This window comes from Gastrolobium bilobum, unplaced genomic scaffold (assembly GCF_033153095.1).
Source record: "Gastrolobium bilobum isolate Gb01-03AN ecotype WA unplaced genomic scaffold, APGP_CSIRO_Gbil_v1 utg2535, whole genome shotgun sequence".
NCBI classification, from domain to species: Eukaryota; Viridiplantae; Streptophyta; class Magnoliopsida; order Fabales; family Fabaceae; genus Gastrolobium; species Gastrolobium bilobum.
Genome location: NW_026897536.1, coordinates 129 through 143,818, shown reverse-complemented (window position 1 = coordinate 143,818; position 143,690 = coordinate 129). Strand labels below are relative to the sequence as shown.

The following is a 143,690-nucleotide window of genomic DNA, read 5'->3' as shown; positions in this document are numbered from 1 at the left end:
TCGAATTAAGTAATTTTTTTTTATTCCACATAATTTTTTGAGATCTACGCAATGATGTCTCATTTGAATATGAACGATGTTATTTAAGTTGAAGTTTCGTCTCCCATAAATATAATTTCAATTTTACACAATGGTACCATGATTATAAGGATCTTTACTAGGAATGTTTCTAATCATGAAATTGGTTTTCTCTTTATTAATTCGGGTTTAAACGTTCTTATGTTATCGTTATTGTAAATTCGAACTTTTTTGTGAGAGACAAAATATGTCAAATGAGGTGTCATTGCATAGATCTCAAAAAGTTGTGTAGAATCAATTTTTTTTTACCTAATTTGAAAACTCGAGTCAAAAACTATGGACTTCCAATGTTTTACAGTAAAACTGTTGATTTTTTATGCCACGTGTCAGCATCTGGTGAGTCACGCCCCTTGTGGGGAATGTCTCTCTCATCAAACATGCCTCATGTGGGGAGTGTCTTTTTCCAACCGATCACGTGCTCTGTGGGGCGTGTTCGAGTGCTATAGATTTGTATTTACATTTAAAATGACTATGTTTTCATAAATATTTATTAAAAAAGCAATATTTAAATTTCTTTGCCATTATTTTTTCATCGCTACTTTTGGTTTTCCTATAGAGTCGCTTTATTTGTTATGACTCCTAAGAAAATCTTTATTTCATGACATCCTTTAACAATGAATTTAATAAATGTAGTAACTAAATTTTTACTTTAATTAAAATTTTGTTTATATTTTCACTTGTATATTTGTGTACATATATTATTTTATTAAAAAATTAAATTATAAGAATTTATAATTTGTATAGAATATTTAAAGAAAGTGTTAAATATTTATTTGTTAAAATAATTTTTAATATATTGAATATGATAAGAAATAAAATTTTAAGAAATTATAATTTTGGATAACCACAAGCCGGCTCTAGCCCATAGGACTTTTGGCCCGTGGATGCCTTTATTATTGAGGGCTATTTGGCCGTGAGTGTTTTTTTACCCTAACCCACACGAATTAAGGCCTAATGGATCAGCTGACCCATTTTGACAGCTCTATATTAAATGATCCCATAAATCTCTATTATTGTTGAGATTGTGATATAATAATATGAAGAGAAACAAATAAAATAGATATAAAAAAATTAATATAATATCCTATCTTGTTATTATTTTTTCCTATGTTGGTATGTATTTCTTTTGATCAAATAAATTGTTTCTTCGGTCATGGCTTTAATACTATCTACAAGATAACCTCAATAGTATCCACGTACTACCAGAAAATTAGTATTTTCCACAAGAGGCAATCTCCAAATCATGTTGGGCTAGCTCTTCAATTTTTTTATTTACTTTTTTTGCATTTACAAGAACTTGAACTCAAAATCTTGTTTAAACCGAATCAAATATGTATCACTTGAACCAACTCTTACCTTATTTTGGTATTCTATTATGACTATCCTCAATAACATATTCCTTTTCACAATCAAAACAACTTTGGTATTGCCCGATGTCATGTATGACTCATCTTAACAATTTTAATATTATTAATAAAATTTATTTTCTACTTCCGATGGTACATGACTAATCCTTGTTTGGAGCAACAAGAGTATTCTAGTATTATCTTTAGAAGACATTGTTGTATAAATGAGTTATGAATAAGAAGTTTGAAGAGTCACGTCTTTTTATTTTTGAACCGCCATATCTTTTCATTTACGAACAGTCGTGCCTCTTTGTTTGTCAACAATCGTGCCTCTTCATTTTTGAACAGTTGCGTCTCTTCGATTCTGAAAAGTCGTGCCTCTTCTCCTGTAATTGTTCATCTCTTATGTATACTAGTGGTCAATGAATTCCAAGACCTCAGTTTTCCTGATTCCTTACCAAAGCTCTATCAAGACTAATCCTCACATGTTGCCTTTGTCTGCAATTGATCAATGTTCGTTGTGTCCGCCGGTGTTGTTTCTTCTGATTACGCCACCGTTGTAACAAAGATAACTCATTCTATCCTGTGAGACATTTGTCCACAAATCTTAGGCACCGCTGAGGAGGCAAAATTTCCTTAAGGACACAATATACAATACTATGCTCGGGTTTAATTTTATGCAATTTTTATACTTGCATATTGCATTCTGATTTTATGTGATTGCATGCAATTTTGTGATTTTTGATATATTCATAACTAATAACACATATTTTGCCCTACCACCAATAATAATCTTAAGACAATATTTCTTTCTTTATGGTGCCCAAGATTCATGGACAAATGTCTCACATGATAGAGCAAATTATCTCTATTCTTATGGCAGCACTTCGACATTGAATAGTCTCATCGAACTTAACCTATGTTTGACCAACCACACAAGAGTAATGGAATCAGTGGCGGAGCCAGGATTCTTTATTAGCGGGGGCAAAAAAATTGGAGGAAGAGGATCTTTCTGAAAAAATTTCTAGTAAAACTAACATGAGGCAGCAACTGTTCGTAGTTTGAGTTCACCTATAAAGGTGAAATGTTTCAATAACAAATAATAATTGTTCATCCATAACTTCACCCGAACAATAAAACAAACTTTTTTTTTGTGCTTTAAACACGTAATGGTTTGCTTCTTCTTTTTCAGCTTCTCCTGGAAAAATCATATGTTAAAAAAATTTTCTTCAAAATTTTGGAGGGGGGCAGAGGGGGGGCGGCTGCCACTGTAGCCTTCCCTTGCTCCGCCCCTGAATGGAATACAAATGCGAATGAAATGGGAAAAATCTTTGTTAAATTTCTGATTCTCTATTTATTTATAAAAAACATAAGATCATGATTCAAAAGGAACTTATTCAATGACGAAACAATACATCGATTCGACACGAAATGACACATCCGTTCGACGATGAAAAGACACACCTTTTCTATATCAAACTTGTTATTCATATACATAATTAATTAAAAAATATTCCAACATACATTACGAAAACTAAAGCTTATTTCCTACTCAAGTTATCTTTTATTATTTATTTAAACTCTCTCTTCAAATTTTATGTTAAAAAAGAATACATTTCAATTCTTAGAGTCTCCTCCCTTCTTTTTTCTAGTAACAATTTTTTCTTTAACTTAAAGATTAATATTTTAATATCTTTGCTGGTTCAAAAAATTTATATTATTATTTAATGACAGATTATCACATTATTCAATATATTTGATATTTAATGTGGTTAAAAATATAATCAAATTTATTAATGTTAAAACAATATTAAACGACAACGTAAAATAATTAAAAATTAATTATATAATTTCCATCTAAAGTCTCCTCCTCTAGTCATCTCAATCAATGACTTTGACCAAGGCCAGCTATTGACTTGCACCGTTTATCTCACGACATGAAACGATTTTGTTACTATTATTTTTTTAAATGGTCTTCATTTATTAGGGTTTGGAGGTTAGGAAGTTCATTAAATAACCTCACATGGTTTTCATCACCATGAAAAGAACAAAAAAAAAAGGAGTTACGGTAATGGATTGTGGAGCGTGAAGTTCAAACTTCAAAGGAGCGTGGCACCGAGTGCAGTGTATACAAACATAAACGTAAAACCCCCCTAATTTTGAATCATCATGCTTCCTTTAACTCCAACTCCACTCGTAATACCTTACACACTTTGCCTCCATCACACATTCACACTTCTTCGTAATTCGTTAACCTCACCAACTTCATTGCGCGTGTGCGTGTCTGAGATCAACCCGTAGGGAAATATTCTAGAAGCTTCTCAAATCGAAGTTCGTTTATTCTTTTTCCTTCCTTCCTTTCTTCATTCTCATTCATTCACCATCTTTCTCAATCTTCATTTTCACGTTCTTCGAATTAAGTGGGGGTGATGGCTGATGAAAAGAAAGAGACGAGTACCACTGATGAAAAGAACGGAAAGAAGAAGCGCAAGGGGATTATTTCGCGAATTTGGAACGTGATTTTTAGGTCTGGTGGAGATGATTTTGAGAAGAGACTGCAATGTATTTCTAAAGAAGAAGCTTCAGTTACGAGTAGAATGAGCAAGAGATCGTGGTTCTGGAGGCGAACTTCTCGGCACCTTATTATATTTTCTGTTATATTTGAAGTGCGTTTACTAAATTCTTCGCAGAAAATCTTTGATATTATCTTGCTCTGAGTTTTTTTTTTTTTATTTCTTTTTGTTATTTAAACGGAAAAATAAAAGGATTTTGTTTAAAATGGTTTCAATTTTCAGGTTATTGCTGTAGGTTATGCTATTATGACAACAAGATCAATGGATATGAATTGGAAAATGAGGGCAATTCGAGTTTTGCCTATGTTTCTTCTCCCTGCCTTTTCATCTGCTGCATATTCGACATTTTTCAGCTTCACAAGGATGTGTAAGTGTCAAATAAAATAGTTTATAATTAACATCTTTCTGATGCTAGTTTAGTTTACTTTACTTTTCTGCCAATAATTTCAAGCCAACTTCTTTTACTGAGGAAATGCCTTCAATAACTTGTTAGTGCTAGTGGAAAAGTCTATATTGTAGTACTCTGATGGATGATTGCTTTGTATGAAATAATTTCTCCTTGCATCAATTGGATAGTCCTGGTGTAGTCATGCAGAAAATGCTGATAAAAATGCTTGATCTTAATGTGTCTTTGCATTCATTAGAAAAGTTCCTAGAGTTGATGTAATCTTGTAATAATACCTCAAATGAAACTTCTGTGTAGAGAAAAATGTGCTTGAAGGATAAACATTTAATTAAAGAAATTTGGTACTATCAGTCATAAGTTATAAAAGCTGTGATTCTCAACTCTACCCTGATGATTGTAACATCTGATTCCAATTTAATTGTGCTGTTTTTGGACTAGAAGCTTGTTTTAGAGTTTGATATGCCAAGTGCAAATAATATTAGTTGAATTTTAAATATAAAAGTGTGATCTTATAGGTGATCGCAGGGACCAGAAAATTCTTGATAGTCTTAGAGCTGAAAGGAAGGCAAAAATTGATGAGCTCAAAGAGAAGACAAATTATTACATTACTCAACAACTCATTCAGGTGATTGTCTGAAGCAAGGCTTTCAATATAACCTTTGTTCCTTGTCTTTTAGAACGTACAAAATATTAGGGTTAGGGGTTGTATTGATCTATTCTTGTTCCTTAATATCTTGTTGTTTGATAATTGCTAGGTTTTCCAATATCTTTTGCCCGGTTGTATTAAGCTTCTTGTTTTATTGTCTATTATTTTTTCTGTGTTGACTAAATCATAGTGCTTGTTTATTATCTTACTAGCAGTAGTTGTTTGACTCAGAAATTTTTTTGAAGTTATTTTGGAGGTGAAATTTTATCTTGATAGATCTAAATCTAATGTTGAAAAACAAAATAATTGATACATTTTTGTAACAGAAAGACGACTGAGCAAAAGAAGGGAAAAATTACATATTAAACATTAACTTTGCCCCCCTAAATATTTTTATTCAAGCTCTGTCACTGGATGTGAGCATGTCCGTTATGTTAATTGTTAATGTTAAGAACTTTTGCATTAAGGGGGAAAAGTAATGAAATCACATATGATCAGTTCTACCACTTAAATCCTAGGGGTGGATTTGGGTTGTTTTTGTTTTGATTTTCAGATGATATGTTTTTACTAATAATTACAAAAAATGCCATTGTGTTTTCCAATTTTCAAGAATTTGTTTAAGGAAAATCATTTACATTCCAAATTCTTGAAAACATAAAACAAAGGGAAAACAAGGTGGCAATTTTGTAATTATTTGTGAAAACATATCAATTGAAAATGGGGAAAAAAAAAAAAAACCAAACACACCCCTTGTTTCCTTATTTCAATATGAGCTGAGTATAGTCCTATGCTTTTAAGTGCATTATTTGAAGGCAAGTTATAATGGTATTTATTTGCAACTGCTTCAATATTTTTGTGTATCATACTTAGCTTGTGATCTACACAGAGATATGACACAGACCCAGCGGCTAAGGCTGCTGCTGCAACTGTTTTGGCATCCAAGTTGGGTGCAGATTCGGGTCTAAAAGTGTATGTGGGAGATGAATCTATAAATGGTGCTGCAACAGGGAAGACCAATGAAGTTGAAGTTGTGCAGTCTGGTGGACTTCGCAATCGCAAACAAGTGTACTCTAGAGCCACTTGTCTAGGGACAACTACCCAAAAATGTTCTGATCAGCAATTTGTTGGTTCTGGGGGAATTGATCAATCTCAGACTTCTGAGCATAATCAGCTTCTAGTTGTTGAACATCACCAACCTCAAAGTTCAACAACGCATGATGGAGGATGGATTGCTCGAATTGCAGCATTGCTTGTGGGTGAGGATCCAACGCAATCTTATGCTCTCATTTGCGGTAACTGCCATATGCATAATGGTAAGTGGACTGGCTATGATGCTCTAGGCTTTTATTCTCTTGTATAGGCGAGAGGACTTAACTATTCATGTAATTGCATGGTCAAGATTTGCTCCTCTTATGCACTTGTGTGACAAAATCATTTCTGCAACTGTTTTATTATGTACAGCAACGACAGGTGTATGGTTATGATTCCCCACATTTAATGCTTTCATTTTTTGTATGGTTATGATTTCCCGCATTTAATGCTTTTACATATATATATATATATATGTATGTATATATATACATATGATAAGTATTTGATTGCTGCACGTACAGCACCTGCAGAAATATAAATATATATATATATATATATATATATATATATATATATATATATATATATATGGATAAATATTTTCACAGCCACTTTAGAAAATGTTATCTATAGCTACCCAAAAATTACGTCGTTTTCGTTTTGATTAATGAAGAGTGTTTATGTAATTTAAGGTGAATTAATAAAGGGTGTTTCTGTAATTTTGTTTATTTTTTATCATATGCATTTTACTGAAACACCCTTCATTAATTCACCTAAAATTACAGAAACACCCTTCATTAATCAAAACGACGTAGTTTTTGGGTAGCTGTAGATACCCAAGAACTCGTCGTTTTGATTAATGAAGGGTATGAGCAGTGGCAGGAAAAGTGTGTTTTTATGTGCTTATTTCTCTTCAGGTCTTGCTCGGAAGGAGGATTTCCCATTTATCACTTATTACTGCCCGCATTGTCACGCCCTGAACAAACCAAAGCAATTGGATGAGCGTATATCTGATTTTGATTCCCCAAATATGGGGTCCCCAAAAACAGATGATGGTGAAGCAGTTAAAAATGCTAGTGCTTCCGCAGCTGACAGCATAATCAAAAGCAATAATCCCGTAAACGCTAGCCCTGAGATTGAGGAAGTATGTGAAGGGGCTAGTTTAGGGGAAGAAAGCTAGTTAAAAGGCTGCCTCATTTTGGGATGGGCTGTTGGAGTAACAATGTCTTCCCCTTGCCTTAGGACATGGACCAACTTTAAGGAGAGCGAGCAACTTTGCAATTGGTTTCCTTGGTTCACTTTGTAACAGGAAGTGTGTTGATATAATGATTTGAAATTTCTTGTGATTTATAAAATATAATACATAGATTACATGTCTTGCTTGTGAGTTGCGGCAATTTTGGATTTTTCTTTTCTTTGGTAAAATACACAACTATATATTTTTTAAAAGGATTAATATTTTTTCATATATATATATATATATATTTATTTATTTATCGGAGGGATCCATTTAAGGTGTGAGACTTAACATTCTTAGGCTTGAATGAATTTTTAATAATATTCTTATGCATGAAAGGAATTTTTTTTTATATATTTATATATGTACCACACTCCCTCACACAATAATTTGAACTTGAAGTCTGGACAATGTACCAGACTAATTCACAAGATTGGAGACGATAATGATTAAACCATATACCAAATTATAGACTATTTAATTATAAAGGCCTGATCATGTTAAAATAGTATGATAAGATACAAACTAAAAACCAGTAAATCTACTTAAAAAAACAGTAATCCTCATGTTTCAAATTTAAATTAAATAAGAAAATAAATATTGAAAAATAAAAAGAATAGGAAAATAATTAATAAGATATTTCATTTGATGTTTTTAAATTATTCTAAAATATTATCAAGATCTGTCTTATGATCAGATGTTTTTTGTATATTATAAAACCATTGTTAGAAACTTGACTTTAGTTGGTGAAATTGCATTTTATTTTAGAAGTTTGAAATTATGCGCAGCACTAAGATATAGGTAGGTCATTGATTACAGTAATGACGGAGCTAGAATTTGTGGCGAGGAAGTTAAATGATATGTATTTTAAAATTTATAATTAAATAAAAATACTGACCAATCTTATTTATTACATATTAATATTTTTATTTAGATAAACATTAAATATATATATACGATTAACAAAAAAAATAAAACAAATTTTATCATCCAATTTTAAGATTCTAATTTTATTCTTTTTATCTTATTTATTTATTATATAATAATATTTAAATAGTAATCAAATCTATTTGAGAGTGAAACTTATTTCTTCTGTTCAAGCTAGTTTTGTGCCAGAGAGACATATTCATGATAACAATATTATTGCTCAAGAACTAATTCATAGTATGCACCGTATGAAGAGCAAAAAGGCTTATATGTCTCTGAAGATAGATCTTGAGAAAGCTTATGAGAGGCTGAACTGGAATTTTCTCCAAAGGATCCTTGAAGAAGTGCATATTCCTCCTACTTTGAAGAATATTATTATGTCATCGGTCAAATCTCCTTCTATTAATATTCTTTGGAATGGTGGGTTGACTAAAGAATTCCAGCCATCAAGGGGTATTCGTCAAGGGGATCCAATTTCTCCGTATTTATTTGTATTAGGTATGGAAAAATTGTCTCATATTATTGACACTGCTGTCAATGGTCATCTCTGGCATCCAATTAGAGGTGGTAAAGGTGGTCCATTAATTTACCACCTCATATTTGCAGATGATTTAATGTTGTTTACTGAAGCTAGTGAGGAGCAAATTAATATTATGATGAAGTGCCTTAATCTGTTTGAGGATGTATCAGGTCAAAAGATTAGTTGCACGAAAAGTACTATTTACTTCTCAAAAAATACAGATGAAGATCTTGCAGCTCGGATTGCTAGAATTAGTGGATTCAAAAGGGTTAAGAATGTTGGTAGATATCTGGGGGCCAAGATGTGTCATGGCTACAGTCACCAAGCAGCATTATGAAGATATCATTGATAAAGTCCGGCAGAAAATGTCCGGTTGGCAAGCTAAATGCCTGTCACAGGCTGGGAGAATTACTCTCACTCAATCAGTGTTGTCCACCATTCCATCTTTCCATATGCAGTATACCAAACTGCCCATTGGAGGTGTGTAATGAGCTTGAAAAGCTTCAAAGACAGTTTATTTCGGGTGCTATCGAGAATACTAGACATATGCATCTTGTCAATTGGGAATCTATTACAAAGCCTAAGATTTATGGAGGCCTCGGCTTAAAGAAGTTGTCTGTTTTCAATGCTGCTTTCTTAGCTAAATTAGCTTGGAACATTTTTTCCAATCCGCAAGCTCTTTGGGTGAGATTTCTGTTGTCTAAATATGCTTCTAATCATTCTGGTTTGTATAGTTTTTCCTTCAGGAGTGGAGATTCAATTATGTGGAAAAATATTTGTTTGGCTTGGAGGAAGATGGATTATCACTCTGTTTGGGAGTTAGCAGATGGAAAAAGTGTTAGGTTTTGGCAAGATAAATGGGTTCCTAGTTTGGGAAGACTCATGGACAAGACTGCTAACCCAGTTCCTTGGGAAGAAGTCTCAATGAAGGCTGCAGATTATGTTACTGAGGCTGGTGACTGGGATTTGGATCGACTTTCACTCTGGTTGACTAATGAAGATATCCAAGTTATCATGAGCATTCTTACTCCTCACCCGCAGGATGGAAGTGACCTTTTCAAATGGAATCTGCCTGGTCAAGACGGAATCTCGGTCAAAGGTATTTATAATTGTTTATCTGATTTTGACTCTCATGAGAGTAATTCATCTATCCTTTGGAAAATCTTATGGGGTTGGAAAGGATCGTTTAGAATTCAACTGTTAATGTGGAAGTTTGCGCATAAAAGATTACTAACAATGAAAAGGCTTGCTGCTATGAATATGGGTAATCCTTTGTGTGTGCTGTGTAAGAAAGAGGAAGAGAATCTGTTACATGTGTTTAGAGATTGTGGTAGTATTTGGCAGAGATTACAGGCTAGCAAATTTTGTCCCTCTTTCTATTCTCTGTCAGAGGATGATTGGTTATTAGCTAATCTTCAAGTCAAGAGTGTGGATGGAAGGGGTGTACCTTGGAATATCTTGTTTGCTGTCACTCTTTGGCTTTCGTGGAAATGGCGAAATGATTTAATGCATAACAATATAAGCCCTTATCATGCTTATGACTATAATCTGATTTTACGGCAATCCAATGATATTTGGGAGGCTTCTGCAAAGATTAATTAGGGGGTTACTGCTACGGCTTCAAAGGAAATCTTGGTTCCTTGGAAATTTCCGGATGAAGGTTGGGTTAAAGTGAATACTGACGGTGCAGCCAAAGGTAATCCAGGTTTGGCTGCTTGTGGAGGTGTGCTTAGAGATTGTGCAGGAAATTGGCTCAACGGTTTCTGCTATAGAGTTGGTCATTGCAATGCCATAGTAGCAGAGTTATGGGGTATTTTGAAGGGCATTCAGATGGCTTGAGAAGGTGGTTGGAGAAAAGTTATTATTGAAAGTGACTCTAACATAGCTGTCATGTGGCTCAACTCAAGGGGTGGGCCAGCTTGTGAGTCTCATCTTGTTGCTCGCATACATGCATGATGGATAAAACTGGACTGTTAAGGTCCAACACTCATATAGAGAAGGAAATTGTTGCGCAGATTGGTTGTCAAATCTTCCTTTGGTTGATCCGGATCGAGCTGATTTTTGTTATTTTGGGGCCCCTCCCCCGGGTATTAGTCTATTGTATTTAGCTGATTTAAGTGATTTAAGTAGAACTCGTTGTATTTCTTCCTTTTAACATGTGGTGGGGTTTTAATCCCATCCAGTATACCAAAAAAAAAAAAATTTATTTAATTTTAAAATCCTAATTTAATTATTCTTAACTAATTTATTTAATATTTAATATTTAAATACACATAAAATATATTTGAGATTGACTAACAAATAAAACTAACTTTATTATATTTATAGACAAGTAATGATTTTCTCTCCAACTAACAATTAATGTAGCAATTTCAAAATAAAATCTGTCATATGAGATTTTTTTCTATAAATTATTGGAAATTATTAAACTCTATTTAAGGTTTTATAACTAATTTAGATTGGATACTGATTTTATATCCAACAACTATTGTTGGTGTATTTAATTAAAGGGGAAAAAAAGTTAAGAATGACTATTAAAAAAATATAAAAACAACTTTATAATTATTATTTTTGGGAAATACTACTCTCATTTTACATGAGATAATTATCTCATTTTGTCTCACTTCGAAAATCGCACCCATTCTTTTTTCTTTTTGTTTTTTAATGGTGGATCCCACTTCAATTCTCTCTATAACATGAGAGAAGTACTCTCATATAACATGAGAGTAATATTCCCCATACTTTATATTTTATATTAAAGTTATCATTTTAAATAATTGTTTCAAGCAAATTGTTGTTGATCCATTGACCATTTGAATATCTGCCCATTAATTGATTATATAAATTTGTATAAATTCCAATGAAATAAATCTATACAAGATTCAGTTACCATTAAAAAAGAAGAAGAATATTTTAGGTAAAAAAAATTTAATGGCACTGTACACGTTGTATTCATGGATATGCTTTGTTCACCTGACAATACCAGTGGTTAAATGGTATAAAAGAAGGTGAAGAGGTGTTACTGTTTTTCAAATAAAAGATCTCAACTCTCAAAACCACACCGTACACCACCTTTGTTATTTGTTATTGTTATTATTGTTATTGTTGTTTGTTGTTGATGTTGCTGTGACTCAAACTTGACCCATTCATTCAATTCAACCCTCACAAACCAAGCAAAAGCAATTGTCCCTTTCTCTCTCTCTTTTTCACTCTCTTTCCCTGCAAGCTGCAACCCTCTTTCTCTTTCTCTTCTCCCTTCGTACAAAGGTAATAAAAATTCACAGTAACAGTTCTCATTAATTTTGGGTGAAAGTTTGGAAATAAAAAAAATTATATATAAATTCTATTATTTATTTTTTCCTTTTGTTTTCTTCATTTCCCAATTCGAGAGTGATTTTTGATCTTGCAGTTGAAATCAGCTTATTTTTTCTCCTATCTGGTAACATCACAACAACTATTTCTCTACCTTAATATCATCGTTTTGGGATCATATTTTTTTTAATTGATTAATATTGTTGACAGTAATTTTTTTTTTTTTTTTTTTTTGGAATCGCATTTTCCTGTTTCTCTTTGGTTTTGTTTGGTGTTTTACCTGGTATAAAATTTCTAGGGTTCTTTCCAACTCAGGCTTCAATTTTTTTGTGATTTTTCGTGAATTTTGATTTGTGTTTGTTCTGAGGTGCAATGGATAGTGACTACGAATAAGTGAACTTGTGGTAATGTGTTTGCGTAGACAGGAACATAGCCACCGCTTTCTGTAAAATTTTCTGAAGTTTATTTGTTTTTAAATGATATTTATTATGAAATTATGTAACAAAATTTAATTTTGTTAAATTCATTTTCCATGATCATTATCTTGTGCTGTTGTTTTGTATTTTTGATTTGCATTGCTAGCATAATAAGTGGTGTTGGATCGACAGTTTTATATAGTAGGGCTTCACACATTAAATGAAACCAATATAACTTCCTGTTGGTATAGTTCATTTTTGCTATAATAAAATTTCAAAAATGGGTGTGAAAATGCTGTATGGATTCATTTCATTTTTTTTTTTTACCTCAAGGAAGTTAGTTTATTGTGGTTTTCTCAGGGTTAGGATTTTTATTCTACAATGAGTAGACCAACAACTCGAAGTAAAAATAAAAGGCAGAGACAGGGGGATGATGATGCCTGCACTTCTGAAATATGGAGGTACTAATAACTGATGTTATTTTTCTTTTTTAGCTTATGAAATGAAATTATAACTTATTGGTCCTCCCATCACACATTTATTGTTTTATTGTCCTCCTTGTGTAGGAAAATTCACAAAACAGGTGCAGTAACTGAAAATGATATGAACCAACTGTATATGATTTGGAAACCGGTCTGTTCAGGCTGTCGTGTTAATAATAAAGACAACCCGAATTGCTTCTGTGCATTGGTTCCACCACCAAATGGAACCCGGAAGTCTGGCTTATGGCAGAAGATGTCCGATTTTGTTGAAAGTTTTGGCCCTGACCCGACTCAGGATCTTCGTGCTTCTGCTAATTCACCTGCAGGTTTGACAAATCTTGGTGCAACATGCTATGCCAACAGTATACTCCAGTGCTTGTACATGAATAAATCTTTCCGAGAAGGCATATTTTCTGTAGAACCAGATGTTTTACAACAGCAACCGGTGTTAGATCAACTGGTTCGGCTTTTTCTACAGTTGCATTTTAGTAAAATGGCTTTCATAGATTCTTCTCCATTTGTAAAAACACTGGAGTTAGACAACGGAGTTCAGCAGGATAGCCATGAGTTCCTGACATTGCTTCTGTCATTGCTTGAACGTTGCTTGAGCCATTCCAAAATTGCCAAGGCAAGAACAATAGTTCAAGATCTTTTCCGAGGAAGTGTGTCTCATGTGACAACGTAAGAATTGTTGGTTATGAGATACTTATTGACTAATATAGAATCACTTTTTCTTAATTTTATTATAGTACAATTCTTCAATCTTTTTTGTGCGGATGGGGCTGTGAAATATTTTAGATTTGTCTAATATGTTAGAATTTTCCCTTTTATTTTTGATCCTTCCCGTGCCCCCTCCCACACTCCAAGAAAAAAGCCCAAATAACAATACTTGTGAGTGATGTAGATGTTGCTAACATGTAACACCTTAGATAATGCAATTGTTTGTTGGGTGCTTTTGAATCTTCCCACAAAATGCGTATTCAAGTTTGTTTTCTCTGAAAAAATGTTTTCATATTACCAAATAATGCTTTTGATTATCTTTTTGTGCTAAATTGTCTGTTAAGTTCGTCTTTGAGTGATGTTTGGTATTGATAATTGTAAAGAACCAATTCAACCAAAAAGCTTAAGCTGTTGGGTGAGGCTACATTAATGGTTTTATATATCTCAACACGCCCCCTCACACGAGAGCCCACTGGGCTTGAAGGGTGGACAATGCACAGGCCCACCTACCTGTGCGAACAAAGAAATTCCACTTGAAAGAAAGTGGGGGGCGGCGAGGATCGAACCCGGGACACGAGGCTCTGATACCATGTAAAGAACCAATTCAACCCAAAAGCTTAACGTAAAAACAGACATCTCATTGAAACTACCCTTCTTTTTCATATGCAGGTTCCCCTTCACTTCTGGGCAGATGCTGTACTTATCTCTTGTTTTCTCATCAATCGCATGCCCTCATCTGTGCTCAACAATGACATTCCTCATAACCTATTGCTTCCAGATGTTCCTCTTTATCCTCTAACTCCACATGTCTTTGGTTGTACTTGTTTTGTTCATGATCTCACTCCTGGTAAGGATAAGTTAACATCCAAAGCCTTTCAGTGTATCTTTCTTGGTTATTCTCGTCTTCAAAAGGGTTATCGTTGTTATTCTTCCGATCTTAAGCGTTACTTAGTTTCCGTTGATGTCACTTTTCTTGATCAACAACCCTTTAATTCTATCCCATCTCAGTTGTCACAGGTTGATCATGTTCTTCCTGTCCCTTTTCTTGACTTGTCTTTGCCAGCTGCAGGTGCTTCTGTTCCAGATGAGCAACCTATTGCTTCTATACCTGAGGACCGTCCACTTCTCACCCATCAGCGTCGCAAAACTGTGCCTCCTGTCGACTCGACTCTTGCTGACTCATCGCCCACTGCTGTTGCTTCTTCCCCTCCGAATCCTTCACCAGAGACTCTTCCCATTGCTCAAAGAAAAGGTACACGTACTACTCGTAACCCTTATCCTCTTTATACTTTTTTGAGCTATGACCGTCTTTCTTCACCTCATTTCACCTTTGTTTCTAGTCTTTCTTCTATTTCTATTCCTAAGACCACAGGTGAAGCACTTTCCCATCCAGGGTGGCGCCAAGCGATGCTTGATGAGATGACTGCACTTCATTCCAATGGCACTTGGGACCTTGTTTCTGCTCCTCCAGAGAAGTCTACAGTTGGTTGTCGCTGGGTGTTTACTGTGAAAGTTGGACCTGATGGCCATGTTGATCGACTCAAGGCCCGCCTAGTTGCAAAGGGTTTTACTCAAATATTCGGCCTTGATTATAGCGATACATTCTCTCCGGTCGCTAAGATGGCGTCAGTTCGCCTATTTCTTGCTCTTGCTGCTATTCGTCACTGGCCACTCCTTCAACTTGACATCAAAAATGCCTTTCTTCATGGTGATTTACAAGAAGTTTATATGGAGCAACCACCGGGTTTTGTTGCTCAGGGGGAGTCTGGGAAGGTGTGTCGTCTTCGCAAATCCTTATATGGTCTCAAGCAGTCTCCTCGGGCATGGTTCAGTGGCTTCAGTTCTGCTGTTCAGGAGTTTGGCTTAATTCGCAGTAAAGTTGTCCACTCGAGCTAGCTTTTGGGGTGGTGTATCCTAAGGTTCTTTACAATAATATATATAATGGTATTGGTTGTTCGGAATCATTTTCTCATTATTGGTCAAAAGCTAAGAAGCATGGGCACTGATATGGACAAAGGACATGACACTGACACAGACATGGTGACACAACAAAATTTGATTGTTCTCGTCTATTTTGTAGTATCCCGTTATGTTGTTTATAACATGAAGTGTCCGACATGTTTCCAGCACAGCCCTTTGAAGTGTTTATGCTTCATAGTTCAGAAGTGACTCTGGTATTTTATGTTCAAATTGTCTCAAATAAATTTCTTATATCTTCTACTTTCATGTTAGATATATGTGTGAACAGTAGTAGCTGTGTTTATGACTATTACACATTTCTTAATTTTATCACTTTATTATGCAGGTGTATGCAATGTGGAAGAGACTCTGAAGCTTCTTCGAAAATGGAAGACTTCTATGAGTTAGAGTTGAATGTGAAGGGATTGAAAAGTTTAGATGAGAGCCTAGATGATTACCTTACTATAGAAGAGCTTCATGGAGACAATCAATATTTTTGTGAGTCGTGTAAAACAAGAGTTGATGCTACTCGCAGCATCAAGCTATGTACATTACCAGATGTACTTAATTTTCAACTGAAACGTTATGTCTTCCTTCCAAAGGTATTGTGAATATGTTGAGTTATTGTTATTATTATTAGTGAGCATTATACAACTAAATGCCATGTCATTTTCCATTGTTCACTTCTTTTTTGTTTGATCGTAGTTTTTTTTTTTTTGGGGGGGTGGGTGTTATAAGAGAGGAATAAGTATTATTGTATTAGGCTAAGAATGATAGGGAACTCACCGGAAGAATAATTATCCTATATAGAATTAGAAAACTTAAATGGAAAATTATCTATCTCGTTAAGTATCTACTGGAGTGTGCTCTGAAAGTCCTTGTAATGGAAGATCATTGAGGAACCTTTTGATGACTTTATCTTGCACAGTTATGAATACAAATTCTGGCCTTACAAAAGTAGAATTCCTCTTTGCTCATGTGCACCAGTGTCCTGAGTGTCATTCTATCAAAATACGTTTCCTGTCCATGCCAAAGCCTTAAATCAAATAAAAAAATCCCTACAGTGTGTGATCACCATTTAAACTAACATCTTGGTGTAAATGCTTTTACAGAAAGAGCAATGCAAGAACCTTGATCTGTTTTTCACACATGGGAATATGCGAGCTTTGATTTCTTCTTCTTGTTTCTGATTCTGCTTTATGTACTTCTTTCTTTTAGGAGAATATTTTGTCTTCTTTAATAAAGTTTCAACTTTTGTAAAAGGATAATAAGAAAGAACTTTGAATGATTAAAAAGAATAGATGCTTGATTTACTTTGCAAACCTGTATGGTGCCTCATAATAAGGTTAATGGCATATTATTGCTGATTTCTTGGACAAATTTTGAAATTCTTTCTTGGGGTAATGATCATGCAAGAGTAGTTTTCTGAAGTGAAAAACTATGTTAATAGTTATATGCTTTTTCTTTCTTTGAGTGGTCTTCATGTAAGTAAGAGTGGTTTTGTATACCTGTTTTTTTTGTAATTTTTTGTCTCCTGCTTTGGAGTAAATTTTGATTTTCTGTATCACTAAATTGTTTTCTGATAAATGTTTTCCTTTATTCTTCTTTTTCCTCTGACAGACAACAACAAAGAAGAAAATTACTTCTGCATTTTCATTTCCAGCTGAACTTGATATGCGCCATAGATTGTCTGAGCGATCTCAGTTTGGATTGATATATGACTTGTCAGCTGTACTGATTCACAAGGGAATGGCTGTTAATAGTGGTCATTACATTGCTCACATCAAAGACGAAAACACTGGGCAGTGGTGGGAATTTGATGACGAGCATGTTACTAATTTGGGTCGTCATCCATTTGGTGAAGGAGCCTCATGTCCTACTTCTAAATCTGTTAAGACTGATGTAGCTCATTCTAATTGCTCTGAGGCAAGGACAGCTGTCAGCAATGGAAATGGTTTAGAAGCCTCTCATTCACAATATTCGCCTGTGGAGACATTTTCATCTAGTGATGCGTACATGTTGATGTATCATCTTAAGCGTACCAAAAATGTTGGTGAAAAAGGGGGCATGGTTTGTGGTGCTAATCATAAAGAAAGAGAGGGTGATGCAGTTACTGCACAAGACGATGCTTGTATCCCTTCTCATCTTTGTGAAGAGATTCAAAATTTCAATGCCTCATACCTTGATACTTGTAAGCAGTACAATCATAAGAAAGAGTTAGAATTGAGTCGTATCAATGAGAGGAGACAAGAAGTTCGATCTGTTCTAGCTGAAGCTCCTGTCCAACCATTGGAGCAACAATTTTTTTGGATTTATAGTGACTGGCTTCGTCAGTGGGCTGACAACATTATTCCAAGGTTAGGGCATACTTTTTATGGTATTCTTGGCCATGAACACTTAATGGTTTTTTTTATTTTATTAGTGTCAGGCCAAATTCTTTCCTTTGAGCGTTCCTTTCCTTCTGTCAGTTATTAGAGTAGGGTTATTTCACTTAATTTATAGGGTACTTATTTTTTGATGTTAATGCAGTTCTGTTGACAACACATCTATCCAATGTTCACATGGGAAAGTCCCAGTGTTAAAGGTTACCTCAATGAAGCGATTGTCTTCTAAAGCATGGGATAAGTTATTGTCTAAGGTAGCTGTATTTTCATTAGTTGTTATATGTTTGATACATGCTTCATCTTTTTCTTTGTCATTGATTTTGGAGCTCCTTTCTTAAATCAATATGACAAAGGCTGATTGGGATTATTTATGAAGGATAATGTGGCTTGGGAATATTTTAAATTGGAAATGATATTCATGTTTTGTTCCATTTTACATATTGTGATGGATAATACTGGTAGTAGAGATGAAAAGAAAATTTATGCAGAGCATCAGCAGAGAAAATCTAGTGTCCTATAGTTGGGTTACTGAAGAATTTATAGTAGTGGGCTGTTTATGTCATGAAGCACCAAGCTTACCTTATTTCTTGTTGGTGATGTAAGCAAGGAAACTGTTGACATACATGGGTCTGAAGGAGGAGAAACATTTTGACAAATGAAAGTCTTTGTGAAGTAGGTCATTTATTGTGTTTGTTGATGCGAGAAGGAGAATGCAGGGCACTTGTCTGAATGAATTACATTGTACATAAAAATAACAGGAAGTTTAAGCTTATATTGAGAGATTTGGAAGCTGTTGATTTAGTTATGGTTTATTCATATATATCTCCTCCTATTTTGCCGTTGTTGCTGATATTATGTTCATAATGTGTTTCCTTTATTGGCTTGTAAAATTCAGTATGGTGGGGGGCCAACACTTTCTCATGAGGACTGCTGTTGGGATTGTCTGATTGATGAGGCTCAGAATGTGGTGTCAGCTGACACCTATCGGGATCGAAGAGAATCATTTAAGCAACTTGCACGAGATATTCTTGATGGAAAATGTGAAGATGGAAAGTACTATGTGTCTAGACCATGGTATGATTGCAAATCTTTCTCCTTCCATTTATGCTCCTAAAAATGGGATAAGGGGTGATGTGGATAAGTTTTCTATTTTTTGTCTTGTCATGGAAATAGACAAATAGTAATGTTTTGAGTTTGACTGGCCCAGTCAGAGAAATCTATCACCTGCTCTGATCAATTTTAATTTCTTTAAGCTGTTTGGATAGTTCAAAGTAATGATACCAAAGCCTGTTATGCTGATAAGTTTACTTTTGTAGGTTGCAGCAATGGTGGAGAAGAAAAGTCGCTGATGCTCCATCTGAAGCTGATGGTGGACCAACAGCAGCCATTAGTTGTCCACACCAGCAACTTATGCCTGAGCTAGCTGCTGGTGCTAAGCGGGTGCCTGTTCCGGAGGGTTTCTGGCTCTTTTTATATGACGATGCCATTTCTGTAAAACCTGATGATCTTCTAGGTTGCCCTACTTTTCCTTTAGACTCCAGAGAGTGTTCCCAGTGCAGTAATGAACTATCTGATGTGGCTTGCTTGGAGGACTCTTTGAGGTTATTTCTTTTGTATATGTATTGCTAATAATATAGATCTGATATAGACAAATTTTAAAGTGAATTCTATTTTTATGCTTCAGATTAGTAAAACAAAGGCAGCGCCAGAATCATGAGAAACTATTTGTCGGTAAAAGTTTGCCGCTTTCTCTACATTGCAAGTATTTCTTAGTTCCTTCATCGTGGATTTCAAAATGGAGAAATTACATTAATATAGCTGTCAAGAATTCAGATAAACCTGAAACTTTAGATGGGATAATTGATTCACTGGTGTGTGAAAAGGTACTTTGTTACTTCACTTGCTTATTTGTCATGTTTTGCATCGTCTTCAGTGGTATAATTGTGGTTTGATTTTGTCTTAATTTAGTATGCTGCATTTGGTTAAATTTGAGTTATATTTTCAGATATGCAGTTATTATAAGATGATTTACATTGAAAAATTATTCTATGCAATATGTGTTAGGGACTTTAGTCGGAGATTCTAACACTTCAATTGATGCTGTGATTGAGTCTTCACATATATGACATCTTTATTCTGTCAAATTTAATCCATTGCAATTCCGTGATGAATTTTGTTCCTTTTCTCTTTGTCTTCAGCACTCACAACTCATTCAAAGGCCTCCTGAACTGGTTTTTAGACGCGGTGCTATAATCCCAAGAGAGTCTTCTGTAAGTACATACATGCATGCAATGTTATGTCATTATCTCATTTACAGAAAATAGGTTGACTAATTTTAGTATGTTTTGAATCCTTGTTTTTAAAATCACAAAAATAAATAGTAAGTTCCCAATATCAAGTTGCTCTTTCTCTGTTTCAAGAGTAAGTTCCCTCCATTTTCGAGAATTTTTGGAAATAAATAGTTAAGTTCCCTCCATTTTTGCATATCAATGTGACTTTGTGCTTTTCTGTCTTCTTGTTTCTCAGTCTTACTTCTGTCCACTTTGTGGATTCTAGGCAGGTGGCTTAACCTTCATATCTGAGAATGATTGGAAATACTTCTGTGAAGATTGGGGTGGTATTGAGACCAAAGGAATATCTGCTAGAATTGAGAATATTAATGATTCAGAGAATGTTGTGACTGGAACCTGTGAAGAAAGGCCGGTAATATGTGAGGATCAGTTGGACACTTGGGATAAAGGGAATGATGAATTCGGGAATGGACACATTGTGATCAAGACTTGTCCTGAGGTATTCCAAAACTCTGCTGCATTCTGTTGGATTTGCTATTTCAGGACCCGACCCTGCTTTTGTTGCACATCGGTTTTTTGTTAAGTCTTTCAGAATTATATACATACATATATTACTCAAATAAGCCATTATGGTTTTTTTTTTCTGTTAATTTATATGAAACTAAATGTTCATGCTCACGTTTTTCTGTTGTACTCAAATGGTCATGTCCGTGAGTTTTCTTTTATTCCTGTTACCTCTCTTCGACAAATTCATAGTACTATTTACCTTTGTCTGAAAAAAACTTCGGTGTTTTAGTGCGTGTTTCTGAATGAAAGCAATCATGTCTCCAAAAAGCTGCTTCAGTGCATGTAACTTGACTGGAAAAAAATTTGTACTTGAGTTGGTAATTTGATTGGTCTGTATGTGTTTTATTCAGGTGAATCTATATAGTTATTCACTCCCATATTTTCTCCCACATAAATTCTGTAACAACTTTTGTAGTCAAATTTTTATGTTATTTATTTATTTATTCTAAATCTGATATTCTTGTACCAAATTTACCAGAATATTTTCTTTCTCCTTATTGGATAATACATAATAGATTTAATTTTCATTAGAACTATAATTTACCCCCTCTCAATATGCAGGTTTGTGAAAGCTGCATAGGAGAAAGGGAAAGCTGTGAGTTAATGCAGAAACTTAACTATTGCAATGAGGAAATATGTGTAATTCTTGTCCGCGGAAAGGAGGTCCCTAGATCAATCTTGGAGGCATCAAAGGGCTTTGTTGAAATGGATCGGCGGGTTTCCAAGCGCTCCCGGAAGACTAAAAACGGGAGTTCAATTAGTCTAAAAGTTTCTGCTTCAACATCAATTTACCAGCTGAAAATGATGATATGGGAATCGCTTGGGGTAAGCCAAGTTTGTGCGGTATGCATATCATTAAGTTTGAATGTTGGCTATCTAAGCTCATGTTGTTACATAGCTAGGACTTTATAGGATATTTTTACTTTTTATAAAAACCATTATTCGGCCCTTAGTTGCTTAATCTTTAAGGCTCTTAAACATTGTACTGAAGAACTGTGTCATATAATCTAATTTTCCGTAAAGAGTAGTGTCAAAGTTTCAGCCGTGGAAGCTGAAACTCCAGTATTTGGATTAAGGTCTCTGGACTTGCTGTGAAAGCATTTCATATCAAGGTGAACCAAAACTGACTTAGATTGACTCGCGTGAAGGATATGTGTGGTTTATCTAAAAAAACTGAGATGGATTAGACATAAATTAGGAAATGACAGCTTGCTAAACTGAGAATAGAGAGTGGGAATGGGATGGAAGAAATATGATTTTCCCTTTTCTTACTTTGTAAAGGGTGGAAAATTACTTTGAACTCACTTTCATGCTTACATGAAAGGCCAAAGTTTGTGGTTATAATTTAGTTGTACTCTACTTTCAACTATCCCCCTGCTTTGTTGCATCAAGATAGTGCGAGGTGAAATTCTTTCTAAATTTTTTGCTTTCCTATATAAGTAGGCTTGACATGAAATAGGTGAATATTTTGGTTGACATGCGAGAGAAGATATTAATAGGTCACACAAATGAAATGACATTTATGGAGGTGGTTGGGTAACTTGTGTTCACTTTTCTCAAAAGATTGGTCAGTTACGAAGGCCGTATCAATCTATATATTGCTTTTTTCTTATCTTTCCCTCCCTTTTTTGTGGATTAGTTTGTATATTGCTGCAATCAATTCAATGCTTCATAATGTCTAATTTTTATTTCCCCCACATCTGGTAATTGTCCTCATAGGTTGTCAAGGAAAACCAGATACTACAAAAAGGTGATAGAACAATTGATATTGATGACGAATGTGCTACTCTTGTGGATGTAAACATATTTGCTGGAGATCAGATTATAGTGAGGGACTCTGAGATCCATGAAAATCGAGATATTGCTGGTAAGCTATTAGATGATGGTACTTGACTATCTTTTTCCTTATATATACAGAAATGGTCATATTCATATTTTACAGATGAGCTTTGTGAGGAGAAAATGGATGCACAGCATACCGAGGAAGGGTTTCGTGGAACACTTCTGACATCAAATGTTTCATCTCAGGTTGTTTAGGAAGAGCACTTTCGGTGGTGTCATCTTTTGTAACTTTTATTAATGTATATATATCTAAATTCCAAAGAAAAAATCATTTATATATATCTAAATTAGTTTGGTACAATTTTCAACCATGTAAATCCGTGTGTCCTATGCCAAGATAATGGCAAATTTTGGAATGTATTTTTGTTTTTTTGGGTTTTGGTTTATATATATACCAAAGTGATTTATAGTAGTGAAAATCAAATTTAAGCATTACAAGCAAAGTGTATCAATCTTACAGTTCAGTCAATCTCTATTGGCATGTTTTTCCTTATTAGTTACTTGAAGCGGAGCACACATTTGATTGCGCTAGTTAATTGCTCTTTCAAAAATTAAATAAGGTAGTTATTTTGAATAGAAAAAAGATTTTCTATTCACACATTCCCTTTTCTCTCTCGAAGGTTTGATAAATCATAAACCTTGTTGAGGATTTAGAAGAATAGTAGGAGAAAATACATGTAAAATACGAAAGCTGTGAAAATTATAATTAAATTGGTATTCAATAAGAAAATCAAAATCAAGTTTATAAAATGTGTAAATATATTGAGAGACTTTATCATAACATTTTGGAAGATAAAATGATAACGCTTTTTTTCTTAACACACACCAATTTGATGTTAAAAATAAATAAATAAAAATTACAACACCGACATTTAATTATTTTAATTGAATCACGTTAAGGAGGATGAGAGGCGGCTATACATCTTGATTTTTATTTTAATAAACAACAAACTAACGTAGTTAATTATATATACATTTTCACTTCTAACTCAAACCTTTGTGTAAATACAATTATTCATTGTTGTATTGTCATATCATTTGATAATTTTGATATCTTATATAATTATTAATATAGTCAAATTCAGTAAACGAGATACTAACACAATATTATATAATACTAACATTTATTTTACAATAACCATGAATCAAAATTAAACTCTAATAAAAATATCCAATAAAGAGCTAAAGCGTGCGTTTGACCCTTAAATATCCAATATCCAATAACCATGAATCATATATATGTGCCCTTGCATATCATTATATAACTATTTGTATATATCCGGTTTTGACCCTCTTATCATACAAAATTCTTTACTCTGCCTCTTATTATAAACTTAAATAGCACCTGACTGATGATTAAGAATGTGTATTCTTTTCCTTAATTCTTCGAGTTAAAACGTGCGGAATAATCATCTTATTCATTGTTTTAGCACAAAAGTAGCAATAAGAAATAAACGGTAGGCTAGTCCCTAAAAATAAAACAGAAGAATTATCAAGTAAAATAATAAAATACTTAAGTAGGAATTTTGATTCTTTTATCATAATGTCTTCTTTGTTTTTTCGGGAAAGGAAAAGGTAGCCTTCAAAACAACTGAAAGAAAATTTAATTCATTTTATCTCCAGAATACATTACAATGTCCCTTTTGTTTTTATCTCTTGCAGAGGGAAATATTCAATTGTGTTCACAAATCAAACAAAAAAGTATATAAATATAAAACAAAATTTCTAAATCCAGCGTTTATGATTTCGAGAGTTGGGTGCACCTCCGAACCATCGATCCCAACCAGCATCGACCGAACCTTTGGTCCTGCAAACATGTTACATGTCATCAATTTATATCCTTTCTTTTTCTATTTGGTCAAGAATAATATATACTTTCTTTATAGTATTAAAAAACACACACAAATTAACACAACATTAGATCATTAAATATAAAAGTCATGGCATCAAGATGATATCTTACAACGGAAGAAGTGGATCAGGAATGGATTCAACGCTTGAAATGACACTGCAAGAGCACAATGAATGGAAAATCAATTTAGATGATTAAAACTAATGAACATAAACACTATTGTTAATGAACAAAATAAAATAAAATGTAATTGTCTTATTTTGCTTTGCTTACTCCTTGCAAACAGTGGAGGATTCACCTATTGTTTCAAGTTGTGTTAATTCTTCCTGCACCATCACAGATTCATAATCAAATTCTTCTTCTATTTACACATATGATTCAAATTAAACAAAATAAAATCGATCACCTAATTGATACAAAATGAGAGAAATGATATAAAGGGTAACAAAAGCCAAAAGGGTTGACCTGCATAATAGTGATTTCGTTATTGAGGTGAGTTATGGCAGCTTGCAACCTATGCTTCCCAAAGAAAGCAGGGAAAGACCCAGTTGCAACTTGATTCAGGGAATGATGACCCTTTTCTCTCCCTTCTGTGTAATCCTCTGATACTCTTCCATTTTCTGCTGATGGTTGCTGCCCCTCCATGGCCACCCCACCACTTTGTTACAAAGAAAGCTAAGTCTATTATCAAACTCACAAACCAAACCCCATATTGCAATTGGAAGGAAGGAAGAAAAAGTGTTGAGGTCAAAAAAGGAGGGAGGAACATGACTTAAAGAGAGGGAGAGGACCAAAGGGATTAATTAAATAACCAAATGATACGAACAAGTGGAGGGTTGGGGGGGTTTGATTATGGATTATCTCTGAGAATTAGTGTACACTAATTTATTGCAGAAAAAGGTCATGTTGTTAATTAAATTGTTAATATTATACGGAGAAGATTATATTTATTATTATTTTAGTTTTTTTATTAGCTGGTTGGTTATTACTGGGTCAATTTAAAATTAATGATATTTGATTTTTTTTTTTTTAATTTCAAATTAATTCAACAATAATCAATCAGGTAGTAAATATAGTAAGACTAAAATGATAATAAATATAATCGTCTCTATATTATATTGGTGGGTAAAAAAAGAAAAAAAAAGAATGCAAACAGAATTATTTTCATCAATTACAACCACGTAATAGTTGATATAATAACAAATTTTTTTTTTTTTAAAGTATAACATTTTAGACGTACTTAAAGTTAAAATGAAGTAGCTGCCTAAATTGTGAGATTTGGACAGCAGTGCTGGCAACAGCTAGCCATAAGGACATGGCATGTGAAAACCCGATAAGAAGAAAACGTGACACGACTGGATTTTAAAAGGGTGGCTCCTTTTCTCTCTCTCTCTCTCTGTCTCTCTCCCTTCATTTAAATTCTTCAGCTTCCAATTGCAGACTTTACTAGACTTTAAATAGTTGTTCTATATTGGGTTGACAATACAATAAAACCTAGTAAGAAATGCTACATACGCAACATAACATGACTCAAATGTGAGCTTTAGCTTTTTTCACGTCACACTACTACTTACTTAACATACCATTTTATTCAGAACAATTTCAAGAATTAATTATTAAAGGACCAACATTGCATAAGATATTTCAATTAAGAAAATAGTTGAAAAAATAAATGTATTATACATATTTCGAAGTTGGACTCAATGTTCTCTCATATCGTAATTTCATAAAAAAAATTAGTGTCAAATTTGTTAAGAGAAAGGAAAAATGATTTTTTAATATATATAATTATTAAATCCTTTCAAGCCTTGTTGTTTAATAAACTATATAGCCATCCGTGTTTAAAAAAAAAAAAAAAAAATTCCCCTTTATTGAAATGAATATGCTTAAACTTCCTTCGCATCTTTCTATTTTAACTTGGACATATCTCTTAGGATTGAAGGGCCTAAGCTGAAGAGAAGGGCTAGAGCCCCTTCGTGGGCCAAGGATTATATTGTGTAGTTAGCCCAACAAGATAGTCGGGGGTGTTACAATTGCAGACAGAGAATATGGAAATATGAATTATCATTTGAGTAAGAATGAATCAAGTGTATTTTAAGTTACACTGTTCACACATATATATAGTGTGAACTTAACAGTAATGCTGAGCAACAGAAAACGACTAACTAACTTCCTAACTAAACTAACTAACCGATACTTAACACCCCCTCAAGTTGGGAGGTAAATGTCATGAAGTTCCAACTTGGACAACAAAGCATGGAATGAAGCTGGATGAAAAGCTTTTGTGAAAGTATCCGCGAGTTGCTGCTTGGTTGAAATTGGAAGTAAATGAATCAAACCTTGGACAATTTTTCTCACAGGTGAGATGACAGTCAAGCTCTATATGCTTGCTTCTTTCATGAAATGTGGGATTGTGAGCCAAATGTATGGTTGCTTGATTGTCACATTATATTTTGGTTGGACCATTAACGGCAACACATAGGTCATGAAGAAGATATGTAAGCCATTGTACTTCACAGGTCAAAGTTGCTAATGCTCGATACTCTGCCTATGTTGATGAGCGACTGATTGTGGTTTGTTTCTTAGATTTCCAAGAAATCAACGATGATCCAAGGAACACACAAAAGCCTGTAGTGGAACGACGAGTATCTGGGCATGTGGCCCAATCAGCATCCGTGAATCCTGTGAGGGCAAGTGAGTTCTGAGAAGGAAAGAAGAGCCCTTTTCTTGGAGATCCCTTGAGGTATCTCAACACTCGAAGAGCAGCATTAAAATGAAACTTCATAGGCTGCGCTATAAACTGGCTCAGTTGTTGTACAACAAAAGAAATATCAGGTCTGATGTTTGTTAGATACAAGAGACGTCCAACAAGGCGACGATAGGCTGCAGCATCATGGCAAGGCTCTCCTTGGTTTTGAGATAAACGAAGTGTGGCTTCCATTGGGGTAGAAACAGGTTTTGCTCCAATCACACCACTATCAGTCAACAATTCAAGTGTATATTTTCTCTTATTTAAGATTATGCCTCGTTGAGAACGAGCAATCTCAAATCCTAAGAAGAAATGAAAAGGACCTAAGTCCTTGATCTTGAAAAGCTTATCAAGATGTTGTTTGACAGGTTGTATCTCGATCATGTTGTTACTAGCTAGGACCATGTCATCAACATACACCAGAAGTGCAGTGAAAGAATCATGAGTAGCTTTGGTGAATAGAGAATGGTCTGCATTTGATTGAGTGTATCCAAGAGAAATGAGTTCTGTGGTCAGTCTCATGTTCCATTCTCTACTCGCTTGCTTAAGTCCATAGAGGGACTTTTGAAGCTTGCAAACTTGCTGGGGATTTGGTGCAGAAACTCCTTCAGGTACAGACATGTAAACATCTTCAGTAAGATTGCCATGAAGAAAGGCAATATTGATGTCAAGTTGCTCCAAAAACCAAATTTAAGATGTTGCAATAGCTAGAAGAAGCCCAATGGTGGTGAGTTTGGCAACTGGTGAGAAGGTTTCAAAATAATCTACTCCCTCCAATTGATTATAGCCTTTTGCCACAAGTCTTGCTTTGTAGCGAGAAATTGTCCCATTTGAATTGTGTTTTATTTTGTACACCTATTTTGAACCAATTGGTTTCTTACCTTTGGGTAGATACGCAAAAATCCATGTATTGTTACTGTTGAGAGCATTGATTTCTTCCCTCATAGCAGCAACCCATTCAATGGATTGAGCTGCCTGTTTATATGTATGTGGCTCAATTGAAGAGCTGATATTATTATAGAATGTGGAATATGCAACAGAAACACGATTGTAGGACATAACAAAGGAGATAGGATAGAGACAAGTACCAGAATTTTGATGAGGTGAAGTAGCATGACATCCAGTGATTAAGTTGCAATGGTAGTCCTGAAGGTGTTTAGGTTGAACTTTTACACGAGTAGATCTCCTTGGAAGAGGAGGAATTGATGTATTGTCCAAGGATACATGAGTGTCAGAATCCAAAGAAGTTGATATATAGGAGTTGTCTGAAACAAGATTTTCTGAAACTGGAATCTAATGCTCAACATTAGTGACATCTTTAGGAACAGATTGGTCAGGTTCAATATGCCCTTGTCATGGAGGCATATCATACAATGTAGAAGAATCAACAGTGAGAGGCCAAGGGAAGTCTTGCTTGGATTGTTTGACTCTTGCTATTTTCTAAGGTTCTTTCTAATGGCGGATCAGAGCCCTGACAATCAAGAATCAGTAGCAGATCAGAATTTGAACTTAAGCACAGCCTCAAGAAATGCATCAAACGTTTTTTATGCTTCAAATACAGGTAGTCCTTATTTTTTACATCCTCATGATAATCCTTCTCTTGTATTAGTCTTAACACTCATGAATGGTAAGAACTACCATGGTTGGGCTAGAGCCATGAAAATGGCCTTAATTTCGAAGAACAAGCTATTGTCAACTCTTCACAAGCTATTGCCAAGGAAAGTTAGTTAGTTGTGTCGTTTTCTGTTGGATCTGGTACCTATATTGCTCCGTTCACAAAGAAAAGCTTGTTCTTCTTATCAACCGAGGATTCATACAGTCACTTCGCTGATCTGATTTTTATATATTAAAAATATATAAATATATATGCTATGTGAAAATTTTTAAAAAATCTAAAAAATCAAATCATCAATCATCAAAGATTAAAAATATACTTAACATAATTCAACAAATTACATCTACAAGTCAATATTATACAAGCCAATCAAGTATCAAAATATCAAAGTATATAACATATATTCTAATGAAGTTAATACAACGTTATATTATCAAACTCAGGTCATACTTGTCAATTTCTCAATTCACTATTGTTGCGAAACAATTTAAAAGTCTTAGTTTGCATTATTTTTTATCTGATATATTCTTGATATGAGAGTAAATACATCAGGGTCAGACACTGGCGGACCCAGCCATGGGCAAATGTCCGCAAGTGCCCACATAAAATTTTGGATTTTAGCTTCTTTTTTTGTGCTTTGTAGGTCTTTATTTGTCTCTTGATTCAATATTTATATTAGGAGTAAATATCTTTTTAAGTTTCTAATAAAAAACATGATCTTCACTTTAGTCCCTTATCACAAATTAGTCTCGAGGTCCCTAAGAAATTCGAAGTGGATCAATTTAGTTAAAATTGTGGTTCTTCACAAATTCAAAAAAGACCTACATTAGTCCCTCAAAAAGACTAAAATGAGTCCACTTTAAATTTCATAAGTACCAGGTAACTACTTTTTTTTATAATAGACTAAAGTGGGTACCGAATTTTTTGTTAGGGACCAAAAATGATATTTATTCTTATATTAGTTAGCAACGTAGCAACGTACAAAGATGATTAAAATAACGTAGCAACGCAAATTGATTAGAGAGAAAACTTATTCTTCCTCTCCTACCATGTACCCATTCTCACGCTCTCTTCATCCTTTGTTTCCTTTCTAGACGAGACCTTCACTGTGATTTTGCTTGCCTTCTGTACAAGTAGTGTTGACTTTTTTATTCACCACTATAAAATAGCATGATGATGTATGGATGTACTGGAGTATATTCACATATTTGTTTTGGAGGATTGGTAAGATTTAAGAGAAAAAAATGATTGGTCAAACTATTGCCTGCAGCTTGTTATGGAAGCAACTAGATTATGAGCGGGTTTAAGCGTTAATTTAAACTTTTTACAAAAAAAAATTCGGGGGCGCTGCCCCTGAACCCCCGCCACTAAATGTGCGGACATAAACAAATTTTCCTGGATCCGCCACTGGGGTCAGATAAAGAATAATACAATAATATTAGACATGTTCAAAGCAGAGAAACCAACAAAAAGAGAGAGTGAATTAGTGAAAAAAAGAACCACCGCAAGGGAGGAGAGTCGGCGATGCGACAAAGAGGGAAGATCGAATAGGCATAGCCATGGAGGAGAGGAAAGGAGGAGAAATCACCACGGTGGGAGCATATCTTTAGTGCTACTGGAGTATGTATTCATTTACTAAAAATAAAAAAAGGTAATGGTTTAGGGGAAAATAACCATACAAGGAAGGATAAAATGGTAAGAAAAATATATTATTTTTTCCAAATTGAGTAAATGATGCATTGAGTCTTCAATACTCCCATAGTACCGAAGATATTTCCCCTCGGTGGAGTGGAGGAGAGGAGGAGAAACTAATGAGGTGAATGAGATTTAAGTTAGCAGCAATTTTTTATATATATAAAATAACGTTTCTTGTGAATTAAAAAAAAATGTAGTGACCCTTTCTGACTCGGAGGTCACTGACCCAGTTTGGTTTCGGAGGGCAGAGAGAGTCAACGTGCATGCAGAGACTTTAATTGTTGACTCTAACTCTTAGAAAGAGGGGATCAAGGTTGACTTACCGGACAGGATTTTAAAACACTAATAAATCCATTATATTTATTATATATTTTTCAATAAATTAAATTTAATCGATTCCGACTAAATGAATAATTGGTGGGAGTTTGATATGATTGGCCAAACTTGAAAGAATTTATTTTCTTTGTTTGATATTATATTAATAAAAAATAAAAATACAGGTAAATAAACGTTAAATATAAATATATATTGCAATTATTCTAAAACACTATCTGTCTGTTACCGCGCCGAGTTTAGGTCTGGAATGGAGGAACATACACTAAACATATGAAGGTTAGGTTTGTAGCCGTTTGGTTCTTTCTGATAGTTTAGGACCAGAAGCATAAATCACGATAATGGCAATGATGTCCAAGATATCATCACTATTATTATCAGCATCGCCCAAACCTAAACTCATTTACCACAATTATTTTTCAAGTAGCAGCAGCAGCGTTGCCACCACTATCAGAAAACAGAAGAAGGTGAAAGCAGCAGCGTTGGCGAAGGAGAAGAGAAGGACCCGTTCCGACAAACAATTCGACAAGGACTCTATAATCGAGCGTTGCTACGGTGAAGATGGAGGAGAAACCTTCTCTCATACTCATACTCATACTCATACTCATATTCATATCCCTGTGATGCTTGCCGAAGTGTTGGACGTGTTCTCCAACTCCTCCTTAACCTCCTTCGTCGATTGCACCCTTGGTGCCGCCGGCCACTCCTCCGCCGTTAGTATCACTCTATCTATCTATCTATCTATCTATTATCAATCCATGCCTTTAATTTCTGCATTTTTTATTTTATTTTTTTTAATTTTTAAAAGTTATTGAATGAAATGAAAATAATAATAGGTGATTAGGTGTCATCCGGAGTTGAAGTATTTTGTTGGGATGGATGTTGATCCTGTGGCACATGAAATGGCTAAAGCTCGATTAAGTGGTTTCTCCTCTGGTGTTAAAGTGTTTACTGTGTTAAGGAATTTTAGACACATAAAGTCTGTACTTAGAGAAACTGGTGAGGAATACTTGGCTCCTGCTGCTGTTGATGCCATCTTAATGGACTTGGGAATGTCCTCCATGCAGGTTCATTTCATTTCTCAACTTTGTATTAACTTAACTTCCTTTTTTGTCCTCCATGTCATGGTTTTAAATTGCTATTCGGCTCTCAATCTCTCAAACCACAATATTGTGTTGTGGCCTCAATTTAAAGAATTTGACTACTTTAAAGTAAGGATTGCACTTTAGAGGGAAAAATGTGGAGTCATAAGGTTTCTCAACAGCTGAGATTGTGATAAAATACATGGATATGTATAACAAACAATAGTCAAACCAGGATGGTATCTATATCTAATCATATGGCACTAAAATTTGTCGTTGAGTATTTTGAATCTTTTAAAAGTCTTGATAAAAGAATTTTTTTTTTTTTTTTTTTTTTTTTATATTTTTGTTTTAGGTGGACGATCCTCAGAGAGGATTCAGTGTGCTTGGTGATGGACCCCTGGATATGCGTATGGATCCTCAGGTATATATGTATAGTTTCAGGCACTTTGGAGTTCTATTCAAAATTTTATGCTATTTTGAGAAAGAATAGATCGATGGTTGTAAATTGTTTTTAGTAGATTACATGCAATGTTTGTTGCTGACCCAATTGCAGGAGTGAAAACTGAAAAGTGCCGGGGATGGCATCAGATAAAAGTTGTTGCTTTTCTTTTTAGTCTCCTTGCTTAAATGAGATGGTTCAACCCAAGACAAACGTTGCTATTTCTAAAATACCTTTTGTAGATATATGGCCTGACTTATGAATCTATCTAAGCCATGCTGGAAATTTCTTTGATGGCTTTCTTCAAACCTTTCTTGTGAATGAAATGTTCCTATTTCCTTTTTCACCCCTACTAGAATGCTTTTTGAGTTTTTGGTTATTCAGGGAAACAAATTTCTTGTGGAATGATATTCTGTTGCCTGCTTGATACAGATTAATACATAATTTTTCTTTCCTATTGAACTGATGGACAGGCCTATGACAGGCAAGTCTTAAAGCAGAAGACATATTAAATACTTGGCCAGATTCTGAATTGGGCCGTATCCTAAGGGAGTATGGGGAAGAAAGTAATTGGCGTACACTGCAAAAGAAAATTGCCCAAGCCCGATTAAACGGTGGATTGCATTCCACTGGTGACTTGCTAGACCTTATTCGGCGTGTGACTCCTGCAATGAAAGGTAGGCCCTTGTCCAGTTCTGTTTCTGTTTGACTATAAGTATAATTTCTCATGCATGTCATTCATTCGTTGATTATTACATATGTTGTCTTTTCTTTACGTACTGTAACCTCTCATTTTCTTTCTCTCCAATGCCATTCCTGATCAGTCAATCTACAAAGTTTTTCATGAAAAAGGTGTGAACTAAATTTTAATTACATTGTAACAGGTGGAAGGCAAGGTTGGATAAAGACAGCAACCAGGGTGTTTCAAGCTCTGAGAATTGCTGTTAATGATGAACTGAAGACTCTTGAGGATTCCCTCTATTCTTGTTTTGATTGCCTTGCACCTGGGGGTAGGCTTGCTGTCATATCTTTTCACAGTCTTGAGGACAGAATTGTGAAGCAGACATTTCTTGATATAATTAAAGGGAGCAAAGATACGGGAGAAGAGGAGAGTTGCATTGGTGATTTGAGGAAAACGAGTGATGAAATTAAAGAAAAAGAAGCATGGATAAGACACGTTATACATGGATCAAATGGAACAATTCTCACAAAAAGACCAATCACGCCATCAGGAGAAGAAGAGAAATTGAACCGCCGAAGTAGAAGTGCAAAGCTCAGGGTTATTCAGAAGCTTTGAAGATAAAACATAAAAAATTGTTGTTTGGAGTAGAGCCCTTAGAAATCCTTGTATTCAAAAACTTGTCTGTACCTATTGCTGTCCTACAAATTCATCTTTAGAAAATATGTAATGCTCTATTCACAACTTTTCATTAAATGAAAAAGGTTGAATGCATTACTTTTTAAATTAAATAAATTACTTATTTTTAACTTTAGATTTATAGCAAATTATTGTCTTAAGATTTTAATTTTAGTGGTTCATCTACTTAAATTTTGAACATTTAGTAATATATATAAATATCTTTTAAAATTTTAATTATTACTATAGCACTAGTGTCATACGAGTTTACTTAAATGCTCTGAAGTGCTTGGTTGGAGAGAGAGAAAAAGAAGAGGAACATGTGTTGTTTTGGGGTTTACTATTATAAAGAGTTGAGGAATAGTTAAAGGGTATCTATTTTCTCCCATAAGAAAAATTTTCTGTAGGAGTTGATTTTTTAACAAATTCTTTCCTCTATTTCGGATGTTAAATATTTCTCAGAACATGAAGTGTGAATCAAACCCATGTTTGAATTGAAATTGAGATACTGATGCAAGTTCTTTCCTTCTGAATCAGGTAGATTCATATCTGAACGAGGGAAAAATTCATCTATATATGGATGAATTCATATTTAATTTATATTGATGCTTTATTACACTACCTTTTTTGCGTAGACCTTTACATATTTGTATTTTATATCATTGATATATTTCTCTTTCTTTCACCTCATCACCTTATTTATCTATATATTTTTATTGCTTTATGACTAGTAAGATTTTAAAATTATTCTTCTTTCTTCACCATGTCAACTGACAATGTTTGAAGAGAGAGAAAAACAAAACAGCTTTATTAGTATAACAAAGTCTTATTAGTCAGACTTTGTTAAAAATCGATTGATGGAGAAAAATTTTCTTATATGAAAGGAGAAATACATTTTGCCCTAATTAAAAGCTTTAAGTAGTGATTTGCTAAAATTAAAGCTTTAGCGGTAAATTTTTTTTTTTGGTACATAGCTTAAGCGGTAATTTATCTATGGTAATCATCCTCTCTTGTTACGCAAAATGAGTAACTTTGATAAATAAATAAAGAAAGAAAAGAAGGTACCCTATATTATGTTAAAAGTGGTTAATTATTTATGGGAGAATTATTTTTAATTTAAAAAGATATAACTTTGTGTCATTTTATTATATAATTGATATTTTTTATATTTTTTTTCTTTATAAAATTAAGAATAGAAAGAAAATGGAGAAGAGAGAATAGTAAAAATAACTAATTATGCACCAAAATAACATTATTTTATCTAAAATGGCACAAAAGTATATCCATCAAAATATCAAACATTTTTCCATTATTTTATTATTTTATGGAAAAAAATATGTGTCATTTTAAAAAATATAAAATTGTGTCATTTTAAAAAAGAGAAAGAAATAGATAAAGGAGGAGAAAGAATTGACAAAAAAAAGGTATGAGTCCCACCTTTTTGTGAGAATGAAATAATATAAGTTATGTCATTTCAAAGGATAAATATTTTTTCCATATTTTATATCAATTTTGTAAGATTAAATTTATATTTCCTACATGCAAATAAGAACACAATGGTTTCGGTTAGAGAGTTGCGAGTGGCAGTGACCTTTCCAAATTGATGAGAGAGAGAGAGATTAGATAAAACTCATCTGTGACTGTAATCTAATTGTTCCTTTTTCAACTACCAAACAAACAGAGATTAATGGGTGATTATGCTATGCTAACCCACACTTTCTTTTCCCTTTGAAGATTAATTTCCTATTCTGAGTTTTCTTTCGATTAATTGGTAGTGCTTTCGTTTTGCAGCAAAAACAATCGTGTTGAGTAACAAATGGTACGGACAGGGACAACACTGGCTCACACATTCATCCTCCACCACGCAGAATTTCATCCACCGGTGAGTTTATTTATTAGAACGGTTGTTTTAGTATTACTTGTGTTGTAGTAGTAACTAGCAACTGTTAATGCTTATGGATATATTAATCTGCATGATTTGCTTGTAGCACCTTTGTTTGTTTTTTTTTTTTTTTATCAAAGATGTTAGTTCAGCTTTTATTTTATTTTTTTTGTCCGTTTTTTCTGTTGAATTGTATGGCTCAAATCTTGTGAATTTGTGATCTTTGCTGAGAATTGTTACTTTAGGTCTTAAACTTGAATTTTTAGGAAGAAAGTCGACATCGTGGTGAATTCCTCGGATTCAAATGCAAAGAGAGCAAATTTATTTGCTGCAAAAAAGGAGAGAGTTAAGCTGCCAAAATATGATGATGATGATGATGATCTTGGAGGAAAGAAATATCACATCAGTGAATTTCTGAGTCACCCAAGTGGAATTGCAGCTGTGTTGAACACGAGCGCCTTGCAGTCATTTCAATCTCTTGATGCTAACACATACAGGTCTGCCACTGCCACCTCTTTTATTCTTTCTTGGTGGCTTGATGATAATGCAAAAGTTACGGTGCATAGCTAATTCATTTGCTATATTTGGCACTGGCAATACAGATGAACTTAACAGGCCTTGTGTTGAACTTTGCTCAAAAGGAAACTACCCAAAATTATTAGATTTTTGATAATTTCAAAGCATTTCTTGTTTGTGAAGAACATTCGTAGATAAGCAACTGATTTTCATGACTCCCTAAGAAAGTGGAGCTGTATCTTTAATTTTAGGTGCTCATACTGACATACTCTGAAAATGAAATAGTTCAGCTAATAAACTCAGTTGCACTTGCACCATATTGAATATAGGTTGAATGTACTAATCCTTATATTTGAAATGCAGTGACATCATATAAACAATGTTCTAGCACTCTTGGTTTTTAGAAAACAAGTACTTCCTTTGTCTGAATGCTTTCACTAACTTAGCAAATTTCTTATTGCACTTGTGATGTGGCAGAATCTGAATCTGAATTCATATAATTATTTCTTGTATGTGTAGGTGTGCTCTGCCTAAACTTCGATTTTTGAACTTTGAAGCTGCTCCGTTGCTGGATCTGCGAGTTACCTCAACAAATGAAGATTGCTTGGTTGAGATGATTTCTTGTAAGGTGTGCCCCCTCCAACTCAAAAATAATAAAACAAAATGTCTGGTATATTATCAAACGGCTCTAATTTAGTACTCACATGAGCCATAAGATGTAAGTGGAATCAATGACTAATGATGAATGTAAGACTTGTTAGACTTACACGGGAATCAATGTAAGTGGTTCTTACTTCTTAGACTTAACTAAATTTAGTGTATGAAGTCAATATTTTAATTAAGTGCAATTCAACAATTGGATTGCTTGAAATAATTTATTTTAAGGAGTTAACAGATAGCCATAGTGAAATTATGTAAAATTTTACACTGGGGTCAACAGATCTGTATGATAGAGGCAGTGAATGCTTGCATATACGAGTAAAGTTACTTAATTTTTAAGTCTTCATGCACTTTTCAAGAAATTTTAGTTAATAATATGCCTAAAGTATGCATATTAATTAATGCCCTAAGATTAAACATAAGATAAACCTTAGTTTGATTGGACATGCATTTTTTCAACATTCCTTTAGTCACTCATCCCATTTCATTTTTATTCGCAGTTTGAGGGTTCAGAAATTGTGGAACAGCAAAACAACCACTTTTCAGGTAATTACGGGTGTACTGTGTGCATAGTGTAGGATCACATTCATACCTTGTTTATAGGATATAAATTTTTCACTTTCTTAAATTGAATTATAAAAATGTATATTTATCATGAGCCTCCTTGTACAAGAAAACTGATCTGTCTTCTCTAAAAGAGAACAGTGTTTAATTCAGCCTATGGGAAGGATTTGGAAAAAAGATGCTACTCCTTATAGCATAGGCCCCCCATACCATCTTCTGGAATACCCCCCTCCACTGAAAATAATGGAAAGAACTTAATTTCAGATAAGGTGTAAAGAGAGAAAATTGTGAAAACATGATTGGGTTTTATGCAGTTGGACCAGATGCAAAACTATTTAGTAGGCCTCTTAATGAAAAGAACATTTGACTTTTATTCTCAATAATTGACTGATGGTTAAGGAGGCTTTAAAATGGATTTTATATAGATATCAGAAGAAATTTATTCAAGAACCCTTGATATTGTGTTCTTTCTATTAGCTAATCTTTAAACACAGTTTTCTGCTGAATTCAAGTTTATCTACATGTTTCATGTGACTTTTTTGGTGCTCTTTCATTGGTTTTTTAGAACTTTGCCACAGTAATGTTTATTAATTATTGCTATGGATTTGCAGCATTCATGGTAAATCACATGACATGGGGTGGTGCTGATGCTGAATCATTTTTAGAAGCTGATGTAAAGTTGAATCTCACACTTGAGGTTGGTCTTGTCCTCATAATGTATATAAATATTGCATATACTGTTATATTCATTCTTTTTTCTCTTTCTTGGGGGTAAAGAGTGGTAATCCTGTATGTTATGATGATTGAATTTGTATTCAAGGACCATGAACTGCCTTACTTGGATACCACCCTTATGTAAATTATTTAGTAGCCTCATGGGAAAGAAAGCCTGGGGATTCAGTTGTTTTTTACTATTATGAAGGTTCAGTTTCCAGTTTGTTTCTTTTCTAAGAAACTTATAAGTTGGCCTATTCCTCCGTAATCCTTACCAATTCAAGTTCTGTTGCTGCATATACATACGCCACAAGGTCAACATTTTTGAACGAAAATTATTACTATATTAACTGTAGTATTTCAGTGAGATATTACTGATTTTTGCATTTGCCTCACATCTTTAAAAAAAAAGATCTCTGTTTTGCAGATCTACACAAGCCCATTTACCATGATGCCTATTTCAGCTGTTGAGCGTCCTGGAAATTTGTGAGTTATCTAGTAAATAATCTTAATTTTATCCTTTTAGGTTGCGTACTCCACTTTTCACATGGTCAATTTCTCTAATGATATATTGTGACATAAAGTATTGCATGTTCTATTTAAAATTACTAACTATTGCTGACTATGTTATGTCTAATTGCTTTTAATATAGTCCTTCAAGTAAGGTCTTTTGTCCTTCATGGGCAAGTCGAAGATATATTACAATCACTGGGAGATAAAGAGAATGCCAGGAGTCAGGACAATAATATTACAGTTGACTATCGAGTTATTTATTATGGACTAAATTTAGGGAAAAGTCTTCCACCATTATTTTTCTCTGATTGATGGCTTAGCTTCTACTTCTTACTTTTTTCCACACAGTCTGCATGAAATCAAAGAAGTTTATTATCAACTAAACCTTTCTCCTAAATATTGCCCTTTCAGATCAGTTAAGTTGAATAAGCTTCCTAATTCAATGTTGACATTGCCAATTACAACATCAGATGCTGTATTATTAAATGTTGAGAAGGAATTCCTAGTGATTCTACAGGGTGTGCACAAAAGTTCTATTTTGTTATGGGTGATGTTCTGACATAAATGATAAATAAGAACGGAAAGTTTATGCAAGTTGATTGGAGTCATATTCAGCAATTAACTTATAGTAACTATGTGGTGTGCCCTCTAGGTTACAAACTTGTAGCCTTTTAGGAGAAACTTTATATAAATTGGATAGTGAATGGGAAATTACGGGTTGAGGTTTAGAAGACAAAAGAACTCCAAAATCTCTAGGGAGTAGGTGATATTTTCTTCCTTTCTACACTATGTGGCTGTGGGATATATTTTATATATGTAGCCTTTTGTGAGTTAAATCATATTGTTTCTTTCGGAGGGTTAATTTGTCAGATATGCAAAGTAACAAGACAACTCTGCGACGGTAATTTTTTCTTTTCTTCTTTCTTGTTTGTTGTTTCCTTGTGCTCAGATTATGTCTTTCTTGCAACTAACTTAATGTAAAGCGTATGAACAGAATGAGAATTTTTGCCAGCTTTTCATTGCTTCACTTTTCTACTCTTGGTGTGTATGATTCTACGAGAGTTTCAACATGCAACTTATTTATTCAGAAACTATAATATAGAAGTGTGGCTATGTACAGAATGATGCAAGCTTTGGTAGACAAGCTCGTGCCACTGCTACTTCAGCAGATGCTACAAGATTATGATGACTGGGTTCAAAAGCAACTGGACTCCCTAAATCAGGAATTCTAGTTACAGAAAATTACAAATTTTTTGGGTAGAGACAACAGAGAGGGAGGTAGAACTTTGATGTTTAGATGAAAAGAGGGAGAGGTGTATAAAAATGAATAGTGAGAATTGGATTTCTACGAGGTCTATGTTAAAAACTCTGTCCATGTGAGATTCCTCGTAATATTATTCTTATAAGTCATAGATTTAGTAAGGTGATATTATATCATTGAATTTTTTGGAGAGATATATATCATTGATTTTATATGAAGTTGAGAAGAAATACTATTATGATAATTTGTCTGTTAAAAATTTAGGGCTTATAAATCTCGTAAGAGATACGCTTGAAGAAAGAAATATTTATTATTATATAACGTGGCATTGTTTTCTAATTATATCATTAAATTACTACCTTAATAATTATTAATATAACAGGAAAAGGAAAAACGTCGTGACAAAATATAATTTTTAATTTCATTTATATATCCTAATTTTTTTTAGATGAACTTAAAGATGTACATTAGATATAGAGAAAAATTATGGGCATCTTTGAAGTCAGTTTTCAAAAATAATATTTTTATTTTCAGAATAAAAAAAATTCGTTTAATAAAACCTGTTTTGTAAAAAATAATAATTAATTAGAACTATGTTTTTTTTTTTTAAATCAAATTTAGATAACATATCTGGATTATTTTTATTTCCTGTTTTAATTTTTAACTTTTAAAACAAAAAAATATAAAAAATAACTGTTTATATAATTATTCTACAAAATAATTTAAAAAAAAAATCACAATTAGGCAGACCCTATGTTTCTCAATTTTGTTTTACTCCATGAGCAAGAGTTGTGCTTATATCTTGAGGAGCTTAGAGCTTGAAAACCCAATTAAGTCCTCTCCTAAATCAGCTATCCTAAGGTGGTGTTCAACGGAAAACAATTGGTTAGGCGTGTACCTGAACGTGCGCGAAAAAATTCCCTTATGCTAGATTTTTTACATCAATTTTTTTTTGAAGTTTCAATGGAGGAAGCGATTGTTACTAATAATAAGACTCTCTCAATGGCAAGAAAGAGTACCAAGAGAACAAAGAGTGGGGAGGAAATCCCTATGGAGATACGGATGCGGGAAGCAGTTAAGGAATACCAAGCTGGATCTTCGGTGAATTCTAAACAAAGATCCTTTGCTGAAGTTACGGGAGAGGAGAACGGGGTAGCAGGATACATTCCCCTGGTTAGCTGAGGAAGAAGCTCCAGATCTAGAACCTCTGGACCCAAGCTTGGGTGAGATAACAGAATGGGGCTTTCAAACGATAATTAAGGAGGATGGTTTAGTTGAAATAAGGAGTAATAGTGAAGCCAGAGCAAGGATGCATCAACGATGGAAGAATGCACTAATTGTAAAACTTATGGGCAAGAAGATCGGGGTGGGGTTCATTAAGAAAAAACTTGAGCTTCTTTGGGCTAAGGCTGGAAGCATTACGATGGCAGATCTTGGGAACGAATTCTTCTCAGTGAGGTTTAATAGCGTAGAAGACCTCAATCTAGCCAACACGGGTGGACCTTGGGTCATTCTAGGTCACTACCTTACTACTAGGAAATGAGAACCATGCTTTGATCCTGACAAAGCTAATATCCACAAAGTTGCAGCCTGGGTCCGTCTACCAGGTATTCCTCAAGAGCATTGTGAGTTTCCTTTCCTCAACCATCTGGAAACTGTGATTGGGAAAGTGCTCAAAGTAGATAGAACCACTTCTACAGGAGACAGAGCTCGTTTTGCTAGAGTGTTTATAGAGATTGACCTCTCTAAGCCACTGAGAGGTGAATATATTCTTGATGGGTGTAGGAAGAGAGTTGAATATGAAGGCCTTTTCTTGATTTGCCTCAAATGTGGAAGGTATGGGCACAACTCGAATTCATGTCCAAATTTTGTCAAACCTGCTTCCTCGACTAAACTTGAGAAGGCTCTTGAACAACCAGTGGAAAATCCTTGTCCACAAGGTGTAGGCCCTTGGATGGTGGTCCAACGCAGGAAGAAAGTCCAGCAAAACATCCAGAGAAAAGATTCTCATAACAGCAGGAATTTTGGAGAAGATATCTCCAATAAGAAAAACATGATGGGTCAAAGGAAATCTCTAGAAGTTATCCCTGAAAAGCTTCCTGAATCTGTCATTTCTATGACTAAGGTGAATAAGGAGAATGAAGCTTTGAAGAATAAAAATCAGTCCCTTGTCTTGGGGATGAAGTTCACTACAGTAGCTTCCAATCATGCCAGGAAACAAGCCTCTTATGCCAGTAACCAAAAAACCATCTTCTAAGAATCCAAATGCTAAAGGCAAGGGAGTTGTCCATCTTACTCCCTCTAACATTGCCTCAGGCAGTAGCTCAAATTTGTAGAAGGCCAATCTGAGCTCTCCCCAGCTTCCTACTGAGCAGCAGAAAGGAAAGCTATGGGGTGACTTGATTATGGTTGTAGAAAATTCCACGAAAGAGGGTAGTTCTGATCAACTCAGTAAGAATATTTCTACTGATAATTTGGTCTATGATGTTATTGCGGTAGCACCTGACCCACCTGATCAAGACATGAGAGAGGAGCCAAAGATGGGAGAAGTCCAATCAGGTATGTAAGTTGAATTATCTTTGTGTAATTCAATGAACAACTCTATGAATGTTGAGTGTGGATTAGTATGTGGTAAAGATAATTCTGAAATAATGGAACCATTTGTTGAACATCAAGATTTAAGTAGCAAGAACTTTGCAATCTTACAAACAACCCAGACATCCTTATGAATATCCTTACTTGGAACTGTAGAGGTGTTGCAAAAAAGCAATTTAAGAGTACCTTTAACATATTTCGTAGAAAGCATAATGTTGGAGTGGCTGCTATTTTAGAACCTAGAGTAAGTGGAAATAAAGCTACTAGTATAATTCGTAGCTTGGGTTTTTCTAATCATATAATTGTTGATGCTCATGGCTTTGCTGGTGGCATTTGGGTAGTTTGGAATAACAAAGAAGTAAAGATTTCTCTTCTTGTTAAACATGACCAGTTTACTCATTGTTGGGTTGAATTTCCTGAAATGAAGGGGTTTTTTGGGACAGCTGTGTATGCTAATCCTCAGGAAGATAAACATCAAGTACTTTGGGAAGAGTTAAAGCATATTGGCAGAAATATGAATGATCCTTGTTTGTTATATGGGGACTTCAATGAAATAGCTCTGGCTTCAGAGAAAAGAGGAGGAGGGCCTCTGGATGTGAATAGGTGCAATCGGTTTGCCAATGTCCTAAATGTTTGTGGGGTGATAGATTTGGGGGGAGGAGGTAGCAGATTCACTTGGAAAGGTCCAAAATTCCTTCACTTAGATAGGTTGTACAAAAGACTGGACATAGAAGTTGTTAATGATGACTGGAGAGATACTTTTGAGGAAGCTGATGTATTAGTCCTTCCTAGACTGTTCTCTGATCATTGTCTAATTCTGATTAGAATGGTTAAATAAGATACTTGTTGGAGGGAGAGGCCATTTAGATTCTTGGCTACTTGGCAGAATGATGCCAGATTTCACTCATTCCTTAAAGCAAGTTGGAATCCATCTGCTGGTTTGTTGGATAGTTTAAATTCTCTTGTTCCTCTGTTAAAGGATTGGAATAAGAATATATTTGGGTTTACTCATCATAGAAAAAATAGTTATAGCTCGAATGGAGGGTATACAAAGGCAGCTAAGTTTTAGAAATAGCTACCAACTTGAAAATTAGAAGCTAAACTGAGGAAAGAGCTCTCTGATATCCTTGATCAAGAGGAGCAAATCTGGTACAAAAGTCTAGGGGTGATTGGATAAGAGATGGTGACAGAAATACTAGTTTTTATCACACTAGTACTGTAATCAGTAGAAAAAGAAATAAAATCATAAAGCTCCAGGATGATAATGGTCATTGGGTAACTGGAGAGGAGGAGCTAATTGCTCTAGCAAGGGGATTCTTCCAAAATATGTTTAAGGAAAGTACTGAAGACTCAATTTGGTTGCATACCAATAATTCTTGGCCTGCTATTAGGGAGGACCAAATTGGTAATTTGTCTTTGGATATTTCTCCTGAGGAAGTGAACAGGGCTTTTTTCCAAATGCCTTTGTTGAGATCCCCTGGAGCATATGGATTTCCAGCCTTGTTTTATCAAAGAAATTGGGAGATTCTCAAGACTCAAATCTACAGCAGTTTTATCTAGAACATCCAAATCAGATAGGTGAGTTAAACCATACTCTTATTGTTCTAGTTCCCAAAGTTGAAAGACCTTGTTTGATGAAGCAATTCAAGCCAATAGCCCTTTGTAATTCTGTTTACAAGGGGCTTAGCAAAATTCTTGCTAACAAAATTAAACCTCTTCTTGAAGAGCTTGTTTCTCCAAATCAGGTCAGTTTTGTGCCTAAGAGACATATTCAGGACAATATCATAATTGTTCAAAGAACTCATCCATTCTATTTGAAACGTTTACACATATTCAGGTCAATTTTATATTGATTATACACATATATTTGAAACGTTTACGTTAAATATATTTTTATATAAATACTTGTACGGGTTTGTTTCTCTTTTTGTATAATTTTTTAAGTTAAATTTTTAATTTATTTTCTTTTAAAGTATAAATAAGTCATTGTTATTTTTTTGCAGTTGAATTTAAATTTTCAATTATTTGTTATCAACTCTGCATATATTTTTACATTTAATCTATAATTTTAAATTATATTTAAATTAATTATATTTTTTTCCTAATGTAGAAACATTAAATGCTGAACTCTTTTCCTACCCATCAAATTCAAAATTCAAATTTAAATAGTTTGAATTTTAAATACTAAATATTTTTCCACTTAATAGACATACTAATAAACAGTTAAACACTATTAATAGGTTTAACAATTCTTCAAGTAGAAAGTAGTGAGAAACATTAAAATAGTCTGTAAAATATTTATTGGCTAAAATATTTTTACGATGCAAGAGTTGGATTTTCATTGAATAATTATTCATTTTTAAAGTGACTAAATTTTTATAATTAATTTTTTACAGAATGATAGATGTCATTTTTTATTCAAATAAATTTTTTGAAATTTTTTGTATTGTTTTTTGGTATCCAATTATTTTATATTAAATATAGATATATTTTGAAAAACTAATTTTTATCTTTTAATTTATAATTTTTATATTGGTTATACATATATATTTAAAACGGTTATGTTAAAAAAATACTTGTACGAATTTTTTTTCTTTTTGTATTATTTTTTTAAGTTAAAATTTTAATTTATTTATTTTAAAGTATAAATAAGTCATTATTTTTTTCAGTTAAATTTCAAATTTAAATTATTTTTTATTAACTCTACATATTTTTTATCATTTTAAATATTTTTTAATTTAATCTATAATTTTATACTATATTAAAATCTATTATATACAAAATTAAATTTTTAGTGATTAAAAATAGTGATTAAATTTTTATAATTTGTTTTTTATAGAATGATAGATGTTATTTTTTATTTAAATTAAAATTTTAAATTCTTTGTATTTTTTTGTATTAATTATACGTATTTTTTATCTTTTATTTTATAATTTTTATATTGGGTATACATATATGTTTAAAATGTTCATGTTAAAAAAACTTAATAAAAAATACTTGTACGAATTTTTGTAAGGAGCATCAATGATTTCGTGATATGGACTGGAATAATTTATTAAGGATAACATCTGATATGCGCTTAGCATATAAGGAAATCTGAGCCAAAAAAGAGAAAGAATGTTGATGAAATCTTGAGAAAAAGAGCAAGAATCACTGTTAATTTGTCAAAATCTTAATCAAGGATTGAATACTGATTTTATGCTAATTTTGTAGGAAAAAGCAAACAAACGGGGCAATTTTGGAAAAGGAAAAGATTTAAAAATAAAGTGTGGATATTCAGCAATTAGATCTCTTTCCAAATTAGAGATAAGATTACAAAGAGATGCGAAAAAGATATGATCAAGATCGCGACAGATTCCATAAAGATTTGATGAAGATTTATTCAGAAAAGATATGGAATTAAAGCGGAAACAAATCTAGATGATTTATGAGAAGATTGAATCAAGATACAATAAAGATTTGAAATTCTAATTTATCAATCAAATCTCCAAGATTTTTACATGAAAAAGGAAACAAAGTTTAAATCAAATACAAATCTTGGATGGACTCCAAGGAAGATTAGATGATGGGCCCAATTCCCGTGGCTATAAATAAGGAGCTTGGGAGCACAACCAAGTAACCAATTAACAACTCGGAGCAAGCAGAGGGTGACTGAAGATCAAGATTTCTTCTCCATTCTTTCCAGTAATTATAGTTTTTATGCTTTCTTTTGAATATTTGTTTATGTCAGATATGACTATGTCTGGCTAAGTTCTTTTATTGTAGTTAGGGTCACAAACCCTATGTGAACCCTTGTTATGACGGATTGATTTAAATTATTTTACTCGTTTATATAAATTTCTTTATCTTACCTTGTTCGTATTTGATATTTTCTTTATTAAACCTGATCAATTTGATAGTTGAAAATAGTTTGAGGGTTAGAACCTTAAATAGGGATATTGGGGTTTCTGATCTTGAAATGAGATAAGATAACTATTGGTATGCATACTAGGGATAGATGTATATTTAATTGCAGATGTTGGAATTATTGTGTTCATTGCTTAATTCTCATGAGGGGTTACTAAGGGATTAGGATTCTAAGTGAGGTTAAAGGGTTAAGTTACCAAGGGATTGGGATTTAATTATTAATATATTGAGATCATAATTATCTGAGAAATTATATAAATAAGTATTTTGTATCAATCCAAAGTAATAAGTGGGGATCATAGGGAGAGTGTTCCCTAACTGCAATTCTTTCTCATATTTTCAAAACCAACTCCATTATTATTCTTCTTTTCATTCTTGAAAATACAAAAACTCAAAAATAAGTCTTTACTTTTATGGTTACTAAGATTCAATTTAATTTTCCCAACAAGAGATCAAGTTTTTCAACTTAAAGTGACTGATTATTTTAGTACTTGGTTTTCAATCCCTGAGGAGACGATCTTTCTTACTACTTTACTACTTATGCGAAACGGTATACTTGCCGGATAGCATCAACATCTATCTACTTTTGCCTATAAGAATAATGATGCCACGTATGTCTAATATTTTTCTAGTGAATAATGCAATTGAGCTTACCAAATTGGATGGTCAATGGTTATTGAATATATAGTCATTCATACTTACAGTCATTGTTGTAAAAAACTAGTGTAAAAACGTAAAAATTTACGTTTTTACGTTTTTACTATAGTGGTGAATGTTAAAACGTAAGTAAAAATTGTCATTGGTAAAAACTGGTAAAAACGTCGTGTAAAAACGATAAAAACTTACGTTTTTACCGTTTTGACCGTTTTTACTTAAAACAGTTATTTTTAAAAAAAAAAAAGATTTACAAAATAAGAAATTAAAAAAACTCAATTTTCGTTTTCCCTAAATCATATGCACAATATCTTGATATCTTTTTGTTTGAATATATGTCTTTTATAATTATGTCTTATAATGCTGCAATTCTATTATAATCGATTTGTATTTTTGGATCATTGTGTGCACTGAAAGAAGTGAAATTATATCTTGATGAGTGTTGATCCAAAATCTACAGAGTGTATGAAGCAGTTAGAGCAGATTGGTTATCCATTATTTGTTACTTGTTAGTTATCAGTGTTTATAATTTTGATACTTGGTTATCGAAAAAAAGTTTCCTTTTTAGATAGATAAGTGGCTCAATACACATGTTCATTATGTGATAATTTTTTTACATGCATATATATATATAATTTTGTATCTTGACCTTAAGTAGTAGAAAGTAAAAACTTTACGTTTCGTGTCGTTTCTACGTTTTACTTTTCTACCACCCCTTTCCGTTTTCACGTAGAAACTCGAGTTTGACAACATTGCTTACAGTGATTAAATTTCTTAATTTGGTTTTTTCAGAATGATAGATGTCTTTTTTTTAATTTAAAATTTAAAATAACTATTAATTTTATATATTTTTAAAAAAATTATTTTTTTCTTTTTTCTTTTTGAATTTTATATTTTTTATATTGGTTATTACATTTTCATCTTGTAGAATAACAACTTGAGAAGATGATAAAGAGAAACACATTAGAGAATAAAATAAATATGTGCACAAAAGCTAATTACCAAATAAAAAGATCGAGTAACACATACTCTATTTATACACAAAATAATTTCATTTTTTAGTAATTAAGCCCAATAATAGGTTAACAATTACCCATGAAATTTTTTCTTTTTGGTATACTAATAAATATCATTAATAGACTTAACCAATTTCAATACATCGAGAAGTGGTAGAATTAAAAATATGAATTAAAATTTCGAATTTAGAAACTTATTAAATAGAAAACTTTTTAAAGTGATTTCATTGTTATTATAATTTTTCATGAATGTAGTGAAATTAATAGACTCAACACTTTTGAACACACAAAACATCCAATATCCATCTATGTACCAAAAAATAAAAAACCACCTGATATCCATCTAAGAGAGTCCTTCAATAAAGCATCTTGCAAAATAATATGAAGAAGTCAAAAATGCATTCTGATCCCACAATAAATGCAGTTAAATGAACATTTCATTAGAATTTTCAGCACCATTCGACCAAACAAATTACCACCTAAAAAAATCATTAAAAAAATACCAAATAATTTTTCAGAAGAGTATATGCAACTGATCAAGACAACTATAAACAAATTGTTGCTTATTTCTTTTCCTCACTATCAGAATCAGATTCCTCCTCCGAATCATGACGTTTGCTCATCTTTGTATGCTGCTTCCCTTCTCGAGTCTTATGCTTGGAGAAGCCTTCGTGATGATCAGAATCATCATCCGAGCCATGCCTCTTACGAGCCTTTTTTTTTTTTTATTACTTTTCCTTGCAACATTGTTTTCATCAGAATCAGAAGAATCAGTATCATCACTTTCCTCTACCCTGCCTTTCTTGTGGTGCTTGGATGTCTTCGGCTTCTTTTCAGCCTTGACCTTCCTCTTAGCATCACTATCAGAATCAGATTCATCACTACTGTTCGTATTCTCTGTAGGGTGCTTCCTTCTACCTCCCTTCTCATCATCCATATTGCTGTCTGAATCAAATGAATCATTCTCATGCTTTCTTTTACGAGTTTCACCTTTCTTGTGGTGCCTTGTATCTTCTTTAAGGCCCTTCTTCTTAGCATTTTCATCTTTTTGAACTTCACCCATTCGTTTCTTCCTACTGAAATCTCTGTCCAAAAAGGCATGTTCACTTTTCAAATTATGTTTCCCCTCCGCATTAGAACCACTTTTTCCATCATTCCCTGGCCCATCATCGTTTCCTTAAGTATTCATTTCGTTGACTTCAGAAGAAACTATGCCGAGAGCAGCTTTCAATGTTACTGGACCAAGTTGACATTCTCGGACATGTTGCGACCTTTGGCTATGATCTTTTGGTCGACCTTTTATTTGATTTGAGACTTCATGGCGCAATTGGAGCTCGAAAGTCGGGGCTTGGCCTCATCACTTCATCCTGACCTTTTGTATCACGCTTGCTGTGACGGTTACGACGATCCACATGTTCTGTGCTCATTGGCGGTTCGTGCATCGTGCAGGGTGTGCCATCTTGTCTTTGTGCATGTTATGATGGGATGCATTTAATGTGCATAGTGAAGTGTCCTTATTGCCCCTTGTTGGTCAACCGTTTTGAGGCTCTTTGTCTTCGCGCCCAAGAGTTTTGGGTTTCCTATAAATTCCTCATTTCGGCTTGTTTATGACCTTTTTACTGTGTGTGGCGTTTATTCAGAGCTCTTCTCTCTGTATTGAGCTTCTACCCTGCACCTCTCTTGTCAAGCTTTTTTTGGTTTTTCTGCTTTCCTTCTGGCCAGGTATCTTCCTACTTTTGTTTATTTTCTCCATTTACTTCATCATCTCAAGTATTTGCTTGGTGCATGTTTTACCGTTTGTTGGCCACATAATCTTTAAGACTCTTGGGCACAGGGTTTCGCTTCGTACTAGACTTGCATTTGTCGAGGCATTTTGTTCTTGGGGGTCCTCTGTAGCTTGTTTGAGGGTTTCTTATGGGTGCCCCTGGTTCTTCTTCCGGTCCAGTTTCTGGCCGAGGTGATGAAGTGAGTGAGGAGATAGTAAGGCAATTGCCTATGTCAGTCCAATACTGGCTCTTTAATAAAGAATACACTGAGGAGGAGAAGCTTCAACTGCTTCTCCGTGGTCATAAGGGAGGTCATCGGAGATCTCGCCCAGGCCGCTGCAGGAGAGGGAGAGGTCGGAGGGGAGGAGTCCGTCAGGGTCAGCTCAATTTTAGCCCAGTCAACCCTTCTTTAGCGAATCCTTCAGCTCATGGGTCGAGTTTTTTTCCCGACCCTATCCCTCTGTCTTATATCTTACCTTCCTCCCAGGTAACTCCTGGTCTAAGGTCCGTGCTTGACTGGATTCGTCTTCTGGGTTTGAGCGATAGCTCTTCTAATTTTTCTTCGTCTGAGCTAGGTTTTCCTGAATCGGTCACCTTTGGCCCGGATGATACTGCTTCAAGTTGGGTACCGCTCGTTGACCTTGTCTGCAGTTCGGATAGCTCCCTTCCTCTTTCTTGGAGTCTGTCGTCGTTACCCTCCGACTCTGGGAGTCCGAGGTCAAATTTAATTGAGATGTGTACTGACCTTGTCCTTCATATTCCAGGGCTGAAATTATGGACGGGTCCGATACTCAAAATTGGGTTCTTCTTGAAGTCTTACAACTGCGGTCCACCATGTCTCCTGCCGACATAGCCCAGCTTCCAGTTGGGAATCCCAACGGGGTTGATCTTGTTCCCCCAGGCGATTTCCCAGTATGTTCAGGTCCCATACTGGATGAGCCTCATTTCTTCTATTTTTATCGAGACCTCATAACGAAGCTAGGAATTCGGTTTCCTTTTACCGAGTTCCAACTGGCTGTGATCCGACCCTACGGTGTAGCAATACGGTCTATCATGGACCTAACAGTTTCCATCTGTTTTTCCTTTCTAGCAGCAATTTGGTGGGTCTGTGTATCCGAAAACCTGAAAGAAAACCCAAAAGAATTATCAATAATGATAGCTAGGATCAACTTCAAACACACCATTCACAAAAAAGAGATTTATAAGTCTCTCCATTACCACACAGACGAAAGAAAATTAAAATTATCCTGAATCTGCATCTAATTGCATATCCACCTATAAATTAAAACAACTTTACATCCAACATGCAACCCTTTTATTTTATCTACACAGTGCCATCCAATAATTCGTTCATATCATCAATAAACCACACACAAAACAATATTATGCTAACAAACAATTCACAAAGAGCAGAGGCAATTCAATTCAACTCAACGAACAGAAGAAAGGGCATATCAATCAGACATTAACCAAAATAATTATAGAAAACAATTACTTCTTCTCTGAAGCGGATCCATCAGTTTCCTCAGCAGCCTCCAAGTTATTCCGAGACTCCTCGAGTTTCTGGGCGATCTCAGAGTCGGTGTAACCCTGATCAATAAGCTTGTCTTCTAGGATAACGAGCTTGAGCTAAATCTGACGCTTACGGTCATGATCCAAGATCTCTTTGTCTGGCTTCCTGGTAACACCTGCGGTGCCCTGATCTCCCTCAAAACCTTTCGTGTTCTCAGAAACCTTCGAACTCTTTGGCTTCACAAAGAACTTGTTGCTTTGAGTGTACCCATTGGTACCAGACCCTCTTGGGGTTTGTAACCCTATTCCGTTGTACATGTCAGTCACTCCTACTCAATCACTCACTGCAATTCAAATCACTGCAATTCAAATCGGAAACAAATAATAACAATAGAGAGCGGTTATATTATATTTATAACCAAATAGTTTATAAACTCTTGCAATTATATTTTACAGGGTGTATTAAATTAGGATTTAAAAAAAAAATTGAGATAAAAATCCTACAGATTTTAAAAGATATTTTAAAATTGGAGAGATTTTATAGATTTTTTTAAAAGACTTTTTCTACCATCAAATTTCATTGGATTGAATTTTAAAGGATTTTAATAGAATTCATAAGATTTAAAAGGACAATATGAATTTATAAGATTTTAAAAAACTATATGAATTTTTAACAAATATTCAAAATTACAAGAGTCAATAAAAACAAATAACAAAGAAATGCAATGATATTAATAAAAAAAAGTAAACTTAACAACGGGTTGAAAATTATCTCAAAAATTACTAATATAATCTAATATAATTTTCTCATTGAGTTTGAGTTTGATTTGCGAAAATAATAACCATTGATTGACGAAAATCAACGGTTAAGATATGGTTGTAAACAAAAATAGGTTGTAAGTAGGGGTGTTAACGAACCGAACCGAACCAAGCTTTGGTCTTAAAAGGTTAAGTCTGTGCTTAAATGTGTCAGCTGATCAAGCATGTTACCTGTTACGAATATAATTTCAGCCTGTGGCTTGTATTATTTACAAAAAATAAATGTCTGATTTAGCCTGTTTAAGAAAAATAAGACAACAAAAATTTATCCAAACAAAATATACAATCAACAGCACTAGTAGTTTCATAAATATTCATAAATTTACTATATATCCAAACAGCATAATATAAAATAAAATCATTCAAAAAGTATGTTTAATTAATAAAATGGGATGAAATAGATTGATGAGAGAGAGAGAGAGAAAGCTATCACAAGTAGTATAAAAAATATAAAATAAAAATAAAAATTAATATATTAGGTCAGCCTGAGAGGCTCTAAGGCCGAGCTTTTGAATTGAAGCCTGTGTGTGGCCTTTTATTAAACGAGCTTTTATATAGGTCCAAACCTTGTTCCAACAATCAATTTTAGACATGTAAGCTCAGGCCTTCACGAGCCGAGCCAAAGACCCCTGGCTCGTTTAGCACCCCTAGTTGTAAGTATAATATTCTCCATAAAAAAATAACAAAGAAATGCAATGAAATTAATAAAAAAAGTAAAACCTAATATAATTTTCTCAATCATTAAAACATAATATAATTTTTAACAAACATTCAAAATTACTAAACAACAGTTTTTCACATATCTAATGGGTTGAAAATTATCTTCTACATTTGGTATCAAAGTTATGCATATATGATTATAAGACTCAATTTTTTTAATTATAAAAACAATTCTAAATTTGTATATAGAACCTAAAGTTCATGATAAAATTTCGTTTGTAATTTTTTGCAATTGATCTTGAAAACCTTGAGGTTTTTATTTTACGTGATGAGAGTTTTCTAACCATATATCATATGCATATTTTCATTAAGAAAGTTTTGAATCTGAAATTTTAGGTTTAATTACATGAAAGTTTAAAAAAAGTCTCAAATTTTTTTCAATCGATACATTGAAACCTTAAATTGCTTTGGGACTTTTGAGAAACAAGTTTTTAGTTATCTATTAACACAAAAATTATTTGAAATAGTTTTCTATAGTGAAGGAATTTCGTTAGTGAAGGAATTTCGTTCATAAATGTATTGTTACGAAATATAGGGTTCATATTATGAAAGTTTCATTCTTTTTTTAAATTGATATCGTTTCATTTATGTAAAACGAAAATTGGTATGAGGGTTTTAGTTCCCTTGTTATTTTTTCACTGTTATATTTTAATACAAAAATCACACTTTTTATGCCAAGAAAAATCGCGACCCATAGCTTGAAAAAACACTTTTTAAACTTTCAAAATTTCTAAAAAATGGCTCAAAAATATGTTATTTTTGAGATAGATTATATTGAAATCTCGTTTGTTGTTTCTGGGTTGTTTTGTGATGAAAATGCCACAAAAATATGCTTTTTATTAGTTTTGATGAAGCTCTCATGGCGGAACCCAATTTCGAACAGTCAACCTGCCAAAGGAAGAAGAAAATATTGCAATAGAAGAATTTCAAAAAATCCTAGGGGTTAGGATGAGATTATGAGAGAGGCATCCTATTTATATTTTTCACTAAAAAGTCTCACGAAATCCACACCAATGGAAATCCATTAAAATCGTCAGATTTTTGAATACCACGAGATTGTGATTTCATTGTTTAAAATCCTGATTGAATACCAACGGATTCTAAAATAATCCTTTAAAGTCCTAATCGAATACCACGTGACTTTTTTTCAATCCATTAAAATCCTTATCAAATACCAACGAAATTTTTTGTTCAAAAACAATCCATTAAAATCCTTTAAAATCTCAATTCAATACACTTCTTTAATCGCTGATTTTCGTCAATCAACTATTGTCATTTATTGTGAATTAATAATAAATTAATAAATTTGATTTACGAAAATCTTAACCATTGATTGACGAAAATCAACGATTAAGATATGAATGTAAAAAGTTGTAAACGAAAATAAATTATAAATATAACCTTCCCCGATCTCCCATGACAATAAAGAACAAAACATTATAAACCCTAATTTCGACGGCGATTTACGGATCTCAAAATTATCATAGAAAAGAAGATAAATACATCTGATACACTTTAACAAAAATTTAGACCCAAAGTTGTTATTTATTGTTCTTTATTGATGATATATCATTGATTTTGTTGGAGATATATATCATTGATTTTATATGAAGTTGAGGACAAATACTATTATGATAATTGTTTGTTAAAATTTAGGGCTTATAAATCTCGTAAGAGATACGCTTGAAGAAAGAAATATATTTTTTTGGTAATCGAAGAAAGAAATATTTATTATTATATAACGTGGCATTGTTTTCTAATTATATCATTAAATTACTACCTTAATAATTTATTTATTTTTGGCATCACTCACTACCTCACTACCTTAATAACTATTAATGAAAAAAATATTTGTTCTTTTGAATGACACAACTTATATTATTTCACTCTCACAAAGAGGTGAGACTCACACTTTTATTTTTTTTATTCATTCTCTCTCCTCTTTTATCTATCTTTTTCTCTCACTTAAAATGACATAACTTTATATCGTTTAAAATGACACATTTTTTTCATTATTAATATAACAGAAAAAGGAAAAACATCGTGACAAAATATAATTTTTAATTTCATTTATATATCCTAATTTTATTTTATATGAACTTAAAGATGTACATTAGATAGAGAAGAAATATGGGCTAATTTGAAATCAGTTTTCAAAAATAACTTTTTTATTTTCAGAATAAAAATACAAAAATTCATTTAATAAGATCTGTTTTGTTAAAAATAAAATAAAATTTAACTGTAATTATTTTTTTTAAATCAAATTTAAAGAACATATCTGAATTATTTTTATTTTCTGTTTTGATTTTTAATTTTTAAAATAAAAAAGCATAAAAAATAATTAAATACAAAATAATCCTACAAAACAATTTAAAAAAAAAAAAAAAAAAAAACAAGAACACAATTAGACAGGCCCTCTGTTTTTCAATTTTGTTTTACTCCATGAGCAAGAGTCGTGCTTATTATACCTTGAGGAGCCCTCTCTTAAATCAGCTGTCCTAAACGGAATAGAAACAAGTGGTGCATTGACATGTTCAAATTTGTTGTTCAAATTACTGTAACCCTATTACGGTGGCCAGCTTGACGACTTTGCCTCATGCTGCAAACGAAAATCATTGTCTTTCATGAAAATAGCAGTTTCAGTTTTTCACTCTTGCAAACAAACAACATCTGCAATAGACTTGAATAATTTTTTTAAAAAAGAAAAAAAGAAAAATTACCGGTCAGAATTCAGAACTTGAAATCTAAGCAAACATGAAAAAATAAATCTCACCCACCCACAAATTACATGCTTTAAAAAGCAGAAGCATAAGACAACTGACACACATCTACGCTCAAAGATTAAAGTAGTAAATAAGTATTCTCGGTGCCTGGACCCAGTTCATGTGTCACTTTCATGCCTCTCACTCACTCAGTACGAGATCCATAGTATTTGGTTCTCTTGGAGTAATCCCCATGGCTATCCCTCTCATAACCTTTGTTTCCCCGCTCTTCATCCTCCCTTCTGTGCTTTCTTTCTCCATGACCATCATCATCCCTTCTTTGCTGCTTCCTTTCTCCATGACAATCATCATCCCGCTTTCTTTCTGCTCGACCATCCTTGTCCCTTGAGTGCTTCCCTTCTCTACGATTATCCTCATCATTTAAGTTTTTTCTCTCTCCACGGCCATCCTCATCCCTTAAGCGCTTTCTTTCTCCATGATCATCCTCATCCCTTGAGGACTTTCTTCCTGTATGATCATCATCATCCTTTCTGAACTTTCTTCCAGCATGATCATCCTCCTCCCTTCTGAACTTTCTTTCTCTACTATCATCCTCATCCCTTAAGTGCTTTCTTCTGGTACGATAATCTTCATCCCTCCCACGCTTTCTCTCTCCACGGCCATCCTCATCCCTCCTTTGCTTTCCTTCCCTAAAATCACCATCATCATCCCTTAAATGCTTTCTTTCTACATGATCATCCTTGTCCCTTAAGTCATTTCTTTCTGTACGATCATCTTCATCCCTTCTACGCTCTCTTCCTCCTTGGTCATCTTCACCCCTTCTACGCTCTCTTCCTCCTTGGTCATCTTTATCCCTTCTACTCTTGTGCTCCCTATGATCATCATCATTTCTTCTGTGCCTTCTTGCTTCATGATCCTCACCATACCTATCAATTTGCCCAACAAAATGTGATTCATTATCATGCCCTCCAAGCCTAGCTGATTTAGAATAACCATCTCTTTCTCGATCATCATTTTGGTACATTCTAGATTTTGATTCAGACTCAGTTTTACCAAACTTTTTGTCATCCCCATCATGCTTAGCCAATGTGAGAAGCTCCCTATCTCCATCTCCATCAATCTTCCTGTTACCCTGTGTCATTTCTTGACTTCTACTTTTTGATCCCTCTGTAAAATCTCTCCCATATGATTTCCTTAGAGAATTCAATCCATCAACATTAGCAATATTTTTCCCTTTTTCCGCACCATTACCCCTGGAATCATATCTGAATTTATTTTCTTCCATGTCATATCCTTTACTACTTTGTCCACCTCTGTCATTTACTTCCTCCCTAGGTCCACCTTTCTTTAATACAGCAGACCCACTTTTTCTTGTTTTTTCATATCTTCTATCACTATAATTGCTTTCTGAATCACTGTCATTGCTACTCTCTTCAGATGAAGAGTATGACCCCCTTGTAACATATCTGTCTTGTCCCAAAGCACGTCTAGCACTGTCTCTATCAGAGTCCTTGTCCTTAGAACTATGCCTCCTCGTCTTCTGATTCTCGAGTCTACCATATTTCTTTTCCTCACTATCAGAATCAGATTCCTCCTCCGAATCATGATGTTTGCTCATCTTTGTATGCTGCTTCCCTTCTCGAGTCTTATGCTTGGAGAAGCCTTCATGATGATCAGAATCATCATCCGAGCCATGCCTCTTATGAGCCTTTTTTGATTTTTTATTACTTTTCCTTGCAACATTGCTTTCATCAGAATCAGAAGAATCAGTATCATCACTTTCCTCTACCCTGCCTTTCTTGTGGTGCTTGGATGTCTTTGGCTTCTTTTCAGCCTTGACCTTCCTCTTAGCATCACTATCAGAATCAGATTCATCACTACTGTTCGTATTCTCTGTAGTGTGCTTCCTTCTACCTCCCTTCTCATCATCCATATTGCTATCTGAATCAAATGAATCATCCTCATGCTTTCTCTTACGAGTTTCACCTTTCTTGTGGTGCCTTGTATCTTTAAGGCCCTTCTTCTTAGCATTTTCATCTTTTTGATCTTCAACCATTTGTTTCTTCCTACTGAAATCTCTGTCCAAAAAGGCATGTTCACTTTTCAAATTATGTTTCCCCTCCGCATTAGAACCATTTTTTCCATCATTCCCTGGCCCATCATCGTTTCCTTCAGTATTCATTTCGTTGACTTCAGAAGAAACTATGCCGAGAGCAGCTTTCAATGTTTCCATCTGCTTTTCCTTTCTAGCAGCAATTTGGTGGGTCTGAGTATCCGAAAACCTGAAAAAAAAACCCCAAAAGAATTATCGATAATGATAGCTAGGATCAACTTCAAACACACCATTCACAAAAACGAGATGTACGAGTCTCTCCATTACCACACAGACGAAAGACAACTAAAATTAACCTGAATCTGCATCTAATTGCATATCCACCTATAAATTAAAACAGCTTTACATCCAACATGCAACCCTTTTATTTTATCTACACAGTGCCATCCAATAATTCGTTCATATCATCAATAAACCACACACAAAACAATATTATGCTAACAAACAATTCACAAAGAGCAGAGGCAATTCAATTCAACAAACAGAAGAAAGAGCATATCAATCAGACATTAACCAAAATAATTATACAAAACAATTACTTGTTCTCTGAAGCGGATCCATCAGTTTCCTCAGCAGCCTCCAAGTTATTCCGAGCCTCCTCGAGTTTCTGGGCGATCTCAGAGTCGGTGTAACCCTGATCAATAAGCTTGTCTTCTAGGATAACGAGCTTGAGCTGAATCTGACGCTTACGGTCATGATCCAAGATCTCTTTGTTTGGCTTCCTGGTAACACCTGCGGTGCCCTGATCTCCCTCAAAACCTTTCGTGTTCTCAGAAACCTTCGAACTCTTTGGCTTCACAAAGAACTTGTTGCTTTGAATGTACCCATTGGTACCAGACCCTCTTGGGGTTTGTAACCCTATTCCGTTGTACATATCGGTCACTCCTACTCAATCACTCACTGCAATTCAAATCGGAAACAATAAAGAACAAAACATTATAAACCCTAATTTCAACGGCGATTTACGGAAATTATCATAGAAAAGAGAATAAATACGTCTGATGCACTTAAAGAAAAATTAAGACCCAAAGTTGTTCTTTATTGTAAGGAGACTGACAAAAATTGAAAGATCAAAGTTCATAACGAAGAAAGAGAAACCCTAGAGGATGTTAGTACCTGGAGCAGCTATTCCGGATTAGACGAATCGAAAAGAATGGAGAAAAGCATTCTGAATTTTTGATATTTTAAGATGAAATGATGGTAATGAGACCAATAAAAATGGGCCCATTCATTAGGGAAGAGTTTTCTCTACCTTTGTCATTGGGCCGGCTGCAACAAGTTGAGCCTTTTACCTAAACAATATTAATTTTGTTATAGTTTATATACACAGCTAAATTAATATTTTTTTTAAAGTAACTATATTTTAATCCTTGATACTAATATTTTTTATTTATTCATATAAATAATTAGAGGAGAGACAAGTGTAGTCAGACCATGCCACCACCTTTTATTCCAGAAGATGGTCAAGCGTGACAATTTTTAACACTATATAATATACTGATAAAATTCAAATATGACAGATTTTCATATTTGTGTTTCAATATACCAATTCAACTTGATTGTTTAAATTAAACAGTTATATAATTTACACATTTACCTCAAATTCTCCTAATCTCTTTTGGGATAAACAACACCAATTTCCTTTAATCCCTCACTTTATAAACCGGAACCCTAGCTATGTTTCATCTCACCACCATGGCCAAGAAGCGAAAGCTTTTGATCCTCTAACGCAAAGCACACCATGCTGGTTGGGCGTTTGGCAGAGGAGAAATATTTTTTTATCCGGGAATTTTGATTTTCAGAAATATGATGGAAACATTCAATTTACGATAATATCCGAAAATTAAAAATTGAGAAAAATTCAGTTTCTCGAAAATCCTAAAAAAGACCTTGTACCATAAAACCAATGGTTTTATAAAAGTTATGTTGTATGAAAAATGAGTTTGTAATATTATAGAAATTCGTTTTTCGTGCCTTAATTTTTTTTTAATTCAAAAGATGAGGGCCCCAAAAAATGATGTTTATGTAGGAAACTTTTATTTTTTCCTGTCGCAGGATCAATGCAAAGCCCTAAAACCAAAAGGTTGTGGAAGTGGACCAACATCCCAACCCTAGAAGAAGACCATGCCCCATTATCGAAAGAACAACTGCAAGATGAAAATGTACACGTGGGAAGAATAAGAATAAGAACAAGAACAAAAATAAAGCTATATTGTGTTTGGTTTATGGTTACACACTCAATGTTAAGGCCTGTTAGGTGTGACATATAAGGCATGATAGTATAAGCTTATACTATACGTTATGACATTTTCAGTTGTTTGGTGTGACCATTGTATAGTATAAACTTATACAGCATAATCCCTTAATACATCAAAACGATGTATAACTTAATCCGACCTAAGGGTGAGGAATAAGACCTGATAAGAAATTGATGTATTAACATTGTTGACCAATGTAATTTTCAAAAATTAATATATTATTTTAATATTAATCTATTAAAATAAAAATTAATTTTTTAATAAATTAATTTTTAAAATATTGAATATTTTTATTTTTATAAAATTTAATTTATATTTTGAACACACTGATCGATAAATTTTTATAAAAATTAATATCATATGACATTTTTTGAAGAATTATATAAATTCTTTATTAAAAGATATTTTTATTAAAAATATATTTTTATCATATATAGTATTATACAGTGCATTACCAAATACTAGATATTATCGTATACAATATATTATTTTATACAATACCGTGCCAAACGCTGGATAGTATTAAGATTCAATCAGGTCTTATACTATCAGGCCTTATCTTATACTATGCACCAAACATGCCCTTAGGTTTCTTTCTTTGTTCATGTCCACGTATTTGATTAAAGAAGGTGATATTTGAAATGCTTGGATTTTTGTATGCAATATAGGATTTTGTATTTGATGGATGAGATTTGAGAGAAGATTGTGGGGGACAATAACATTAAATGCATCCGGGGAAAATTAGGGACATTAACCGTACTGCTGCGTTTTTTCAAAAAAATTTACTTTAATATCACGAGCTGACATTTTTTGTCAAAGTGTCACGACTCCAAACTCACTACAATTTCCAGCGGGTTGGTTTGCCACGTGGCACATTTCTTGAGAAGTTCAAACTCGCTTCCACCTGTGGCTATTATGGTGGACAAACAGTCAGTCTCTTTTCTACAAAGGCGTGACTTTTAACATATAGACATAAACTCATTGTTAGTGGTAGCGAGTACAGTCTAACATGTCAGAGAGTTTATGTCTAACCTTCCATGTGTAAGAAACTTACTAGTAGTCCCAGCGACTTCAGTGCTATATAATCCCCCACCTCAATTTCCCATTTCATATTTCCTTACGATTAGAATATATAATTCCTCTCATTTCTACCGATCAAAATATCCACATGTGTTTGTGTTTATGTTTGTGTTTGGCAATGTTACTTTTTCCTCCTTTTTTATTTTAATTTTTACAAAATGAGTGACAACAAGAATTCAATAATTGCCATTGTGTACTACAATGGGAAGAAATATTTTGGTCTCAATGGTCAGGTTTTTTAAAGAGATACGAAAATGTTCCGCATGAGCCCTAGTGTAGTATAATGATTTGAAGAAGACAATATACAAGAAGTTGAGATTACAAAGGGGTCTCAATTGACTGCTAGTTGTGCCTCGAGTAAAGAGAATTGGGTTCCTGTGGAGATTTTTGAGAATGAAGATGTCACATTAGTAGTATATGCATTTCAAAATGAGCGAGACTCTGTATTTATTGAACTGTATGCGAAAGTAGACTTCAGTGGACAATCTAGTAGTCAGCATTCACTCCCTTCAATTCACTCTATCGATATTAATAGGGACCCACATTTTCATCCTGAAGATAGGTATGTGATTTCCCCACCACCCCCAGCATGTGCAAAATCAAGGTGCGCAAATCATGTTGTCTGGCCTAGCCAGAGACAACTTCACATCTATGGGCAAACCCAACAGATGGTGTACATCCTTTGGAGTGATCGTAACCTCACCCATCGACATGTGAAAGGTTTGTGTCTCAAGGTGCCAACTCTCCACAAGCGCAGAAACAAGCTCATGGTCCATCTGAAACAATAAAGTGGGTAATGTTAACAAATAATTACAATTAAACCCTATAATCCTAAATAAACAATATTTGTACAGTAATCTTGTGGTTGTGTAGCTGCACAGCGTGATAGGAATCAACCTGCCTCAAATAAGGATGGATTTGCTCAGGTATGTTGATATGATCGTGCGTGGCTGTGTGCCTGACATTAATCAGGCGATCATCCGCGCCATTCTACACACATGTATATACGTGTTTCTCCTGTAATGTCAGGAGAGAGCGATCAATGTGACCTGGGGTAATTACACAACGCATAGACCTTGGGGAGTCAGGAGGTGAGGAGTCATTATCCTCACGGCACGGTGAATTGGTAAGGGAATCCATGAATCTATTTAAAATAATAATAAATTATTATTTTCAAATAATAATAACAAATTATATTAATAATTCTATTTATAAATATTAAATTAAATAAAAAATTAATGTCAACTGTCCTAGAGTTTAATCCCTACACTAGCATATATAAAAAGGCATATATTCTAGGGTTTCAAATTCCAAAATAAATAATATTAAAATATAATATATATCACAAAAGTCATTAAATTATATTAATAATAAATTTATTATCTTTTTTAATACAAAATTTGTATATTAACTATCCTAGAGTTTAATCCTTATACTAATTCATATAAAAAAATATCACAATTTTACAATATAATTTATTAAACAAAAATAAATAAATTATTTTAATAATGTTATTTTTAATTATTATTTTAAATACAAATTGGGACAACATCCTATTTGACCCTAGCCCATATGGGTTAGGGCCAAAAAGCCCACAGGATTAAATGAATCTCAATAATTAAGGCTCGCATGGGGAAAAAGCCCGCCAGCGGGCCAACCAAAATTATAATTTCATAATTTTTTTATCATATTCAATACATTAAAAAATATTTTAACAAATAAATTTTTAACACTTTCTTAACATATTTTATACAAATTATAAATTTTTTTTAATAAAATAAAATTTGTACATAAATATACAAGTGAAAATGTAAATAAAAGTTTAATATAAGTGAAAATTTAGTTACTACTTTTACTAAATTCATTATTAAACGATGTCATCAAATAAAAATTTTCTCACAAAGAGTCATAACAGAATACAACAATTATAGTGGAAAAAAAAGTAATGACGAAAAAATTATCTTAATAATAGTATTGAGTGATTGCTCTTAGTATGTCATATATTTGAAAGTAAAATCATTGATTTTCTTAAACTATTACCGTTACAAAAAAAATTAGTTATTATTATCCAATAAATTACCAAAGTGCATTTTATATAATATGTTTCAATATAAATTTGGATGTATAACATGCTTAGATGCAAATAGAAAAATTTATTTTTATTGATGCGCAGATGAAAATATCTGTTAAAACATATTAGTACTGAAAAATTTATTTTTATTGTAAAATATTATGGATGAATTTTCACATAGTTCGTAACATGTGACTCTTTGTTTTTTCATGACCTTTGTTATATTCTATAATCATCACATTAATGGTGTATTGAATTGTAGAATACATTCAAAGAAGATATTGTAAAATATTATGGATGACCTTTCACATGAATTATGGATAGTCTTTGACATAGATTATGGATGACCTTTCACATGGATTATGGATGACCTTTCACATGGATTATGAATGACTTTTCACATGGATTATGGATTAGAGGTGTTGATCAATCGATCCAAACCGATTCAAATCGCGGTGACCGAATCGAAAAACCAATAAGTGAATAAATCGAAAATCGAAAAATCGAAAACCGAAAAAAAAATGGTAAATTTTAATTGGATTGGATCGGTTTTCGGATTGATTAATGAAAACTGATCCACTGCAAACCAATCCAATATATTAATTCCTCTCTACCTACTTGGTCCTTTCCCCAATCATAACCCAAAAAATTTTAAACCCAAGATCCATTAACCTATCAACTAAATCCAAAAAAAAACTTAGTTACATCTCATCTACAAAATTTCATCTGTGTAGAGCTTTATATCTCATTTCCCAAAAAAAATACTATATTAACATTTACTGATGCTTTTGTATTTAAAAAAAAATAAGTTTATAAAGTTAATATGTACAAAAGATGTTATTTGCACAATAATCGTGAAATAAATTTTAAGATTTTCAAAAAACTGAAAATCGATCCAATCCAAACCGAAAAAAATTGGATTGGATCGGATCGGATTTGAAAAAAAATTCAAACCGAATGGATGATTACATGATCAAACCAAAGGGATTAGATCAGATGATTTTTGCTTCCAAAATCGATCCAATCCAGACCGCGAATACCCCTATTATGGATGACCTTTCACATTAATTATGGATAACCTTTCACATTGTTCATAATGTATGACTCTTTGTTTTTTCATGACTTCCATGTTTATACAATGCATCTAAGATATGTCCTTATATAGGCTCTTTGCTCATACTTATTCTTATTTTATTCTCTCTTTTTTTTATTTTTTTCTACACTTTATTTTCCTTTCTTTCATATTTCACTTTCTCTTATATTCTCCATCAAATTCACACAATTTTTTTTACCTATATTTATATATTTAAATTTATATAATTTTTAATTTTTTAAATAATGAAAATTTTGATGAAAGAAAAAGTTTGGCCCACGGGCCAGCCAGCAAAATTATAGGGCTTTGAAGATTAGGGCTAAAAAGGGCCCTACCACAAAAAGCCCTAATGGGTTAGGGCCAAATATAATATTTTACGGGTTGACTCACAGACTTTAACCTATTTTGACACCCCGCAGACTACGAAATATTTCAATTTTCAAGTAATTGCCACTCTAAGGCCCCACCCAGTATGAACGTTCGTCAGAGTTGTGAATTAGAGATAGAGAAGGAGATGTAACACACCACTCATACCAAACCTGTTCCAGATTTCACGAAGAAATCAATACTATGAAATGGAAAAATAGATGCAAAGGGAAAAAATGAAATGTAGCAAATGAAACAGTACCAACCTTTTTAGAATCGTGTCAGCGCCAGAAATAAAGTATAAAAATAAAGTATCAGGGGAGAATCAGGACACATAAATCGGTGTCCTCACCTACAGAATAAACCAAACAAGATGTAGGTTTGAAAATCCATGTTGAGTCCACTTTAATTTATGATCGTATGTTGCAAGACAGGGTAGACATTTAAGAATTAAATAAGGGAAAAGTTATATTTATAAACTTTTTATTTGTAAACTCTTACAAACTATACTATGTACTCCCGGAAATATACTAGATTACATTATATATTTTCAGGAATACAATGTAATTTGCAAAAATTTATAAACGGATCATTTTTTATTAAATAAATACTCCTTCAATCTAATTGAACACACAAAACATGTAACATACATTTAGGAGAGTCCTTTAATAAATCATCTTATAAAAAGACATATATGCATTTTGATCCCACAATAAATGAAGCCGAAAGAACATTTCATTCGAAGATTTGGTAATAAATTACCACCTCAATTTTATTTTATTTTAAAAAAACCATCCATATTCATAAAACTGATACTGACAATCAAACGGTTATAATTTATTATAAATTAATAATTAATTAATAAGTATGACCCAATAAATTACAACTATTAGATTGATAAAAATTAAAATAAATTACAACCATTATATTGACAAAAATTAATGATTAAAATTTAATAGTAAGAGATAATGAAAAAAAAAGATAATAACTATAATTTTCTCATTCATAAAAATACTAAATAATTATTTGGAAGAGAAATGTAACTGAGCAAGGCAAGAGCCGATGTTATTAGTCAAACCGTCAAACGACAACCAGAATTAGAAACCACTTATTTAGAGAGAGAGAAAAAATATGCATTCGTGACATGCAATAGGCAATTAGGCATCATTGGCTTGTATAATTGATTAAAAAAAAAAGTTAATAGTTACCGAATCCGCATCAAATTTCTGTGTTATTTTCATTTTTTCAAATATTATTTCAATTTGGCAAAAGGAATAATATTTGTCATTTTAAAGTATCTAAATGTTTGTAAAAGTCTGGAAAACTGAGCTTAGATATGTTTGGTAGCTAAAAATTGAAAATTATTTCAAATATATTTTTTTCTTGGATTTCATTCTGCAATGTAAATCACATATACCAGCTCAACAATACCACATATTTATTGGCATTTTTGGTTTCCAGAGGAAGAGATCATGAGACCTCAACCTCAGCCTTCAACCATCTTTCTGATTGAAGCACCTGTAGTAACAACAATAAAAAAAATGAAAAATGAATGAGTTGAATTGACCTATAAATCACGCAATCGGAGAAGAAAAAAAATCAGAAATAGCTCAACGATATTGATTGGGTGGTGATGTGGCGGCCGAGAAAAGGGTGGCAACGGAGGCGAGAAAAAAGAAACAGAGCTCTGAACCCAATCGTTTATCATTTGAATGTGGCTCAAAAAGTTGTAAAAAAAAATGAAACTGGGGTTGTTTTTTTTAAAATAATCCTGTATTTCTATTAATATTTCACAATCAACCAATTACAAACTTAATAAACTTAATTAAATAATTCCGGAAAAATTAGGGTCTATCAAACAGCTTTTGAGTAACATTTCAGGAAAATAAATTACCCACTACATTTCGGTAATAATTATTTTTCGGATAAAAAAAAATTCTCTTATACCAAACGCCTCTTACTTTCTTTCTCTTCCTAATTTTCTAAAGAAGAATAATATAAAAAAATTAAACATGCATCAAAATATAATAATTTGATTTAAAATCATAGAAACTTAACTACATTTTTATCTTACATGAATTGACAAGGCAACGTCATAATGATGTCATCAGATATATTATTAGTTTACAAGGACAGTCCCAACTTGAATGCCTCAATATACAGATGTAGATTATGTTTCATTCTTGAATTTCACACTTTATCGTATGCTTCATTATTGAATTTCACACTTTATCCTCTAATTAAGCTTTCTAAATTCTCTCTAAGCAGTGTTTTAAAACCTGGCTTGGACCGGCCGGGTCGACCCAGGACTTGGTGACCTAGTGGATTCCCCGATCCGAGCGGGTAGTTAGACCAGTTATGCAGTCAGCCCGGATTAGACTTGTTGACCCGGCCGAAACTCGGTGACCCGGTGACCCGGTTGACTCGGGTTAAATCGGTTTTTCCTTTCCTTTTTTTTTTTTGGTAATTTTTTTTTTTGTTGATAAGAACTCTTGAATTAAATCATATTCATATTTTTTGATGAATATGATTAAAAGTAAGGTGAAAATAATAAGGTATTTTAGATTAGTGTAGTTCGTTTATGTAATTTAGTTGCATCTTTTAATGATCTCATGAAGTTAAATGGTGATAAACACTGATGGTCTCATGATCTCATGTCAACGGTCTAGAGCTAGAAGCTTAGAAGTATATAATATTTGCTATCATTGAAAACCAATTTATTATTTGAAGCTCGTAGATAGTTTTCTTATGTGAATTTTTATTAATATAAGTAATATTTTTATATTTTTAACATGTAAACAGTAAAACCGGTTGAACCCGGTTGAACCAGTGACCTAGTACCTCGATCAGTTCGATAACCGGTCCGAGTTTTAAAACACTGCTTTTAAGTTTAATATAATAGGTATGTGACTGCACTACAGTTATTTAATGAGACTTTTTTGGTGAAGTAATAAGTCAGTTATTGGTAGCATAATGGAGCACTTATTGGTAATATAATGAGTCATTTAGTTAGAGTTTATTTGGGTGTAATGTGTCTCTTAATTTTCTTTGTTTCTGTTTTAATTTTTGGCTTATAATAAGAAATAGTGTGTTCTTTTATATTTTTTGCATCTTAACATTTAGGATTGTTAAAATTTTAATTTTTGTTTCTGTTTTGTATAGGGTATTATTTTAGAATCCTAGAAAAGTAGGATTGGAAAAATCAATTTCTCACGTTTGATATAAATAAAAGATAAAATTTTGCTGGGAAATTTTATTCTCATGATTTTGCTTTTAGAAGAAGGTTATAGTTACAACTTTTTTTTTTACAACCTTTTACAACTATATCCTAACACCGTTGATTTTTGTCAATCAATGGTTATTATTTACTGTGAATTAATAATTTATTAATGAGTTTAATTTGCGAAAATCATAACCGTTGATTGGCGAAAATCAACGATGTTAAAATATGATTTACAAAAAAAAAAAAATGATCGTAAGAGATTGTAAAAAAAAAATTATAAATATAACTTATTTCTTACTTTTAACTATAAATTGCCATTGCAAAATACCATCAAACCCATAAAATTTCTTTTCCCAAAGAGGTGGGAAACCTATCACTCGGTTTTCAGACCAAAATACCCTCACTCAATTCAATTCTATTTCCTAGTTCTTTTTTCTTATTCTTTTTCCATGAATATTTTGCTGATTAGAGCTTCAAAAAAGTAGAAGGCAATTCTCTGAGTAGTGCTTGCTTGTTGGGTTGGAGCATGTCGTTCATACCTGCAACATCACCCTACCCATGAAGAAAATCCTCGTCCTTGAGAATTGTGCGCAACTGCTGATTTGGAGGGTGTAGATTGAGTATTGTGGGTCGTTGGATGTAGCGGAGGAAACACACCTTGTGATGAATGAATGGAGTGGATTTTGCTCGATGGGCCAATCAGCTTATGAGACTCAGTTTCCTATCTATGACTAGAGGTGACAAAGTGGGCGGCCCGGACTTTGTCACCCCGCTCCGCTCCGCCCCACCCCGCCATCAACCCGTAAAAAAATGAGTCAGCTCGTCCAGCCCCGCTTTTGAAAGTGGGCTGAAAAACTCAGCCCGTCCCGCCCCGTTTGGTGGGTTGGGCGGGTTGACCCGTCAGCCCGAGCCAATTTTATACTGACTCGTCTCGGCCCGCCTATGCCCGTCATCAACCCGCCAAAAAATGAGCCCGCCCGCCCCGCTCCGCTTTTGAGATGAGTTGAAAAACTCAGCCCGCCCAGCCCTGTTTGACGGGTTGGGTCGCCGAGCCGAGCCCGTTTTGCCGGCTCTACGTGTGATCGTCAAATTTTACTGAAGAAACACAAAAGGGGATTAACAGTGAAACAACAACACTTCAAAATTTTTGATGTGTAGTGTTCGATATTCATCGATATTTTGATCCTTTGCGACATTTCAATACTTATGGCAAAGACTAAAAAAGATTCAAAGGTTACGTTGCGTTACATTTTGAGTTTCAACTATTAGATTCGTTGCATTACGATTACTATTTTATTGAGTTTAATATAAACATTTGAGATATCTTATGTTTCTTTGCAAAATTAATAGATATTATAAGTTTAACTTTATTTTTTTGTTAAATTATTGAATGTTAAATATAATATACACTATATAAATTAAAAATATTATCTAATATCAAAATGTATTCTAACATGTCAAAATTTAATATATTTTTTAAAATTAATGTATCGTGTCTGTCGCATATTCCATTGTCAATGTCACTGCAATATAAATTGGGAGTGCCAAAAAGAAAGAAACTGACCAATCAATGCTTGTGGCACGGATTAAGACTTTTTAATCATTCCTGACTCAAAGAAGATACCCCAAGGTTGTGTAGTTGTTGTAGAACCCTTTCTTGAGGGCTCAGAGAACGGGATTAAAAATTTGCTTAGGTTGGTCTGATATTTGTATACCCACTCGTCTGCCCCGACGTGAATGGTTGTGTAAAGTTTTTTTTATTGAGTTGGAAGTTGGCTTCTTATTACAGGGAATATGATCTTGGTGAAAGCAGAGGGTGAAAGCAGAGCTGAGAATACAGTTGTAAAATCACCATACATCAATGTTTTATTGTCAATCAAATATAGCATAGAAAAATAATTCAATATTTTCAGAATTTTTTTGATTTATCAAATAATTTTTTTGATAACATTCACAGTAAAACAATTTCCTACCATATTCCCAAAATCAAGATTCTCGTGTAAAAAAATTTCTCCTCCAATAAACTCCTCCTTGTAACTTGTTTAAGCACCCTTTATGTAGGCAAAATTTCATCTAATGTGAAAGCTAATAGCTAACGCATGTGAAAAATAAGTAACCTGTCATGTTTGGAAAATAATGCCCACCATGTGAAAACTAAGTCAAAAACTTCAACAATGGGTAATCCATAAACATAATTTTTTTTTCTTTTTTATGATATTTATTATTTTGAATTTATATTTATTATTAAAAGTTAAATTGAATTTGTAAAGAACCACTTCAACCCAAAATCTTAGGGCCTGTTTGGAGCACCTGATAAAGAAGATAGGATAGGATAACTTATCATATCCTATTTTTATCTTTGGTTTGGTGGGTCAATAGGATATGATTAGCTTATCCTATTGTCTCACTTTATCCTATCCAATGCATGATTTCTTATCCTATGGGGGGAGCTGGATTAGGATTCAATATGATAAAATACTAATATTGGATATCCAATACATCCTCACGCTACCCAATATATCCCCACACTACCCAATATATTTGTATTTATTGCGTTAAATTTTGTTTTTTCTTTCTCATTTCTCCTTCTACATAATTTATCATTTTGCTAATCAGATGCTCATCAAACACAGGACATGATATAGGCTTATCAGCCTCATATCATATCCTACCCTTATCAGCCTCATATCATATCCTTATTCTATCATGTCCACCAAACGAGCCTTTAAGGTGTTGGGTGAGGACATTTTTAATGATATATGTTATTTTCTAACACACCCCCTCACGCAAGAGAGCTTTGGGCTAGAAGCGTGAATATTGCACTGGCCCAATTTTTTTTGGTTTACATTTATGTTTTTTTTATTTTAATTCCACTTTAAATTAAGGGCGGTGAAGATCGAACTTGTGACCTTGTAGTCACTCAAGCTCTGATACCATGTAAAGAACCAATTCAACCCAAAAGCTTAAGCTGATGGCTGAGGCTACATTAATGATTTTATATAATTTATATAAAAGTATATAATAAATATAATAATATGCCCATTAGAATGGACAAACCAATTTATGTTTATATAAATTTGGTTAACTTTTAACTATAAAATACAAATTCAAAACTATAAAGATTATATTAGGGAGAACATTCGTGTTTATGGATTAAATTTATAATAATTAATGATTTATAAATATCCTTAAAATTTAAGTTTATAATATGGTGAACTTTGATTATTTTGTTTCAACTTGCATTTATTATATTTTAAGTAGTTTGAATTTATATTTGATATATCTTTACAAAATTAAATTTATATATTTTAAAATAAAAAATGTTTATCATTTAAAATGACACAACTTTGTGTATTTTATGAAACGACCGTGTTATGATATGTATTTGGTGGTTTTTTTATGATCTCTCACCTCCACAAAATTAGGAGGAGAGACAAAGAGAGAATATCATAAAGGAGACATAAGGTAAAAAACTATCAAATCACAGTCGTTTCACAAAAAATAATATAAAGTTGTATTCTTTAAAATGATAAATATTTTTTTATTTTAAAACAAATAAGTTAAATGATAAAAAAATTATTTTAGAAATATTCATATTTTAAAATAATTTTATTAAAATTTTAATTTCGATATATTATAATTGTCAAAATAGAATAACAATTCAAATTATTGCATGAAACTTTCTTACAAGGGAAAAATGCGTGTCATTTTAAAGGATGTAAAGTTGTGTCATTTTAAAAAAGATAAAGAGATAGATAAAGGAGGAGAGAGTTGACAAAAAAAGTAAAAGTGTGAGTTCCACTTCTTTATGAAAGTGAAATGATATAAGTTGTGTCATTTAAAAGGATAAACACTTTTTCCTTCTTACAATTACAATTTTTTTATTTCTTAGACTGAAAAACTGTAAATGTGCCTTGGCTGCACTAGGACCTTTTTCTTTTATGGGATTTCATTATTATTTAATGGTTTTATATACGTTGTATCCCTGATTAAGGGTCGTGATATATATGAACCAAGTTTATTCATTTATTTTGACAAAAGTAGTGTGGAAATAAATAAGAAAATTCAATGATAGAATACATAGCATCCCCTCACACAAGGCTAAAAATAAAGTTCCACCAAAAGGAGTAAACCACATCAACATTGCATCCCCTAATCCAAGAGCATCACAGAGACCATAAGGCAATAGCTATTGTAACATAGCACCAAAGTAGAGCCTATAATCCATTCTGTCCCGTAAAAGTTGCACTCACCTTACCTTGCTATTAGATCAATTCAAAATGTTTTCAAAACTGAGATACTATTCTTCTATACCTAAGAAATACAGTATGCCAGAATTTTTATACCTTCAATATGTAACCTCGTAGACAGCTTTTGAACCAAAAGTGTCTACAGTTTGCATAATTCTCATGTCCAGAAATTTTCCAATTTCCTTTCGTCTAGTCAATAAACTGAAAAAGCCATAAAACAAAAGTACTTTCACCTAAAAATTTGTTGTCTAATACCCAGCGACGGAATAAAGATTTAATTTTCGTCAGGGCCAAAAAATTTGAAGTATCAAATTATTAAAATATTTTCGTTATTACATAAATCTATTAGAAAAAAAATTACTTAAATTTTTTAAAGTAATAGGAATGATGTTATTTTAATAAATAATAAATATTTATTTAAAATTTAAAATATAATATAAAATTAAATTAGTAAAGAAATTGCAAATTAAATGTATACATATATGAAATTTTCATGTGATTTTTATGAACATTTTTGTGTGATCTTTATGAACATTATTTCATGTGATGTTAATGAAAATTTATTTCATGTGATCTTTGTGAATAATTTTTTTTATCTTTTATATTTTAATTTGGTCTGGGCCAATAAATTTTAGTTTGCAACTTAGTAGGCCTTACAGGTCATATTAAGTTGGCCCATTTACACAGACTTAGGCTATCAAAGCCAAAATCTGGCCTAATTTGGCCTATTTATACCCCTAGTAGTGACCTGTGAAGAACATCAATGTAGTGGGACAACAAACTTCACAATTAAAAAGAAACATGGAGCTCCCAAGGGTTTGCTTGAGTCAGGGATTCAAACCCTGCCTCAAACAAATTCTTGGAAAATCTTTGGGGGCCAGAGGACGTATCTCTCTCCTCGAATGTGGAATTAGTCTCATCCTTCCTCCACTGGCAAAGCTTAATGCACCCGCTATTCCAATGAGGGGGTAGCTTTCGGGACCGTACTCCGAGGACAAGGTGATCGGAGGAGGTTGAATGTGGATACCTCCAGGTTATACCAAAAAAAAGAAACATGGAACAATCAGCGAGAAATGTCTAAAATCATTTAAATAACATTTAATCCACATAAATCATTTAATCAGTGTTTAGATATTTTAAAAATACAAAAAAATAAAGAAATTATTAATGAATATGTACAAGAAATTGTCATACTGCATATATATACATATATCTTCATTGATTTTTTTCTTTAACAGTTTTTACTGATTAATAGCCAAAATTCACATTCTTGTTGTGAAATCAAATACAAATAACACCAAGAAACAATTCAATTTCATTACAAATAGCAACTGTAACTCTACATTAAAATAATTTAAAAAAATATAAACATAAAATAGCACTCCATTTTTCAAAAGAAATAAAATCAATAAATGCAACCACAAAAAAAAAGTTGTAACTAAAAAAAGGGGGGGGAATGAATTTCACTCATGTTATAAACATCCAATAAACAATTATGGTCAGCAAAGACAACAAATTTCTCTTTTACAAAGTTCAAAATTGTAAATCAATTTTTCCTTCTAGTGGAACAAACAATATACTTACCAATGCATATTTCAAGAACATGTATCTATAAAATCTTGAGAAAGGAACAAAACATAGTACCTTGTCGCAGAATAACTAGGTTTCGGGTGGTGAGTGCGAATAAGAAAAAAAGGTTGGAAAAAGATGAAAGAAGAAGAAGAAGAAATTTAGAAGAAAATAATCTGTTATATGGTCATATACGCAAAGCAACTCCAAATCTTCGTCTGTTACCATTGTTACAATTTTAGCTAGGGCCCAATTATAATTACTTATATAATTATATATGATAAATAAAATTTGTTGAAATGTAGCTGAGGCCCAGTGGCTACACTACTGCTAATACCAGTCCCTGCATTCCCAACATATTTTTCCCATGTCATTTCGATGCAAAATTTGAACATCGCTCAAGCATAACATTGTTCAGATTGCTGATAATAGGCCTAAGCTAAAGAGAATGGTTGAGGCTCCTTCGTGGGCCAAAGATTACATTAGTGAGGCATAGTGGGTCCAATTACATAGAGGGACTAATGTAAGGGTGTCCAGGTGTTAGTTGGTTAGATGAGGTGGGTAGTGTGTTGTTAGTCATGGGAGGTTGCAGAGTGCAGATGTAATAAAAGTACCCTTTGGACATTCAGTGGGGATTATTGAAAAATATACATTTGGTTCTTCAGTTTTTCTTGTTCTTTCCTCTTCTGTTAATTGAGATACCATTTAAGGGTCCGCGTCCCTTAACATTGGTGCTTTCAACTCTTTTGAGCTCCTCAAGGGATTTATAATGCGTGTTCAAGATTTAGCTGAAGAATTTGGATCTTTTCAGCTTCGTATCGAGCGAAATTTTGAGGATCTGCAAGCTAGGGTGGAACAACGGTTCAATGATCACCAGAACCAATTTGTTAGCATCAACGTGCAGCTTCAGCAAATTCATGCAGCGATGATTGGTGCCGAGGCTCATCATGGTGAAAATGTTCAATCAAGAGGAGCACATTCATCATCTTCCACGGATTCTGGTGGAGCGCATTAACTACGAATGGATCCTAATGATCCTACATCGTTGCTGAAGTCTATTCGTATGGAGCTTCCTATTTTTAATGGAGCGGATCCAAATGGCTGGATCTTTCGTATGGAGTTGTATTTTGGCTTACATCAAGTACTGGAAACCATTAAGGTTCGTTTAGCTGGGATGAAAATGGAGGGATTAGCGGGGCCATGGTTCCAGTGGTTGTTCAATGGAGGTTCTATTCAATCTAGGGAGGATCTAAAACTTGCGGTTCGTCATAGATTTGGGGGTACTGCAATCAGGATCTGCGTGGGGTCCTTTCGAAGTTAACACAAGATGGGACATTAAGTGAATACATCAGGAACTTTGAGGCTTTGATTAATCAAGTCACTGAGTTCTCTGATGAAGTGTCAATGTGTTTCTTCGTATCTGGTTTGTTGCCTGAATTACGAAGAGCTATTCAACTTTACTCTCCAACATCGCTCCATCAAGCAATGCAACTGGCGATTACTTATGGTGCACATTTTATGGAACTGCGCTCTTCATTTTCATCTCCAGGTATCAAGAAGGATTTTGTTAAGAATACCTATAATGTGGAGCAACCAAATCTCATTGCTACTATTCTGCCAAACCAGAAACCTGTGGTTCCTACTCTACCTTCATCTGTTCCTTTTAAAAAATTGTCTCATGAAGAATTACAAAAGAAAAGAGACTTGGGGATTTGTTACAGTTGCGATGAAAAGTGGACCTCCCGTCATCGGTGTAAGGGCAAGCTTTTTTTGATGTTAGGGGATTCAGAGGATTTAGCAAGTGATGCAGAAGAACAAATTGTTTGGCAACCTGAACCTACTCAAGAGGAGTCTCATGAAGTTGTGTTGCATCTGCTAGCAGGGGAACAAAATCCCAGGGCACTTCAGTTTCGTGTGGAGTTCAAAGGAAGGTTAGTTTCTGTTCTTGTGGATTGTAGTAGTTCTCATTGCTTTATCCAAAAGAGATTAGTAGAGGCTGGTGGGTTATCAATTGTAAAAGTTCCACGAATGCGTGTTTTTTTGGAAAATGGAGAATTCCTAATCTGTGAAAGAAAATGTTTGGGGTTCCATTAAACATTCAAGGGTACACTTTTACTGTGGATTTGTGGGTGATAGAATTAGCCAATTTGGGAGTCATTTTGGGAATTTCATGGTTAAGTGCACTTGGAAGAGTTATCCATGATTATGCTGAGATATCTATGAAGTTCATGTCCAAGGATGGGAGGGTGATTTTACATGGAGAAATTTCTGGCTAGACCAGAAAAATAGTTGATCCGAAATGTTTTCATTTGGAAGGGGAGTGTGTATCTGACATATTACCTGAATTATTGGAATTGAAATCCAAAATCCCTGCTGCAATATGAGATATCTTGGTGCAATTTTAATCTGTTTTCCAGTTGCCACAAGGGTTGCCACCACCTAGAGGTTGTGATCATGCTATCCATTTGGTAGAGGGGGCTAAGCCTGTTAATGTGAGGCCATATAGATATACACACCACCAGAAGGGGAAGATAGAGAAACAGGTTTCAGAATTATTGGCTTTGGGTTTTATCAAGGAGAGTAGGAGCCCATTCTCTTCACCAGTCTTGCTTGTAAAAAAGCAAGATAATTCTTGGCGAATGTGTATTGATTACCGGGCTTTGAACATCATCACAATCAAAGATCGTTTTCCAATTCCCACAATAGATGAACTTCTCGATGAACTCAAGGGAGCTAAGGTCTTTTCCAAGTTAGATTTGCAGAGTGGTTACCATCAAATCCTCTTGGTGCCTGAAAAAACATCAAAAACTGCTTTTAGGACTCATGAAGGGCATTATGAGTTTTTAGTGATGTCATTTGGCTTAACCATTGCTCCCTCAACCTTTCAAGCAGCCATGAACCACATGTTTCGGCCTTACCTTCGAAGATTCATTATAGTATTCTTTGATGATATCCTAATTTACAGTGGATCTATCAAGGAGCACTATAAGCATCTCACAGTTACTTTGAGCTATTTGCAAGAGAATCAGTTCATGGTTAAGCTCAGTAAATGTGGTTTTGCATTGGCTGGAATCGATTACCTTGGTCACTTGGTATCAGGGGTTGGAGTAAAGGCTGACCCTAAGAAGATTTTTGTAATGATACAGTGGCCACAACCGAAAAATGTGAAGCAATTAAGAGGTTTTACTAGTCTCAAAGGGTACTATAGACGGTTTATCAGGAATTATGCTGCAATTGCCTCACCTTTGACTGATATGTTGAAATCTGAATCCTTCCATTCAAGTGGAGAGGCTAAGAAATCGTTTGAGGATTTAAAGGAAATAATGTCTAGGACACTAGTGATGATTTTACCTGACTTCACCAAGCCCTTTATAGTGGAAACAAATGCCTTATCTTTAGGCATAAGGGATGTCCTTCAACAACAAAATCGTCTCATTGCTTTCTTTAGCAAAAAGCTTGGTCCAAGAAAGCATGTGGCCTCTACTTATGTCAAAGAATTGTATGCAGTGACAGAAGCCGTAAAGAAATGGCATCACTACTTGTTGGGGTCCAAATTTTTTATACCCACTGATCACAGAAGCTCCTCAACCAAACGATTCAGATGGTTGAGCAAAAATAAATATGCTTGTAAATTTATGGGGTTTGATTTCACCATTGAATACAAACCTGATTCAGCTAACATTGTTGCAGATTCTTTATCAAGGTGTATGGAGGATGAGCAGACAGGTATGTCCTTATTCCTGGTGTCAGAGGCAACCTTTCAAATGGTTGAGCAGATCACAATAGAGAACGTTTTTTTATCCTAAATTGGTTAGTATACGGTTGAAGTTACAAAGGAAGGAATTGGGGAACACTGATATAACCGAACGAGATGTAATCTTTTATCATAAGGATCGTTTCCTGTTAGGTTCCAGTTCTGATTTGAGAAAATTGTATTAAAAGAGGCACACTCCACGCCCATGGGAGGGCATGCAAGCATTACTCATACTCTCCTTAGGCTCAAAACTTCATTTTATTGGGGGGAGGGGGTATGAGGAAAGATGTCACAGATTTTGTCAAGAGGTGCTCTATTTGCCAATTAATTAAAAAAGTTACTTCACCACCAATGGGTTTACTTCAACCGATGCAGAAAGAGTCTTTGAGGATTTAAGTATGGAATTCATTACTGGATTACCAAATTCTAAGGGATTTAATGTCATCTTGGTATTGGTCGATCATTTGACAAAATTTGCACACTTTGGTGCTCTAGCTCATCCATATACTGTTGAGAAAGTGGCTTCTTTATTTTTTGAAATGGTGGTGGAATTACATGGGTTAGAATAATTGTTTTGGATCGTGATGCAATTTTTGTGAGTAAATTTTGGTCACAGTTCTTCAAATGCAGTGGCACAACCTTAAGGACAAGCACAGCTTACCATCCTCAATCGGATGGGCAAACTGAGGTCACCAATCGATATTTGGAACAATATATTAGAGCATTCTATCACGATGAAAATCACAGGTGAGCTGGGTATTTGGGATGGGCTTAGTACCATTATAACACTGCAACTCACTCATCTATTGGGATTACACCATTTCAAGAACTCTATGCCAAGATACCATCTATGATTCCTCCATATCCCAGAGGCTCAGTTTGCGTTGAAGCTGTGGATACTTCATACTACCTTGATCCACCGTGATGAGTTGTTGAGGCGTGAAGACACATTTGCAAAGTGCATAAAACAGAATGAAGGCACAAGCTGATAAGCATAGGAGGGATGCTTCTTTTACTGTTGGTGATTTGGTTTTAGTAAAATTACAGCCATTTAGACAAATCACATTGTCGAATCGCAGAAATCAGAAGCTGGCCAAGAGGTATTTTGGTCCTTTTCCAGTGGTGAGAGTATTAAGTCCTATAGCTTACTAGATTGGGTTGCCGGAAGGTTGTCAGATCTATTCATCTTTCCATATTTCTGTGCTTAAACCATATAGGGGAGATGGATCTACTGTAGCTTTGCCTTTACCAGACAACAATAGTGAAAATTGTCCAATTCAGCGTCCTTTGGCTGCCTTAATGTGTTGGGTTCTTCAGGATGCTTAGGGAAGACGTACTTAATGGTTGATCTAGTGGTCCAACTCTCTTCCAGAAGATGCAACTTGGGAGAATGAGGATGATCTCACTGTGCATTATCCAATTTTTTCATTGCCCAGATCAAACCTTGAGGACAAGGTTTCTGTTGTAGCAGGGGCGAATGTTAAGATTACTGATAACAGGCCCAAGCTAAAGAGAATGGTTGGGGGCCCTTCGTGGGCCAAAGATTACATTAGTGAGGCATAGTGGGTCCAATTACATAGAGGGACTGATGTAAGGGTGTCCAGGTGTTAGTTGGTTAAATGAGGTGGGTAGTGTGTTGTTAGTCATGGGAGGTTCCTGAGTATAGATGTAACAAAAGTACCCTTTGGACACTCGGTGGGGATTATTGAAAAATATACATTTGGTTCTTCAGTTTTTCTTGTTCTTTCCTCTGTTTTCATTGTTCTGTTAATTGAGATACCAATTAAGGGTTTGTGTTCCTTAACAAACATATATACAAAAAAGGCTGTAATTCTATGTTTGCTTTTATGGGTTCGGAAGGAAATATATCGACATATCCAATCTACAAGCTAATCCAAGTGGAGCATTACATGAAGCTTGATCTATCCAGTACAATATGGATTGGCCAATATGGACTGGGCTAGACCACACACAGTTGATGATCGAAGACTTAGGGTTGGATGGTGTGCTTCGTAGGTTGATGTTGTCTGCTATGTAGTTAATGGATGTTGAGCTTTCTTGGCGTAATGGATCTGATTGGGGGGGAAGGGGATACCTGCAATGATACTCTGATGCTCAAGTTAGTATCAATGTTAGGCTAATGTTATAATATTATTGGAATGAGATGATCATACCTGGGTGTGTACCCTTGGTTTATATAGAAAATCTTATGCCGGCTTTGGTAGACGGTGTGCCTTCTGATTGGTTGTTTATGGGCTGCAGACTTATCTGTCTCAGCTGATGTCTTTCTGGCTATACATCTATATATTGAACTGCCTTCTTAGAGTGGTGGCAAGCTGGAGCTGTCTTTCGTGTATTGGCTTATAGCGCAGTGGATCTTAGTTTGTTATAGGATCCTTCCTTGGCTTTTAAGTCATATAAGACGGTTAGGCACAATGAGGCCATTGCGCCTTTGGGTCCTTTGCGCGATGGTGACATTGCACATTTCATGGGTCCTGTATATACTTGGGTCTATTATAGGCTTTAACCTTTTTGTGGACTTATTGTAGTTTATCTAGATCAAAGCTAATCCAAATCACCCTTACAAAATAAAACAAAAATAAATTAACATGAAATACTCTCGTACTCCAAGCCTCCAACACACACCAAAGATAGGTAAAATGATAAGGGACGAAACAAGCAAATTTTTAATTGAAAATTTCCAAATTCATAATAAAAAATTGTAAAAGAAAAGCTAATCATAAGAATAATAGGCAACTCGATCATACCCACTATATTATTTTTCCCAATTAAGAAAATGCATTGAAATGGAAACTGTATAAGCTTCCAGTTTCTTCTAAGAATGAAGGTCACTTGCCCAAGCTGAAAGCTGTTGCTGCTTTAATCTTCTTCTGGTTTCATATTTGTCAAACCTACTTACCTACCACAATTGCTTCCATTCATTTCTTTTCGCTCTGCTGTTATTTTCTATGTCACAGTTGTTTTGTTTGCAATTTAGATTTTGATTGGGGTAACATGCATGGAGTTTTGTTCTGGATGCTACTTACTAAGGCCCACCAGATGGGCCCAATCGTTTAAAGCCCACATGTAGAATCTTCTAGAGGGCACCCATGGTAAGCCATAAAGGTTCACCACTGGGACATTTCTCATCCCTGCACTGCTGTCCCTGTACACTGACAGTGGGCAGCTTGATGAGACAGCTCATGGGCTGACCAGCTCAAGCCCCCATGAAGAGAGAACTCTCCTCTCTAAATACCCCTCTCACACATGGAGAGGGGAGCTTCTGCTTCCCCACTTTCATATGCTGTCACTCTGCCTCTATGCAGAGCCCTCACACACACTCCCCCTTGAGCACATACATGGGAAGCTTCACTAGTGGCTTGGTCTCTACCAAGGCCACTGTGGACACCCCCTATATTAAGATACTTCACCCTCCATGGAACACATCTTATGTACGCTATGAGTAGAACCACTATTAAAAATCTTAAATTCTAAATGTTGGGATTAGTTGCAAGGAAGTTTGTGTAATTGCGTTGCACTTAGTAGTAATTAAGTCTACCGTGTTAGCCTGAAAAAAAGAAAAAGAAAATAGCCTATCAATAAAACAATGGGCACCCCTATTGAACTAACGCAAATTCAAACACTTAAAGCCGAAGGCAGTCGTTAAGGATTACTCATCAAATTCTTACAAACTTTTAATTATTCCTTGACAAGTACTTTTAGGACACCCATTAGTGAGACCCATTTATTTATGACTTTCATGTCTTGAGATTACTTGGGCTCGAATCTTGCATAAGCGCCTTGGAGAATAATTTAAAGTTGACTAAACGATAGACTTCCTCTAAAAAAAATTGGATCTGGATCTTCTAATGTGAAAAATCACATGACCATGTCATGTGAGAAATCATAACCATACAAAGGTAGATCAATGGTAATAAAGGAGGAGAGAGAAAATATATTAAAATATATAGTCACAAAATCATAACCGTTGATTTACTTTTGTATGGTTGTGATCTTCTCACATGACCATGTCAATTTTTTTTTTCACATTAGAGGATCTATTTCCAAAAAAATTTGAAGATAAATAAATAAAGGGTTTATTGTCTCTCATATAGTAGAAAATTATTTTTTCTTCTACACATATAAAAATATGTATGACCCATTTTTTTTCTCTTTCTTCTATTCACAGTCCCACATACTTTTATGTGTGTATAGAAAATAATTTTATCTCTTACAACATGAGAAACATCAAACCCATAAATAAAACTCCTACGTTATATCAATGGTTAAAGGATTAAACTCCTCTAAAAAAAGAATTTACTATTTTTTTTATCACATATAAGATTTTTTTATGAAAATTGAATTATATTGAAAAAGTCATGTCTGAAACAGATAAGTGTATAAAATAATTTTTCTCTCTGGTTATTTTTTTATTCCATTCACGAGAGTTTATATAAAAGTTAAAAATAATAATCATCCACTATAACAATAACTAAAGAGACTGAAAATAAATCAAAATACCTTCTCATTGGTAAACAAGGGGAGGAGATGTTTGAGGGCTACTGATACGACTCATGAGAGATTTCAACAGATTAATAATAATAGAGAGTGAATAGAAAAGATAAACAGTGAGGGAACTGAGATCCCTTAACATATAAGATTGAAGACTCCCTCCAAGTGTACAAAGTGGTATAGACTAGAGTTTTGAGATATCACCATACTAACTTCAGCCTAACTAAGGGTGTAAAGGGAGGAGGTGTCTGAGGGCTACTGCTACGGCTTATGAGAAATTTCAATAGAGTAATAAAAATAGAGAGTGAATATAAAAGATAAGCAGTGAGGGAGCTAAGATCACTTAATATAGAAGGTTTAAGACTTCTTCCAACTATACAAAGTGTGATGTCATAACCGTTTCCAACCTTGTAAGCTCCACTAAGTGTGAAACTGCATAACCCATGATATGTAAAGAGTCATGCCTTCGTAGAAAATATGAGGGAAGACATATACAAAGGAGTCATGTGCTCCTTGTGCCAAGTGATGGTGGTCCAATCAGACAGCTATTGTCAGGCAGGTCATCCGGCGGACTAAAACAAAACTAAACACAAAAGAATCTCACCAAAATTTCCAACAAATTTGCACTTATATTGGATGAGTAATTAGCGGCCAGATAAATCTTCTCAAGCATCTTTTTTGTACAACATGATTTCCTAAAATGAATTGATGATATTAAGAGGACCACTACGATATTAATTCCGAAAATCAATTTTCAATCCGTACTTAGTTTTTGAAATATCATTTGCGTTCCACTAAAGCCGAATCTTCCACCGAAATGCTTTTCCACCAAGACTTAGTTTGTTTAATGTGTGGTTTTTCTCCTTTTCTTTGAAAATATAAACTTTCTTTAAAAAATATGCTCCAAACATTTCTGCCGAGGTTTAATCGATTAATTAAAAATTTTAATCGATTAAATATTTCGAAGTTTAATCAATTACGAGGGATATTTAATTGATTAAACCTTGGGTCAACAATTTTTACGTGTTTTGATCATTTAACCGATTAAATATTGCAGTTAATCAATTAAAGATGAGTAGATTGGTGGATAGTTTTAAGTAAGGGATAAAATAATTATTAATTAATTAATAACGAAAGGATAAAAAAAAAACCCTTTTTATGGCTCGTGCACATTGGATACTACATGGCATATACCTATATGGTAGAAACTTGGTTATGAATATACCTCTACTTTCTTTTTTCCCCAACATAAGCTCCCGGCTTCCTTTCTCAGACCTACGTGTCCCTTGGAGCTCACACTAAAATATCACCAACTAATATAGGAGTAAATATCACTCACCAAATACTCTTTACAGAGAAAATGTCAGCGCAAAATTTTAACACTACTATTATCATCTTACAATGTTTAATTATAGCATTTAACAAGTTTGATTATGATTATTACAAAAGAGACATGATTGGATAATGACAAAATCTTTTCCATACCGTGAATCCAAGAGCAAGCTCAAATCTCTCAGTTTACAAGAAATTTGTATGTTCATTGGATGAATGACAACCATATAGAGAATAATCTCAAACATCTTAATGATCAGCATGATTTTCTAAAATGAATTAAGAGAACCACTGAGATATGAGTTCTAAAAATCAGTTTGTTCGTCAGCTGTGAGGACAATACAACAGTTTTTGAAATATATCATTTGCTTTCCACTAAAGCTCCATCCAGTATGAGCGACCATTACTGTTGTAAATTGGAGATAAAGAAGGAGATGTAACACACCACTCATACCAAACCTGTTTCAGATTCCATGAAGAAATAAAAATAAAAAATATGAAATAGAAAAATAGAGGCAACATGAAATGCAGAAATGATACAGAACCAACCTTTGCAGGATCACGACAGCGCCAGAAATGTACTTCCAGGGTAGAACCACGAGCCACACAAATAGGAATCCTTAATGGAAAAAACATTGCAAACCTGCAGAAAAGACCAAACAAAATGTAGGGTTGAAAACCGAGTTCAATTCCCTTTCATCTATGATTTCTTACTAAACTAAACCTTTACAGTTCCAAAAGAAGGGCCAAAAAGATCTCATATTTGCAGTGTTTTCCTTTCGAAAAGAAATTTTTTGACAGTGGGAAAGTAAAAGAGAACAAAACATTGGATTAGGCAACTGCGTAAGTCGTAATACAGGGTGGACATGTAAAAATAAAATAAAAATTATCCCACAAATCTTATTGAACACACAAAACATCTAATATCCATCTGTGTACCAAAAAAAGAAAAAACCACCTAATGCCCATCTAGGAGAGTACTCTAATAAAGCATCTTGCAAAATAATATGAAGAAGTCAAAAATGCATTCTCATCTCACAATAAATGCAGTTAAATGAACTTTTCATTAGAAGTTTCGGCACCATTTGACCAAACAAATTACCACCTAAAAAAATCTTAAAAAAATACCAAATAATTATTCATAAGAGGATATGCAACTGATCAAGACAAGAATAAACATTAACAGTCCATGCGTTAAACAACTAATAGGAACCACATATGTAGAGATATATTTAATGGTCACATAGTACCATGCAATGTTGGGAGGATAGTGGATAAAACAGTTAAATAATAGTTACCAAATCCACATCAAAATTCTTTGTTCTTTTCATTTTTCAAAATATTATTTTCCAATAGCCAACTATAACAAAGGGAAATAGTTGTCTTATATCACATAAAATAATTGTCTTATGTTGCACACTCATAGAATCTTGTGCTCATATTTCTTTCCTTTTTTTAATTTTTTAAAAATTTTAGGCTCGACAACTTTGTTTCACTCACATAAGATACCTATCTTATGTGACATAAGATTAATAACTCCCATAAACAAATTGTCGCTTATCTTGCACAAATTGACAAAGGACAACATCATAATGATGGCATCAAATAATTTTACAAGGACATTCCCAACTAGAATGCCTCAATATCTCTAATGTTCTAAATGCTTCATTCTTTAACTTCTCACTTTATTCTTTGAATTGAAATTCAGATATTAAATATAAACATATTGGCAACAATCTGAATACACTTTGCCTCCATTTGTAATTGAATTTGATTCACATTATTCCTGTAACTGTTTAAAATAGTAATGGTATTATATCTGAATCAGAGGGAGTAGTAATTTTCCGTCCAAGGAATGTCTGTCAAATGCCTCTATCAAATTCAACTAAATTATCTTTTACTGAAATGTAATTAAGAATCAAAACTTTCCAAGGACAACACAATTGCAAGTTTGAGACCACCCAGCTCTCTTCCCAAGTTTGTGGTATGTGCTCCTTTCATTCTGAGACTGTCAGCCATCTATGTTCACATGTCAAGCTATGTATGTTTGCGGTGCAAACCTTTTAGTACTTCTGCAGGGGAGCAAAGGCCAGGCCTCTTTGGCAACATGCAATGTATGTTGTGATTTGATGAGTATAGTGTCACAGGAATGAGTGAACATTTTCAAGATAAATTTATCCTTCACCACTTTTATGGGAGAAAAGTGATGCACCCGAACTGACTGACTTGGATTGGGCTTTTCCATAATTTATTTCATAGTTTAGGGATTTTAATTAAGGGAAAGGATATTGTAACAACTAAGTTATGTTATTACCATGTTACTACCAATCAATCTCACCATTAGATTGATTATGTTGATTCAACGATTATATTTATTTTCACCTTTGTATGGTTATGATTTCTCATATTTAAACATTAAATATGAGAAATCATAACCATACAAAGGTGAAAATAAATATAAAGTATTAAATTTGGGAAATCATGACCATACAAAGATGGAAATAAATATAACGGTTGGATCAACATAATCGATCTAACGGTGAGATTGATTGGTAGTAACATAACTTGGTTGTTACAATATCCTTCCCTTTTAATTAATTGCAAGTTATTTCCTTTTTTGTTATTTTAAGATTATGTTTGAGTGTGCGTTGATTGTGCGTTATTTCCTTTTATTGCGCATGATTCCTTTTTGATTCCGTTTTATTTTATTTTGCTTTGCCTATTTAAGGCTAGGAGAACCTTATTGTTATTTGCTTGTTTTTTTCAAAAAAGAGAAATAGTATTTTTCTCGCAATCCTTATGATAGGACCCCACTAATGGTTTATCCTAAGAATTATTTAGGAAGGATGACTCAGCTAATAAAGGGAATATTCTAGAGGTGAGGTTGTTGGAACTTGGAAGGCTCCAATTCTATTAGAAAGGATGAGGTGGCAAGGAGAAAGGGTGAGGTGGTTAAAAGGCAGTAGTGAAGTGAGGAGAGGCATCTTTTGAGCATTTGGAACCTTGGGCACCTTAGGGTGATTTGGGAGAGACTAGGGGCTCTAGAATTCCTCTAGAATTATCCTTTACTGTTATTTTCTTTTCTGTAGTGCATTTTCAGTTCATTGTAATTTTCTCCTTTTTTTGTAATTGTCTTTGTTTCCGGATTGTACTTATCTCTTGATGAATATACGAAAATATGATTATTCAGACCAAAGTCATTGTTCTTTGTATTATTTCTATATTTGAGTAGAAGGTCCTTATCAATTGGTATCATCCGGAAGCTTTATGAACCATGGCCACGTTTGGAAGAAAATTACAAAGAAGCAAAGTTCCAAAGTTCTATGGAGACAGACAAGATGATAAAGCTTGGGGATGGCTGATCTATTTGCAACAATTTTTCCAGATAGAAAGAATCAATGAACATGATAAGTTGAAGGAAGCTGTGAGAGGGCTGATCTATTCAGCTGGTATCAAGGTTGGAGATGGTTCAATCTTAATGCAAGTTGGAGGGACTTTGAGAAGGCATTAATAGAGAACTATTTACCCAAAATCTTTTTGGTAGATGATGCAAAATTTTAGCCTCAAGAACAGCAACAAAAATCTGTGTGGGAGGAGGCGGAGATCATGGAAGGGGTAGAAGAAGAGAATAGAGTTGGCTTGGTGACAAAAGTAATGGAAGATCTGAAGGCTGATGCCATTAAAAAAGAAGAGGATGAGGATGATAAGGGATTTATTAAAGATAAAATAGACAAAGACGTTGAGCATAAGGAGAACCGAGGACTTTTAAACGAGAACGAGAAGGAACTTCAGAAAAAGACGAATGATTGGAGATTTTTCAAAGTAGAAACAGAGCATTCGGAGTTGAAAACAAAATTGCAAAGTAACTCTGAGTTAGAGAAATGGGATATCATGAAAAGGAGAAAGGAAACTCTAAAGGAAGAGGTCAAGGGAGGAGTACACATGATTGGAGATTTTTCAAAATTACTACAGATGACAGAGAAGTTTGACGTAAACAAGATGGAAGCCAACAGTGATGGTGACAGTATGTGGCAATCTTTCCCCGCATCTTGCAATCGAGGAGTAGAAGAAAAGAACGCAAGAAGAAGAGCTTGAAATGGCCACAAACTACTGGAATTCAAGGAGACTGGTTGAGCCTCCACCACTAGGAACGCTGAACTTGGATGCTTGGACAGTAATTGGTGAGACCCCTATGATTGAGACGCAGGCAGAAAGGGTTGTGGGCTTGTGGCAGCATGGTAAGGAAAACAGAGCATAAGGGCTTTTTGATTTAATGAAGGTAGGGAAACTCGATTATGTAATGGAGGCTTGTAATGAAATATTGAATGGGTATTGTCATATTTTTAGGTCTGCACTAAATCATGATTGTCCATGTATTCGTGCTACACTATTGCTTAAGAGAAAATGCATACATGATGCTTGTATGGTTTTAAGTGACTGTTGTGCAGCTGGGAAAATTGATAATACTTCCTATAAATCATTTTATTATATGTCAGAAGCATTGGCACAGTTGTGTAAACATGAAGAAACTTTGGATTTTGATGTTGCTTCCATCTTGTTAGCCCCATCCAAACCTGAAGTTGCAGACAAAGTGGAGAATGTGTTGAAGGATTTTGCCTCTGTTGAAGCTGAGAAAAATTGTAAGACCTATGCTAAGGCAACAAGGTTTGACAAGCACGATGGAAGAAGTTGTTATTCTTTTGATATATGTTGGCTCTTACAATTCAAACAATGGGATCCCGGTGGAAGGCTCTTGAGGGCTAAACCTCACCTTGAGGGCAAGGTGAGTGTTTAGGGGGGGTCTACTGATAGGAGTAGGACCCCACTAATGGTTTATCCTAAGACTTGCTACAGGGAATTATTTAGGAAGGATGACTTAGCTAATAAAGAGAATATTCTAGAGATGAGGTTGTTGGAAGGCTCCAATTCTATTAGAAGGGATGAGGTGGCAAGGAGAGAGGGTGAGGTAGTTAAAAGGCAATAGTGAAGTGAGGAGAGGCATCTTATGGGCATTTGGAACTTTGGGCACCTTAGGGTGATTTGGGAGAGACTAGGGGCTCTAGAATTCCTCTAGAATTATCCTTTACTGTTATTTTATTTTCTGTTAGTGCATTTCCAGTTCATTGTAATTTTCTCCTTTCTTTGTAATTGTCTTGTTTCCGGATTGTACTTATCTCTTGATGAATATACGAAAATCTGATTATTCAGACCAAAGTCATTGTTCTTTGTGTAATTTCTATATTTGAGTAGAAGGTCCTTATCACCTTATTTTCAGTCTTTCTTTCTGTTTAGTCAATAGGTTATTGCTTTGGCATTAAAAAGTCTCCTTAGCTTATTTTTGGTGCTCTACTAGTGGCTATTTTAGTTTAGAAGGGGCTTTTTGGTGGATATAAGCACAGATTGACAAGCTTTGCTTACTTGATGTGTTTTATCCTCTTATTTATTTATTTATTTTGTATGTTGCGGTTTCTTTTAGGAGAATATCTTATCCTCTCATCAAGTACTTACTTGTTTGCTGCTCTAATAAAATTTCATAACCCAAAAGAATAAACTAAAAATGGAGGGGACAAAAAGTCAATACCAAGTAAACACATTTGGTGTCGCTGTTGAAGGTTCAATTCCAAGATGCACATCCTTGTAAAGAGTTGCATTAAAGTATCCAGCAAATCCTATAATCAAAGTGTACAAAAGGTCAGTATCAAAATAATAAACATGGCTAAGGGATAAGAGAGCTGGAGAAAACTAGTAAATTGTACAGATGATTTCCACTACACAACATAGAGAAGCTATGTAACACCAACATCCTAAAAACACATTATAAGGCTGCCCCATGACCCTAATACAGCAGATTATATTTATTCAATGATCTGGCTTATTTCTTTCCCCCTCCCTCTCATTACAAATCATCCAAACAAGGGTTTAGACACTTTTCACTTCCTTCCCATCACTTCCCCTCCTTATCACCATCTAAACAAAGCATTTCTTTTAAAGCTTATGATGGCATTATGTACGAACCAGATAAAGTAACTTTTGCCCCAAATTATAAAGGTAACAGGAAAATGCCAACCATTTCTAAGGCCTCCTGAGGTTTAAACCATGCACAACCATGTGGGTAGCTTAATTGTTCACTGAGAAAACTGACATGCCTTCTTTAATTTACTTAAGACATAACAGACAGGCACTCACTAATAGATGTGCACACAAAATTACTAAAATTGGAGTTTAAAAATTGCAAGATTTTCAGAGTAAAATCTGTAGAAAATTAGAATTCAAACATGTTTCCGTTTTTATTTCCTATTAATTAGGATTGATTATGATTGATTAGGATTGATTATGATTGATTAGGATTAATTGTGATTAGGATTGTGATAGGATTGATTAGTCATCGCTTAGTCATTCTTAGCGATTCTTTCTTGTATAAATACTCACTCATGTAATTTATTCAATATCAATATACAAAAACTTCTTTTCAATATGGTATCAGAGCGGGTTCGTTCCTACCCTAATTCAAATCTGAAATAACCATCCAAACACTTCCATCACCGTCAAACACCTCCTAAACACCGCCTTGAATCTGTCCAACACAGAAACCTAGTTTACTGACCTCCGATCAAAAAAGTGAGGTGACCATTCGACTCAGAAGGATCCGACGAGTCGACCGCCGCTGGACCCATCGCCGTCAGCCGCTGCACGCGCCACCACGCGCCGCCTTCCAGACGTTTTTTTTCCGTCGCGACTTGCACAGACCTTCTCGCCGGCTTCTCCCCTTCCTGTTGCAGAGGTCAGATCAAAAGTTTACAAAACTTGATTTTTCATCAACGGTCAACCCTTCTCTTTTTATTCATGGCTTCCTCAAAACACTCTTTTTATTACCACGAGCAACCTCCTAAGGCCACTAGTCATGTGGTCCAGCAAGGTACAACTTTCCATGTTGATAGTCAAAATCATTGGATCCTTGATTCTGGAGCCTCTGATCATATGACAGGTAATCTTGGCTTGTTTTGTTCATACACTCCATATTCTGAACCTTCTCGGGTCAAGATCGCCGATGGCAGTTTTTCCCAGATTGCGGGACACGGAACCATTAAACTTTCTGAGCTGATTACTTTGACATCAGTTCTTTATGTTCCTTCTCTGACTTGTAATCTCATTTCCATTAGCAAGCTCACCTCTGAGTTGCATTGCTTTGCTAAATTCTTTCCACATGGTTGTGTTTTTCAGGAACAGGACTCGGAGAGGATGATTGGCAGTGCTAGAGAGGATGGTGGACTTTACTACTTTGAGGAGGATGTGACTCATGAAGCTGTTTTCGTAGAAAAAAACTCTATGTTTCCTTTTGATTCATGTAATGATGTTATGCTGTGGCATCGTAGGCTAGGCCATCCAAATTTTATTTATCTTCAGAAGTTGTTGCCAAACTTATTTATTAATAAAAGTCCAAGTTTGTTTTCTTGTGATATTTGTCAACTTGCCAAGCATACTCGTGCTCATTATCCTTCTAAAGTTCACCATGACTCTTCCCCATTTTCCTTAATTCATAGCGACATATGGGGTCCAGCCCGTGTTAAAAATATTTCAGGTACTCGATGGTTCATTACCTTCATTGATGACCATTCTCGAGTTTGTTGGGTGTATCTTCTAAAGGATAAGTCCGATGCTGCATCCGTGTTTAAAAAATTTCATGCCATGGTTCAAACCCAATTCCAAGTTGCTATACAAATTCTTCGTACAGATAATGGCAAAGAGTATTTTAACTCTATTCTTGGAGAATATCTTTCCCAACATGGCATCCTTCACCAAAGCTCGTGTCCTGACACACCCCAACAAAACGGAGTTGCGGAAAGAAAAAACCGACATCTCCTTGAAGTTGCTCGGGCTCTTATGTTTACCACGAGTGTTCCTAAATATCTTTGGGGAGAGGCAGTTCTCACTGCCTTGTATCTGATAAATCGAATGCCATCTCGCATTCTGAAATTTCAGTCTCCTCTTTCTAGTCTTGTTCGTATCTTCCCTTCCTTCCGAGGTGTCTCCTCTTACCTCTCAAGTTATTTGGTTGTGTTGTATTTGTCCATATTCCCTCCCATCAACGGTCTAAGCTTGATCCTAAGTCTCTCCAGTGTGTCTTTATTGGTTATTCTCCTACTCAACGTGGCTATAAGTGTTATTCACCCTCTCTTCGTAAGGTCTTTGTCTCTATGGATGTCACTTTTTCTGAGAATGACCCTTTCTTCCCCTCGACTTCTCTTCAGGGGGAGTCTATAGGAGTAGATGAAGATCAGTCATGGGAACCTATTAATGCCACAGTATTACCTCTACTTTTGGAAACAGGGGGAGCTACAGAATCCTCACCATCAGGAGCCTCCTCAAAATGGGGACAAGTTTATAGCAGGCGAAAGCCTCCTCAAAGTGTGAATAACCCAGAGCCTCTACACTGCCAGGATTCTGAACCATGTTCTAGTTCCAGCACCCCAATACTTGAGTGTCATGGTGAAAATGATCTACACTTGCCCATTGCTCTCAGAAAAGGTACTCGATCTTGTACTACTCATCCTATTTCTAATCATATTTCATATGGAAAGTTGTCCCCAGGGTTTCGTGCTTTCAATACTATGTTGGATAGTACAAAGATACCGAGAAATATACATGAGGCTCTCAATGATAAAAAATGGAGGGATGCTGTCTTTGAAGAAATGAATGCTTTAGAAAGAAATGGAACTTGGGAGATAGTGACCCTACCCAAAGGAAAAAAGGCAGTAGGATGCAAATGGGTGTTTACAATAAAATTCAATGCAGATAATAGCATCAACAGATACAAGGCAAGATTGGTTGCAAAGGGTTTCACTCAGACTCATGGGATAGATTATCATGAGACTTTTGCTCCGGTTGCTAAAGTCAATACCATCCGAGTTCTCTTATCTCTTGCTGCCAATCTAGATTGGCCTCTGCAACAGTTAGATGTGAAGAATGCATTCCTAAATGGTGACTTACATGAAGAAGTCTATATGGATCCTCCACCTGGTTTTGAAAAGGGAAATGGATCAGTGTGTAAACTAAAAAAGTCTCTATATGGATTGAAACAGTCTCCCAGAGAATGGTTCGACAAATTCACACAAGCAGTCAAAAGAAGAGGCTTCATTCAAGCACAGACTGATCATACTCTCTTCCACAAACACTCTAAGGATGGTAAAATTGCTATTCTTATTGTATATGTAGATGATATAATTCTTACAGGTGATGATATTGAGGAACTGAACACCTTGAAGAAATTTCTAGCAGCTCAATTTGAACTCAAAGACCTTGGCACTCTCAAATATTTCCTTGGTATGGAAGTTGCTAGGAGCAAAACAGGCATCACTCTAACACAAAAGAAATATGTTCTAGATCTTTTGTTGGAAACAAGAATGTTAGGGTGTAAACCTGCTGAGACACCTGTGGAACCTAATACCAAGTTAGGTATTGAAGATGGGAATGAGGTGGATAAAGAACAATATCAGCGATTGGTTGGTAAACTAATCTACTTATCTCATACGCGTCCTGACATTGCCTTTGCGGTGAGTATGATTAGTCAATTCATGCACTCACCTAAGGAGAAGCATCTTAGTGCAGTCTATAGGGTGCTTAGATACCTCAAGAATACTCCAGGAAGAGGATTATTCTTTAAAAAGGGGTATAAAAGGACAATTGAAATCTACACTGATGCAGATTGGGCAGGCTCATCAGTAGACAGAAGATCTACCTCAGGCTATTGCACCTATGTGTGGGGAAATCTTGTTACTTGGAGAAGCAAAAAGCAAACAGTGGTTGCAAGAAGTAGTGCTGAAGCAGAATTTCGAGCTTTAGCTCATGGAGTTTGTGAAGGAATCTGGTTGAGAAGACTTCTTCAAGAGTTGAAGATTTCATATTCCCTACCAATAAAACTATATTGTGACAACAAGGCAGCTGTTAGCATTGCTCAAAATCCTGTGCATCATGATCGAACAAAGCACGTGGAAGTTGATCGTCACTTCATCAAAGAAAAATTAGATGATGGAAGTGTGCATTTGATATATGTTCCAACCAAAGAGCAAACGGCAGATGTCCTTACCAAGGGCCTACACCGTCCAGCATTCGAAGACTTGATTGGCAAGTTGGGAATGATCAATATTTACCTCCCAACTTGAGGGGGAGTGTAGAAAATTAGAATTCAAACATGTTTCCGTTTTTATTTCCTATTAATTAGGATTGATTATGATTGATTAGGATTAATTGTGATTGATTAGAATTGATTGTGATTAGGATTGTGATAGGATTGATTAGTCATCGCTTAGTCATTCTTAGCGATTCTTTCTTGTATAAATACTCACTCATGTAATTTATTCAATATCAATATACAAAAACTTCTTTTCAATAAAATCAAATATTTTATGGATAAATCACTTTCATGAAGACCATGCAAGCGTAGAAAGACCATGCATACCATGTACCATAGCGGACTCAGGTATCATAAAATGCAACTTCTTATGGCGGTAGTTGTTTTCTTTCTTAGGATGTGTGAAGGTAAAAACCTAAACAAGTCAAATCAAAACGAAACAAAATCAGCAGAAGCCACTTAATCTCAACTTTCTGAGGCAGAAAAATGAATTCTCAAAATTTTTTTATCATTGAAACAAAATTATTAAGTGATGCATGAAGCTCAAACATCATAAAGATTGGAGCAGTAGATAGGTTGAAGGAAAATCAAGATAAGTAAACTGAATGAGAAGCTACTAACGGGTTGAGATGGTGCAAGCCGAGCTACATTGTGTATTTTCACAACATAAGCAGTTTCAAAGCGTAAAATATCTTTATCTTCCTTAATCTGAAATATTGCCTCAAGCAATTAAATGAAGTACAAAATTTATATAGGTTAATTTGATAGGGGAATACAAGAGATATACATTCTTATATAAATTGGAAGCTGTCACTGGTTGGAGGAAACTTGTATACCTGAAAGTGGTAATAAACACTAATACAAATATACAATAACTAAACCAAAAAACAAGACATCAAAAGTTAATATATATAAATTCATTAACCATTATTGTTAGGCTGTTTGATCACCAATAATAAATTGATCGACTTCTAGTGAGTCACATGACACTCAATTTTGGCAACAAACAAAAGTGAAACTACATGGAAGCCGTATATCCAAAGTTAATGAAGGCAACATTTGCTGCCGATTTCTAAACTTCAAAAAATAATGTCAGTGCAGTCTTGTACAACAAAGCCCAAGATACTGTCTTCAATATTATTTAAAATGGTTCATCCAGTACCCTTTTTCTCAGCAAGATAAAGTAATTATAATGGAGTGAAAGAAATATTTGTGTACATTAAAAAAACACTAATCAAACCCTTTTACGAAGATAAAGTAATAACAGATGGAGTGAAAGAAATCTACATACGAAGACGGTATGGAAATTCCATCTTCCTTTAGAAACCTCTGAATTCCATCAAGGCATTCAGGAGACAGCTCATTGTCACCAAAAGAACCAAGCAAATCACTAACCTAAATTCAAGACAACTGCAATCAGACACTACAGTATAAATAATAAAAGTTAAGCAAGTGACTATGTATGATAGTACAAATATACCAATATGTCAGCAAGTAGAGGGGGAATCAACTGTTGTAAGTCATTTCTGACTATCGTAACAATATTCTTGTAGTCGTCTGATGCCACTAATTTCTGTTCCAACAAATAAAATGTTGTGCCTATGATTATTCAAAAGATTCCCTTGTTCCAAAAACTACAGGTAATAATGTCATAAACAAACTTTTCTAGAACAATGGGAACTGGGGGAGTAAAGCAAATCAACTTATATATGCACTGAAATAGCATTAAAGACATGAGCGGGTGTTAGAGTATAGGTTCACCGACTGTGTTAGTTTAGTATTTCCATATGCTTGTATTCTGTTAATCTTCGGTCATATTGTTACCTTACTGTTAGTTCGCTGTCAAAGACAGGTCAGACTCTACTTAGTCAGATTAGGAGTGGAACCTACCATGTTAAAAGTTCACATGACTCTACTTAATCAGCTCAGGCTCTCTCATGTGAAATATTTATGTCTATCTCTCTCTGAGATTAAATAAGTGGGGTCTAATTAAAATTTATTGAGAGAGATAGACAAAATTTTCACATGACCAAATTATGTAAAATTTTAAAATGAGAGGATACATTCTCATTCGCACTAGTTAGTTAACAAGAAATTATTCCATCTCCCATGATATAAGCTAGCTATGTACAATATTTCAGCAATCAAATCAGAATCAGATTTTTCAGTGCAACAGTTTCTTCTCTCTCTGTTTTCTTTCACTTTCTTGCACTTCTCTCGTTATTTATTAGAGGGCCTTAAAAAATGCAAGAACATGAAAAGAAAATAACTTGAACCCCCCACTCTCAAGAACAACAGCTAAGAAAATTGTAAGAGAAGTTCCAACAGTGTGCTCATAAAATTATGGACAGTCAATAACAACAATGTTGGAAAGCAATCGGTAATTATGAGATACACAACGTCTCATAATTATATAGATTGTTGTCAACTATCCCTTTTAGTTTCTATTACTCATTTAGTGGGATTTCCGGGACAATTCTAGGGATCGTCCAGTATTTTTTTTTCCTTTTTTAGCATTCTGTTTGGTTATATATTGTACATTGGATGCCGGGATAAAACTAAGAAATAGAATTATATTCTCATACTCTAACTATATGGTATCAAGAGCTGGTTCTCCTTTTTAGAAGAAAACTCGGTACCACTTCATGGCTGATGCATCCACCACACTAGAAAACCCCAAACAACCTATCACTCAGACCCGAAGAGCCACTCACCCAGAATCCATACTCAAACTCACCTTCCATGGCTCCATCTCTTCAAACAATTGACCCGAACCCTTCCATCCAAATCACCTAACACAAATTAAATGGGTAATATGTTTCTGCGCCACCACCCAACTATCCATCCTACAACAATTAGGATGCTAACCTCTATTGATAGATCCCAAATAGACCGAACCTATCTATTCTACAAGATTGGTCGTGAAATTTGGATAACTGTTCAAGCGATGAATTTTATATGGAGCAACCTCCCAAATTTGTTACATAGTCAGTTGGCATTTTTGTCGTCTTCACAAATCCTTGTATGGTCTTAAGCAATCTTCTCGAGCTTGGTCTGGTCATTTTAGCACAGTTGTTTAACAATTTGATATGATAAGTGAAGATGACCACTCTATTTTTATTGTCATTCATCTCAAGTAAAAATTTATTTGATTGTATATGTTATTGACATTGCTATCACTGGCAATTATCACCATGGCATCATTCAAATGAAACAATATCTTGGTCATCATTTTCACACCAAAGATCTTAGCAAACTTTGATATTTCTTGGTAAGAAAAGGTATAGTAATTTCATAAAGGAAATATGCTATGGGCATCTTTGAGGAAACAACTATGTTGAATGCTTAGACAATTGACACTCCTATGGTCCAAATATCAAGTTTCTACCAAATTAGGGGAAGTGATTCTTAAATCAAGAGAAATACAAGCGATTAGTTGGGAAATTGAATTACTTTACAGTCACTCATCTAGACATCTCATTTGTATTCAGTGTGGTAAGTCAATTCTTAAATTCTCCTTGTGCATGACATTAGGATGTAGTATTTCGTATCCTCAAATTTATTAAAGTAGCTCCAAGAAAAGTCTTTTTATTAAGATACAGGTCATGCTCGGGTTGTTGAATACTCAGATGTTGGTTTGGAAGGTTGACCTAATCAAAAGATATGCCCTCTACATATTGTGTATTTGGGGACAATGTGATTTCTCAAAAAAGTAAGAAACAAAATGTGATGGCAAGAACAAATGCTAAAGCAAAATATTGGGCCATGGCACACAGCCACTTGCTAACTCATTTGGATCAAACAATTAAAAGAACTCAAAATTTGGAAAAGTTGTGCAACCAATGCTCTTTGTGATAATCAAGGTGCACTACAGATTGCCTTTAACCTAATATTTCATGAGAGGACCAAGCACATTGTAATAGATTGTAATTTCATTAGAGAGAAGATCTTATCAAGAGATACATTCACTCACTAGTCACTTCATCAATGAAAATTATCATTTAAATGTCTTCACTAAGTGTTTCAGGAGTCATCAGATAGGTTATATATGTAATAATAAGCTTGGTGCATATAACCTACATGCTTCACCTTAAGGGAGAGTGTTGGAAATATGTAAAATTGTGTTCAAACAGTGCAAGCCAACAATGTAATACTTTGTTTCAGTAATGTAAAGTACAATGTAACATCAACATCAATGACACCTTTAACCTAAACTAGTTGGGATCAGTGGGCGATGAGTCCAAATGAAAAGAAAGAAAAGATTGAAAGAAAAGAAAGGAGGAAAATAAATACATAAATAAATAAGAATATAATTAAAATAAATAAAAATTAAAAAGATATATACAAAAAAGAATAAAAATAAAGTGAAAACAAAGATAGAAGGTAAATAAAAGGGAAAAATAAAATAAAGAGGAAAATAATTAAACAAATAAATAAAGAAAAGAAGGAAAATATTGGGAAAAGGAGTAAATAGGGACCGTTTGGAACATAAGAAGAAAAACTGGTCTACCCCTCCATAGTACTAATAGCTTTCCTCCAATCCGTCCAAAGACCCACCATCCTATAATCTAATTCCCACTCAAGTCTTGTTTTACTGATTCCCCCAATGAATGAATGAATGAATGAATTTTTATTTGTTTTAAATGGTTATAAACAAGACCCACCACCCTATAGTTTCAGCCGATCTCTTTCTCTCTTTGTGCACCTCTTGGTAACAAATTTTTATTTTCGCGGGAGCATCTATGCGCATTATAGGAAGGTAAAGGGAGCATCTAGGTTTATTGAACCTTTTTTGTTATACAATCACCACTCCGTAATGTAACAAAACACTTTTTAAAAAGATTTTGTCATTTAAAAAGATTTTGTTCTGCAGTGCCTTTTGAAGCTCCTCCTTGATAATATTGTGTTGTTCTATTGATAAGCTGCAATACCAATGTTTGTTTTTCCCTCACTAATTTCAATTCTTCCTCAGCATTTCTGAGAAACTGGTCCATTTCTTTTACAAAAGATCCTTCTCCACCATTTCCACACCGCGAAACAAGCTCTTGAATTTCACCTAGCCGGGTTAAGAGGACTGAGATAGAACCAACTAAACTGTTATAATCTATATGTGCTGCTTTCTTAACATTGGAGAACTCAGAACTGATCCCTCCAACAAGGGGTAATCCTAGAGTTGTATATTCCCTTTCTCTTAGTTCATTTGAGGTGGCACTGTTCTCATGGTTTCCACTGCTGTTGCTGCTTCTGCTGCTACTACGGCTCAGGCTGCTATTGCGGTTAAGAACAACACATTTTCCTTCAGAGCGGACTACTTCTTCAACCACAAAGTGAAGTAAAGTTGTTTTTCCATTGGTGCTCTTCACATCAGACAGCTTCCTTAGAGAAGCCAAGTTGAAAGCTTGAGCATTACCTCTAGTAGTTCCTGCATTCATTCGATTTCCTGCCTTAAGCACTGCTTCAAGAAGCTTCACAAAGAGTCCCTGGCTTTTAAGCTCCTTACACCCCAGTTCAAGGGTCTGCAGAGATTCCTTGATTTCTAGAATCTCGGAGTCATAGTTAAACCTGAATAGCATGGCATTTAAGCGCTTAAAGGCTAAAGGAACAGCTTTGAGGATGTGATATAAGAAAGATTCAGCTGCAGCAACGCTTGCCGGGTTTCCTTTGTATTCAAGGATAAGAGATTGCTCTTCTTCTGTTGGTGAAACTCTAGATAGCTTCTCAAGGGTATCTGCATTGAGGCCTTTACCATCAATGAGTGCATCAAGAATTTCACCTTGTGAGACTGCAAGAGATTTCAAAACTATAGAAATGTTCTGTGATTTTCTAGGGTCAAGAAGGAAACTTTTTGTTGATGGAGCTGAGGCATCGCAGCTTGGACTTGTTGATTGACTCTTTCCTTTGGGGGATCTTCGGTTGGTCGCGACAGAGCCGAAGAGAGCTTCCATAAGATTATAGGATGGTGGGTCTTCGGACAGTAAAACAAGACCCCCATTTTCTAATAAACATGGGGGAAAAATTTATTCATTCATTCATTGGGAGAATGGTTATAAACAAGACCCACCATCCTATAGTTTCAGCCGATCTCTTTCTCTCTTTGTGTGCACCTCTTGGTAACAAATTTTTATTTTCGCTGGAGCATCTATGCGCATTATAGGAAGGTAAAGGGAGCATCTAGGTTTATTGAACTTTTTTTGTTATACAATCACCACTCCGTAATGTAACAAAACACATAGAATTCATTCAATCTCCTCCTCTCCATTCAACAATGGACAATCCTATCACAAAACACTTCCACCGTAAATGTTAAAAATGATCAAACTCTAAAAAGAATTTGAACTTTCTTTTGGACTTAAGCTTCTAGAATAATAACTCATAACAATAATGCCCGACTTGCAAGCATGCAATATAAATACAGACGCATATATGCTAATAAAAACAAGTATTAAAACAAAATAGAAATGCATCACAAAGAATTTGTGGCACTAGCACACATTCAAGCAATTAAAATATGTTCAGCTAGAACTAATGCTGAAGAAATAATATCGTATAGAAGTTGGCAGCTACAAGTTACTTCAACTTTAAACAAATTGAATATTAAGCCAAGTCTTTCTAAAATAAAAATAAAAAGAAATTGAATTCAGCTACTTTCTGTAATATGCAATAGATTCATTATACTGGTATATAAATTCAGGAATCACCGTAAACATAATATGTAAGAACAAGATCTACAACTAACTTCAAGTGCAACCATTGCATGTGGATTCTTTTCCATGGCATAAACTTTTAGCACTCGCCCAGTTTCTTTAGCTGCCTGCATATCAAGATCATAAAGTCACTCCAAAGAATAGGATATTACCCAAATCCACATTTGCCACATTCCGGTACAAGATAACACCTGTACTGATGCCTTCACAAGAGCCCCACGCCCTGCACCAACTACCACCAATACCTAGCCACGGGAACAACAAAGTAACCTCTAGGTATGCAACACAGAAACAAGAGTGGTGCATGTTTATCATGTGCTTTTAGAAAAAGAAAAAAGAAAAAAATGAGATGCGTGAAGCACAAAAAAAAGAAACAAATCTTACCGTGACAGTCTCTAATGCCTTTTCATCAGGAACCCTGTCCAGCAAGGCTTGACAAATTGCTCTTTTGTACTAGTATAAAGAAAGCTACTGATTAGATTATAAGCTTAGACAGAAGAAACCTAAGCCATGTTTATTAAGCACACAAAAAAAGTCAAGTTATGCAGAACTGCTATATTTACTAGACTTCAATGTTAATTAAGAACTCCAAGCAGTTCAATTGATCAACAAAAGGTCTCCCCCAGTTGACCTATGTAGTATTCACATAAATCAGCTGAGTCTGACATGGATGTGGCACGTAATAGATTTGGGAGGGTTATTACAGCTTCCAATTACCAATGCTGAGTCAGCAGCAGTTAATTAGAAGGAAATCAGATGGTCAGAGTCACACCTACGGGACTGGTTACTGTTGCAATCCCTAGTTTTCAGCATCTAGAATGTTTTATTTTTCCTCCTTAATCTTAGGAGTTTGTTTCGTTATTTGTTATTTAAATTCCTAGGATTAGTTTGTTTCTGATATTTTTCCTGTTTAGTTAAAATAGGATTCAGTTTTCTAGTTTTATCTCTTTCCCTGATTATAGGGATTTGTTGCACTGGAATATTTCTGGTGTCTATTTATTGTACGTTTTTTTTTTCTTTTAGTTTTTAATGGAAAAACTGGTTCCATCATTCAAACTTTCTATATGGTATCAGAGCTTGATTTTTAAGGGACTGATCCACCCATGGCTACCAATGTGCCACTCTTTGGCACCATGAGAGCCTACCAAACTACTTCTTCCAATACCACCGGTACAAATACCACTCCAACAACAACCCCACTCAATGTTTCAGCATCAAACCAAACCAACAACAACTCAGCAGCTGTCATTACCAACGATAGTCCAGCATTAGTCATCACTGGTCATCGATTCAATGGAGACAATTATTTGTTGTGGTCACGCAGCGTTCGTATGTTCATTGGAGGCCGTGGCAAGGGAGATCATCTCACCGGTACGGGTGATGCTGCTCCTCTGGAAACCAGTCATCCACAATACAAGAAGTGGTCCATTGAAAATAACCTTGTGATGTCTTGGTTGCTGAATTCCATGGTGCCTGAAATAGCTGAAACATACATGTTGTGCTCCACAGCCAAGGAAATTTGGGATGGCGTGAAGGAAGCCTTCTCTAAGGAAGATAACACAGCTGCCTTGTTTCACATCAAGGGGATTCTTCGTGATCTCAAACAGGAGGACAAGGATGTCACCAGCTATTATAATTCACTCCTAAAATTCTGGCAACAATTGGATCTTTATGATCAACATGAATGGACTACTCCAGCCGATACTCTTCAGTATAAGAAAATTGTTGAACAAGACCGCACCTACAACCTTCTTTTGGGACTCAATCCAATCTATGATGGAGCTCGCAGCCGCATCATGGCCACTCGCCCTCTGCCATCCTTGCGAGAAGTTTTTTCTGAATTAAAGTGGGAAGAAAGCCGCAAAGTTTTGACCAATAGCATCCCAAAAGTTGATGCACCTTTGGAAGCAGCAGCCTTTGTCTCTAGACCCAACAATGCAGACTCCAGACCTAGGCGAAATGGTAAGCTCTGGTGTGACCATTGCAACAGAACTGGGCATATTCGGGATACATGCTGGAAAATCCATGGCAAGCCAGCTGATTGGAAGCCAAGACAAAACAGAGACTTTAATCATGTTGCTGCAGTTGTAGAAGATGTTCCGCAAGCAAAATCCGAAGGCCATACATTTACAAGGGAACAAGTGATAGCCATACAACGCATGCTGCAAGATTGCAATAAGGACAAATCTAATCCCTCATCTGATAGTCATCAATCAGGTACATTCCATACAGCTCTCCAATCCGATCTTGATAAATGTGATTCCTGGATGGTAGATTCTGGGGCTACAGATCATATGACTGGTAATTCCTCTCTTCTTTCTGAATACTTTCCCATTTTCGAGGCAAAATCAGTAAAAACAGCAAATGGAGGCTTAGCCAAGGTTCACGGAATTGGTGTTGTTCACCTATCGTCAACCATATCTTTAACTGGAGTTCTCTACGTTCCATCTCTTACCTGCAATTTAATTTCTATTACCAAATTGACCAAGGATTTAAAGTGCACAGTCAAATTTACCCACGTTGATTGTATTTTTCAGGATTTGGCATCGGGGAGGACGATTGGCAGTGCTAGGGTCTCTAATGGTTTATATCAACTTTACATAGCCGCGGTTATGAAGACTCAAGACAGCACATTTGCAGCAACTAGCAATTTGAATAAGGCTCTTTTATGGCATTTTAGATTAGGGCATCCAAACTTTCAATATATGAAAAAGATGTACCCTTCTTTATTTAATGAGAATTCGAATTTTCCTTCATGTGATATATGTCAACTTGCAAAACAAACTCGGTCTCATTATCCCTTACAAATGCATGTTCCTTCTAAACCATTTGCCATTATCCACAGTGATGTGTGGGGACCTGCAACTGTTAAAAGCCTTACGGGTGCTCGTTGGTTTGTCACATTTATTGATGATCATACTCGAATGACATGGGTGTACCTATTAGCCAATAAATCTGAAGTCACATCCACCTTTAAAGTCTTTCACAAAATGATCCTTGCCCAATTTCAAACCCAAATCCTTACCCTTAGATCTGACAATGCACGTGATTATTTTAACTTGGACCTTTCAGCTTACCTAAAAGACCATGGCATCATCCACCAGAGCTCTTGTGTCAATACCCCACAACAAAACGGTGTATCTGAGAGAAAAAATCGCCATTTACTTGAAGTTGCTCGTAGCCTACTCTTTGCCTCAAATACATCCAAAAATTATTGGGGGGAAGCTATTCTTACAGCCACTTACCTTATCAACCGCATGCCATCTCGGGTATTACACTTCTCCTCACCTTACCAAACACTCCTCACTGCATTCCCTTCATTGACCTTAACCCCAAATCTCCCACTAAAAATTTTTGGTTGCACCGTGTTCATTCATAACTCTCAAGGTGGTAAATTGGATCCTCGGGCTCTTAAGGGCATCTTTCTTGGCTATTCCCCTACTCAGAAGGGGTATAAATGCTTCAGTCCAGCCACACATCGATTCTACATTACTAAAGATGTCACCTTTTTTGAACATCAGCCTTATTTTTCCCAAACCGCCATTCAGGGGGAGATCCCTAATTCCAAGGAATGGTTGTTTGTGACTAATACTCCAGAAAACTCTGCTTCAACAGCCCCTACACCGGTCTTAGGTGAATCTCAGGAAAATGACACTTCATCTAATGGCTTATCCTCTTCCGGCCCGCTCCAGAAACCGCCTGAACAGCAGCCCCTGCAAGTCTACACGCGACGGCCCAAATACAGAACAGCTTCTGAGATGCTTGAACATGTTGACAAACAGATTACCTTGGCTCCTGGTCCAACTGAAGAAACCATTAGTCCTGCACTTGACCAAACTGAATCCTTGCTGCCAAGTTCTGATGATGCTCTGCACATGCCAATTGCACTTCGTAAGGGGGTAAGGACATGTACAAGTCATTCCATCTGTAATTTTATATCCTATGCTAATCTTTCCTCCAGGATGCAGCATCTAGTCAAGAACATTGACAAGGAAACCATTCCTACATCCTACTTTGAGGCATCTAAGACTACTGATAGTGTTCTGCTATCCAGGATGAATTGCATGCACTCAAAAAAAATGGCACTTGGGAGATAGTTACCTTACCACAAGGAAAATCAGTGGTTGGCTGTAAGTGGATTTTTACCATCAAATATAATGAAGATGGGAGTATTAATCGCCATAAAGCAAGACTTGTGGCCAAAGGATTCACTCAGACACAGGGCATTGATTACCAGGAAACCTTTGCTCCAGTAGCAAAATTTAATTCAATTAAAATTCTTTTGTCCATTGCTGCTTGCCTAGATTGGCCCCTTTGGCAAATGGATGTGAAGAATGCATTCTTAAATGGTGACTTAGAAGAAGAGGTTTACATGGAAATTCCCCAAGGAGTGGAAGATGGTCAAGGATCTCGAAAGGTATGTAGATTATTAAAATCCCTTTATGGTTTGAAGCAATCTCCAAGGGCTTGGTTTGATAAGTTTACTGCAGTTGTCAAAAATCAAGGGTACTCCCAATGTCAAACTGATCATACTATGTTTGTTAAAACTGCACCTCATCAGAAAATTACAATATTAATTGTCTATGTTGATGATATTGTGATTACTGGTAATTGGGAGGATGAGATAAAGCAATTAAAGGAGACGTTAGCTCACAAATTTGAGGTCAAGGACCTTGGAAAATTACGATATTTTCTTGGAATGGAAGTGGCAAGAACTAAGGAAGGAATTTCAGTTTCTCAAAGAAAATATACTCTTGATCTGCTGAATGAAACAGGGATGTTGGGATGTAAACCTTCTGATACACCAATGGAGGCGAACTACAAGATAGGACTCAAACAAGAATGTGCTTCGGTAGACACTGAGAGATATCAAAGACTAGTTGGAAAACTCATTTATTTAGCCCACACTAGGCCTGATATTAGTTTCCCTGTGAGTGTGGTCAGTCAATTTATGAACAGCCCAAATGAAGAGCACTTGGAAGCCGTCTACAGAATCCTACGATACTTAAAGATGACTCCTGGTAAAGGATTGTTCTTCAAGAAAAATTCCAGCCGTGATATTGTGATTTACACGGATGCTGATTGGGCAGGATCCATTATCGATCGAAGATCAACCACAGGCTATTGCTCATATGTGTGGGGAAATTTGGTCACTTGGAGGAGTAAAAAACAGTCTGTGGTAGCCAGAAGCAGTGCTGAAGCCGAATACAGGGCATTGTCCTTAAGCACTTGTGAGGGAATGTGGATTTTAAGAGTCCTAAAGGAGCTACACCTCGAATACAAGGATCCTATGAAGATTTTCTGTGATAACATGGCCACCATTGGAATTGTCAATAATCCAATCCATCATGACCGTACCAAGCATGTTGAACTTGATAGAAATTTCATCAAGGAAAAAATTGATGCAAATATTATTGATCTAAGTCACATTTCCACAGGGTCCCAGATTGCTGATATCTTAACCAAGTCTTTATCAAGAATTAAATTTGAAGGACTAATTTCCAAGCTGGGAATGCTGGACATCTACCACCCAGCTTGAGGGGGAGTGTTGCAATCCCTAGTTTTCAGCATCTAGAATGTTTTATTTTTCCTCCTTAATCTTAGGAGTTTGTTTCGTTATTTGTTATTTAAATTCCTAGGATTAGTTTGTTTCTGATATTTTTCCTGTTTAGTTAAAATAGGATTCAGTTTTCTAGTTTTATCTCTTTCCCTGATTATAGGGATTTGTTGCACTGGAATATTTCTGGTGTCTATTTATTGTACGTTTTTTTTTTCTTTTAGTTTTTAATGGAAAAACTGGTTCCATCATTCATACTTTCTATAGTTACTAATAGCAGGGGAAATCATTTGGAAGGATCTTGGAAAGTTGAGACTCTTAGGGTTTGTTTGGGAGTTAGTTTTAAGAGGGAAAAGAAAGGAAGGATTTTATTAATCTCTTCCCTTGTTTGTGAGTTTAAAAAAGTGAGGGTAAGAATTTGGGGATTTTCACAAAATCTTCCAAAACCCTTCTTGTTCTTAAAATTAAAGTTTCCTTAATTTGGGGGGGTTTTAACTCCCAAACAAGAAAATGAAATATCTTTGTTTCCCTTCACTTCCTTCCCCTTCCTGTCCTTTGAATTTCTTTCCTTCTCTTTCCCTCCAAACTCTCAAACGAAGTCTTAGGCTCTTGGGAGAGAACTAGAACCTCTCAATTTGTTCTGGATGTCAGTCACTTTTTTTTTTTTTTTTTTTTCAATTCCTAATTTTGTAGCATTTGTTTGTTCCGTAATTTTCCTTCCCAGTTCTTGTAATTTCCTTGAACACAACGGTGTACTACCCATATGATTAATACAAGTTTCCTTTCCAAATTTTCCTTTTTACTCCGAGTCTATGACAGTTTCATTAATCAGATTTAGCGTGCAAGCCATGGAAGACATAAGGGCAAAGATGGACGATTATAAATCAATGTATACGTGAAATTGAGAATGCCTCACACATATTACCATACCGCTTTGTGTTTCGCTTTGTCTTTCTCAAAATTCTGATACGTCAGAGCCTCTCTATTATTCTTAATAGGCTGCAGAAGAATAGTAAAATTTCAAATAATTAATCTAAAATATGCGTAGGACATGCGTCAACATAGTGCAATAAAATAAAAATAAAAATACATACCAGTTTGGTGTACGTTAAAATTATTACCTTTGCTTGCATCAGTATCCAAAATAAGTTTTTTCTTGTACATTAAAACAGCCGCAATAATATCATTCTAACGTTAAACAAAAAAATAAATATATACATTCTTATTCTTATGTATAAAAACATAAGACAATAAAATCTTAGGATTAGCTTCCCCAATTTATTTAAAAACTGAAAATAACATAACAAGCAAATCTGAGAAGCTAATCCCTGAACAGGCTTGTTTCCTAAAACATTCCTGGTGTAGTTCTATCCTGTTTCCCCCTAGATTTAAGGGATTTATTTGTTACAGGATTAAGGAGATTCAGTGGCAGACCTGTTGCCATGCTTATTTTACAACAAATTCAAGCAATTTCATCGATTATGAATATGATGGAAACTCAGATTTTTCCTCTCTTAAAATCTACAAAAACTAAGTACAGCTGGTCGGACAAAGAATACTTACTTGTAAGGGTGGTCGTAAAACATCCCTGGAACCAAACTGGCATAAAACACAGAAAGCGTCAAGATGAAGATAACAGTAGATAATGCCATGGCTTTCTATTTGACACATGGAAAGATAGATACCTCGAGACGTTCTTGCTCAGAGAGAAAATGCAATCCTCGGTATAGGTGACTAACATAGTCCAGATAAGGCCGTAAAGAATGTCTTTGAGAATCTTAAGTGCAAAAAAACACATTAAGAACAGAAGATTCCTAACCAAGGAACAAGGGCAACAATGTAGAACATACAAGCAGGCACATGGGCACACCCACAAATGGTGCTTGTGAACTACTTATATGCCAAACAAAAGCGGGAAGAACTAGGAAAGGGAAATGCTAATTGTCATGAAAAGAGTTCACGAAATTAACAATGAATTCAAATATTTTGGGACAAATATTTAGGTAAATCTTTCACACATATTTTTCGTAATTGTCTTTCGTGTATTATTACTACTTAAAGAATTATCTGAATTTACAAGAAAAATCAATAAAACACGAATAGGAATGTACCTGCAGCAGAACGAGTATCATAAGGATCTTCTTCAATTGCTTGGGTATGAATTTTCTTTTCAGATATAATGATCTAGAAACAAGTTTCAGAAAACTCAGTACCTTTAGAAGGTAAAAAACCTGGTTTAGTCTAAATTTCATTCCTCATGATCCGGTAATTTTTGCACCGAGGCTGTATCCCATGAAGTCTCGCAAGCTTTAAGGAAAATGTAGTGAGGAACAAGTTTTGTTGGATGTAATTTTTTTTTTTTTTCTGTGAGAATAACATTACTATAAATAATTCATGGCTCACCTTATTTCGTCATCCAAATCTTAATATTAACTCAATATTTACAAGGTCACAAGATTCAAAGAATTAGGATGTTTACCTGACAAGAATGGTCAAGGAAATGAGTAATTAACCTCTGATGACGCTCTGGGAGGTACTTATTATCACGATCATTAGTCAAAAAGGACTAGCAAAGTTTCAAACAAAACCATTATGACTTAGACGAGGATCAGCAGCACCATACTTGCTATTTAAATCATTATATTGAAAAGAAGTTTTTGTATATTGATATTGAATAAATTACATGAGTGAGTATTTATACAAGAAAGAATCGCTAAGAATGACTAAGCGATGACTAATCAATCCTATCACAATCCTAATCACAATCAATTCTAATCAATCACAATTAATCCTAATCAATCATAATCAATCCTAATCAATCATAATCAATCCTAATTAATAGGAAATAAAAACGGAAACATGTTTGAATTCTAATTTTCTACACTCCCCCTCAAGTTGGGAGGTAAATATTGATCATTCCCAACTTGCCAATCAAGTCTTCGAATGCTGGACGGTGTAAGCCCTTGGTAAGGACATCTGCCGTTTGCTCTTTGGTTGGAACATATATCAAATGCACACTTCCATCATCTAATTTTTCTTTGATGAAGTGACGATCAACTTCCACGTGCTTTGTTCGATCATGATGCACAGGATTTTGAGCAATGCTAACAGCTGCCTTGTTGTCACAATATAGTTTTATTGGTAGGGAATATGAAATCTTCAACTCTTGAAGAAGTCTTCTCAACCAGATTCCTTCACAAACTCCATGAGCTAAAGCTCGAAATTCTGCTTCAGCACTACTTCTTGCAACCACTGTTTGCTTTTTGCTTCTCCAAGTAACAAGATTTCCCCACACATAGGTGCAATAGCCTGAGGTAGATCTTCTGTCTACTGATGAGCCTGCCCAATCTGCATCAGTGTAGATTTCAATTGTCCTTTTATACCCCTTTTTAAAGAATAATCCTCTTCCTGGAGTATTCTTGAGGTATCTAAGCACCCTATAGACTGCACTAAGATGCTTCTCCTTGGGTGAGTGCATGAATTGACTAATCATACTCACCGCAAAGGCAATGTCAGGACGCGTATGAGATAAGTAGATTAGTTTACCAACCAATCGCTGATATTGTTCTTTATCCACCTCATTCCCATCTTCAATACCTAACTTGGTATTAGGTTCCACAGGTGTCTCAGCAGGTTTACACCCTAACATTCCTGTTTCCAACAAAAGATCTAGAACATATTTCTTTTGTGTTAGAGTGATGCCTGTTTTGCTCCTAGCAACTTCCATACCAAGGAAATATTTGAGAGTGCCAAGGTCTTTGAGTTCAAATTGAGCTGCTAGAAATTTCTTCAAGGTGTTCAATTCCTCAATATCATCACCTGTAAGAATTATATCATCTACATATACAATAAGAATAGCAATTTTACCATCCTTAGAGTGTTTGTGGAAGAGAGTATGATCAGTCTGTGCTTGAACGAAGCCTCTTCTTTTGACTGCTTGTGTGAATTTGTCGAACCATTCTCTGGGAGACTGTTCCAATCCATATAGAGACTTTTTTAGTTTACACACTGATTCATTTCCCTTTTCAAAACCAGGTGGAGGATCCATATAGACTTCTTCATGTAAGTCACCATTTAGGAATGCATTCTTCACATCTAACTGTTGCAGAGGCCAATCTAGATTGGCAGCAAGAGATAAGGGAACTCGGATGGTATTGACTTTAGCAACCGGAGCAAAAGTCTCATGATAATCTATCCCATGAGTCTGAGTGAAACCCTTTGCAACCAATCTTGCCTTGTATCTGTTGATGCTATTATCTGCATTGAATTTTATTGTAAACACCCATTTGCATCCTACTGCCTTTTTTTCTTTGGGTAGGGTCACTATCTCCCAAGTTCCATTTCTTTCTAAAGCATTCATTTCTTCAAAGACAGCATCCCTCCATTTTTTATCATTGAGAGCCTCATGTATATTTCTCGGTATCTTTGTACTATCCAACATAGTATTGAAAGCACGAAACCCTGGGGACAACTTTCCATATGAAATATGATTAGAAATAGGATGAGTAGTACAAGATCGAGTACCTTTTCTGAGAGCAATGGGCAAGTGTAGATCATTTTCACCATGACACTCAAGTATTGGGGTGCTAGAACTAGAACATGGTTCAGAATCCTGGCAGTGTAGAGGCTCTGGGTTATTCACACTTTGAGGAGGCTTTCGCCTGCTATAAACTTGTCCCCATTTTGAGGAGGCTCCTGATGGTGAGGATTCTGTAGCTCCCCCTGTTTCCAAAAGTAGAGGTAATACTGTGGCATTAATAGGTTCCCATGACTGATCTTCATCTACTCCTATAGACTCCCCCTGAAGAGAAGTCGAGGGGAAGAAAGGGTCATTCTCAGAAAAAGTGACATCCATAGAGACAAAGACCTTACGAAGAGAGGGTGAATAACACTTATAGCCACGTTGAGTAGGAGAATAACCAATAAAGACACACTGGAGAGACTTAGGATCAAGCTTAGACCGTTGATGGGAGGGAATATGGACAAATACAACACAACCAAATAACTTGAGAGGTAAGGAGGAGACACCTCGGAAGGAAGGGAAGATACGAACAAGACTAGAAAGAGGAGACTGAAATTTCAGAATGCGAGATGGCATTCGATTTATCAGATACGAGGCAGTGAGAACTGCCTCTCCCCAAAGATTTTAGGAACACTCGTGGTAAACATAAGAGCCCGAGCAACTTCAAGGAGATGTCGGTTTTTTCTTTCCGCAACTCCGTTTTGTTGGGGTGTGTCAGGACACGAGCTTTGGTGAAGGATGCCATGTTGGGAAAGATATTCTCCAAGAATAGAGTTAAAATACTCTTTGCCATTATCTGTACGAAGAATTTGTATAGCAACTTGGAATTGGGTTTGAACCATGGCATGAAATTTTTTAAACACGGATGCAGCATCGGACTTATCCTTTAGAAGATACACCCAACAAACTCGAGAATGGTCATCAATGAAGGTAATGAACCATCGAGTACCTGAAATATTTTTAACACGGGCTGGACCCCATATGTCGCTATGAATTAAGGAAAATGGGGAAGAGTCATGGTGAACTTTAGAAGGATAATGAGCACGAGTATGCTTGGCAAGTTGACAAATATCACAAGAAAACAAACTTGGACTTTTATTAATAAATAAGTTTGGCAACAATTTCTGAAGATAAATAAAATTTGGATGGCCTAGCCTACGATGCCACAGCATAACATCATTACATGAATCAAAAGGAAACATAGAGTTTTTTTCTACGAAAACAGCTTCATGAGTCACATCCTCCTCAAAGTAGTAAAGTCCACCATCCTCTCTAGCACTGCCAATCATCCTCTCCGAGTCCTGTTCCTGAAAAACACAACCATGTGGAAAGAATTTAGCAAAGCAATGCAACTCAGAGGTGAGCTTGCTAATAGAAATGAGATTACAAGTCAGAGAAGGAACATAAAGAACTGATGTCAAAGTAATCAGCTCAGAAAGTTTAATGGTTCCGTGTCCCGCAATCTGGGAAAAACTGCCATCGGCGATCTTGACCCGAGAAGGTTCAGAATATGGAGTGTATGAACAAAACAAGCCAAGATTACCTGTCATATGATCAGAGGCTCCAGAATCAAGGATCCAATGATTTTGACTATCAACATGGAAAGTTGTACCTTGCTGGACCACATGACTAGTGGCCTTAGGAGGTTGCTCGTGGTAATAAAAAGAGTGTTTTGAGGAAGCCATGAATAAAAAGAGAAGGGTTGACCGTTGATGAAAAATCAAGTTTTGTAAACTTTTGATCTGACCTCTGCAACAGGAAGGGGAGAAGCCGGCGAGAAGGTCTGTGCAAGTCGCGACGGAAAAAAAACGTCTGGAAGGCGGCGCGTGGTGGCGCGTGCAGCGGCTGACGGCGATGGGTCCAGCGGCGGTCGACTCGTCGGATCCTTCTGAGTCGAATGGTCACCTCACTTTTTTGATCGGAGGTCAGTAAACTAGGTTTCTGTGTTGGACAGATTCAAGGCGGTGTTTAGGAGGTGTTTGACGGTGATGGAAGTGTTTGGATGGTTATTTCAGATTTGAATTAGGGTAGGAACGAACCCGCTCTGATACCATATTGAAAAGAAGTTTTTGTATATTGATATTGAATAAATTACATGAGTGAGTATTTATACAAGAAAGAATCGCTAAGAATGACTAAGCGATGACTAATCAATCCTATCACAATCCTAATCACAATCAATTCTAATCAATCACAATTAATCCTAATCAATCATAATCAATCCTAATCAATCATAATCAATCCTAATTAATAGGAAATAAAAACGGAAACATGTTTGAATTCTAATTTTCTACACATTATATGTCCTTACATCTGTATGTATTATATAGGCAATAACAGGCTCCCCATACCAACGTTCTAGTGAGTTGTCTGAAGGAAGGATACTCCTATTAACAAGAAAGTATACTTGATTGAGGAAATTAATAAAGAATTGGTGCAATTATAGAGATAGTTCAACAATATAAGTCAAAGAACAAAATGTAAGATCAAGGTATTGTGTAATGGATCAAAAGTATTCTGAAGTACTCACAAATTATCAAGTGCAACGCACAATTGCCTATGATGCTCACACAGCAGTCGAAATGAATTCCATGCCTCCCAAGAATCAACCTGAGAATCAAGATTAGAAAGGTGACAGAAAATAAATTAAACTGATATCATAAATTTTATAAGCTTAAATCTCCATGACGTGAAAGTCTACTCGTCAATAATTTGATACTGAGCTAAGTTTTGTTGTTATATGAAAATTAAAATATAAAAAATAATGATGAACACCAAATGAATCTCTAGTGCCATGTCTTGTTGATCATGAGATCAAAACTCACTATTCAGCAGCTTTGAACGTTGACATTACAACATCAAGGGTTATTTCATTAAGATGACAGTTGTTTCATCATGAAGAATAAAAAATAAGTAGGAAAATTGGCAAGAAGTGCACATCTGAGAAGAAACATGCACGTGCATACAAGAGTTAGAGAGATTTAAGAAAGAAGTAAAGATACTCAATATGAACCCACGCCCACCCCAGCTATACATACTTCAGAACAAGACCTTCAAAGCATGATTTAGCATTTTTACTCACCGAAGTACCGGAGCTTGCACTAGAGTCATCATCAGTCTTCCCCAATGGAAACCTAAGCACCAACTGTATTGCAAAGTTACAGATACAGAATGAAGTATAAGAATGATGAACTGACATTCATGGAGGGCAACGAATCAGTCATAAATTTTGAACTTAGAGTGGCACCTTCATGTTATTTATGCCGCCAGCCTGTAAGATTTGGTTCACACATCTAGCATAATTAGCCCAGGAAGTTCCCTTAGGAGCTGGAAGATAGCAAGCCTGCAGCTCTTAAAAAAACAATTTAGAAAAACTATATGAAGCACACAACGAATAGAGAATTCCTATTTGTTTGTGACTACATGTCAAAGTATGACATAATATCATGTAATACTGTTTAGTAACAAACATGAGGGACAATGACTATATTGCCACATTTTAGGCAAAATTTTACCTGATTGCCACTTTTGAAAAAAATTTGCCAAAATGTCACGCCTGAATCCCGCTGGTCTGACAAACGGGAATGGACTGGACACGTGTCAGCGTCTGAATGGTCAACCATTCTCGCTGGGCTGCCCAGCTAGAATGACAGAATGCTGACACGTGGCAAAAGTACAGACATCCAGAGAATGCCTGTGCTTTTGCCACGTGTCAGCATTCTGTCATTCTAGCTGGGCAGCCCAGCGAGAATGGTTGACCATTCAGACGCTAACACGTGTCCAGTCCATTCCCGCTTGTCAGACCAGCGGGATTCAGGCATGGCATTTTGGCAAAAAAAATTTCAAAAGTGGCAATCAGGTAAAATTTTGCCTAAAATGTGGCAATATAGTCAATGTCCCCAAACATGAAGCAACTTCAATACACAAGGTAATTCTTCTGGGACTTTAACTTGGACAAGAGAGATGCCAAAGTCAGCAACAATAACATATAATGGACTAAGCGGCAATCCAACCCAAAACCTTAAGGCTTGAGTCCTTTCACTTATATATTCCTTGTTTAGTCCATTTCTATACAATGTGGAACTTCATCACTCACACTTGAATTATCAACATATATGCCTTAGCTACAAAGTTAAAATACCAAAGAGAAGCAGAAATATATGAGTCAGATGTCAGTGGCTGACTCCCTTGATCCTATTAATTATACCATAGGGATTTGCTGGGGAAATCTCATGGATTTTCCCGTGAAATAATATGTATTCACATAACTTATCATTTTCCAACAGGTTTCTCTGATAGTTTGGTACCCTAATAACCAAAATCAATTTCCAAATATCAAGGTCCTAATCAAACAACTCTTGAAATCATTTCACTTTAGTTTTTCTAATTACACTGAGAATCAGAAGTATAACATCTAATTAGAGTTGAAAAAAGTAAGACAAAAAACCCGAATGCTTTCTGCCAAGGAAATTAAAGAACAAGCATTCACAATTCAACCAAAACAAGCAGTGATTTCAAACTGAACCAATAAATATGTATAAAACCACTCATTGCACTAAGGAATTAAGACAAAGAAGGACAAGAATACAAAATCAAATTCACTCCAATTTGATTAAACCAAAGCACACCTGTAAACTGAGATAAGAGGCCCAAGCTATCTCTTGTTTGAGAACGGTTTCAGAATCCATCCTAAGGGCTTCATCTTCTGAATCCAAGTCTATCCATGTGCTAATTTTTCCTGAATAAATGTAATACACTATATTAGAAGCTTGACTCAGCTGTGAACCCAACAAGACCATAGATAAAGAGTAAAAAATAAAAATAAAAAATTCAACATCAATGAAACACTTACAATAAGAAGAAAACTAAATGCATTCATAAATAGAAGGTATCAAAAAACATAACTTATTCAAAAACAAGCAAAAGGAAAATAAGAAGTTCGGAGCTATCCAGCCTTCACAAATGTTCAAGATTTTCAAGTTTGGATTATTTAATTAAAGGGAAATAGCAAAAATAATTGTCTGCATCGACCGATTTACACTGTATATTACGATAGTACATAATGAAATGATAAAATTAGTTTTCTCTCTCAGTGGCATCACTCGACAATATTTAAGAAGATAAAAAAAAATTATTATTATAATTATATACTATCAGTATAAAATATAATCAGTTGATGAAAAAAAGAGTAAATAATCTTTTTGGTCCTCAGCAAATTTTACGATGCCCGTTTTAGTCCCTAACAAATAAAAAGACTCGTCGTGGTCCCTAAGAAATTCAAAATGGACCCATTTAGTTGAAAATGTGGTCCCTCAAAAATTCAAAAAAGACTCATATTAGTCCTCAAAATGACTAAAATGAGTCTATTTTGAATTTTGTAGGGACCAAAATGAGCCTTTTTATTTGCTAGGGACTAAAACGGGTATCGTAAAATTTACTGAAGAGCAAAAATGATATTTACTCTGAAAAAAATTTCTTTGCAACAATATTAGAAAAAAAATGCACCCTTAATTAAATGAGTTAAATTTAATATTTGACTTTGAATTTTTTAATGAAATTTAAGCTTAAATGGTTAATAACGTTATTTTTTTTTTATAAAATTTATTGTTAAAATATCTTAAGTTTATTAATTTAGTTTTTAGTAATTTTTATATTATATGATGAAATAAAAATAAAAAATAATTTTAATATGAAAATTCATAATTATAATTTTCTAAATAGAACTTAATTTAGTAAGTAACAAAAATATAAATTATCATTATCTATATCTTTTTATTGTTCAAAGTTAATATTTTTGTCATTATACATACACACTTAGCTTTTAATGTCAAGTCTATAAAATTTAACCTTGATTCAGAGTGAATTTTAAACCTATTTGTAAAATAGAACAAGACAAAAATATTTGTTATTTTAAGGACAGGAATTTGTTTTGTTTTTTTGAAATGACCATATTTTGATACATATTTATTAATATTTTATAGGGGAGGATCCCTTTACAAATTTTTTTAAATTTTTTTTACAAATCACATTATGTTCTTCTAGGAGAACATAGTGAAATTAGTGTTCTCCTGAGAGAACATAGTGTAGTTTGTAAACAAAAAAGTTTGTAAATATAACCTGCTCCTATTTTATATATACTTTTGTTTACATTTTTTCTCTCTCCTTTTAATTATATATACTAAAATACAGTCACATTTCTCCCATAAAACAAACTGAGTATAATTAAACATTTAACAAGTTAGGTCAAAAGAGTTTACGAATAACTCAATTTTATTTATAACCTGGTGGCCAAGACAGCGACTTTCATATTTCGTCAAATGTTCTTTGGGATTTCATAGTAAAGTTAATCCCCCAACTAGAAAAATAATTTTTTATCTGCGTATCTATATTATTATCCTGTTAAGAAGTAATATAATATGAAATAATAATAGTATTTTCCTATAATAATTTAAGTTTCTGAATATAATTATTTTAATTTGGCATTATAGCTTCTGGCCTTCTACGATCCTTGTGTTTTAGGGTTCCATTTCTGTCACTTTTTTCTTCTAATAAAATGTTAAGTAAAAAAAATCTCTTGCTTGCTATGATGGACCTATAAATTATTCCCTTCTTAATCTTATTAATCCGTAATACTCTCCGCATGGTAGATCTGTAAATTATCTACCCTTAAGCTCTTGAGATAAATAATAAATGTAAATTAATAAAAGGTTTACACGAGATTTTTCTCATTTCATTTTCTCAAAAGTGTAGCATATTTCATTTCATTATCTCATTTCATTTTTCTATAACATAATTTCAGCAACTAAAAAGTCATGAAGCAAAACTACCGTGTCCGGTGTCCCACTAGGCACTAGCTATCAAAGCAAAATTTGATACTGCTTTTGATTGTCATAAAATAAATTAGCAGAGGAAAGAAATGATAAGGATTTTCATAAAAAGTAATATACATGAAAAATATACAAATTCACAATAAAAAAGTGAAAAAAAAAAAGCTAGTCATAAGAATAATAGGTAACTCATACCTGCCACGTGTTCATTCCATAGTGATGGTTCAACGCTGAAGTCTGACCGGGTAAATGGCATACCTTCAGCAAATGACCCGAAATGATACTTTCGGGCTAAGCTTGGGCGATAATCAGGATCCGTCTGCATTGCACCACAAAATCATTTCTCAGCAAGTAACAGATAATATGTTTTCCAATTCTTTTTTGACTGGAGAAAACAGATCTTATCTTCAAAAAATGCAAGATCAATCGTTTTTCTTACGAATCAAGAAACTGCATATTCTATGACATTTCTTTTTAACTAAATCTTAAACTACTGTACAGAGATTGTAAACAAGAAGATGAGACGAACCAGAGGAGCAAGAACAAAATCGAAGCCTCCATCAGTGATATTGAAATCGATGACATGATACATTGCAGATTTGAATTCCGTCTCTACACCGCAGAATTGAGAAGGGCTATTATCCCCTAATCGATGTCCGAGAGGCATTTTCACCAACCTTCACTTCACTTGCACAGTGTGTTAGTTAGTTAGGGGAATTCAGAAGGGAAGAACAGAGAAGAAAGAAACGAGAGAGTAATCTTTGTTATGAAATTGCTAATCAGATGGAATACACTCATATGAATATCACACTACTAGTCTACAATTTGATGAGAACTTGGTAATTACAAAACTTGCAAACTTATATACATGATTGCTTCGGTTTCCAGAGCTTGCACTCTAAACTAACTAACTGTTGCTCTCTTGGAGTTATAACTAACTAACTACTTGAATCAGTTACGGACTTACTCCCTTCACAAGGACCACACACTTTCACATTTTAATGGTGCATCTTCTCTTTCTCTTTTAAAGTTTAGCAATATTATTTAATGGAAGCTTTTATTAAAAAAGAGAGTAAAAATAAACAAATAAACCACAAAACGCAACAAATTTTTATTTAGAGTAACCATCTTTTTTTTTTTAATATTTAGTGAACCCTTTCACAAAAACACGTAGTTAGCTTTAACAATAAACTGAAGAGCATACCACCACTTGCATCAAGTCGTGACATTAAGTATGACTTCTGTCTTGGTCCTTCTTTAAATGACTTTTTCGATAGGAATTTATTTCATTATTATTATATATATATATATATATATATATATATATATATATATATATATATATATATATTTCACCAGTTCCTGGAACGTGAAAGAATTAAATAAATACTCCCTCAATATACAAAACATCTAACATACATTTAAGAAAGTCCTTTAATAAATCATTTTATAAAGAAGATATATATGCATTTTGATCCCACAATAAATGCAGCCGAATGTACATTTCATTCAAAGATTTGGTACCATTCAACGTAACAAATCACAATGAAAGAGTAGTTTCAGAATCCACCCTAAGGGCTTCATCTTCTGAATCCAAGTCTATCTATGAGCTAATTTTTCCTGAATAAATGTAACAAATCATATGAGAAGCTTGACACAGCTGTGAATCCTGTATAAAGAATGGAATATTCACAACGAAGAGTATGAAAAACGAAGGAACAAAAAAATTAGGCTCAACATGTGGTTAATAAAATAAATTCAACATATATGAAACACTTATTAATAAGAAAAGGTGGTCAATATCATGTAACAAAGCATATTCCTGAGACAAACATCATGATATTAGACATATTTTGATGCATTATTAATATAAATAAATTTTATATTTTTTAAAATTTTGATAACACTGCATTTAATGAGTTTGAAAATGTTAATTATTACATGACAAAACATCATTAATACAAGTATGAAACTTTCTTACAATTACAATTTCTTTATTTCTTAGACCGGATAACTGTAAATGTGCCTTGGCCAGGTCAGTTTTTTAACGTGGGATTTCATTGTTACTTAGTGATTTTATATATGCTGTACCCCTTGATTAAGAGTTGTCATATGAACCAAGTTTATTCATTTATTTGACAAGAGCATAATTGAAAGAAATAAGAAAATTAAATGACAGAATACACAACATGCCCTCATAAAAGGGTAAAAACAAAGCCCCACCAAAAGGAGTAAACCATATCAACATTACAGTGTTCTCTAATCCAACAACACATTACACAGATCATAAAACAACAACTATCGTCTGTTCAGGCTAGCCCAATGTGGCAGGCCCAATGCCAAGGTTCAAGCCACCTCAGCCCTACCAACACTGCAACACCAACCCTGATGCCCTAACATTGCCTTCCCTGCTTGCACGCAACAGCTTTCCCAACATTAGACACTAGAATGTCTTACTTAGGATGCTCACCCATCCCCTTTGTCTTTACAGGCACCCAAAGTGTGTCCCCCCTTTTATGTTTCCCCACATAGGAGCTACTGTTAGCACTGCAGCAGCTGCAAAGTGCCTTGCCCCAGCAAGGCCAAGCAGATATGGCTACTCCCAATGGTAGTTGACTTGGCTCGTCTCCCTACACAGATAGGGCCCAACCCTGACTATAAGTACCCCTCTCTTCTTCTTTATGAAGGACCAGATCACAAATTCATGAGCTGTTATTCTGTCACTTTAGAGAGCCATTGCAGCCATTTCAACACCATCCCCTATTGTCATTCAAAGCGCCTGGGACCTTCCTACATAGTCTTAGTCTACACTATTGCTACTAAGAACACCCCTATAGCGATCACAACACCCTTCTGGGTTACATACTTGGCTCCTTGCGTCACTAACGATTCATTGGCGCCGTCTGTGGGAAGTTACGGTGCACCGGTCTCCACCCTAAGTTACATTATTCCGAGCGAAAAATACATGAAGATACAGCTGGTCTTCACCGATAGTTACATCATTCCGGGTGGAAAACCAGTCTCCACCCTCGGTTACATCATTCTGAGTAAAAAAAAGCAAAAAAGATAGTAAGAAGAAGTGCTAGTTTTGCCTTGATTGAAGGCCGCATGTACAAGAAGGCTTCTCTCAGCCACTAGAGAAACATTGTTCAGAATAGCCTACGGGACGACGCCATGATCTTGGTCGAAATCGGAGAGCCATCTTGGAGGAAAGAGAATGTGGCTAAAGAAACTAATGACCAACGACTAAGGGAAGAACTTGACATGTTGAGTGACTACATAGAAAAAACTTCAGGGCCTCTTGGGCAAGCTTCAGGGCGTCCGACGACATGTTTTCAACTGCAAAAAAGAAGCCAAAGTAAGAAACAAACATTCCTAACAAATCGGGAATAAGAGACAAAAACCAATAGTCAATTGAGCACTCTCTCTCCTCCATAATCTATCACTCTCTTGGTCGTCCATTTCCTCCTTCATCCCTAATTTTATGAAGGCAATCAGCCACATATTTTTTCGAGTCAAACAACATATCATATTCGAATGAATAATGGCGGGTGGTTTTTCATAATGCCTCCTAGATCAATAGAGTTTGAACCGGTTCTCACCATTCTTGGGATTCACAAAGAAGGGCTTAGCATCTGCTTGAAGCTGAGGGTGCATCCAGAAGAAGTACTCCTTGAAGTGTTTATATGAATCACAATAAATGGTAAAGGCAACCCTTAACCTAGCACCCGTCTTAAGCGAGACCCAAGCCCACTTCTTACCGTGAGGAGAACTTGAAAACAAAAAAGAAGATTCGAACTCTATAGTCCCAAGGGTAATATTTACATACTATTTGGAACGTTCGGATAAAGCCTCAAGCGTTATGATGAAGCTGAGAAGGTGCTACCCGCAAGTGACTCAAAACCTCAATCTCAAACTCAGATAAAGGAAATCAAACCTTGATGTTGGTAAAGTAACTTTTGTACATAAAAAATGGAATGAAGATACACCACTCTCGCTCAAGCGGTCACAAACCTGATACCAATGGAGACTACAGCCGCCAAGTTGAGGGTCGATGCAACCCAGAAAGGTTGAAAAGGAACCACCGATCTGAACAATTCAGACCAGTGGCGCTGTTGCACAAAACCGTGAGTACTATGCCTTGAAAAACTAAAAAATAGTGAGCGAGCTCAAAAGCCTTCAATTGAAGGTGATCGAGAAGCCCTTCAGTCTAGGGTTGGCAAAACGGGCCAACCCGGCTCGACCCGCATTCAACCCGAAAAAATCGAGCCGAGTTAGGGTTGGCTAAAAAAAAACGAGCGAGAAAATCCAACCCAACCCGACCCGAGCCGGGTTAGGGTTGGCTCGCGGGTTGGCTAAAAAAAAAACTCACGAGCTGGCTCAGCCAAAACCCAAAGACCCACAACCTCAATCCACCGCTCCATTCAGCCAACAACCCATCCAACCCACAGCCTCATCCCTCTTCTTCCTTCACCACCAAACCCTTCTCCAATCTTTGATTCCCTCACCGGAAGACCCATAACCACCGGCCACCAAGCCAATCTCTTAACCTCATTGCCGGTCAACTCACCTACCACAGCCATCCCCATAGTCTCATCACCCAAATAGCAAACTGGTAACCCACACTCACATCTGACCTCCATCCTAAATCATCAAAAACCCACAGCCACCACTGCCTCACACTACCTCTTCCACCCTTTTAATTTTTTTTCGATCCACAACCACACCACTTATACCCACCGTGGCAGACCATCTCTCCCACTTCCTTCAACCGGACCTCTCCTCACCGATTCACCTTCACCGCAAATCACCCAACTCCATAGACACTGTATGGATCCCCTCCTCACCGTCGAAGACCACATACACTAGCTTAGTCCCCCATCGGTCTTCCTCCTCAACCACGTTGAGTCCTCGTCTTCTCTGCAAACATATCGTAGCATCACCACCCACACTTCATAGTTTACCAGTATTTCATTTGCATTTTAATATCTCATTCTCCATGGGTAAAATCAATGTACCTTTATACATTTTAATGTTTCATTTTTTTTAATTAAAAAAAAAAATGAACCCGCGAGCTGGCCCATTTATCCCGCGGGTTGGCTCATTTTTTTTCGAGCTGGACTAGGTCAGGCTGGCTCGGGTTGGCAGCTCATTTTTGCCAACCCAACCCGGCTCATTTTTTGCGGGTTACGAGCCAACCCGACGGGTTGGCTCATTTTTTCCACCCCTACTTCTGTCGCCTCTAGCGATTTCATTTCTCTGTCCAGCGTTTTCTTGCATCTTTCTATTAGGTGGCCGCTTTCCATGACTTGTTGAGGAGGGGAGAGAGAGAGAGAGAGCACAGAAAAATAGGTATTTCAGGAGAAAATGAGTATTTTTCACAAAAATGTATATTTTCCAACAAAATGTGTTCTGACAAGAACCAAGAATCTTTAAGAGACATAAATAATGGAAAATGTTCAACTCGGAGAGGAAAATCTTCTCCTACCCGTGTTTGGATTAATGGGCCTTGTGCCTAAAGGCAACCTATATAAAGGTGCCTTTGATTTACTCGGATTCCAAAGCATTCCTTTATTTGGTTTTCCACATTTAAAACCTTATTAAGTACCAAATCTGAATTCTTAACAACATTCTTCAATCATCATCAACGCACGACTTGAAATAATAATACAAAAATTATCCTATGCAGAGAAATCTCAATTATTCGGATTGAAATTAAACACACAAGAATCTCACCAAAATTTCCAAGAAATTTGAACTTATATTGGAGCAGTAATTATCAGAAGGATAAATCTTCCCAAACATCTTTTTTGTACAACATTATTTCCTAAAACGAAATGATGATATTAAGGGAACCACTGGGATACTAATTCCAAAAATCGATTAATTTGTAGTCAGTACTTAGTTTTTGAAGTATCATTTGTGTTCCACTAAAGCCCAATTTCTACTAAAGCCTAAAAGTTGGGTTGGCACAAACTTCCACCAAGACCCTGCCAAATATCCCGAGAAGTAAATGCCACTCTAAAGCTCCACCCAGTATGAGCGACCATTACAATTGTGAACCGGGGATGAAGAAGGAGATGTAACACACCACTCATACCAAACCTGTTTCAAATTCCACGAAGAAATCGATAATATGAAATGGAAAAAAAAAGATGCCAGGATGAAGAGAAATAAGATGAAATGCAGCAAATGATACAATACCAACCTTTTTAGAATCACAACAGCGCCAGAAATGAACTATCAGGGGAGAACCAGGATCCACACAAATCGGTGTCCTTAATGAAAAAAACATTGGAAACCTACACAATAAACCAAACAAGATGTAGATTTGAGAATCCACTTTGATTTATGATCGTAAGTAGTAAGTCGGGGTGGCACGTGAAGTAATTAAATAAATACTCCCTCAATCTAATTGGACAGACAAAACATCTAACTTAAATTTAGGAGAGTTCTTTAATAAATCATCTTATAAAGAAAATATATATGCATTTTGATTGCACAATAAATGCAACCGAATGAACATCCCATTAGAAGATTTGGTACCATTCAACCTAACAAATTACCGCCTCAATAAAATAAAATATAATAAAAAATAAATATAAAAAAATGACAAGCTTCGCTTACTTAATGTGTTTTATCCTTATTTACTTTTCATATTATGATATATCTTATCCTCTCTTTTTATTTTTTAAATGATTATCTTATCCTCTGAGCAAGTAATTTCTATTTTGCTACTCTAATAAAATTTTCTCTCTTTTCAAAAAAAATAAATTAAAAAAGAGAAAACAAAGGTAAATATACCAAGAGAACACATTTGGCGTTGCTTTTGAAGGTTCGCTTCCAAGATGCACATCCTTGAAAAGAGTTGCATCAAAGTAACCAAAGAATCCTGTAACAGAAGTGTACAAAAGGTCATTATCAAATAACAAACATGGTTTAGGGGATGGGAAAGTTTCACAAAATGGCTAAATTAAAGATGACTTTGGACTACACACCATAAAGAAGTGAATAGAATTAATCTTCAAGGCATAAGAAAAACAATCAATGACATGCCATGCCGACATCCTAAAACTACAATATATGAATGTCCCATGTCCCCAACACATACATCCTAAAACTCCATTAAACAATCCAGTATATTTCTTTCATATATAAGATATCCCTTGTCACCCGCATTGCCCATCTGAAATATATTTGGACAGTCAATCAGCAAAGCCATTTTACATTACCGTTTTATCAAACACAGCATTAACAAAGGTTAATCATGTTCAACAACATGATAATTTCAAGGAAAAAGTTAAAATACATATTCCTTCCTCCAATTTTTTACTCTTCTACACTTATTTTCATTATGAAATACCCAAGTAAAATGTAATCACAATGATTAGTTAAACTACGGATAAACTTTTTCACAAAAACATTTTTCTCTTACTTTTTAAAATAAAACCGTAATTATAATCATGTAACATTCTCTAAACTGAGACCACTTCGCTTAACAATTAACTTTAATCTGTTCACTATGATAAACTAGACTTCTAGGGGTTTTCGGAAAGATATTACAATAATCACTTGGTTAAGTGTAGCCGGAGTAATTAAACTCGTAACGTAACTGACAAAATTGAACTTTTAGAATTAGAGCATCAACTTCAATCCAATACTGACATTGATATACTCATCCAATGGCTCTAATATTTTACATAGTTATAGCTCTATGTGTTAGCTTTCCATAGGTTCAAATCTCACTCAATTTGGAGCTATGTAACTCGAGTTATGCTAATTTTACTAACTTATGTTCATGCTGAAAATGGGTTTCGCGCTTAAGTGCCCTCTTCGAACATTTTTTTTCCGCCTGGTAGAGCGCTTAAGCACGCATGGACAGGGGGAATTGGTCATCTACAGGTCTTTAGCGCGCTTTAGCGCCCTACTGGACGCTTAAGCGCCCAGAGGCAGTGAACTTTATTTTATTTCTCGCACAAAGCGTGCTTAAGCGCCCTCCTCCTGGGGTAAACTTGGTTTTCCCTGTTTTTGGTGATTTCTTGGGAAAGTTTCATTCCCCTTTCATTCTCCAAGGGTCATAACACCTAATTGACAAGGAAAGGCCAACCATGGTCACACACTATGTGGCACCTACATCCCACAATCACTTCACCAATTCATCATGCAAATCAGAATAATAAACATAACTTCATATTCATCAATATATTAAAGTTTCAATTACATCAATGCTCTTCCAAATTTCCTATACATGCCAAAGGACTTAGCTACCATAATAAACATGATCAAAGCAATTAACCATATACCAAATACCAATTACTACTACAATGATCATGCACTAAGACCTCCAAAATACATCATATGGCCTTAAAATAAATACATATAACAATTCTAAATGGCATGTAACTCAAAATGTCCAGCTAGCAGGTATAACCTACTCATGCTTCTTGTCTCGTTCAGCCTCACCTCTATCAGTACCTGAAATGATGCCCCACAACACGGGGTGAGATATACGAATATATCATAGTAAACCAGGGGTCCTTGATCACTCCACCCTAAGGTTCACATCCGATGTACACATAATCATAACAGCTTAACACATTCTTATCCATAAAATCACATGGACTTCCAAGAGAGATCCACGAAGGGCTATTTCTCTTAGGCTCTTACCACATGGAGATCCACATAGGGTTGTTTCCAAGGGAAGTCCCTAACCTCAATCTAGGAACCTCCGAGAGAGATCCACATAGGGCTGTTTCTCTTGGGCTCTGACCACATGGAGATCCACATAGGGTTGTTTCCAAGGAAAGTTCCTACCAATCATCCTCATCAAAATACTATCGTTATAACCTCAACCATAATCCTCAATCATTACCTCATTCATTATTTTTACCTCTATTAATCATTCCTCAATTACTCTTAAACAATCAAACATAAATCAATAATCATTAATCAATCATAACATTTATCAATGCATGGACATACATTTGCTATCATCATTACATATCACACCTCATAAACCATTCCTCCTCAACGGAGTATGGTGAAACATTCAAGGGGATCAACCCTAAAGTCCGAAGGTTTACCTTACACTTGAACTTCCGTTCGACGCTTTCCTTTCCTCAAAACCACACAATCTCCAATCAACACCAAGACAATCTATAGTCAAGGCAAGAGATGTGTTCATCAACTCAATCCACACATAAATACTAAGTTCAGGACTAGACAAATATCTCAACTATTCTACATTACTCATAATTTCAACATTAACTCAACTACACAAGGGCTCCAATGGCTCCTCCAAGGCTTTTCATTTACCCAAGGGTCACCTTGCTCATAACTACACATAAAACAACATACCAACACATCAAAATTTCTCCCACCATAAATGAATTTCGTGGTCACTATTCACCCAAAACCTAGATTCATGAAAATTCAAGGGAAAGTGTGAAAAAGGGTGAAAACTTACCATAGATGACCTTAGAGTGCAAGAGGAAGAAAAGCCTAAGCTCCAATGCACTCAACACCCCTCAAAACTCCAAACTTTCTCAAATTTTCAAAATGGAGAGGGGGATATATCTCTCAATACAATAACCCCCAACTAGAACCAAGCTATGGTTTTTGTAGAGGATGAAATTTGACACAATTTACTCTTTGGAACGGATTGATTTGGTGGAGGAATGAAGAAGTTATGTTTGGAGCAGTCACAATAATGGCTTCTCCCTCTCTCTGTTTGGCGTTGAAGAAGAAGAAGGAAATGTGGGGAGGGTTCCTTTATTTTTTACACTTAACTTAGGTTGAGTAATTTCAACCGGGTAAAATCTTATCTATCTATTCACCTTCATTCACCACCAAACTTAACCAATTGGTCTAGAATATATTTTTTGAAATATTTTTAACTTTACTTTTATTTTTGGGTACTTTTTATCTACTCACATTTTTACCCTTTAATTATTACTGAGTGCACTTTTTATCTCAATATTAACTCATTAATTTTAGCCTCTTACTTAATTCTACCACTGCTTAATTACTTAATTATAGGTAATTAATTAAATTCTTAAATTAGAAATATTATATCTATTTTCTCTTAGAATTCATTCTTAATTTCGTTTACAAATGATCTTTTTAGCTATGTCTGAGATCGAAATCTGGGGATTCTTTTCAATATCTGGGACTCTTGAACGTTCATACATAAATTTAAAGGCAAGTAGTCATTATTTTTCTGTTTGAATCTTACAGGGTATTTTTCATACATAACTAATTATTCTTGTTCATTGACATAAACTTGTACAATGGAAGCCTATAGTACATTACTCTGAATTCATTCGTTCTTTTTTTTTTTTTTTTACAAGTTGATACTGACTAATTCTCTTTAAAATAAGATAAAATGAGAAAACAAGAACTTCCATTTTTGGTAAATTCTTTTATAAAATATTACTTGCGCGTCAATTTAATGTTAGGACACAAATTGCATCAACAGTAAATTCATTATGTTTACTTGCACGATGGGAGAAACAAAACTACTATTGTTTACAAAAAGACATATGCATGCATATTTTTTCTCTTGGAATGCATAAATTTGTTGGAGGTATCTGGTATCAGAAATGCAGTAAAAGTTTTTCTGCTCCTCATAAATCTAGAATTACATTCTCTTCTCAACTAGAGTACATTATTTAATTACATCTGAACCAAAAGTTTCATTACAATGAAACAGAGTGGGGGCAAAAACCGCCAAGTTTCATTACAATCCTAACAAAGTGGAGTAATCCACATCTTCAAGTTTTGGAAAGATGTATGAAGGCAAAAAGGTCAAGTTGTCTTCTTCATCTTGCGATTGGTCTGATTGATCAGGTTCAAATACATAAGAAGAATCACCTGGCTCTAACACTTTTACTCATCTCTGGTATAATAATGAGTTCCCATTTTTAATTTTTTCAAAAAGTCTTGCTCTTTCTCAATAACTAATACCCATTTTTATTAGTTAACCTTTAGATTAGTTTTACTTGTGTGCTTTATTTTTTGAATTAATTGCCACATTTGTTGCCAATATTTCTTGAATATTTTCAAAGAAATAAGCAACATCGTTACACTACATTCACGTCCATCATTGTCATCCCTCAGGTAAGTTAGTTGTTTTCTTTTCCTAAACTTGACTCGGATCGAACTATATGAGGATAATTGCTGCGAAGAATTAAAAATCACTGTTTGTTTTGTTTATTTTAAGTTTTTAGAGTAACTATCTTTTTGGGTCCTTGACAAAAAATACGGTCCTCATTTTAGTCTCTTACACAAAAAAATTACTCTTGAGGTTCCTAAGAAATTCAAGGTGAACCTATTTAGTTGAAATCGTGGTCACTCAAAAATTCAAAAAAGACCTATATTAGTCCTTCAAAAGTGAATTTCTTAGGAACTTCGCTAATTTTTTTTTGTAAGGAATTAAAGTGGAAACCGTGTTTTTGGTTAGGGAGTCAAAAGTGTATTTATTCTTTAAATTATAATCATAAATTAAATTTGTTGCTATATTGGTGCTATATTGGTGGGTACATGAAACCCATGATCTCTTGTTGCTTCTTGTCTTGCATATCAGAGGGTTTTGTTTCATTTTTTATCTCCTCTTGATACGGGGTGCTTTTGATATCATACTCCTAGGCGTTTGGTACGAGAGATATTTTTTTACTGAGAAAAAAAGATGGTTGAGGATTTTGTAAGAATTTTTTTAGCTCGAGTAAGTTACGAAAAAAGTGTTTGGTTGGCCAAAATTTTGCAGGAAAAGTTGAGTTCATTTTACTGATGCTATGTTTGATTGATGATAAAATATTGATGGGAATGTGAATAAAAATACCAAAGTACCCTTTAATTTTTTTGAATATGAAAACTGATTCATATTCAAAGTTCATATTTCTGGGCTCTGTCTCTTTGGAGGTAGGAAAAATTGTTTTGTGAAAATCTCCCCTTTCCCCTCTTCGTGCTTTCGGTACTGGGTTTGGCGGAGAACGCATCCACACGAACGAACGCGAGAACCAGCCATCTCCCTCCGCCGTCAACACCGCGTCATAGTCCTCCATCGTGCTTCCTGTTGAAACCCTGCAACTCCAAACCTCAACAATTGTCTTTTTTGCAGCCAAACATTATAACGACGGTGGAAGCTGGTGCATATGCGGTTATAAATAGAAGGGTGTTTTTGACTCAAATATTATATTGAGAATCCAAGATCACAGGGAGCAAAAAATACCATAGGATCAGGAGGAGAATTATTTTCCTTTGTTTAGTTGAAATGGGAACTACCGGGAAAAGAATTTGCTGTGATTTTTTCCAGAAAACCCATACCAAACAAAGTAATTAAATCTTCCCCACCCCACTTCCCCATCATTCTATATGAAATACCCATACCAAACACCCCATTTGTTGCTCTTGTTTCAATTGATTTTGCACCTTTGGATTTCGTTTTTCTTGCTTATTATGTTTGGGTTTTTCTCTCTTCCCGTAGTGGGTTCTCTGTTCTTAATCTCGTTATCAGTTCTACAAGGCAAGTACTTTGCTATTGTACCACCTATGTTTTTCACCATATAATAAGAGAAAGGGAAAAATAATTTAGAAAGAAAGAGAGAAGGGTGAAGGTTTCTATTACTTGTTACCCAGAATAAGAGTGGTTATGTATATTAAAACTTTTTGTTTTTCACTTACTGATAAAAATATATAAAAAATTGATATGTATTGATGATCATATATATAGAGACAGCGGAGCTCATTATTCTTACAGTACTTATCATTTTTGGTTATTTATTTATTTGTATCTAATAATTTATATAATTAAAAAATAAAATTATTAAATATCAGAACAACTAAGAATGAAAATATATGAAAAAAGTTCCTATTATCCGAAGAACCTTGGGGTAACTTCTAGATAGAAAAAGAAGAATTATGTCAGATGGCATAAATCATAGTTGTAAAACCCGGCCTGACCCGGCTGGGTCGATCCGGAACTCGGCGATTCGGTCATCGGATCAGTTTGGATTAAGCATTGAACTGGTCATGCATTGACTCGGTCAAACTCAGACAAAATTGGCCAAATTCGATCAAACTTGGTTATCCAGTGACCCGGTCGGGTCATGCATTTAAAAAAAAAACCAAAAAATCAAAATTGTTTCATGTTATCAAAAAAATGTAGAACTCATTTTAAATTTTTTTTGTAATTTTATTTGCTAGTATACTCTTTTCAAATTTCAGCTTCTAATACTGAAACAATTTGCGGAATAATAAATTAAGAGAATGTGACATATGTCATTTTTAATGTAGTTGAATTTGAAAAATATGAGTGCAATTTGATTTAAAGATATATTTATGGGAATTCTGAGTTGCAATTTAAAATGAACATTGTTTAATTCATTTTAAATATGGAGAATATAATTGAATTTATATGTTCATATTTATATATATTTTTAATATCTATATATACCTGGGTCAACCGATCTCACCAGTGATCCACTAATTCGACCAATGATCCAATAATTCAGTATTCCAACTAAATCAATGCCTGAATCGGATTTAATAACGCATAAACATTATCAATGGAACGTTATCTGCGGCCAAGGCACTAGATTTCATGGAACAATACCATTTATGTTTGTTGAATTCTATTTCAAAATCAGTATTGTGGATTTTTTTTAATTGACCCTGTACTTGTTCCCTCCGAAACCTTACTAGGCTAATATCCCTTTTTATTTGTTACTTGAGGTGGATGAAAGACAAGGTTCTTGAAACTTGCGATTGGCCAGAAGTAAAAGTCAATAATACAATCCACTAAGATAAAAGTCAATAATACAGTAAAGAGGAAAGTGCCAGAGCTCAGAACTAGAAATAAAGAGGGTACAATGCGATTACAATTTACAATGAAACAATTCTCTGTGGACTATGGTTTGGAATTCAATAGTGTTTTTTTTTTTTTTTTATCAAAGAAGTATCTTTAACAGTCCAAAGTACAAGTATTTAAGTTGTCCATTCTTTGTTTACACAACGTTGTATTTTATGCCTCCAATTCAATTCATGTTCAGCTTGTCATAACTATTTAAAAATTTCTTAAATAGTTATGGGGCCTATTTAAAAAAATTTCTGCCGTTGGAGTGGGCCATATGATGCATAATGATTCTTTTTGTCATAATCAACCACTTGATAGCTCACAATTAAACTGTGCATACAATTTTGCAGATGATGCATGCTCAGTATTGGAGGACTTTGAAGAAAACTCACAAAACAGTAGTCTAGGTTCGATGTTGCCGTGCATGAACGAATCATTCCTAGGGAACTTGATAGCTCAAATTATTTGTACAAAGACAAGGGACGTTTTATAATGAACTTTGGAGTCATGATTTTAATCCATGAAATTGACAACACAAAGTGTTATTTGATTTTATTTGTTTATTTATTTTTATACTGAATTAAGTGTATTTTAAGTTTTATAATTGATTTTTGGCCCGTGGGGTTATATACTTTTTTGGCCCGTGCAGGTTTTTTGGCCCTGACCCGCGCTGGGGAGGGCCTAATGAGTTGGGCTGGGCCATTTTGACAGCTCTTATTATTAAGAGAACAACCGAGATACTAATTCTAGAAATCGATTAATTTGTAATCAGTACTTAGTTTTTGAAGTATCATCTGCGCTCCACTAAAGCCCAATTTCCACTAAAGCCTAAAAGTTGGGTTGTCACAAACTTCCACCAAGACTTTGCCAAATATTCCGAGAAGTAAATGCTACTCTAAAGCTCCACCCAGTGTGAGCGACCATTACAATTGTGAACCGGGGATGAAGAAGGAGATGTAACACACCACTCATACCAAACCTGTTTCAGATTCCACGAAGAAATCGATAATATGAAATGGAAAAATAGATGCCAGGATGAAGAGAAATAAGATGAAATACAGCAAATGATACAATACCAACCTTTTTAGAATCACAACAGCGCCAGAAATGAACTATCAAGGGAGAACCAGGATCCACACAAATCGGTGTCCTTAATGGAAAAAACATTGGAAACCTACACAATAAACCAAACAAGATGTAGATTTGAGAATCCACTTTAATTTATGATGTAAGTAGTAAGTCAGGGTAGGACGTGAAGTAATTAAATAAATACTCCCTCAATCTAATTGGACACACAAAACATCTAACATAAATTTAAGAGAGTTCTTTAATAAATCATCTTATACAGAAAATATATATGCATTTTGATTCCACAATAAATGCAGCCGAATGAATATCCTAATAGAAGATTGGGTACCATTCAACCTAACAAATTATAGCCTCAATAAAATAAATATAAAAAAATGACAAGCATCGCTTAGTTAATGTGTTTTATCCTTATTTACTTTTCATATTATGATTTTTTTGAGGAGAATATCTTATCCTCTCTCTTTTTTTAAATGATTATCTTATCCTCTGAGCAACTACTTTCTATTTTGCTACTCTAATAAAAAAAATTCTCTTTTCAAAAAACAATAAATTAAAAAAGGGAAAACAAAGGTAAATACCAAGAGAACACATCTGGCGTCGCTTTTGAAGGTTCGGTTCCAAGATGGACATCCTTGTAAAGAGTTGCATCAAAGTAACCAGCGAATCCTGTAACAGAAGTGTACAAAAAGTCAGTATCAAATAACAAACATGGTTTAGGGGATGGGAAAGTTTCACAAAACGGCTAAATTAAAGATGACTTTGGATTACACACCATAAAGAAGTGAATAGAATTAATCTTCAAGGCATAGGAAAAACAATCAATGACATGCCATACTGACATCCTAAAACTACATTATATGAATGTCCCATGTCCCCAATACAGACATCCTAAAACTCCATTAAACAATCCAGTATGTTTCTTTCACATATAAGATATCCCTTGTTACCCACGTTGTCCATCTAAAATATAATTGGACAGTCAATCAGCAAAGCCATTTTACATTACCGTTTTATCAAACACAGCATTAACAAAGGTTAATCATGTTCAACAGCATGATAATTTCAAGGAAAAACTTAAAATATATATTCCTTCCTCCAATTTTTTATTCTTCTACACTTATTTTCATTATGAAATACCCAAGTAAAATTCCTTTATCTTAAAAGTATTAAGTGCACTAACATTTACCTTTCCACTTTATCCTCTAAATCGAAATTTAAATATGCTTCTATAAATTAGTCCGGAACAAACTCAATGGAAGTCTCTATTATATGTTGAGAAATTGAAATTGATTTATTTTGCTATACTTTAAACTTAAGCTGTGTTCAGGAGTTTTTAACACAGCTTAAGTTTACTTTCCCTGTTGGGAATTTAAGGAAATCTGGGGAACTCTCTTCCACTTGTTTGGGATAATTGGACAGAAGTGGGGTGAGTTGAATTTCACCCCAGTTAATACAGACGCAAGTGAATAAGGCGGGTTCTAGTACTCAGAGAAACATTGGAAGCCATCTCGAGTGAATAAGGGCTGGTGCTTTTAAGTGTGGGCAACATTATAGCTCCACTCATCAATGTCCCAATAAACACCTTAGATTGCTGATTTGGGAAGGTGAGGAGTCAACTACTGAATCATTGTTCGCAGTGGAGGAGGTTTGTATGAGGAAAATAGAGACTGCGAGGTGGTTTGCCAAGTCATTGAGTATAGGGAAATAAACCGTCCGAATATGGTTCACACTAATACTCATTGATAGTGACCTCATTCAGATCACTAGACACTAAAACCAAAGAGTTTGGGGTTAACTTGGGAGATGGAAGCAGATGCTACTATCAAGGGAGCAATGGGTTGGTGAGAACACATTACTGGTGGATGCATACATATTGGAATTGGAAGGCATTGATCTCATCCTAGGAGACAAAAGCCGATTGGAAGACAGACGAAACTATGAGTTTTGAGAAGGATGGTCAAACTGCGGTCCTCAAAGTATACCAAATAAAGAGGTCCAAGTGGTCGTACCAGCTGATCCCCTACCAGTGGCTACAGAGCAGCTTGGGAGTCAGTATATGGCAGAATTGGAACTGGTTCTGCAGGAACACCAGCAGGCTTTCCAAGAGATAGCTCTGAATCTGATACTATGCATTCTCTCGTTTCCATTGCAATAGGAAGTTACCCTATATATAAATGTTGGGTATCTTTACCCATGATTTTAGGACCCAAATATTATACCTAAATCAGAACAGAATTTGGGATATTAAAATTGCATAAAATGTTGGGTATCTTTATCCATGATTTTAGGACCCAAATATGATACCTAAATCAAAATAGGATTTGGGATATTCAAATTGCAAAAAATAAAGAGTTCCTAATTAAATTAGAATTACAGGAAAGAATTGGAATCCTAAAAACTATTAGTTACAATAATTCCTAAGTTTAAGAATAATAATTGCTCCTAATTGATTTTGATTATAGGACCAAAATCCACAATTAAATTTACTAAAATGTGGGCTTCAAAAATTTCAGGATAGTCAGAGTAAAATCGAATATATAGTATAAATTATTTTTATAAAGACTTATTCACTGAGTAGGCGTAGAAATACCCTACATACCATGAACCAGTGCTGACTCAGCACTCTCAGGTATCAGAAAATGCAACTTCTTATACCGCTGATTGCTTTCTTGATCCGTGTGTTTTGGGTGAGTAAAGGTAAAAACCTAAGCAAGTCAAATCAATAACCAAACAAATTCAGTAGAAATAATTCTATCTCAACTTTCTGGGGCAGAAAAGTGAATTCCCTAAAATTTAAACAAAAAATATTAAGCAAATCATGAAGTTCAAACATCATAAAGATCAGAACAGTGGATAGATTGAAGGAAAAGCAAGGATAGCAAACTAAATGAGAAGTTGCTCACCTTCTGAGCAGGCGTAAGCCGAGCTACCTTGTGAATTTTAACAACACAAGCAGTTTCCAAGCTTAAAGTATCTTTACGTGTCTTAGCCTGAATATAACCACAAGCAGGTAAAAAGAAGTACTAAATTTATATGGGTAAATTTGGCATAGGGAGTACAAGGGATATACATCATTATATAACTTTGAAGCTGTCAATGGTTGGAGGAAACTTGTGTACCTGAAAGTGGAAATTAAACACTAATACAATAATCCTCAAAAGTTAAAATACATAAACTCATATAATTAACGTTCAGCTGGCCTAGCTGCAATTTCTTATAAATCCAACTACTTCTAATTGTATGAAGATGACTCCTAGAAACACTCAATTTTTGCTAACAAGAACAGGTTAAATTACATGGCAAAAATTTACTTCACTGATGCCATCTAACCGAAGTTGATGAAAGTAAAAAATTGTTGCCGAATTCTATTATCGAAAAGTTCATCTCAGTTCAATATTATATAAAATAATCCAATGATACTTGAATATGATTCACAATGGTTCATCCAGTACCCCTATACTTGAAGAAAGCGTGAGAAATAAATAGTAAAGGAAAGTTCAAATAAAATAATTCTCAAAATGCTGCATGGAGCAAAATATCCATTATTTCATATGCAGGCTCTCTCTAAAGCATGTGACTCGCACACAGTAGTCACTCGTAATGAATTAGAGGGACTTAATAAAAATTGGTGGACAATCATATTTAAAAACTAAAAGAAAATAAGAAAAACTAAGTAAGAAAAATAAAAAAATAAAACCTTTTAACAAAGATAAACTAACAAACATTTGGAGTGAAAGGAATTACATACGTAGATGGTATTGAAATTCCATCTTTCTTTAGAAACCTCTGGGCTCCATCAAGAATTTCGGGAGACAGTTCATTGTCACCAAAAGACCCTAGCAAATCACTAACCTAAATTCAAGACAACAGCAAAAAGAACAAAAGTTGTTTATCAAAAAAAAAAAAAAGAATAAAAGTTAACGACTAAATATAATTGTACAAATATACCAATATGTCAGCTTTTTCAGGGGCAGTCCAGTAACGCACGTCACATGAGACTACGGTAACAATATTCAACCATCCTTCGAACCTAATTTGCTCCTGCTCCAATAAATAAAATGTCGCGCCCATGATTATTCGAAAGATTGAGTCCTCTTTTGAAAAACTACAGTTAATATTGCCATAAAGAAAAATTTTGAAAATAAAGGGGAAGAAGAGCAAAGCAATTTATATAACCACTGAAAGAAAATAAAATACATCGAGAGGGCCTTCAATTAAAAAGCCTACTCTCTTGACTGAAAGTACCAATGGTTGTGTTCATATAATTATGGACCATCCTAGAACAAAAATATTCCACTGAAAATGTTACATCGATCAAACTTAAATACAAAAAAGAAATGCATCATGATGAATTTGTCATATTGGGAGTGGGATGTTGGAGGTTAAGAGTTTGAGAGAGAAGGGTTCAGAGGTACTTAAAGTATTACACCTTGAGACATCAAAGTTTGGAATGCTCAATAGTGTTACCTCCAGCTTAGGAAACCCTGGATATAATACAAGCTATTGGGCTCCAGCCCATATGGATCCAAATAACCATGCTTTCACCTATTGGGCTTATATGTGAATATACTATTATTGATTATACTATTAATATATCCAACAATCTCCTCCTATGTTCACCATATAGCACAATCCAATAGAGTGATCAATATAATGTTCAAACAAATATGAATCATTCATATCCAGTCCAAGACAATTAACTCGGATCAATCAAAGAGTTTTAATGGTAAAATATTAAACTCAATCGTCATTTTTAATCTAAATAAATAAATCATCATTATCATGAATCTGTTCTGAGACCAACATACCAAAGTAAATATTTAGAGTTTTAGATTCAATCTAAACTCATCCAAATCCCAACATCCAAAAGAAGTCTCAAAATCAGTTCTCAATCAACAATGTTCATAAATTAAAGATAGCAAAATGTAAGTCTCAAATAAATGGACTCCATCAAAATGGGCAATAGCGGGTGAACTGTCAAGTCCCCACATACTTTAAATGATATATTCATTCATCAAGGAAGTGATCTTAGTCAAAATCCCTCTCATCAAGCTCTCCTCCATCTCTGCCATCCTTTGTAGAATATCAAGTATGAATTTCATATTATTATGAATTCAATCGGTTGAATAATCTACCAAAGATGTCTAGTTCTACTAAAAGAACTTAGCATCATATCATCAGGCAAAGAAGAACATATATTAATGTCATAAAGCATCGCAATATTATGTTCATAAGCATCAAGCAAGTTTCATAAATTATGAACAAGGCCTAAACAGTTTGTTTTGCAAAGAGCCATCAACTTAGGTTTATTTGTAAGAGAATAACTATTGTTTAGTTTCAATGAACAAAACCAATAGTCAAGTTACTTACAATAACCTAGTCATGTGATGTCAAGTTCCAATTAAGAACATGACCCATAGGCTTCTTATGCAAACAACTATTTCAATGTTTCAATTTGGAATGTCACAATTACTGATTCCTCAAAGTCAAATAATCTAGCATCAAGTTTGGAATGAGATCATTTAACCAAAAGGGTGGTCCAACCAGGTTGGATTGTATCATCAAGTTTGGAATGACACAAGTTTCCCAAGTAGAACCTTTGAATTAGGTTTAAGTTATCTTCATCAAGTTTGGAATGAGACAACTTACCCTTTTCAAATTAATCAGCAACTATGAACATCGATGAAACATATAGACAGTGCTTATCATTTTGGCCAACAAAAGAAAGATTCGGTAATTCAAAACACACAATTAAAAGGTAAGTAAATGGTAATTAAGACTTATCTATATAGTCTTTAACCTCATTTCCCCCACTGTTTTGAATAATCGATCTTTAGGCATATCTTTTGTGAGAGCATTAGCCAAGTTATCCTTCGATCTCACATCGATCAAGGTGATAACTCCTTATTTTCTCAGATAATTCAACAACGCATGTCTCAATCTTATATGTCTTCTCTTTGAATTAAAGAGAGCATATTCTTAACAACTTGGACAGTTGCTTGATTATCACAAAACAGGCTTAAAGAATTAATCTTTAGCCGAGTCAAAGGAATATCCATAATCAGATTCTTCATCCACTTTTCCTCTTCGCCGGCTGAGGCTAGGGCAAAAAGTTCTGATTCCATAGACGACAATGCAATACAAGTCTGTCTATTGGATTTCCAAGTAATAGCAGCTCCACCCAAAGTGAATGCATATCCACGGATGAACTTACTATTTCTGATTTCTGAACACCATGACGTATCAGAATATCTATCCACAATTGAAGGATAACCAGAGTAGTGTAGAGCATAATCTTTAGTACCTTTAAGATATCGCATCAGCCTATCGAGGGCATCCCAATGCTCTTTACTAGGATTACTAGTGAAATGACTCAGCATGCCAACTGTAAAGGCTATGTCAGGTCTAGTGCAACTTGCAACATATATGAGACTACCAATCAGTCTTAAATACTTTAACTGATCCACACTGGTCCCTTCATGAGGACTCAGTCTTTTATTATAATCACATGGTGTCTCACTCAGTTTGCACTCACTGTATCCCCATGTAGAAAGTAGCTGCTCAATATAATGAGTCTGGCTAAGGGAGATAACTTGCCTATCAAAGCTTACTTTCATACCAAGAATGGTATTAGCAATACCAAGATCTTTCACATCAAATTCTTTAGCTAAATTAGCTTTCATGTCACTCACTACAGAATGATCAAAACCAAGAATTAACATGTCATTCACTAGTTGTCTTTACATCTATTTGATGCACTACATAGTGTTCAATAAATGTCAAAGCAAGAAGAATTCTTATAGTCGATAGATGGAACACAGGTGAGTCGACATCAAAATAGTCTACTTCACTTTATTGTCTATAGCCTTTAGCTACTAAATGTGCTTTATATCTAGCTATCGATCCATCACTATTCAGTTTTTTTTTTTCAGTACCAACTTACAGCCTATAGCCTTAGCCCTTTTGGCAAATTGACTAGCTGTCAAGTACAATTCTGCAAACAGAGAGCTCATTTCATCATCTATGGCTTCTGCCCACAGTAGAGATTCCCTAGATCTCATCACTTCTTGATAGGAGAATGGATCATCCTCTAGATGGTAAGTGACAAAGTCCTCGCCAAAGTCTTTGGGAACTCTCTATCTCTCGTAGATACTCTAACTGAAACTGATTCAACAGCCAGTTGTGTAGGGTAAGTGTCAGAAGGGCTTGCTTCAGATTCTATAGGAGATTCATAAATCATATCTATAGATCCGGAAACACTCAAGCCATGATCTTTGATAAACTTATTCTCAAAGAATTATGCATCTCTGGATTCTATCACCGCATTTGTAGATAGATCCAAAAATCTATTTGCAACACTGTCTTCTGCACTTCCTAGATATACACAAGTAATGGTTCTAGGTCCCACCTTAGGTTTGTTAGGATCTTGTATTCTTACATAAGCAATACATCCCTAAGTCTTAAGAGTATCATATCTACAAGAGCGCTTATGCCATATCTCATAAGGAGTCATAGACAACTTAGAGTGCGACAACCTGTTCAGGATGTGATTGGCAGTTAGAACTGCTTCTCCCCAATAGGAGGAAGGCATGCCAGCTGTAAGTAACATAGAGTTTAACATTTCAGTTAATGTCCTATTCTTACGCTCAGCAACACCATTTGATTGGGGTGAGTAAGGAGCAGTGGTTTCAAGTATTATGCCCTCCGAAGTGAAAAATTCCTTGAACCTATCATTGTGTACTCTCCTCCTCTATCACTCCCAAACCTCTTAGTTTTCAAGTTGAGCTGATTTTCTCCTCTTAACTTACAAATCTAGAACCTTTCAAAACTTCATCATTCGATTTCAACAAATAGACATGACAATATCTAGAAAAATCGTCTATGAATGTTATTAAGTACTTTTGACCACCTCTAGTAATATAATTTCTAAAGTCACAAAGGTCAAAATGTATCAGATCAAGAAGTTGTGTGCTTTTAGAAACTGACTTAAAAGGTTTTCTAGTGATCTTAGTTTGTGCACATACTTCACATTTGTCAAATCGAATAAAAGCATTTAATAGAGTATCAAGAGTTTTAGCTAGATGTTGCATTTTCTTGTAGTTCACATGTCCAAGTCTATTATGTAACAACTTTGGATCAATTAAAGTTGAACTCACATGGTTTATCCTCACAGTATCTAAACTCAATCTATACATACCATTAATCATGAATGCGCAACCAAAATAACAAGAGTTAACAAATAAAGTTACTCTACCATTCATAGTTGAGAAAGGCATACAAGCTTTATCAAGCAAAGATATAAATTTTCTTTTAAGTAAAAGTACTACTCTAACTTGTTTTAGAGTTCGTAATTTACTTGAAGAAAGCACCAAATTTGCAGTTCCAACATGAGTAACATCTGTCTCATTACCACTGCAATTTTCCACTGTGTCTTTCACTTCTATGACCTTAGTGAGTAAATTTCTATCATTTGTAGTATGACAGGTAGCACCGTTCTCCAACCACCACTCAAAAGAGACACTGGCCTTTCCATTCTTCATCATTCCAATGAAAGCTTGAGGCTCAGGTTCATTAGTTAACATATTAACCTCATTTTGTGGTGTGTTGTTTTTTTTTTTAACTTATTTGGTAGCTTACACTCTGCTGCCCAGTGATCTCACTTTCCACAGTTATGGCACTTGTCCTTCTTCTTCTTTTGAAGATAGTCTTTTTTGGCCTCTAACTATGAAGAAGATTCACCTTTTGGTGACTTGGACTTCTTCTGAGGTTTATTGGAATGTGAAACTAAGTAGGCAATTAACTTTTATTGTCCTATTTGTTCCAAACTCTTCATAGAATAGTTTTGATCCTAAATATAAATAAACCCCTTTAATTTATCCAGTTCACTTTGTTCTTTCAGTCTTGAAAAAACTCTATTCAGCAGATAGTTTACTCAATGCAAGATCGACAAAAAGATTATCAGACATATCAGATTTATCATCTTTTAACTTGTTCCTTATGTTCTCAAGTTTAATTAACTGAATTCGTATTAAATTTGAATTCAAAGAACTTCTCTGCTATGAGAGCTTTGAAGAGCCCCTCTTGTTTTGGAACTAAGCATTCAAGTGATTTCATATCTTTTTTCATCGTCTTATATTCACTACAAGTCATAGCGAGATGAATATTTAGAGAATTTAGCAAGCAATCCCTACAAAATTATTCATTTTTGTTCCATTGATATTAATCCACAATTTTCAATGGTAAATGCAAGATCATTTAATATATTATGGAATATTTCATGTTCTTCCATGCCAAATTGAACATGTAATTTCCAACCATAAAATTCAATAACATCAAATGATTTCATTTCATAATATCATAGGAATTATTTTTAGGCATTTTAATCAGAGCTAAGAGTTAGAAAGAGTGCACCTTGTAGCTCTCTCAGACTTCGTAAATTAAAGCAAAAGCTCCAACTTTCATCAACTGCTCTATAGACTTGGAATTTGCCAAAACAGACCCCAAAAACAGATCCGGAGCGCCCAAAAACCATATGATGGACTACCCCTATGGCCAGAAACTCACCGGAACATTTTCTGATTTTTAAAATGTCTCATACAGAATATTCCTCAACAAACAGAATATTCCCTCATAATATTCCTTTTCGCAGGAATATTCTTTTTAGCATAAAAGTGTACCTATAACTTCAAAGAGTCATATCTCCTTCGTCCGATCTCCGTTTGAGACGAATGACCACTCAAAACGATCGTCTCGACGAGTAGATCAAAGCCCAATAGGTTTCACTTTCTGAAATTGGCTAAAATTTCCGTGATCTGGACCGAAAGTTTGCGGCTGCAGTATCTTCAAACTAAGATACTGGAAAATCCTTCCGTCGAATCACGAAAGTGATTTAAAATATAAGTTCCTCTCGTTGAGATCTTCGAATAGACACCTTACTCGCTCAAATCCGACACCCGAAGCTAATACTTTAAGATTGTTGGAGGTTAAGAGTTTGAGAGAGAAGGGTTCAGAAGTGCTTAAAGTATTACACCTTGAGACATCAAAGTTTGAAATGCTCAACAGTGTTACCTCCAGTTTAGGAAACCCTAGATATAATACAAGCTATTGGGCTCCAGCCCATATGGACCCAAATAACCATGCTTTCACCTATTGGGCTTATATGTGAATATACTATTACTGATTATACTATTAATATATCCAACATGGGACACATTCAAGCAATTAAAAAATGCTTATCTTGTACTGATGCTACAGGTTACTCCTATTATAAACATAATGAGGAAATTGAATACAGCTACTTCTGTGATATGCAACTCGCTTCATTATATTAGCATTTGGAATAGAAATTCAAGGAATCACCATAAATTCAAGGAATAGAACAAAATCTACAACTAACATTAAGTCCAATAGCTGTATTTGGATTCTTTTCCACAGCAAAAACTCTGAGCTTCCGCCCTGTTTCTTCAGCTGCCTACATATGAAGATGATAAAAGTCATATTAAAGAAAAGGATATTATCCAAATCTAGAACAAGATTTGCCACATTCTAGAACAATATCACACCTTTAATGATGCCCGCACAAGAGGCCCACGCCCTGCACCAACAACCACTAATACCTAGCCATAGGAACAACAAAATAACCTCTGGATAAAAAATAACAAAAAAATAACAAAAAAAAGCTAAACTAAACGCAAGAAACAAATTTTACCGTGGTAATCATAGATGCCTCTTCATTAGGAACCCTGTCCAGCAATGCTTCACAAATTGCTTTTCGGTACTAACATATAAAAAAAAGCAACTGATTAGATTACAAGTGCACACAGAAGAAACCAAAGCTACACCATACATTACACCAAAATATATGAGAAAAATAAAAATAAAAAATATTCCTGACACATATTGCCATACCTGATTGTATTTCGCTTCGTCTAACTCAAAATTCTCAAAGGACTGCGCCTCTGAATAATTCTTAAGAGGCTGCACAGGTATTGAAAATTTTCAAATCAGTAAAATGGTTGCAGGAACATTGTGCAATAAAAAATGGTTGTTGAAAAAATAAAACAAATACGTTGTCTTTTGCAAATAACTACATTAAATTCTAAATTTTTGTAATTAAATTTTGGAAAAAATACCTTTCTTGCAGTTTTCTCATGTTACATAACAAATATTAAATCCATTTTAAATTTTAATTACTTCTGTTGAGATGTCTATATATATGTTTAATCTGAATCTTTGATTTATTGGTTATTAATATTTTCTTAATTTTTAAATACGTTAAATGACAAAATATTAATTTTTCCCATTTTCTTTCACTTTCCCCCAAAAAAAAATTCTTTTAGAAGATTGTAAATTCTAAAGAACTAAGCACTGACACTTTAAAATTTTTTTGACGTGTCCGACATTTTTGGACACTTCTCGACACTCTAATACTTGTTACAAAAATTCAAAAAAGGTTCAAAGGTTATTGCATTTTGAGTTCCTAATTCTTATTATTAGATTCGTTGGATTACGATTACTATTTTATTGAGTTTAATATAAATATTTGGGATATCTTATATTTCTTTACAAAATTGATAAGTATTATAAATTTAGCTTTATTTTTTTGTTAAATTATTGAGTATTAAATGTATAATATCAAAACGTGT

The 143,690-nt window shown here is 34.7% G+C and overlaps 12 protein-coding genes and 1 pseudogene across 17 annotated transcripts; 7 read left to right on the top strand and 6 right to left on the bottom strand.

Annotated features, from left to right (window-relative positions):
• Positions 1-3,518: 3,518 nt before the first annotated feature.
• Positions 3,519-7,452, top strand: LOC133307795 (uncharacterized protein At2g24330). Of its 2 annotated transcripts, none has more exons than XM_061508355.1 (5): positions 3,519-4,090; positions 4,220-4,364; positions 4,919-5,028; positions 5,936-6,362; positions 7,059-7,452. In XM_061508355.1, exons 1-5 carry the CDS (start codon positions 3,854-3,856, stop codon positions 7,319-7,321), a joined length of 1,182 nt encoding a protein of 393 aa, XP_061364339.1. In that variant the 5' UTR covers positions 3,519-3,853; the 3' UTR covers positions 7,322-7,452. The 2 variants fall into 2 exon arrangements, with proteins under 2 accessions (XP_061364339.1, XP_061364340.1); XM_061508356.1 differs by having other exon boundaries at positions 4,042-4,090; positions 4,233-4,364.
• Positions 7,453-11,956: 4,504 nt separating this feature from the next.
• LOC133307785 (ubiquitin carboxyl-terminal hydrolase 26-like) lies at positions 11,957-23,242 on the top strand. Of its 2 annotated transcripts, none has more exons than XM_061508339.1 (14): positions 11,957-12,092; positions 12,914-13,014; positions 13,120-13,716; positions 16,061-16,316; positions 17,335-18,071; positions 18,244-18,352; positions 18,994-19,172; positions 19,415-19,699; positions 19,783-19,981; positions 20,297-20,368; positions 20,655-20,888; positions 21,518-21,781; positions 22,676-22,823; positions 22,899-23,242. In XM_061508339.1, exons 2-14 carry the CDS (start codon positions 12,935-12,937, stop codon positions 22,991-22,993), a joined length of 3,255 nt encoding a protein of 1,084 aa, XP_061364323.1. In that variant the 5' UTR covers positions 11,957-12,092; positions 12,914-12,934; the 3' UTR covers positions 22,994-23,242. The 2 variants fall into 2 exon arrangements, with proteins under 2 accessions (XP_061364323.1, XP_061364324.1); XM_061508340.1 differs by lacking the exon at positions 11,957-12,092 and adding an exon at positions 12,205-12,264.
• Positions 23,243-24,422: 1,180 nt separating this feature from the next.
• Positions 24,423-25,445, bottom strand: LOC133307802 (guanine nucleotide-binding protein subunit gamma 2-like). Its single transcript, XM_061508363.1, has 4 exons — positions 25,116-25,445; positions 24,924-24,976; positions 24,762-24,806; positions 24,423-24,605 (listed from the first exon to the last, which is right to left on the bottom strand). Exons 1-4 carry the CDS (start codon positions 25,293-25,295, stop codon positions 24,524-24,526), a joined length of 360 nt encoding a protein of 119 aa, XP_061364347.1. The 5' UTR covers positions 25,296-25,445; the 3' UTR covers positions 24,423-24,523.
• A 5,834-nt stretch (positions 25,446-31,279) lies between these two features.
• On the top strand, positions 31,280-33,981 carry LOC133307790 (uncharacterized). The gene is made up of 5 exons (XM_061508348.1): positions 31,280-31,755; positions 31,879-32,109; positions 32,480-32,548; positions 33,051-33,243; positions 33,451-33,981. The coding sequence occupies exons 1-5, from the start codon at positions 31,384-31,386 to the stop codon at positions 33,861-33,863; spliced, it is 1,278 nt and encodes a 425-aa protein (XP_061364332.1). The 5' UTR covers positions 31,280-31,383; the 3' UTR covers positions 33,864-33,981.
• A 1,506-nt stretch (positions 33,982-35,487) lies between these two features.
• On the top strand, positions 35,488-40,209 carry LOC133307793 (uncharacterized). 2 transcript variants are annotated; one of them, XM_061508352.1, is made up of 8 exons: positions 35,488-35,614; positions 35,715-35,805; positions 36,072-36,302; positions 36,841-36,949; positions 37,482-37,527; positions 38,157-38,242; positions 38,687-38,745; positions 39,893-40,209. In XM_061508352.1, the coding sequence occupies exons 1-8, from the start codon at positions 35,611-35,613 to the stop codon at positions 40,002-40,004; spliced, it is 738 nt and encodes a 245-aa protein (XP_061364336.1). In that variant the 5' UTR covers positions 35,488-35,610; the 3' UTR covers positions 40,005-40,209. The 2 variants fall into 2 exon arrangements, with proteins under 2 accessions (XP_061364336.1, XP_061364335.1); XM_061508351.1 differs by having other exon boundaries at positions 38,672-38,745.
• Positions 40,210-40,996: 787 nt separating this feature from the next.
• On the top strand, positions 40,997-42,290 carry LOC133307781 (uncharacterized). Its single transcript, XM_061508332.1, has 3 exons — positions 40,997-41,206; positions 41,295-41,550; positions 41,641-42,290. Exons 1-3 carry the CDS (start codon positions 40,997-40,999, stop codon positions 42,288-42,290), a joined length of 1,116 nt encoding a protein of 371 aa, XP_061364316.1.
• Positions 42,291-42,438: 148 nt separating this feature from the next.
• On the top strand, positions 42,439-43,466 carry LOC133307780 (uncharacterized). Its single transcript, XM_061508330.1, has 2 exons — positions 42,439-42,592; positions 42,751-43,466. The coding sequence occupies exons 1-2, from the start codon at positions 42,439-42,441 to the stop codon at positions 43,464-43,466; spliced, it is 870 nt and encodes a 289-aa protein (XP_061364314.1).
• Positions 43,467-48,674: 5,208 nt separating this feature from the next.
• On the bottom strand, positions 48,675-51,819 carry LOC133307779 (uncharacterized; annotated as a pseudogene).
• Positions 51,820-55,711: 3,892 nt separating this feature from the next.
• LOC133307787 (uncharacterized) lies at positions 55,712-58,731 on the bottom strand. The gene is made up of 2 exons (XM_061508344.1): positions 58,397-58,731; positions 55,712-58,026 (listed from the first exon to the last, which is right to left on the bottom strand). Exons 1-2 carry the CDS (start codon positions 58,729-58,731, stop codon positions 55,929-55,931), a joined length of 2,433 nt encoding a protein of 810 aa, XP_061364328.1. The 3' UTR covers positions 55,712-55,928.
• A 16,057-nt stretch (positions 58,732-74,788) lies between these two features.
• On the top strand, positions 74,789-79,084 carry LOC133307778 (uncharacterized). Its single transcript, XM_061508329.1, has 9 exons — positions 74,789-74,926; positions 75,061-75,766; positions 75,904-76,013; positions 76,185-77,493; positions 77,897-78,080; positions 78,152-78,268; positions 78,493-78,621; positions 78,739-78,822; positions 78,958-79,084. The coding sequence occupies exons 1-9, from the start codon at positions 74,789-74,791 to the stop codon at positions 79,082-79,084; spliced, it is 2,904 nt and encodes a 967-aa protein (XP_061364313.1).
• A 4,423-nt stretch (positions 79,085-83,507) lies between these two features.
• Positions 83,508-117,771, bottom strand: LOC133307784 (protein arginine N-methyltransferase 1.5-like). Of its 3 annotated transcripts, XM_061508335.1 has the most exons (23): positions 117,634-117,771; positions 117,300-117,423; positions 114,906-115,015; positions 113,525-113,620; positions 113,360-113,422; positions 112,808-112,887; positions 112,589-112,664; positions 108,235-108,321; positions 107,867-107,939; positions 107,441-107,532; positions 107,319-107,354; positions 106,686-106,754; positions 100,583-100,651; positions 100,390-100,443; positions 100,231-100,305; positions 94,975-95,067; positions 94,786-94,889; positions 94,282-94,330; positions 94,116-94,202; positions 93,822-93,909; positions 88,947-89,034; positions 83,915-84,008; positions 83,508-83,824 (listed from the first exon to the last, which is right to left on the bottom strand). In XM_061508335.1, exons 1-23 carry the CDS (start codon positions 117,769-117,771, stop codon positions 83,741-83,743), a joined length of 1,929 nt encoding a protein of 642 aa, XP_061364319.1. In that variant the 3' UTR covers positions 83,508-83,740. The 3 variants fall into 3 exon arrangements, with proteins under 3 accessions (XP_061364319.1, XP_061364320.1, XP_061364321.1); XM_061508336.1 differs by lacking the exons at positions 117,300-117,423; positions 117,634-117,771 and adding an exon at positions 115,183-115,202; XM_061508337.1 differs by lacking the exons at positions 117,300-117,423; positions 117,634-117,771 and adding an exon at positions 115,130-115,185.
• On the bottom strand, positions 98,342-100,164 carry LOC133307791 (formin-like protein 8). Its single transcript, XM_061508349.1, has 2 exons — positions 100,140-100,164; positions 98,342-99,489 (listed from the first exon to the last, which is right to left on the bottom strand). The coding sequence occupies exons 1-2, from the start codon at positions 100,162-100,164 to the stop codon at positions 98,342-98,344; spliced, it is 1,173 nt and encodes a 390-aa protein (XP_061364333.1).
• Positions 117,772-131,703: 13,932 nt separating the features above from the next.
• Positions 131,704-143,034, bottom strand: LOC133307777 (protein arginine N-methyltransferase 1.5-like; the record flags this gene model as incomplete). Its single annotated transcript, XM_061508328.1, has 12 exons — positions 131,704-131,935; positions 132,037-132,130; positions 132,624-132,711; positions 134,645-134,750; positions 134,949-135,035; positions 135,116-135,164; positions 135,794-135,897; positions 135,994-136,086; positions 142,442-142,516; positions 142,608-142,661; positions 142,754-142,822; positions 142,954-143,034. Coding segments are annotated over 12 exons (984 nt in total), but the record flags the coding sequence as incomplete, so codon positions are not given.
• Between the last annotated feature and the right edge of the window lie 656 nt (positions 143,035-143,690).

Excerpts from the sequence above, each read along its gene's own strand:
- LOC133307795 (XM_061508355.1), top strand. The coding sequence starts at position 3,854 with ATGGCTGATGAAAAGAAAGAGACGAGTACCACTGATGAAAAGAACGGA. Across the intron at positions 4,091-4,219 it reads TATTTTCTGTTATATTTGAA|GTTATTGCTGTAGGTTATGC; the intron begins GTGCGTTTACTA and ends TTCAATTTTCAG. Across the intron at positions 4,365-4,918 it reads TTTCAGCTTCACAAGGATGT|GTGATCGCAGGGACCAGAAA; the intron begins GTAAGTGTCAAA and ends GTGATCTTATAG.
- LOC133307787 (XM_061508344.1), bottom strand. The coding sequence starts at position 58,731 with ATGTACAACGGAATAGGGTTACAAACCCCAAGAGGGTCTGGTACCAAT. Across the intron at positions 58,027-58,396 it reads GGATCCGCTTCAGAGAACAA|GTTTTCGGATACTCAGACCC; the intron begins GTAATTGTTTTG and ends TTTTTTTTTCAG.
- LOC133307781 (XM_061508332.1), top strand. The coding sequence starts at position 40,997 with ATGGAGGAAGCGATTGTTACTAATAATAAGACTCTCTCAATGGCAAGA. Across the intron at positions 41,207-41,294 it reads TAGCAGGATACATTCCCCTG|GAGGATGGTTTAGTTGAAAT; the intron begins GTTAGCTGAGGA and ends ACGATAATTAAG. Across the intron at positions 41,551-41,640 it reads TGGACCTTGGGTCATTCTAG|GTATTCCTCAAGAGCATTGT; the intron begins GTCACTACCTTA and ends TCCGTCTACCAG.
- LOC133307802 (XM_061508363.1), bottom strand. The coding sequence starts at position 25,295 with ATGGAGGGGCAGCAACCATCAGCAGAAAATGGAAGAGTATCAGAGGAT. Across the intron at positions 24,807-24,923 it reads TCCTCCACTGTTTGCAAGGA|TGTCATTTCAAGCGTTGAAT; the intron begins GTAAGCAAAGCA and ends GTGCTCTTGCAG. Across the intron at positions 24,606-24,761 it reads CCTGATCCACTTCTTCCGTT|GACCAAAGGTTCGGTCGATG; the intron begins GTAAGATATCAT and ends ACATGTTTGCAG.
- LOC133307785 (XM_061508339.1), top strand. The coding sequence starts at position 12,935 with ATGAGTAGACCAACAACTCGAAGTAAAAATAAAAGGCAGAGACAGGGG. Across the intron at positions 18,072-18,243 it reads GCTGACAACATTATTCCAAG|TTCTGTTGACAACACATCTA; the intron begins GTTAGGGCATAC and ends ATGTTAATGCAG. Across the intron at positions 19,982-20,296 it reads ATTCACTGGTGTGTGAAAAG|CACTCACAACTCATTCAAAG; the intron begins GTACTTTGTTAC and ends CTTTGTCTTCAG.
- LOC133307778 (XM_061508329.1), top strand. The coding sequence starts at position 74,789 with ATGGATCCTAATGATCCTACATCGTTGCTGAAGTCTATTCGTATGGAG. Across the intron at positions 78,081-78,151 it reads ATGGTGGTGGAATTACATGG|TGGCACAACCTTAAGGACAA; the intron begins GTTAGAATAATT and ends CTTCAAATGCAG. Across the intron at positions 78,622-78,738 it reads AATCAGAAGCTGGCCAAGAG|GGGAGATGGATCTACTGTAG; the intron begins GTATTTTGGTCC and ends TAAACCATATAG.
- LOC133307790 (XM_061508348.1), top strand. The coding sequence starts at position 31,384 with ATGGCAATGATGTCCAAGATATCATCACTATTATTATCAGCATCGCCC. Across the intron at positions 31,756-31,878 it reads CCGCCGGCCACTCCTCCGCC|GTGATTAGGTGTCATCCGGA; the intron begins GTTAGTATCACT and ends AAATAATAATAG. Across the intron at positions 32,549-33,050 it reads ATATGCGTATGGATCCTCAG|GCAAGTCTTAAAGCAGAAGA; the intron begins GTATATATGTAT and ends GGCCTATGACAG.
- LOC133307791 (XM_061508349.1), bottom strand. The coding sequence starts at position 100,164 with ATGAATCTATTGCATATTACAGAAA. Across the intron at positions 99,490-100,139 it reads TCTATTGCATATTACAGAAA|AAAATGGGGGTCTTGTTTTA; the intron begins GTAGCTGAATTC and ends CATGTTTATTAG.
- LOC133307793 (XM_061508351.1), top strand. Across the intron at positions 36,303-36,840 it reads CTTGATGCTAACACATACAG|GTGTGCTCTGCCTAAACTTC; the intron begins GTCTGCCACTGC and ends TTGTATGTGTAG. Across the intron at positions 37,528-38,156 it reads GCAAAACAACCACTTTTCAG|CATTCATGGTAAATCACATG; the intron begins GTAATTACGGGT and ends ATGGATTTGCAG.
- LOC133307784 (XM_061508335.1), bottom strand. The coding sequence starts at position 117,771 with ATGCCTCTCGGACATCGATTAGGGGATAATAGCCCTTCTCAATTCTGC. Across the intron at positions 100,306-100,389 it reads TTGTGAAGGCATCAGTACAG|GCAGCTAAAGAAACTGGGCG; the intron begins GTGTTATCTTGT and ends CTTGATATGCAG. Across the intron at positions 84,009-88,946 it reads ACACCAAATGTGTTTACTTG|GTTTGCAATGTTTTTTCCAT; the intron begins GTATTGACTTTT and ends TCTTTTCTGCAG.
- LOC133307780 (XM_061508330.1), top strand. The coding sequence starts at position 42,439 with ATGGTTGTAGAAAATTCCACGAAAGAGGGTAGTTCTGATCAACTCAGT. Across the intron at positions 42,593-42,750 it reads GATGGGAGAAGTCCAATCAG|ACATCCTTATGAATATCCTT; the intron begins GTATGTAAGTTG and ends CAAACAACCCAG.